The sequence below is a fragment of the Malus sylvestris genome, chromosome 13, assembly GCF_916048215.2.
Source record: "Malus sylvestris chromosome 13, drMalSylv7.2, whole genome shotgun sequence".
Lineage (NCBI taxonomy): Eukaryota > Viridiplantae > Streptophyta > Magnoliopsida > Rosales > Rosaceae > Malus > Malus sylvestris.
The window spans coordinates 38152392-38296570 of NC_062272.1; the positions used below are offsets into that span (position 1 = coordinate 38152392).

A 144179-nucleotide genomic window follows, 5' to 3' on the forward strand; every position below is an offset into this window, starting at 1 on the left:
GACATGTTCCTCGTATATGGAGGAGCGGCAGAGTTGGGAGTGGAAGCCTATACAGACGCAGATTTCCAATCTGACGTCGATGATAGAAGTTCCAACTCCGGATATGTATTCACTCTGAATGGTGGGGCTGTCAGTTGGAAGAGCAAGAAACAAAGTGTAATTGTTGATTCCACATCAGAGGCTGAATATGTCGCTACAGCTGAAGCCGGCAAAGAAGCGTTCTGGATGAAGAAGTTCATCACTGAACTTGGAGTGGTTCCAATCATTACATCACCAGTAACTTTGTACTGTGATAATAGTGGGGCGATAGCTCAAGCCAAGGAACCCAGGGCACATAAAAAGAACAAGCATTTTGACAGGCGCTTTAATATCATTAGAAGATATGCTGCCGAAGGGAAAGTCAACATCCTCAAAGTTGCTTCAGCCGATAACGTAGCAGATCCACTGACAAAGCCAATGTCTCAAATCCAGCTTGACCGTCATATGGAAAAGATGGGTATTAGATACATGGGAGGATGGCTTTGAGTGCAAGTGGGAGATTGTTGGAAGTATGCCCACAAAGCCACTCATTTGATGTAATGGCTTTTTGGAATACTTAATGTATTAAACTTTTATATGTTTAATGGAGGGCAAAGCTTATTGTTAATCACTATTTATTGTATCATGTGTTTAAGCAATAAGGGAATCCAAGGGATCTATTTGATCTAAGAGACAAGTGATCTAAGTGAGTTAGATTATCGAGACCATTCTCTTATGTTCATCCCTAAAACGTTCCTAGCCATAGGATTGCCAATTGGGCATTGACAATCCGCTAAGGTTAGTATGTGTTATGTTGACTCAAGCGTGAGTATGACTAGTCTCAAGTCATTTGGTGTTGGACACTAAGACAAACACATAGGTGCTCGAAAGAGTAATCGAGTACACTGAACTACGATCAAAAGAGAGTTCGAACATACATGTCATGTATGAACTCTAAAGTTGCAATATGCAAAGTAGTCCTTTGACTTGAGGCATCATAGATGTCTAATGGTTAGGTCCTTGGTCTTTGATCATGTCAAACGGCATTCCATCGGAGTGTCCACGGCATTGTTGGGGTCAAGCTATCTAGTCATGTAGGCATATGAATGCACAACAAGGGATCTCTAACCTTCCATGGTGGAAGGAGAATACTCTAAGATATGATTCTAAAGTCTTTGGCCAAAGCATATGAATATGACTTAGGAAGTTTGTTCCAAATCATATTCAAGGGAATCATATAGAGATGTATCACATTGGATAGTAGACATGAAACAAACTATCACTCAAACAATGTGATTAAGAGTATTGTATTAGAGAAGGACCGTATTGCATTGTAGTTGCAACTGGATAGGTTCTCCAACCAATTCTACTTAGCTTGGGTAACCATGACATACTGCTAGGTGTCACTCATGGTTTGTGGAAGCCCTAAATGATTAGCAAACACTAATCATTAAGGGAGAATTGAAATGTGGTTTCAATTTCACAATCGATCGTTAAGAGTAACAATCACCCACTACCTCGCTAATTGGAACCTAATGGATCGTACACCGAGTAAGGATGTATGTGAGGAAATTAAATAAAATGGATAAGCAATTAAATGGTTTAATTGAAGAATGGTCAAGATTAATTAATTAGTTAATTAATTTTACGAAAGGTTCGTATTGGGCTTTTAAGTTGGTTTTGGGCTTCGGGGCTCAAAAGCGTTTTGGTCCACAAGGCCCATTATGTTTAAGTTGTATGACAACTAAAACAAAATGGGCAATTAGCCCAATAACAAAGGTAAGGCCGGCCATAAGGGTGAGGGTAGCAAACTTGGATTAATTACAAGTTTGCCACTCACTTGAAATGAAGTATAAAATCAACTTTATAGCTTTATTTCTCATTAGGGTTTTCTTAAAGAAATTGGGTGAAACACTTTCTCTCATTTTTTTCTAAAGAGGCCGGCCACTTAGGGGAGGGATATCTAGCAATCTCTTCTTCCCTAAGTCATCCATATTATCTTCACAAAATACATCCTTGGTGTGGAGACTCAGAGACATCGAACTTTTGGTGTTTTGGAGAACAAATCCTCAAATCCTCAAAGTATCAAAGGAGCACTAAAAGGAGGAAAATCACAAGGATTATTCAAGGAGCTTGGAGGTGACTTGAAGGCCCTCCACTTGGGTGAATCCCTTGTGTAAACAAGGATGAGCTTCAAGGGTAAAGAAACTCTAAATCTTTACTTCTCTTTAATGTTGTTAAAGAGTTTATTGGTTCACCATATACTAGGCTTTGAAAGTCATGGGTTTTATGAATTGTTTTTGAATGCATGTCTACTTTAAAGTGTTAATAGCTTGCCTATGTATTCAAATGTTCATACTTGTTCTTAGCTACGACAATATTTTTCCTTCAGGTATCACAATCCCAAAGATTGTCTTAAATGGATCATATATGTACCTAAGTAGTCTCATCCTCACAATCTTCCTATTGATAATGTATCATTGGAAGAACATGTTAGATAATGTCTATCATAAAGAGGACAACACTTTTAATGTTATAATTCTTCAATTACAATTTGTTGTATGAAGAAATAAGAGTTGCTTTTAACAACCCTTAATCAATGCAAACATTAGTGCTTGTTTCTTTGTTACATGAACAAGGAACTTTAGAAGAAAGCACAAAGGCATGGACACTTAATGTGCCATGATTCTTCACTTACAAATTGTTGTATGAAGAAATAAGAGTTGCCTTGTACAACTCTTGAAAGTTTGTAATTATGTTTAGAACATAATGGTTGGTTGACAAAAATAGTCCATTAATATGGACTTATGATGATTTTGAATCATTGAGTGTTGAAGTGATAAACCACTTAACGAGACGGAAACTGGGCTAGGACTTCACCTTTATGTCCCTATCCTAATGGTTCACTAAGTTTATTGTAAATTATGTAGTGAACAATAAACACATGCTCTCCAAAATGTTTGATGTGTATAACACAATTGAAAAAGGTTTCAAGAGAGATAGTGGGAGTTTAGGGACCATGACTATTGTAGTCAAAGGAGAAGTCAAATGAAGAAGATAAAATTAACTCCAAGGGAACAAACTTTCTTTATGAAAGGATGGACATTGGAAGGGGTATATGCAAGAAATGTCTTGCAAGTGTCAAGAGCACACCTTTCGAAGGTGTTGTAAATTGTTCTTGAATAGTTCAAAAGAGTTGGTTCTTCTACTTGAATGCTTGATTCCGTATTAGTAACTATGTTTTACAATCGTTGTAAAAGTGTGACTAATAAGAAGTAGAAGATATATGAGAAAAGAAAAGGTACTTCACATTCGGAATGTGAATAAAATATAGATCTCTGCGAAAGCAGATAGTACTTACTTTCTCATATGAACTACCAAAGAAATTGGAAAAACTAAAGATTCTCTTTACATTCCAATTTTAAGGAATTTAATTCCGTCACTATAGTAGAGATGGATGAAAGTTTTGTTTGACAAAACATTGTTCTTTATTAATCAATGATTGGATTATAGTAATCTAATTGATTGTCTCTATAGTAGAGATGATATGGTAGTGTTAACTGTTTAGAATATAATGATGCTTAAAACCCAAAAGGTTGCAAGGTAGTGACTAAACCCAACTAAAGTTGTGATACCTCTAAATCATAAATTACGAGTTGGTCATAGATGGATGCTTTGGATCGTTAGATCCGGATCCAATACCTTCTTGTTAAAATTGTATAGAGGCGAAATGTTCAAATCTTTATTCTTTTGGAAAGAAGAAAGAATCACAAAGTTGTTGAGGTTAATTCACTTAGATGTTAGTGGCACTTGTCCACAAACATAATACTACTCATGTTGTATGACATTCACCGAAGATCACTCTCGGTTGGACTATAGTTTATTTTGAATAAACACAAGTCCGAATACTTTGTAAAATGTTTCAAAGAATTCAAGAAATGTAAGTTGATGAGTAAGACATCTAAAGTATTTACCTCCTTAGATTTGATCCAAGGAAAAGAAACACTTTAGATGAGTCTCCTTGAAAGATATGAAGGAAATAAGCATCATAAGATAATAGATTTCTACATAAGGAGAAGAACAAACTTAAATAAGATTTAGTTCGTTGGATGTTATCTATTACCCATATATAGGATATATACTTCTAAAAACAATATGATTGTCAATTAGAAGATCTTCCAAATTTTTCATGACTCCATAAGATGTAGTTGGAAAGAAAGACAAATCTCAAGCATGTTAAGATTTGGGGTTGTGTGCTAATAAGCAATATTTGTTTGATAACAATCTTGTAGGATATCCTTAAATTAACTTTTGGATATCGCTTCTATAAACCAACCAACAAATGTTGTTTTGTTGGGTAGTTCATTGTAATCCTACAATGTGATTTGCCTAAAAGCAAATGAACGAGAGATAGAACTCAAAGAATGGGTTCTTTGAGAGACAAGAAAGTAATCAACAAATATAAACAACCTAGTTCCTATACCAAAAGCTCCAAGGTAGTCGAGAAGGATTTATAAACCGTCTCAGTTGAATGGTTTGAACTTTATGACTATGTCATAGAGTTGCACCTCTTAATTCGAAAGAAATAAGAATGAAAATCCTTATGACTACATTGAGTGTATATACGATATATACTCAAGGAAATGGTAAAGTACCATTTGACCCGAAATAATGAAACCCCATAGCTAATTGGTAGCTTAAGGTGACTGCAATCAAAGAGAATGGTTGACTTTGAAGAAACCATCTTTGACGTAGTCTTGTTTTTCAATTAATTCGAAGATAGCTAGCTACAACTAAATGGTGATTCAATGTTTGGACATTATATGGGTTTCCGAAACCATTATTAAGATAGTCTTGATAATATATATGTCTAAAACTATGAATCACAAGACATATAAGTTGTAGAGATCCAACCATCATGAATCTTAGCAAGCTAGTGGGAGCTATAAGCATCTTATGAGAAAAGGATCAAATCGTTTGATTTCTCATAAAGATGTAAATGAATCTTTTGTTTACTAGGTTTACAAAAGATTAGTGGGACTTAATCATGTTCCTAAAATTTAAATATATATTTGATATATTAATTTTGGAAATGAAAAGAATACTTCTTCATTAAAGTTATGACTTTAAAACATTATATGAAGATAGAATGTATATGGGAGTTAATCATGTTCCTAAAATTTAAATATATATAATATATTAATTTTGGAAATGAAAAGAATACTTCTTCGTTAAAGTTATGACTTTAAAACATTATATGAAGATAGAATGTATATGGGAGACATAGTCTATATACATGGGATGGAAATCTATAATGATAGATTTTTAGGATATAATTGGATTATATCAATTCCTAATAATAGACAATAGATGCTAGGAAGTTTCTCATATGATGATAAACTTCAATTAGAAGGACAACTCTAGTGAGACTAAGAAGTTGCTCTTCTCAAAGAGAACGTACTCTTTGACTCCCAAAGAAATAATGCGTAAATATAATCCTTTATGCATACGCAGAAAGGTGATTTATGTATTTCATATTGTATGAAAAACATTGATATGAGTTGTACCTAGAACGGTACAAGACGATATCAGTGCAAGCCCAGGATCAGAACCATGGCAACTGTCAAGTAAGTCCTTAAGTATTTAAGAAATACTAAAGGATAGATTCCTCAAAGAATGAGGAAGAATTAGAGTAACGTAAAGGAAGTGTAAATGTATTAGATTATGAATCTAATCCATCAGATATCTCTTTATTATGACTAAAGAGATATTTGGATGGAAACATTAAAAGTAATGACTTTAGTGTGTTCCATTATGAATGCAAAATATATTGCCATATAGAAGCTTACAACAATGTTGTTTGGATGGGAAAGTTCATTTATGAACTCTCTATTCGGTTCCAACCAGAAAGTGTATCTAGTGTACTGACACTATGACACTAATGGGGCGATAGCTCAAGCCAGGGAATCAAGGTCTCATCAAGGTCCGAACTCAAATGAGAGACTGAACCACATGATTGAGAATCATGTATAATGGTGACGTTGTTATTCTCAAGGTTGCTTCTATGGATAACATATAGATATCCATTGTCTAGGCCTACTATTCAGCCATTTATGAAATGACTACAGAAGAGGTATCATCACTGATGACTAAGCTGATTGGCTCTAGTGCAAGTGGGAGATTGTTGGAAATGTGCCCTAAAACCAATCATATGATGATACTTTACGGACATTTCACATGTTAAACTAATCTAGTTTAATATCAAGGGCAAAGATTATTGTTTGAGCCGTCTCATATAAATGTTATATGCTTAAACGATAAGTCCAAGGAATATGTGATTGGGAGAATGCGATCTAAGGAAGTTAGATTCATGAGACCATTTTTTCGTAGACACATCCTAAACGTTCCTGATCATAGGATTGCCAATTAGGCATTGACAGTTCGTTAAGATCAGTACGTGCTGTGTATTCTCTCAGGGAGAGTGACTAGTCTCGAGTCATTGGTGTGTGTGACATCAAGACAAGTACGTAGGTGCTCAATAGAGAATGAGTTCACTGAACACGATCAATGAAGAGTTCTCATATTCATGTCACATGAGAACTCATGGTTGGGATAATGCAAAGTAGTCCTTTGACCTGAGGCATCACGTTTGTCTTGTGGTTAAGTCCTTGGTCTTTGATTATGTCAAAGTCACCCCATCCGCGGGTGTCCACGACATCATTGGGGTTCAGCCACTTAGCTATGGAGGCAAGTGAATGCGCAACAAGGGATCTCTAACCTTCAAACCGTTTGGGGGAGAATACTCTATGATATGATTTAGAATCTCTGGCCAGAGTATGAATGAGATTTAGGAAAGTTGTTCCAAATCACATTCAAGGTAATCATATAAGCACACGAATCACATTGGATAGTAGACATGAATAAACTATCAAACCCAACAATGTGGTCAAGAGTATTGTATTAGAGAAAGACCGTATTGCATTTGTAATCCTAAACTGAATAGGTTCTCTACCTCTTCTGATTAGCTTGGGTAACCATGATATGCTGCTAGGTGTCACTCTTGGTTTGTGGAAGCCTTAAACGTGTATAAACACTAAAGGGAGAATTGAAAGTAATTTTCAATTCACAATCGATTTTAAAGAGTTTTAATCGCCCACTGCCTCGCTAAAAGGAACCTAATGGATCGTACACCGTGTAAGGTGGAGATTGAAGAAACAATGGAGATGAGTAAGAATAATTAAATGGTTTAATTATTTATGGCAAGGATTAATTAATATGTTAATTAATCAAACGAATAAGTTCGTTAAAGACCTCGGGATAGTTTTTGGACCTTAAGGCCCAATGGGCTTCGAACGTCAAGCCCATTGACTTAAGTTGTATGACAATTTAATGAATAAAGATTCACAAAGGCCCAAAAGCCCAAATCCCTTATGTGGCCGGCCATGTGTGTTGAATTAGGGTTTTTGGTTCTTTAGGTCATTTAAAGAAGTGACTATATAAAGAACTTTATAGCCTAAAATTCATTATGGGTTCTTTTGGAGAAAATTGGAAAGAACATGTCTCTCCTTTTCTCTCTAGGAGCCCGGCCCCCTTGGAGGGTGTATCTAGCAATCCCACTCCTCCAAGGTCACTCATTTCTACTTAAATCTAACCTTGGTGTGGAGACTTAGAGGTTCTCAATTTTGGGAACTTGGATAACCATATTCTTCCATCCAAATCCATGGATCTAAGAAGCAAGGAATGAAGGCCCTCTCTTTGGGTGATTAGGCTTTGCTTATGCAAAGAGGAATCTACAAAGGTATAAATTTCTCAACTCAGTTTGATTTGAGTTGAGTCTTGGTTCACCAATCTACTAGGCTTTGAATTTCATGGGTAATGTTTTTGTTTTTGAATGCATGCAAGCATGATTCCGCCTTTTAATTGTTAAATGCATGCTATAGATGTTATTCAAATGAACATGTTTTCACAAAATCATCCTTCAAGGTGTGCATGATTCTGAATTCAATTAAATTTTAACTTTTTGTCACACTTATGCTTATGGAGGTCATTTTGGTACTCAAAGAACAACACTTAAAGTTTTAGAATGTGGATTTTATTGGCCTACTATATTTAAGGATGCTAGAATCTTTTGCATGACATGTGATCATTGTCAAAGAATAGGCAATATAGGTTCAAGAGACCAAATGCCACAAACTCCTATATTCTTTATTGAGATTTTTTATGTTTGGGGCATTGACTTCATGGGTCCGTTTCCTTCCTCTCATGGTTTCAATTATATTTTACTTGTTGTAGATTATGTTTCGAAATGGGTGGAAGCAAAAGCAACATGTACTAATGATTCCAAAGTGGTTGCAGATTTTTTCAAAACTAACATATTTGCCAAGTTTGGAATGCCATGAGTAATTATAAGTGATGAGGGTGCTCAAAAAGTACAATGTCACACATAAGGTTTCGACACCTTATCATCCTCAAACAAGTGGGCAAGCCAAAGTTTCTAACCAGGAAATCAAGCAAATCTTGGAAAAGACAGTTGGACCAACTCGAAAGGATTGGAGCTTGCGTTTGAATGATGCATTGTGGGCATATCGTACTGCCTACAAAACACCAAATGGAATGTCTCCTTTTTGTCTCATTTATGGGAAGCCATGTCACCTTCCAATTGAGTTAGAGCATCGTGCACATTGGGCAGTCAAGACTTTCAACATGGACATTGATGCTGCTGGTCTTCACAGAAAGTTACAATTAAAAGAGCTTAAGGAAATTCAGAATGAGGCTTATGAGAACGCTCATATTTACAAGGAGAAAACAAAGGTTGTCCATGATAAGATGATCCGTAGTAAGACATTTTCTGTAGGGCAAAAAGTGTTACTCTTCAATTCCAGCCTTCGATTGTTTCCAGTTAAGTTGCATTCTAAATGGATTGGTCCTTTTGTTGTTACTAATGTCTTTCCCTATGGTGTAGTCCAAATTCAAAGTTTAAAGAAGGGACAAGAATTCAAAGTGAATGGACATCGTTTGAAGCCTTACTATAAGTGTTTTGAGGAGCATGTCGTGGAGGATGTACCTCTCCATGCCGTTGGTCCTAGTGAGCTTAAATGGAGGTACCGTCTGGCTGGAAGACGTTAAAGCAAGCACTTCTTAGGGGGCAACCCATGTGTTCAAATAAAGAGACCATGGAATTTCTAGCTCCTGCAACTAGATTTGCTCTCTTTTACCCTTCTCTTTGTTGTTTTTACTTTGCCATGATTGTCTTGTTTGCTAGTTATCTTTATATTGCTTTTCTGTTTAAGTTTATATTTGAAACATTGAGGACAATGTTTGGTTTGAGTGTGGGGGAGGGGGGGTAAACATAATGCTTGTCATGATTTCTCTACGAATTTCACCACCTATCACTACTAATGTTGTTATTCACTGTTTTAAAGTGTTTTATTGTGTATCATAAAAAAAAAAATTGGAAAAAAAAAAAAATTCGAAAATTTTTGAGAAAATACCAAAAAGAGTATTTATTTATTTATTTTTTTTTTGTGTCTTGGGGTACCTTCCAACACAATGATGAGGATTTGGTTTTTAATTACATGACTGTTAAAGAAAGTTACAAACATGGGTAGAAGTTTGATATGCTCTTTGGTTAATACTTAGTTGTAGTTATCATTTACAAATTCACATGTAATCACAAAGAGAAAAAAAAATCAGCTTTTGTAACATGCTTGAAGGAAGAAACTCAAACTAACGCTACAACACTGTGAGACTTGAGCCTATTCTTTGTTTGGAGAGTTATTAATCTGTGATATTCTTGTTTTATAAAGTCGTTGCATGATCTTATTATATATTTGCTTGGTTGCTACTTATAATGCTTTTTCATCATTTTAGTTCCTAATACTAGAACTTATGCCCGTTTAATTCAAAGCATAAAATTGATTGCATAACAAATAACAAGATGAAGTTGTTTAGTTACCACCTGAGCCAAAAAGCCTTATCCATTGCATATGTGTTGTAGGTTTAACCCCTTTGAGCCTTATTTAGCCTATTTTCTTTGTTAGGCTGCATTATCCCTACCTAGCCTTGCATCGGAATATCCATACCCTTGTTCTTAAAGAATAGTGCAGCATGACTTGTTGGGAATTCCTTATGATCTACAATTTGCAGAAAAACAAGTGTGGGGGAAAGATTTGTTCTTTTGAATCCGGTGAAGTAGTGCTTATGTTTTATGTTTCAAAAAAAAAAACGTTGAAATAGACACAAAAAAAAAAAAAAAAAGAAGAAGAAAAAAGTTGAGAAAAGAAAAAAAAGAGGAAGAAAAAAAAGTTGAAAATGAGTTCATAAATTTTGGTTGTTGAAGAAGGGTCAAAAAATAGGAATTTGACCCTAAAGTTGTACGAATCTCCTCTTTTTGTTTAAAGTTGGGTGCTGCAATCAAAAGTTGAATTCTAAGTGTTGATTTCATTACTTTGCTTATTATCATTTTAAGAACCTTTGTTTATCCTTAACCTTTCTTTGTTAGCCAATACTTTAGCCCCATTACAACCCTTACACTTTTATCTTGATTGTTATGTGATTCAATATGTGGAGTTTGAAATTGGTATGAACATATGGAATCCCTGGTTCTCACTTCTAAGTAGTGGCATTCCGTTCATGAGATCATATACATGTTTGTATTAATAATTCCAGAAAGTGTCTTCTTTGTTATAACACATGTGAGTGCTAGTCTACATGTTTACATCAATCTTCTCACATATACTTAGTATAGGGAGTGTCCTCAGAAAATCTGTGTGAAAATATAGAGTATATCCGGTGAGGAATTGAGTGAATTCTCCCTACGGTTTAGCCATGCCCTTTGCCCTATATATATACACATTGTTGCCGCAAATTTCACCTAGTCGTGATTGAGTTAAGTAAATTCTTGGCAGGAGTATCATGCATTTCATAGTTACGAATGCTTGGTCAATGCTTATGATTTTCATAGAACTTAATGATCTTTGAGATGTATCTCTATCATGCAAAGTCCAATTCAATGAACTTAGGAAAATTTGAGAGTTAATTAGTGTTGTTCACAATTAATTTGGGGCATTGTGGATCGGATTAAAAGCACACTACAAAGTAGCACAGAAATGTCCTATTGATTTTTTTTATTAAAGCTAAGATTTGTCAATTGTAGCATATGAAAATAAGGGTCTTTCCTGCAGAAGATTGTTTTATCTAACTACTTAAAATGTCACAAAAACTGGGCTGATGTCCCTACTGACCAGCCATCGAAAATTAATTATTAGACTGACTTACGCTTATCTAAAGTCTATGAAATTTTATATGGAAACACTAGAGACACAGGGCTACACTTACACAATTTTTTGGGATTTTTGGAGTTGATTTGCTATTTAAATTAAAGTGAACAAAAACAGGACAGAAACAAATTTTAAGTAGTTCACAAATTAAGAAAAACGAGTTAGGGGAATTGCTATCCACCACCAAATAATGATGCAGACATGTTATGTTTCATTCAAATTCATTTTATTTCCGAATGAAGATGCTCAAGTTGGCTCAATGTTAGAACTCAAGCTATTACTCTTTCTTATGTAGTATATTAAGAGAATGGCGTTTTCAACTTAACTTAGTTCCTAGCATGCAATCTAGAATGGCGTGTTCATAGATTTGACACGTAGAAATCATTAAGAACAAAGAGTTTGAGTCAACACAAGGCATTGTACGTACTAGCGTTGGTTCACATGTTAATCGCAATTAACAAGTACTACTCTAGAACATATGTAGGTCCTCATTTGACAAGGGCAGGCACACACATATTCATAGCGTTAGAATCCTAGATATGCTTACTAAGTATGCATCCATAGAAAAAATATTCATCAATGAGACAAGTAGTGAACCAATTTTCATCCATTCATAAAAGTAATTCAAACGAAATGTCATAACAAACTTGCAATCACATTTGGGGCTTCAAAACATAATAAAAATTTAGTTACACATTATTATCAAATAAAACCAAAAGAAAGACATGAGTTTGAGAAGATAAGACCGAAAGAAGAGAATGCCAAGATTTCCTCCTTCCTTTCCTTCCTTCCCTAACATTGCTGCCTTGCCTTTTCCTTCTATTCTATTTTTTTTCCCTCTTTGCCGCTGCAACCTGCAGCCTTTTTGTTCTTGCTTGCTACCCTAGGTTTCTTCTCCATAACTCACCCCACTAACAGCCATTTTGTGATGACAATAAGTGAGAGGAAATGGTAAAACAATTGTAACTCTTTAGGTAGCCTTTATGCCCATTACTCCCACTTAATTCTCATCTCTATTTCCATTTCCTCTAATATTTGAATAGGTGTTAGCTGACTTGTTCTTGGCTGCATCAGTTTTGGTTGCTAGATTTATTGGATTTATTGCTTTCATTGCAGTCTTTTCAGTTACAAACTGCTCAGCCTCTTGGTAACCTTTCAGTGTTAAAATGGCCATAACTTCTTCTAGACAAAATGATATTAATAATCTGGGAAATGCTCCAGAAAATAGACATATGTAGCTTTCCAATATAAGGCTCATTCTCTAATTCATTATGAGATGTTCGAAACTTGCCTCCAAAGTCAGCTGATCTGCACAGGCAGTTTTAACGAATTTGTTATTTAAAATCCCACTTGTGCTATTTTTCTTTTCTTTGCTTGACAAATCCCACAAAACACAAAAAACAAAGTAAATAGCTCAAAAATATAAGGAACTAACTAAGAAAAGACAAGTGAATTTGATGTAAAATATATATAAATCTGAGCTTATCAAATACCTCCACACTTAGCTTTTGCTAGTCCTCGAGCAAAACAAAGAAAACATGAAAAAGTAGCAACATGAAAAACATTAGCTTCCCCCTATGTGACCTCATAGAATTTCATTCAAGAAAACAAATCATCGAGAACCTTAGCTAGCACCAAACAAGCTAATCCAAGCTCATCTTCCTTATTCAAATGTTAGCAGTAACCTTTTAATCATCCTTGAAGTGTAGTGTGTGTAATAGCCATGCTAATGCAATTTCAAGTTTTTTTTAAAACACCACATGCAAACTAGTGACCTTCTCACGGGACATACACTCAATCACACATATGTTTAGTTTAACGTGTTTCGCTCAAAGAATCAAATGTGAAAGATCTACCATAAGCTTGCATAAAGATCTCATCTCCACAATCATAATTGCAAAACTTAAATCAAGAGGACTTTTATAGGATGTAATGAGGCTTTGGAAGAGGGTTATTGAAATGAAAGGATAGGTAAACACAAGTTCCAAGCTACATTGCAAGCAATTCTCTTGTTGAGATTTATAAGAACTCAAGCTCTCCAACTACTCTACTAATACCTCCAACCACACCCTTATACTGAAACTTAAAAAACTTTTTATTTGCTTTGTATACAATTTTTCTTTTGTTTTTCTTTTTTTTTCTTTTTTTTTTTGAACGATTATGCACGTAACTAAATACAAACATGAAATACCCCCACACTTATTCTTTTTCCAAACTCCTTCAAAGTACTTCACAAACATTTCTCATAAGACAATCTCACATTGCTCACTAGCTAGCTTGGAAAGGGAAAGGAAAAATGTGTAAGGTATAAGGGTAGACATATAAGGTGATAAGAAATAAAAGGCTCAACATATACGGCTCAAATTGGCAATCTAATGATATCATTTTTCTTCAGGAAACATGCTCATTTGGGCCATAGTGATAAACCTAATGCCTCTATCCTTTTCAAGTTCATGCAATCAAATGACAAACATTTCGAAAAATCGTTACACAAATTCTAGAGATGTAAGTCACATAAGTTCATCGCACATGAAAGAATATGAGTGTATGAAAAATGCACACACTTTCAATAGGCTCAAAAACTCACATAGGCTGTATATGGTCACTATGTTCACATATGAAGCTTTAAGTCATGCTTTAATTTCACATCAACAAGCCTATGTGCATTTGGCTTTTCAAAGATGATTAAACATGTACAAGGCTAACAAGAGAATAAGGAATTTCACACAACACATGCTTACTAAGTTCTTGATCCCCGTGGTTCAAATTCAATCCAATAATATCATTGGGCTGGGAAACTAACAAAAATCTAATTCAAAACAATAAATAAAACAAGACAATATTTTTGGATTTTTGGATTTTCTGAATGTTTTTATGGTTTTTTTTTTTTTTTTGGTTTTTTTTGGATTTTCTATTTGGTCATTTTTTCAATCCTTACCCCCAAACCTAAACTGGACATTGTCCCCAATGTCAGAAAACACAATAATGCATAAAATAAAAATAAAATAATAAGAAACAAAACAAAGCATTTGGACTCAAAACTTCCCCAATTTTCAGTAAAAGCAAGCAATGACCCCCTAACTCCAATTCTGCAATCAACTCCAATGGTGGACACGATCAAATTTTCCTACAAAGAAAAGAAATAATTAAGTTTAGCATGCAAGAAAATTCAGAAAAACAAAAACAAACGGAAAATTTAAAATGACATAAAAAGACAATGAATAGAAATATTGGCAACCCAATATTTCTATCTCCTACCCTGCCCTTAGACTCTCCTAATACCTCTTTTGCTACTTTCCGGATACAACTAGCCATGGAATCCCACCTTTGGCTAGCTTCTCCTTCTCTATCCCACACACACTAGGTGATTACTTTCTCTATGAAAATGGCTTGTTTTTCTCCTTTTAGATTCCACCATCTAGTCCTTGGGCACTTCCAAGTCTTGTTCTTTTTTTCTCACTCTTTTGATATGTACATCCATCACCAACAAGCGATGTTGATTAGCCAAGCTCTCTCCCGGTATAACTTTGCAATCCTTACAAGTTATACGATCCCCTTTCCTCATTAGAAGAAAATCTATTTGTGTTTTTGACGACCCACTCTTATAGGTGATCACATGTTCTTCTCTCTTCTTAAAGAAGGTGTTGGCTAAGAAGAGATCATATGCCATTGTGACCGCCACTTGAAATTGCAATTGGCGAAGACCCAACCTTTGGATCGTAATGAAACCTTAGTATGATGTCTCAGTATAGGTGGGTACCTCTAAGGGTATGATCCTTATCCACACTACTGTACTTTACTTATGCTTTCACAGCGTACTCTGGTCTTTAGACATTTTTAGATTTAAATTTATTCACATTTTCCCCATCATTATACTTTATGGCTTCGTCACCTTCCAGGTGTCAGCCAGCACAGCTCGATTTGGAGTCCTAGTGAACATTACAGGGCGGGCTATGTCAATTTGCCTCTGTTGGGGTATTAGAGCCTCCAGTTGCCCCCGGTGTTGACTTACTGGCATGTGCTACTCTTTCACAACGTTTAGGATATGTACTCGCTGTCGCGTTTAGCACGTAGCATGGGTTGCCAATTTAACTTGAGCCGGACTTCTCTCATGCTTCCCTCAGTTTACTGTGCAACTATCCACTCTGGTGCCTCGTAGGAGATCTCCTTGAAGCAAATATTTGTGAAAACAAGTTCATTTGCGCAACATCTACAACATGCAATTAAAAATTAAAGACGGAATCATGCTTGTATGCACTCAAAAACAAAACTTTACCCATGAAATTCATGGCCTAGTGAGTGTGGTGAACCAAGACTCAACTCAAGAACAAAGTGAGTTGAGAAATATTATATATTTGTTGATTCCTCTTTGCATAAGCAAAGGCTAATCACCCAAGAGATAGGGCCTTCATTCCTTCTTAGCTCCATGGATTTCTTGGATGAGGATGGTAGAATGGATTCTCCAAGTTCCCAAAGTAGAGAACCTCTAAGTCTCCACACCAAGGAGAGACTAGAAGAAGAGATGAGTAACCTTCGAGGAGGGTAGATTGCTAGCTAATCACCTCCAAGGGGCCGACATCCTAGGGAGAAAGGGAGAGACTTGTTCTATCCAATTTCCTCTAAAAGAATCCTTAATGAATTTTGGCTATAAAGTTCTTTATATAGTCACATCACTTAAGTGACAAAAAGAACCAAAACCCTATTTCATCAATATGGCCGGCCTTCTATGGTCTTCGGGCTGTTTGGGTCCTCTTGAATCTTTATTCATTAAGTTGTCATACAACTTAAGTCAATGGGCTTGACATTCGAAACCCATTGGGCCTTGAGGCCCAAAACTAACTTGAGGTCTAAAACAAACTTATTCGTTTGATTAATTAACATATTAATTAATCTTAGCCATAAACAATTAAACCATTTAATTGTTCTTACTCAAATCCGTTGTTTCTTCAATCTCTACTTTACACGATGTACGATCCATTAGGATCCTTTTAGTGAGGCAGTGGATGATTGTTACTCTTAACGATCGATTGTGAATTGAAACAACATTTCAATTCTCCCTTTGATGAATATTACCAAGGCTTCCACAAACCATGAGTGACACCTAGCAGTATGTCATGGTTACCCAAGCTAATCAGAAAAGGTGGAGAACCTATTCCGTTTAAGATTACAATGCAATACGGTCTTTCACTAATACAATACTCTTGACCACATTGTTTGGTTTGATAGTTTATTCTTTTACTTATAGGATTACCTTGAATGTGATTTGGAGGGACTTCCTAAATCTCATTCATACTCTGGCCAAAGATTCTTAATTATATCATAGAGTATTCTCCCTCAAACGGTTTGAAGGTTAGAGATCCCTTGTTTAGCATTCACTTGTCCCCATGGCTAAGTGGCTTAACCCGAACTATGTCGTGGACACCCTCTGACATAATGACTTTGATATAATCAAAGATCAAGGGCCTAACCACAAGATAACTATGATGCCTCAAGTCAAAAGACTATGTTGCATTATCCCAACCATGAGTTCTCATGTGACATGAGTATGAGAACTCCTTGTTGATCATTTTCAGTGGACTCATTCTCTATTGAGCACCTACATGCTTGTCTTGGTGTCAATTACACCAATGACTAGAGACCAGTCACTCTCCCTAAGAGAAGACATAGCACGTACTGATCTGAACAGACTGTCAATGCCCAATCGGCAATCCTATGATCAAGAACGTTTAGGATATGTAAACAAAAAGGAATGGTCTCATGAATATAACTTCTTTAGATCACATTCTCCCAATTGCACATTCCTTGGACTTATTGTTTAAGCATATAACATTTATATGAGATGGCTTAAAACAATAATCTTTGCCCTTTATATTAAACTAGATTAGTTTAACATGTAAAATGTCCATAAAATATCATCATATGATTGGTTTTAGGGCACATTTCCAACACTCCATCATTGGATGTCTCTTCATTTTGAATGAAGAGATAATAGGATATCTCTTTATGATGACTAAAGAGATATTTGGGTGGAAACGTTAAAAGTAATGACTTTAGTGTGTTCCATCATGCAAAATATATCGCCATATAGAAGCTTACAACATTGTTGTTTAAATGGGAAAGTTCATTTATCAACTCTCCATTTTGGTTCCAATCAGAAAGTGTCTCTAATGTGCAGACACTACGACACTAATGGGGCGATAGCTTAAGCCAGGGAATCAAGGTTTCATCAAGATCCGAACTCAAATGAGAGACTGAACCACGTGATTGAGAATCATGTATAATGGTGACGTCGTTATTCTCAAGGTTGCTTCTATGGATAACATATAGATATCCATTGTTTAGGCCTACTACTCAGCCATTTTTGAAATGAATTCAGATGAGGTATCATCACTGATGACCAAGCTGATTGGCTCTAGTGCAAGAGGGAGATTGTTGGAAATGTGCCGTCAAACCAATCATATGATGATACTTAACGGACATTTTACATGTTAAACTAATCTAGTTTAATATAAAGGGCAAATATTATTGTTTTAAACCGTCTCATATAAATGTTATATGCTTAAACGATATGTCCAAGGAATATGTAATTGGGAGAATGTGATCTACAGAAGTTAGATTCATGAGACCATGCTCTTTCGTATACATATCCTAAACGTTCCTGATCATAGGATTGCCAATTGGGAATTGACGGTCCATTAAGATCAGTACGTGCTATGTCTTCTCTTAAGGAGAGTGACTGGTCTCGAGTCATTGGTGTGACTGACACCAAGAGAAGCATGTAGATACTTAATAGAGAATGAGTCCACTGAACACGATCAACAAGAAGTTCTCATATTCATGTCACATGAGAACACATGGTTGGGATAATGCAAAGTAGTCCTTTAACCTGAGGCATCATAGTTGTCTTATGGTTAGGTCTTTGATCTTTGACTATGTTAAAGTCACTCCATCAGAGGGTGTCCACGACATAGCTGGGGTTAAGCCACTTTGCCGTGAAGGTAAGTGAATGCGCAACAAGGGATTTTTAACCTTCAAACCGTTTGAGGGAGCATACACTATGATATGATTAAGAATCTCTGGCCATAGTATGAATGACACTTAGGAAGTCATTCAAAATCACGTTTAAAGTAAACATATAAGTAAGAGAATCACATTGGATAGCAGACATGAATAAACTATCAAACCAAACAATGTGGTCAAGACCATATTGCATTGTAGTCCTAAACTGAATAGGTTATCCACCTCTTTTGATTAGCTTGGGTAGCCATGACATACTGCTAGGTGTCACTCATGGTTTGTGGAAGCCCTAAAAATGAGTAATAACTAAAGGGAGAATTGAAAGTATGTTTCAATTCACAATTGATTTGAAGAGTTCTTATCGCCCACTGCCTCGCTGAAAGGAACCTAATGGATCGTACAACATGTAAGGTAATGATTGAAGGATATAACGAAGATGAGTAAGGAAAATTAATTAGTTTAATTGTATATGGCAAGGATTAATTAAAAGTTCATTAATCTAGAGTGAAAGGTTCGTTTTTGGCCTTAAGTTAGTTTTGGGTTTAGGGACACAAAAAGGGTTTTGGTCGACAATGCACATAAGGTTCAAGTTGTGTGACAACTAAAACAAAATGGGCAATTAACCCACTAAAAATAGGGAGGCTGGCCATGCTTAGAGAGGGAGTGGGTTTTAGACTTATTACAAGTTTGCCACTCCATTAAAGGTAGGTATAAATGTGACTTTATAGCTTTTTCTTCATTAGGGTTTTCTTGAGGAAAATGGATAAAACAAAAGCTCTCCTTTTTCTCTCTAGGAGGCCGGCCACCATGGGTCATTTACTAGCATCTAATTAGTCCATGGTCACTCATCTTCTTCATTAACCATCCTTGGTGTCGAAACTTAGAGGTCTCCAACTTTGGGGACTTTTGGAGAACCCAATTCTTCCATCCATATCCAAGAAGACATGGAGCCAAGAAGCAAAGTTCCTCCATCCAAATCCATGGAGCCAAAGAGCAAGTTGACAAAGGAAAGAAGGCCCTCACATAGGTGATTAACGTTTGCTAAGCAAAGAGGTGCTTCAAAGGTATAAAGTTTCTCAACTCACTTTATTTTGAGTTGAGTCTTGGTTCACCATAGCTACTAGGCTTTGAATTTCATGGGTTAAGTTTTGTTTTTGAGTGCATACAGGCATGATTCCGCTTTTTAATTGTTAATAGCATGCATAGATGTTGCTCAAATGAACTTGTTTTTACAAATATTTCCTTCAGCTCTTACATTAGAGACTAATTATATACCTTCATATAGGCACCAAAAGTGGGTCTTCCATCATATAAAGCCACATAATAATTTCTTAGCAAAATAAGAAAGTTTAAAGATTATCTTTAAAGTGCCTAACAAACTTCCTAAGTAGTTAGCAAAAAATAATGGCCGAACTCTTCACTCCATCCTTTCTTTGCTCGTCCATCTTCTACTTGGGTCCTTCACTTACATACAATTGCATATGTGATTAGCATTTTCTATCAAATATAAAGATTAGAAGATCTAACAATTAGAATGGAAGATAAGAACAAAAACCATACTTCATGGCTTGTCATTCAGAGATGCAAGGTATAGCCTGCAATTCTTCTTCCAATGCCCGTCCTTTCCACAGTGGTGACAGGTCCCATTGGGCTCCTTTGCCTTCTTCTTCCTCACTCTCCTGGGGCCTTAGGAGTGGATGACTTCTTCTCCTTTCCTTTGCATTTGCCTTTCGACTTGGCTTTGGAAGTGGATGGCTTGTTGTAGGCTACTGCAGAAGTCCCCACAACATTCTCTTTCTTCATAATCTTCTCAGCGGTACTAACATGTTTAGTAAATCATAGAGAGTGTTATCCATCTTGTTCATGTTGTAGTTCATAACGAACTGTGAGAACGAATCAGAAAGAAAAGCCAAGCTGAAGTCCTGGGCCAATTCCCCGTCAAGCTGAGTACCTAGGTTCTCCAGTTGCTCCTTTAATGAAGTTTTTGTATTTGTTGAAATTTTTGGGTTCTAGTTGTAATTACATGAAGTAGTGAAATTTTGTGTTTTGACAAAGTGACCTAAAAAGTTTGTATTCTGCAATATAGCCCAAAAGTTGAGGTTATTGTATTTTGGCCCAAATTAGTTGAGAACAAAATAGTTTTGTCTCTTCAAATGAGAATTGGATTTTCATTTATTTTAGCTCTATTTAAATCTATTCTATGGATACAAAAACCAAATGATAATGTTGCATTCAAGTTTAATTAGTTAAAGCATTAATTAATTAAAGAAAGGGTGATTATGAACTTAAGCCTACGATAATTGAGCTATGTGAAAGGCCTTCTCTCAAATTTGTTTGAACCATGGGAATGTGTAGATTAGTTTTTGGTTGTAATTTGATATGATCAAATGTTGTAAAAGAGCATAAGCTCTTCTCTACTTTAAAGTATTTTGAGTTGATCAAATGTTGTAAAAGAGCATAAGCTCTTCTTTACTTTGAAGTACTCCTCTCTTGTTTTATTTGACATGCATGAAATTGGAGTAGTTGGGTCGAACGCCCAATAAGTAAACACACCTTAATGTGATTAAACGCATAAGTAAAATCTATCACCATCCCTAGACCAAGATCCAACCCCAGGGTCGTGTTGGATAGAATCAAAGGTTCATAGTCATCTTAAGGCCCTAAGGCAACTATATAGTCCATCAATGAATGCAAAGCTTATGTTAGTAGTACCATACACTCTTACTGTAAAAATCATTTTGCAAGCATAGTGGGAGTATCATATATTACTAAATCAATCACATGGACCAACAGTTGTAATAGGACCAAATTGTTTTAATGAGATTAAAATGCATGCTTATATGTGATGATGCCTAAAAACCCTCAACTAAATTGTTATTAAGTTGACAAGCGTCAGAGTGCTTTGAACATTCTTTTGTGGCCTTTCACCGTGGTAGGCTCTGATCGTTTGTGACTCATACACCAACTTCACCCTATCATGGAAGAGTACAAAGTATGTGCTTAAACTCAGGAGTTCTGTCATGTCTCAGCCCGGGCCCCTACCACACCTCGGGCTCGACTCTGTCGTAGCACGATATTGTCCGCTTTGGGCCTCGACCACACCCTCACGGTTTTGTTTCTGGGAACTCACATGAGAACTTCCCAGTGGGTTAGCCATCCTGGGATTGCAATCACACGAACTCGCTTAACTTTGGAGTTCCGATGGAACTCGAAGCCAATGAGCTCCCAAAAGGCCTCGTGCTAGGTAGAGATGGGAATATAAATATAAAGCTTAAAGGATCTATTCCCCTAGGCAATGTGGGATGTTACAAGTTCTATACGCATATATGATGTTGTGAAGGTAGGCAACAAGAATGATCAACATCATATCATTGTGAGGTTGCTCTTGAACCCCTACCCGAACTTGCATGGTGGGAATGACTTAACTAAGTGCAATGGAGCCAACATCATATCATTGTGAGGCATCATTCTCTAGAGGCCAAATAAGATGGGTACTTACATGAGGTGTAAATGAGTAAGCGTACTCTCCCATTATTATTGATGCTAGCCAACATCATATCATTGTGAGGTGGGCTTGGTAATAGTGAGCCTCCCATACCCTACTAAGAGTTTCCTCCAAAACTTTCAAATTCCAATGAGGGATATGGAATTTGCCAAAAATAATGGGCGGTCCTATTTGATTTAAGGACCCAGATCAAATAGCTTAAAATCAATCAATTTATATTCGTTATGTATTTATTTATCAATATATTTGCAAACGCTATCCAAAACTTGATAAAGAAAAGCCGAAGGCTTTAGTTTCGGGACTTGGTACCACAAACCCATAGATTGTCTTGAATGGATTGTATATGTACCTCCTATTGATAATGTATCATTGGAAGAACATGTTAGATAAGTCTATCATAAAGAGGACAATACAAACAACAAATGCTTATTCCCTTGTTGTATGAACAAAGGAACTTGAGAAGATTAGCACAACGACATGGACACTTTTAGTGTCATAATTCGTCCATTACAAATCATTGTATGAAAAGATGAGAGTTGCCTCGAACAACTCTTGAAAGTTTGTAATCATGTTTAGAATATAATGGTTGATTGACAAAAATAGTCCATCAACAAAGACTTATGATGATTTTCAATCATTGAGTGTTAAAGTGTTAAACCACTTCAGGAGACTGAAACTAGGCAAGGACTTCACCCTTAAGTCCCTATCCAAATGGTTCACTAAGTTTATTGTAAACTATATAGTGAACAATAACCACACACTCTCCAAATCGTTTGATGTGTATAACATAATTGAAATAAGTTTCAAGAGAGATAGTGGGAGTTTAAGGGGCCATGACTATGGTAGTCAATGGACAAGTCAAATGAAGAAGGCAAAATAACTCCAAGGGAACAAACTTTCTTTTTGAAAGGATGGACATTGGAAGGGGTATTTGCAAGAAATGTCTTGCAAGTGTCAAGAACACACCTTTTGAAGGTGGTGTAAATTGTTCTTGAATAGTTCAAAACAGTTGGTTCTTCTACTTGAATGCTTGATTCCGTATTAGTAACTATGTATTACAATCATTGTAAACGTGTGGCTAATAAGAAGTAGAAGATTAATGAGAGAAGAGAAAGTACTTCACATTCGGAACATGAATAAAATATAGATCTCTACAAAAGTAGATAGTACTTACATCCTCATATGAACTACCAAAGAAATTGGAAAAACAAAGATTGTCCTTACATTCCAATTTAAATAAGGAACTTAATTCTGTCACTATAATTTTAAGAGATGGATGAATGTTTTGTTTGACAAAACATTGTTCCTTATTAATGAATGATTGGATTATTGTAACCTAATTGATTGTCTATATAGTAGAGATGATGTGATAGTGTTAACTGTTTAGAATATAACGATGCTTAAAACCCAAAAGGTTGCAAGGTAGTGAGTAATCCCACTGAGTTGTGACACCTCTAAAACATAAATTACAAGTTGGTCATAGATGGATGCTTTGGATCGTTAGATCCGGATCCAATGCCTTCTTGTTAAAATTGTATAGAGGCAAAATGTTCGAATCTTTATTCTTTTGTAAAGAAGAAAGGATGACAAAGTTATTGAGGTTAATTCACTTAGATGTTAGTGGCACTTGTCCACAACATAATACTACTAATGTTGTATGACATTCATCGAAGATCGCTCTCGATTGGACAATCGTTTATTTTGAATAAACACAAATCCGAATACTTTGCAAAAGGTTTCGAAGAATTCAAGAATGTAAGTTGATGAGTAAGATGTCTAAGGTATTTACCTCCTTAGATTTAATCCAAGGAAAAATAACACTTTAAAAGAGTTTCCTTGAAAGATATCAAGCAAAGTAGGCATCATAAGATAATGGATTTCTCCATTCGAAGAAGAACAAACTTGAATAAGATGTAGTTCGTTGGATGTTATCAATTACCCATATATAGGATATATACTTCTAAGACAATATGATTGTGAATTAGAAGATCTTCCAAAAGTTTCATGACTCCATAGGATGTAGTTGGAAAGAAAGATAAGTCTTAATTGTGTTAAGATTTGGGTTTGTGTGCTAATAAAACTAGAAAACAACAATAAAAACTAATAAACTAGAAACTTAAGTAAAACTTACTAACAAAAATTTTCACCTTCAAAGTTGCAATCCATAGAACACGTTAAAAATCAGAACATCTTTTCAAAAGTTCCAACCAATCCCACTATAGAGTCTAAGTCATTTACAATGAATTAGAAAAGAATTCACAAACTTCCTTTGGTGTAAAGCAAACCAACATAGTTAAGGAGACTTGACTAAACCCTTACATCTCGTCTTTCTTTATTTCACACATACTAACTTTAAATATAACTATTTTTCTTTTTCTTTTTCAATTTTTTCCTCTTTTTTTTTCTCTTATATAACAATTTTTTTTTTCAATAACAGTAGTGGTCGTGCAATGTCAGTTCACTTAAGCTTTCGAGCCAGCCCATGTAACGAGCTTTAGGTCAATGACCCCCAAGCCACTAGGGCTTTAGGGTAGTAGGTGTAGAACACCCCTAAGGACTTATTAACCCGAGCTGAAAAGGCTATGAAACAAACTAACCACCCTACCCCATCCTAAAATTTTACCATTTGACGCAAGAATCACTGCTGATTAGGCAAGACTGGCCCAGTTACTAGGCAAAGTCTTGGGAGGGACAATTATTACTTTATTCATAATAATAACTGACTTTACTTAAAACAAAAATTAAAAATAAACTTAGACTAAAAGCAAGTGTTTCAATCTCACTCCCCACAAACCATGTTGGTGTGATGTGCAAAGTTCAAAGTATAATTCATGAATTAGTGTCTAAGCAACGATAAATAGAAAAAACTATATTGTGGGATTAATCTTCACCATGTCCATTTATTCTAACGTTTAAAATAATCCATGGATATTAACTTAAAAAGAATGAAAAAAAAAATTTTAACGACTCAAAAATTAAAATCCTAAAATTTTACTTTCCCTCCCCCAAACTTATTTCACGATGTGTCCTCAAGGAGTGCAAAGTTCAATCTCACTCACCTTGCCGGCTTCAACTGCAGTGACATATTCTGCCTCCGTCGTGGAATTAGTAATTACATCTTGTTTCTTTCTTTTCCAGCTAACAGCCCCACCATTTAGAGTGAATACATATCCGGAGTTGGAACTTCTATCATTGACGTCAGATTGGAAATCCGCATCTGTATAGGCTTCCACTCGCAACTCTGTCGCTCCTCTATAAACGAAGAACATGTCCTTAGTTCTTCTTAAGTACTTAAGGACCGTCTTGACAACTGCCCAGTGTTCTGATCCTGGGTTAGATTGATATTGACTAGTAATGCTCACAGCATATGTGATATCAGGCCTTGTGTATATCATGGCATACATGAGACTTCCTATGGTGGAAGCATAAGGAATAACACTCATCTACCGTATCTCTTCAGGAGTCTTAGGTCCCATGGACTTAGAAAGGTGAATTCCATGTCTTACAGGAAGAAGACCTTTCTTGGATTGTACCATTTGGAACCTACTTAGCACCTTATCTATGTACATAGATTGGGATAATCCAATTAATTTTCTAGATCTATTACGATAGAGCTTTATCCCAAGTACATAAGATGCATTTCCCAAACCTTTCATATGGAAGATTTTGGACAACCACACTTTTACAGAAGAAAGTACTGCAGTGTCATTCCTAAATAGTACTATGTCATCTACATATACCACTAGGAATACAACTACATCCCCAATGACCTTTTGATAAACACAATTGTTGTCTTCGTTTTGAGTAAAACCAAACGATTTGATTTCAATATCAAAATGAATGTTCCAGCTTCTGGAGGCTTGCTTAAGTCCATAAATGGACCTCTGAAGCTTGCATACCTTAGTCCTTTCAAACTTGGACACGAAACCTTCGGGTTGAGTCATATAGAGCTCTTCCTCTAAGTAGCCGTTCAAAAAGGCCGTCTTCACTTCCATTTGCCATATCTCATAATCATGGTACGCAGCTATAGCAAGCAAAATCCGAATAGACTTAATCATGGCTACAGGAGAGAAGGTTTCTTCATAGTCAATCCCTTCTCGTTGCCTGTAACCCTTGGCTACTAGTCTAGCCTTATAAGTCTCCACGTTCCCATTAGCGCCTAGCTTCCTCTTGAAGACCCATTTGTTTCCCATAGGTACTATATCTTCTAGAGGGTCTACAAGAGTCCAGACCTGCTTTTGATACATGGAATCCATCTCAGATTTCATGGCCTCTTGCCATCTCTTTGAGTCAATGGCAGACATTGCTTCAGTGTAGTCCCTAAGGTCCTCCTTTGTGTCATTGTCACCTAGAAGGTGCAATTCCCCAAAGTCATTATCTAAGCCATACCTCTTAGGTGGCTTGCTAACCCTTTCAGATCTATGTAGAGCTAGGGGTTCGGGAACTGGGTTGTCAACTTGTCTAGTGCTTGTTTGTGGTTCATCATTAATCTCATTAATTTCCATCGTTTTACTTATAGTTCATTTGAGAACAAATTTGTCCTCTAGAAACTTAGCAGTTCTAGCGACAAAGACTTTTTGGTCGTCAAGATGGTAGAACTCATATCCTATAGTTTCTCCAGGATATCCCACAAAATAGCACCTAACTGATCTCGCTTCAAGCTTAGTAGCTTCAAGCTTCTTGACATATGCTTCACAACCCCAAATCTTAATGTGATTAAGACTTGGCTTTCTTCCATGCCATATCTCATAGGCCGTCTGTGAAACTGACGTAGAAGGTACTCTATTAAGCAAGTAAGCTGCTGTATATAAAGCGTATCCCTAGAATGTTACTCGTAGATCGACGGAACTCATCATAGAATGAACCATGTTCATCAAGGTTCGATTTCTCCTTTTAGAAACTCCATTAAGTTCCCAATGGAGTCCACTATGATATTATTCCACACTCTTTGAGAAAATCTAGGAACTCGTTACTTAGATACTCTCCCCCTCGATCTGATCTTAGGATCTTTATCTGTTTCCCAGTTTGCTTCTCAACTTTATTCTTGAATTCTTTGAACCTTTCAAAGGATTCTGACTTGTACTTTATAAGATACACATAGCCAACCGAGAGTGATCATCGATGAATGTGATATATTAGGAGAAGCTTCCTCTCGACATAGTAGACATATGTCCACATACGTCAGTGTGGATTAACCCTAGAATTTCAGTGGCACACTCTCCTTTCCTAGTGAATGGAGATTTGGTCATCTTCCCTTTTAAGCAACATTCAGAAGTACCCATTTGGTCATTACCTAATGGACAAAAATATCCGTCTTTCGACATCTTGCGAATCTTATCAAGGTTCACATGTCCAAGTTTAAGATGCCATATCTTTTCTCGGTCAACTTCTTCTCTAGCCCTTTTGGGTTTTGAGGTATTCCCGTTGTCAATACAGTGCATCCCACTAGTTGTCTCTAGGTGAAAAAGTCCCTCTATCATATTACCATGAGAGATAATACGACCGTTCAAGTATAAAGTGCAACTCATTTTGTCAAACAATACTGAGTGCCCATCTCGTAAAAGCATTGAGATAGAAATCAAATTCTTTATACATGAAGGAAAATATAAACAATTTTTAAGTTCCAGGACTTCCCCAGAGGGTAGTTTAAGCATGTAGGTGCCTATTGCTTTTGCAGAGATCTTAGTGCCGTTCCCAACTCGCACAATCATCTCCCCATTACGCAGTGTCCTGCTCCCTGTTAGTCCCTGCAATGAATTGCAAATAAGTTCACTAGCGCCTGAATCAAATATCCAGGAATTGGAGCTCACTGTAAAAGCACTCTCTATGACAGAAATAGTCCCTTCAAAAGTTCATGTCATAAGGCTCGCAATGCGCACCCTGTATTTCTTCTTCCAATGTTCATCATTTCCACAATGAAAGCATGTTCCTTTGGATTTTATTGCCTTCTTCTTATGTAACCTTTTCCTTGTGATTTCATTCTCACTCCCACTGTCCTTTTTGAAACCTTGTTCAAACTTACAGCACATGTCAATCATCTCGGTAAAGGTATGATCGAATCTATTCACTTTATAGTTTACAATAAACTTAGTGAAATCATCCGAGAGAGATGCAAGGAAAAAGTCTTGGGCCATTTTCCCATCAATGGAAGTTCCTAAACTCTCAAGATCTTGAAAGATCCTTTCCATCTTTTGTCCATGTTTATGGACCGATGTCCCCTTTGCCATTTTGGCATTCAATAGACTACAAACATTTGAGAATCGTACATTACTAGTCTCAATGTTATGCATCTTATGCAAACTTTCAACCATGGCACAAGAAGTGTCCATGTTATGTAGCTTCATAAGCTCCTCACTAAGTGAAGTGAGGATTAAGCATTTGGCTTGTAAGTCATCCTTATAGTGTCTAGCATAATTTTGACACTCCTCATTTGAAGCTAGTTTTGTAGAAGGTACATGAGGAGCGGATTGCTTAAGCACATACAATATGTCTTTCACCTTTGAGACATTCTCAATGTGGCGATACCAAGCAAGGAAACGTTGGCCCCTAAGGCCCCTTTTGTCAAGTATAATGGTGGGTGTAATTTTAGGCATGTTGTTAACTACATAACATAACAGAAATCGTATTAGATTGTTGATTTTAAAACTACTTGATTGGGTCTTAAATCAAATAGTACCACCCACTATTTTTGGCAAATTCCACATCCCTCAATGGAATTCGAGAGTTATATTGAACTCTTAACGGGGTATGGGAGGCTCACCATTACCAAGCCCACCTCACGATGATACGATGTTGGTTAGCAAAAATAATGATGAGAGAATAACGCTTTAGTCATTTACAACTCTTGTAATTACCCATCTAGTTTGGCCTCTAGAGAATGATGCCTCATAATGATATGATGTTGGCACCATTGCACCTAGTTAAGTTATTCCCACCATGCTAGTTCATGTAGGGGTTCAAGAATAGCCTCACAATGATATGATGTCAGCCATTCTCGTTGCCTACCTCACCATATCATGTATGTACATATGGACTCCTCCTGAATGTAAGCACATACTTTGAACTTCCCCATGATTGGGTGAAGCCGGTGTAGGAGTCACAAACGATTGGAGCCCACCATGGTGGAAGGCCTACGAAGAGATGTTCAAAGCATCTCTCACTTATCAACTTAATATTCGTTTTGTTGAGGGAGTAGTGTTGGGCTACATCAATTTTATTTTAATCTTACTAGAAGAACTTGGGCCTATCACAACCATTGGTCCAAGTTAATATGAATTAGTAGTATATAATACTCCCACTATTTCGATGAAACAAGCGAGACTATATGGAACTACTAACGAATGCTTTGCATCCTCATATGGACTATATAGTCATATTAGGTCTTAGGATGATTATGAACCGTTTGATTTGATCCAACACGAGCCTTGTGTTGGACCTCGGGTCTCAGGTAGGTAGTTGTTGATTTTAGTTACGCGTTTAATCTAATTAAACCGTTATTTCCTATTGGGCGTTGGACCCAACTATTCCAATTTGCATACAAATAAACAAATAGGAATACTTGAAATAAAGAGAAGGGCTTATGCCCTTTTACAACACATTTGATGGACTTATGTCCATTTACAACAAATTTAAACTAATCAAATTACATTCAAATCTAAACTACTTAACCCAAGCATTCATAATGTAAAGTGGCCAATCACACAGCTCAATTATCGAGGTCTTTGGTTCATAATCACCATTTTCTTAATCAATCATATTAACTAAGAAAGCAACTTAAACAATTGGTTTTCGGATTCATAGAATTGATTTAAATGGAACTAAATGAAATGAAAATCCAATTCTCACTAAAGAGACAAAACCATTTTGTTCTCATCGTCTTTTGGGCCGAAAAACAATGACCACAACTATTAGGCCACAATGTTAAAACATAAACTTTTGGGGTCACTTTGTAAAAACACAAGAGTCCACAACTTCATGTAATTCCAACTAGAACCCAAAAATTTCAACAATAACAAAAACTTCATTAAAGGAGCAAAACAATTTGTCCTTTAGTGATTTTGGGCCTTTACGTAAAAATGTAAACTTTTGAGCCAAAGTATAAATACACAAAAATATCAAAACTTTATGTAATTTAATAAAGGCCCCAAAAGTACCCTACTTTGTAGGGTGGCCGGTTTTGGTAGTGAAAAAGGGGGGGGAAAGGTTTTGGTGAAAATTCAAATTTTTAAAGAGTGTTGAAAAAAAAAAAAGTGAAAGGGATGGGTGGAAAAATTGATTGAAAAGGACAAATTATGTCATACCAATTATTACAATAAAGTCACACTAACCACCATAAACAAAACTTTATGAAAAACATCAAACACTTTGAATCAAAACACCAAACCTTTTTGTTCTTGGTAAGAACTTCAAGAACTTTGAAGAACACACATGAAAACTCATAAGAGCTCCATGAATGTTTTCACTACATAAAACTCAAATTTTCACGACACAAAAGAGGGTTAACATCCTAGGGCACTTAGGGGTTGATAGGAGCATATTTATGGGACTTAGTTAGCTTGTTCTTGTGCATTTGTGTTGTTATTTCTTAGTTAATTATGTATTTTAAGCTATTTTCGTGTGTTTGTAGGTCATAATAACAAAGTTGGCAAGAAAGTGCATTTTGGAGCATTTTAGAGCATTTTTGAGCCAAGATTGGATAGTGCAAGCATGGAGACATAAGGATGGACGTTTTTGAAGATTTGAAGGCTAGAAATCAGCATGTGTGTATGCAAGTGTGTTTATCTACAACTCCAAACACTCACCCACTACACCCATTACATCCACTCATTACCAAACATCCACCCACTACACCCATTACATCCACTCATTACCACAACACTCATCCACTACACCCATTACATCCACTCATTACCAAACACTCATCCACTACACCCATTACATCCACTCATTACCAAACATCCACCCACTACACCCATTGCATCCACTCATTACCACAACACTCACCCACTACACCCATTACATCCACTCATTACAACTCCATACACTCCTCTCCCTAGCCTATAAATACATCCACCCTTCACCATAATTTGGGGACAATCTTGATCCATCCAAAGACACTACATTCACATCTCACAACTCCATACACTTACACTTTCATTCCTTGGGAGAGAACACAATCCACCCATCCACCCTTCACCATAACTCACCTATATCCATCCACCACCATAATTTACCACTCATCCATCAAACCACACCTTGTGCCGCAACAAAGAGAAGAAGGAGGACCCTTGGACGTGCTTGCCATTCAAGTTGGATTGTTGGAGCGTTTTTAGGTGTTTTCATTCTTTTGTTTTCAATGTCTAAATTTGTTTATCTTTGCTTTGTGAGTATGAGGAACTAAACCCCCCTTAGCTAGGGGGGAATTCGAAACCATGTTCATGCTTGCAATATGATTTGATTACTTTCAGTTGTGATTCATAAGTTGTGAATTCAATTTACTTATCCATTTGAATTAAAACTGATTTGTGTATGTTGGTTGAGAGTGCACGCTTAATTTCCATGCATAAATATGATGCTAGGATATAAGGGAGTTTCACCTAATCGTTATGAACTTATATTCACAAGTAGTAAAGGTTGTTCGTCATAACCGTGTTAAGTAAATTCTTGGCATAAGTTTCATGCAATTCATAGTTACAAGTGTTTCGTCAATGCTTATGATTTTCATAGAACTTAATGATTCTTGCTTGTATCTCTATTATGCAATTCATGTAGGGAATGCTTTGGGTTGTTGTATGCAATCATCCAATTCAATGAAATTAGGAAAATCTGAGGATTAATTTAAGCGTACCTAATTAATCTGGGGTGTTGAGGTTCATAGTTTATTGAAAAGCAACTGGAAATCGTTTTATATGCAAGTGTGTCATGTGTGGAGAAAGACCTAGCTAGCCCATCATCCATTCAAATCACCAAATTCCTCCCAAATCTGTTTTAAGTCTTTAGTTACTTGTTTTTACTTAAATTCATCCAAAACCAAATCCCCCTTTACTTTAGAGTGTCTATTAGTTAGTACTTGTTTTAGATTGTGTTTTTAAGTGTTTTAAGTCAAGATAAAATCAATTTTCGTCCAAACTTTGTGTTAGTGGCAGAAACTGCCTTAGAGTTGTTTTTAGGCAGTTTTGAGTCTCTATAATCTGTTTTGAGTCTTGTGGCTTTGTTTTGAGTCTTGTAAGTTTAATTTCATGTTGCTAAGTTTGTTTTCACATATTTAAGTCAGTTTCGAGTGTTTTAGCAATCCCTCCTAATCCTCGGCCTAGAACGATCCCTACTTACATTCTTTACTACAATTGACAACAAGAGGGTTTAATTTGTGTGTTAAGGTAATTTTCGCACCAAATTTTTGGCGCCGTTGCCGGGGATTAGCAACTTTGCTAATCCCCCGTTGTTTCTTTTTCATGTTTTTTGTTTTAGTTACTGACTTTGTTTCTATTTGTGTCTTTTATTTTTACTTATGATATTTGATTTAGTTTTGTTTCCATGATTTCAAGTACTAGAGAAGTAAGACATGGGTTTTGCTACCATTCAAGCTCAATTGGCGAAACTTACTTCTCAATTGTCACAATATGCCGAAAGGACCACAATGCAAAGTGTCCCTACATTTGGTGCGTCTTATAAGCAAGGATATCAAGCCAATCAATGTTCACAAATAGATTGGAGTGATCATTCAAACTCTATGTGGTGGGAAGCTCAACAAGTTCAACACGAAGCATATTGGCAGCCATATGAGGAGTTCTATTCAAGACCTATGCAGCCACTACAGCCTCATATACAATATGCCCAATCAAACTTAGATTCGTCAATAGATTACAATCAAATTCTTAATGAATTAAACTCTTTGGTGCAGGGCTCACAGCAAGAAGAATATTTGCCGCCATCGGAGGAGTTCTATCACTGGCCAATGAACCTTCACAGCCACCACAACAATCTGCCCAATTCAATTCAGGTACGTTTTTGGATAATGATATGTTTAATAAGTTACTCACCTCTTTGAACCAGGAAGTAGAAAATCAAAACAAAGAGATGCAAAATCAAGCCAAGAAGACGGGTGAATTGGAGAAGCAAACTGGGCAGATTATGGAGTTCATGGCACAAATTCAAGAGCAAAGTGAACTCCCTAACTCAACTATTGAAAATTCGAAGGAAGATTTTAAAATCCATGATGCTATCACTTTGGGAAGTGCTATGGAGGTTGGAGCTAACCTAAAAACATCCAAACATAGCCTAGAAGTGGATGAGGAGCTGCTGATTGAGGAGGAGGAAGAAGACATACACACGGAAAGGGTAGAACAACCCTTGCCGCAGCCCCCTAAGCCCTCTAAACCACCCACCATAAGTAAGGACGTCCCAATTTCATTTCATTCTAATGTTATTCCTCCGAGCGTCCCTTTTCCTCGCAGGTTTTTGATTCCCAAGAAAGAAGAGAGTAAAAAAAACATCGTGGAAGCCTTCCTAAAGGTGCAAAATGATATTCCAATTCTTGGTGCAACAAATCAAGTTCCAGATTGTGTTGAAATGTTCAAAGGACTTTGTACACCAAGAAGAATGATTCAAGAGAAAGTAGTGGCTAGAAAAGATGTAAAATGCATCAAAGAGGATGTGATTGAGACAAGCATTCCTAAAGAAGTTGAATTTTATGACACGGGACAAGTCCCAACCATCACATTCAATTTGGCCAAGTCCAATATCCCTGAAAATTTCAAAGAAGTGGTGTTTGTCATTGAGTTCTTGTCGGACAAAGCAAGTAAGTCATATTCTCCAATTTTACATACGTTTTCCACTAACTTGCTGATTTTGATGATTCAGGCACCCACACTAGAATTTACACCATTGCCCGATCACTTCAAGTATCACCTTCCATTCGAAGATCACTTCCATGCCATGGGAACTAGAGGAGTGTGACTGGAGGTATCGTCCGGCTGCAAGACGTTAAAGCAAGCGCTTATTGGGAGGCAACCCATGTATTCAAATAAGGAAGATTTTTGAATTGCTCCACAATCAGTTTTGCGTTTCTAAAAACCTTCCCTTTTTTGTAGTTTTATTTTTCCATGATTGTCATTTTTATTTGTTGCTTGTTTAATTATTTTTAGTGTGGGTTTATTTTTGAAACACTGACAGTTATGCAAGGTATTTTTACATTCATAAAAAAGAAAGGAACATTAAGCAGATAAATACAAGAGGGAGCCTTCACAAAGGCTGCTTAAGAGAAGTCTTAGTAGTCGGCGGAGCCCCAGAAGGAGGAGGCATCGGAGGTTGATCATTTGGAGCTTCATTACGCGGTACAGCCCCAGAAGAGGAAGGCAAATGCTGTTGGAACAAACCCACAAACCTCTGATGATCAAGTAAAATCTGACCATCAGATTCCTGCATCTGGTCAATCTTCCTCTTCATGTTTGTAGCATAGTTATGTGCGAGCCTGTGCAACTGTTTATTCTCATGCTTAAGCCCTCTAATCTCCTGCTTGAGACTCATCACTTTAGCCGCCAATGATTCTACTTGACGGGTTCGGGCAAATAGGCGTTGGGCCATATTAGACACGAAACCTGCACACTGCACACTGAGAGCCAGAGAATCCTTAACAGCCAACTCATTAGACCGTTTGGCAAGTAGTCTGTTATTTTTGGGAGTGACAAGGTTCTTGGCCACCACCGCAGCTGTCATATCATTCTTAATCACCGAATCCCCAACGGTAAGGGGACCAGTAGGGGATATGAAGGATGGGCGCCATATGTTGTCTGGAGAAAGCGGGACTGCCTCTTCACCAAGGTTCAAGTCAAAACGACGATCGGAAGGGCCAGACATTTTCAAAGATGTTAAAGAAAGAAGAGGTTGAACAAGTCAAGATCGTAGAAGTGTAAGAAGGGAGTTTCTACAGGCAGAAATTCAAGTGTGCTTTGAACGTCCTACGTACCTCTATAAAAATCAGCACTCGATGGGATTTCAGAGATCAAAGAGGTAAGCTCAGAAATCGAAGAGGCCAACTCAAAAATCAAAGAGGCGCTAGCTTTCTCAAAAGCTGGGCTTGCTTAGAAACCACGGCCAATCTTCTTTTCCAGATTTGTTCGCACTTGTCACATGCAACCTCTGCACTCGACGGGATTTCAGAGATCAAAGAGGCAATTCCAGATCGGAAAGGCATCTGCTTTTCCAGACGTGTCAGCATCTGTCACATGCAGAGTAAGCTTTGCGAAAATCACGGGCAGTTTGTCGAAGCGCCGATTCCAACCATCTGCTTTTCGAGACATGTCAACATCTGTCACATGCAGAGTCAGCTTTGTGAAAATCACGGGCAGTTTGTCGAAGCGTTTTTCCAAACGTGTCAACATCTGTCACATGCAGAGTCAGCTTTACAGAAATCTCGGGCATTTTGTCGAAGTGCCGATTCCAGATATCGAAGAGGCACTTGCTTTTCCAGACGTGTCAGTGCCAACCACATGCACAATCAGCCTTGCAGAAATTACGGGCAATCTGTCGAAGATCTCTTGTGAAGTAGAAAGCACGTGAAGTTTACTATAAAATCATCCAACGGTTGCTGACAAGAGTGAAAGAATAGTACCGGTTATTAATTCCTATAAATTTCACCCTTCACCCTTCATTGCAAGGCAGACATACATAACCCTTCTTCTTCTCCGAGAATGCCTTTCCAACAAACCCTCTCGAGTGACTTAGTGTTCCTTATTCCTTGGGGTACCTCTGCAAACAACTCATCCAAAGCAAAAGTATTTCATATCATGAAGGTTGAAAGCAAGAGTATCTCATATCATGCTTTCTCCATGTCCTTCTCCTTGTCGTTGTTTTGGGATAAGGAGAAAGAGAGCAATCAGCTAGCACTTGGTATCAATCTTCCGATCTGGAACCGACTGCCTGGAACCTCTTCCTGATTGCTTACTTAGCCTTACTCTCGAGTACTCATCTTCATCATTTTATGCTTCCTCTTCGTCTACCACATCTGCCTGGGGAACAGATAAGGGAAGTGAAAATGATACCTCGAAGCATGTGGAGACAATTTGCCAATTCATCATCAGCTAGGGACAAGGAGAAAGAAAGCAAGAGGTGGGCACTTGGAAAGATTGAAGAAAGAAACAGACCATCACCTCTACCTCGTGCCTACCTGCTGTGCAGAAGAAACAAGCAGAGAAGAATGCAGACTGCACAACCAAGGAACTCTAATATTACTCGCTCAAAATTCCAAACCAGTTCGAGATCAACGCTGTGGAAAGTCAACAAGATCATCTATCTCCAAAACCAGATTTGCGTTCTTAAACTCTACTCTGTCTGGTTTTTACTTTGCTATACTTGTCATGTTTATTCATTGTTTGTTTGTTTGCTTGTTTTTGTGTGAGTTTATGCTTGAAACATTGAGGACAATGTTTGATTTAAGTGTGGGGGGGGTAACCATTGTTTTGCATGAAATTCGTAGGAGTTCATCACCCATTACTTCTAGTGTTGTTCCTTGCTGTTTTAAGTGTTTTTAAGCTGTTTTTGAGTGTTTTAGTGTGTTTTGACATAAAAATCCAAAAATCTCATAAAAATTTGAAAAATTGTTTTAAAAAACCCAAAAAGAGTTGTTTTTGTGTGTTTATTTGTGTCTTAGGGTACCTTCCAACACAATAATGAGGATTTGGTTTTTAATTACATGACTGTTAAAGAGAGTTATAAACATGGATGAAAATTTGATTTACTCTTTGGTGTATGCTTGGTTGTGGTTACAATTTATGAATTCACATGCAATCATAAAGGAAAAATCCGTTTTTGTAACATGCTTGAAAGAAGGAACTCAAACTAACGCTACATCCTTGAGAGACTTGGGCCTAAACGTTTATTTGGAGAGTTATTAATCTGTGCAATTTTTTTGTTTTCTAAAGTCGTTGCATGATCTCATTATTCTTTGCTTGGTTGCTACTTAGAAGGCGTTTCATCATTTAGTTCCAAATGCTAGAACTCATGCCTATTTCATTCAAAGCATGTTATTGATTTGCATAACACATATTCAAGATGAAGTTGTTTAGTGAGCCAAGAGCCAAAAAGCCTATCCTGTTCATTATGTGTTTAAGTTTAACCCCGTTGAGCCTTGTGTAGCCTATGTTCTTTGTTACCCACACTATCCTCAACTAGCCTAGATTAGGACCATCCATACCCTTGTTCTTGAAGCATAGTAAAGCATAATTTAGAAGGAATTCCTTTTGTTGAACTCTTGCAGAAAAACAAGTGTGGGGGAAGTGATTCTTGTGTGTATGTGTATGCCAAAATCCTTCATAAGGCATGGGTAGAAAAGAAAAAGAAAAAGAAAAATTCGTGAAAAATAGAATGAAAAGAAGAAAAATTGTGAAAAGAGTGAAAAAGAGTTGAAAAATATATGAGAAAGAGCTCTAAAGTGTTGTTTGTTGAAGAAAGGGTCCAAAGCATTGAATTCGACCCTAAGTGTTGCATGAATCTTCCCTTTGTGTTTAAAAGTTGATTTTTGCATTCTAAAGTAAATTCCAAATGTCGATTCCATTGCTTTGCTTCCTATCGCTTTAAGAACGTTTGTTATCCATATCCTTTCTTTGTTAGCCATTACCCCCAAGCCCTGTTACAACCCTTGACTTCAATCTTGAGTGTTGTGTGTTTCAATTTGTGGAGTTCGAAATTGGTATGAGCATATGGTGTCACTGGTTCTCGCATCTAAGTAGTAGCATTCGATTCATGAGATCATGTATATACATGAATTAATAATTCCAGAAATTGCTTTTTTGTTGAAAAACATATGTGAGTACTAGTTTTCATGTTTACATCAATCTTCTCACATATACCTAGTATAGAGAGTGTAGTCAGAAATTCTTGTGTGAAAATAAGAGTGTATCTAGTAAGGAATTGAGGAAATTCTCTAAGGCATGTTACTATATACAACATGCTATTTTAATTGATTAAATGTGAGCTAGCAAATGGTGACCATGATTAAGTATGCTCGAGGGTAAGGAATGCTTAATTCTATGTAAGTAGTGATCTTTGGCATGTCCTGTTTCATTGAAAATCCCTGAGGCAAATGTTGTAAGGTTAGGTTATATTTTGTTTGTTTTGTTTCGTTTTGTTTCTTTTGTTTTGCTCGAGGACTAGCAAAAGCTAAGTGTGGGGGAATTTGATAGGAGCATATTTATGCGACTTAGTTAGCTTGTTCTTGTGCATTTGTGTTGTTATTTCTTAGTTAATTATGTATTTTAAGCTATTTTCGTGTGTTTGTAGGTAATAATAACAAAGTTGGCAAGAAAGTGCATTTTGGAGCATTTTAGAGCATTTTTTAGCCAAGATTGGATAGCGCAAGCATGGAGACTTGAGGATGGACGTTTTTGAAGATTTGAAGGCAAGAAATCAGTATGTGTGTGCGCAAGTGTGTTGACCTATAACTCCAAACACTCACCCACTACACCCATTACATCCACTCATTACCAAACATTCACCCACTACACCCATTACATCCACTCATTACCACAACACTCACCCACTACACCCATTACATCCACTCATTACCACAACACTCACCCACTACACCCATTACATCCATTCATTACCAAGCACTACTCATTACCAAACACTCATCCACTACACCCATTACATCCACTCATTACCAAACATCCACCCACTACACCCATTGCATCCACTCATTACCACAACACTCACCCACTACACCCATTACATCCACTCATTACAACTCCATACACTCCTCTCCCTAGCCTATAAATACATCCACCCTTCACCATAATTTGGGGACAATCTTGATCCATCCAAAGACACTACATTCACATCTCACAACTCCATACACTTACACTTTCATTCCTTGGGAGAGAACACAATCCACCCATCCACCCTTCACCATAACTCACCTATATCCATCCACCACCATAATTTACCACTCATCCATCAAACCACACCTTGTGCCGCAACAAAGAGAAGAAGGAGGACCCTTGGACGTGCTTGCCATTCAAGTTGGATTGTTGGAGCGTTTTTAGGTGTTTTCATTCTTTTGTTTTCAATGTCTAAATTTGTTTATCTTTGCTTTGTGAGTATGAGGAACTAAACCCCCCTTAGCTAGGGGGAATTCGAAACCATGTTCATGCTTGCAATATGATTTGATTACTTTCAGTTGTGATTCATAAGTTGTGAATTCAATTTACTTATCCATTTGAATTAAAACTGATTTGTGTATGTTGGTTGAGAGTGCACGCTTAATTTCCATGCATAAATATGATGCTAGGATATAAGGGAGTTTCACCCAATCGTTATGAACTTATATTCACAAGTAGTAAAGGTTGTTCGTCACAACCGTGTTAAGTAAATTCTTGGCATAAGTTTCATGCAATTCATAGTTACAAGTGTTTCATCAATGCTTATGATTTTCATAGAACTTAATGATTCTTGCTTGTATCTCTATTATGCAATTCATGTAGGGAACTTGTGGGGAATGCTTTGGGTTGTTGTATGCAATCATCCAATTCAATGAAATTAGGAAAATCTGAGGATTAATTTAAGCGTACCTAATTAATCTGGGGTGTTGAGGTTCATAGTTTATTGAAAAGCAACTGGAAATCGTTTTATATGCAAGTGTGTCATGTGTGGAGAAAGACCTTCTAGCTAGCCCATCATCCATTCAAATCACCAAATTCCTCCAAAATCTGTTTTAAGTCTTTAGTTACTTGTTTTTACTTAAATTCACCCAAAACCAAATCCCCCTTTACTTTAGAGTATCTATTAGTTAGTACTTGTTTTAGATTGTGTTTTTAAGTGTTTTAAGTCAAGATAAAATCAATTTTCGTCCAAACTTTGTGTTAGTGGCAGAAACTGCCTTAGAGTTGTTTTCAGGCAGTTTTGAGTCTCTATAATCTGTTTTGAGTCTTGTGGCTTTGTTTTGACTCTTGTAAGTTTAATTTCATGCTGTTAAGTTTGTTTTCACATCTTTAAGTCAGTTTCAAGTGTTTTAGCAATCCCTCCTAATCCCCGGCCTAGAACGATCCCTACTTACATTCTTTACTACAATTGACAACAAGAGGATTTAATTTGTGTGTTAAGGTAATTTTCACACCAGGGGTTCCTAAAGTCACTTTAAAACTCTTTTAACAAAGACAAACATGAACCCAAAAATCCACCCTGTGGATTTGGCCGAATTTCCCCACATACATGGCACCAAATTTTAGTTCCAATATTCATGCATAAATGAACTACATCTACAACATTTGAGATGCTAAATTTTAAAGCAAAATTTATATTCAAAAGCAAGAACAAGGCTTGTAACATTTACAACATTTAAATCACAAACCATGAAAAAACACAAAACCCAAAAGGATTCACCATAAACTAGACCTGGGCTCTTGATACCACTTGAAGGAAAAATATTGTCCTAGCTAAGAACATGTGAGAACATTTGAACACATATGCAAACTAATAACACATTAAAGTAGGCATGCATTAAAAAACAATTCTAAAACCCATGACTTTCAAAGCCTAGTGAATGGTGAACCACAAGACTCTTTATCAATATTAAAGAGAATGAAGGATTTAGAGATTCATTACCCATGAAGCTCATCCTTGTTTACACAAGGGATTCACCCAAGTGGAGGGCCTTCAAGTCACCTCCTATCTCCTTGAGGATGTGAGGAAAGGATCTCCAAGAACACCAAAGATTTTTTGTCTCTAAGTCTCCACACCAAGGATGAGGTGTGAAGATGAAATGGATGACTTAGAGAAGAAAAGATTACTAGCTAATTCTTCCCTAAGTGGCTGGCCTCCTTTTAGAGAAAAAGAGAGAAAGTGTTTCTCTTTTTTGCCTCAAGAAAACCCTAATGAGAAAAAGCTACAAAGTTGACTTTATACTACATCACATGTGACTGGCAAACTTGTAATTAATTCAAGTTTGCATCCACTTACCCTTATGGCCGGCCTTGTCTTTGTTATTGGGCTACTTGCCCATTTGGTTTTAGTTGTCATACAACTTAAACATAATGGGCCTTGCGGACCAAAACACTTTTGGGCCCCGAAACCCAAAACCAACTTAAAAGGCCAATACGAACCTTTCGTAAAATTAATTAACTAATTAATTAATCTTGACCATTCTCAATTAAACCATTTAATCGCTTATCCATCTCATTTATATTTCTTCACTTTCATCCTTACTCGGTGTACGATCCATTAGGTTCCAATTAGCGAGGCAGTGGGCGATTGTTACTCTTAACGATCGATTGTGAATTGAAACAACATTTCAATTCTCCCTTTGTTGAAGATTAGTGTTTGCTAATCTTCAGGGTTTCCACAAACCATGAGTGACATCTAGCAGTATGTCATGGCTACCCAAGCTAAGTAGAAGCTGTTGGAGAACCTATCCAGTTACAATTACAATGCAATACGGTCCTTCTCTAATACAATACTCTTAATCACATTGTTTGAGTGATAGTTTGTTTTATGTCTACTATCCAATGTGATACTTCTTTATATGATTCAATTGAATATGATTTGGAACAAACTTCCTAAGTCATATTCATATGCTTTGGCCAAAGACTCCTGAATCATATCTTAGAGTATTCTCTCTCCACCATGGAAGGTTAGAGATCCCTTGTTGTGCATTCATATGCCTACATGACTAGATATCTTGACCTCAACAATGCCGTGGACACTCTCGATGGAATGCCTTTGACATGATCAAAGATCAAGGACCTAACCATTAGACATCTATGATGCCTCAGGTCAAAGGACTACTTTGCATATTGCAACTAACGAGTTCTTACATGACATGTATGTTCGAACTCTCTTTTGATTGTTGTTCAGTGTACTCGATTACCCTTTCGAGCACCTACGTGTTTGTCTTAGTGTCCAACACTAAATGACTTGAGACTAGTCATACTCACGCTTGAGTTGACATAACACATACTAACCTTAGCAGATTGTTAATGCCCAATTGACAATCCTATGGCTAGGAACGTTTTAGGAATGAACATAAGAGAAAGGTCTCGTTAATCTAACTTACTTCGATCACTTCTCTCTCAGATTAAATACTTTCCTTGGTTTCCCTTATTGCTTAAACACATGATACAATAAATAATGATTAACAATAAGCTTTGCCCTTCATTAAACATATAATAGTTTAATACAATAAGTATTCCAAAAGCTATTCCATCAAATGAGTGGCTTTGTGGGCATACTTCCAACACCTTTTTCCTTCCTCCTTCTTCCTTCCTCTTATTCTCCTTCTTCCTTCTTCTTCCTCCGAATCTGGCGAAGATGAAGTTTTTTTATTTTATTTTTTTATTTCTTCTTCCTCCTTCTTCCTCCTTCTTCCTTTTTCTTCTTCTTCCTCCAAATTTGGGTTGCAGATTCGGTTTTTTTTCTTTTCTTCTTCTTCTTCTTCTTCTTCCTCCGAATCTGCAACTTTTTTTTTTCTTCACCTTCTTCCTTCCCCTTCTTCTCCTTCTTCCTTCTTCTTCCTTCTTCTTCCTTCTCCTTCGTCTTCCTCCGAATCTCGGAAGATGAAGGTTTTTTTTTTTTTCTTCTTGCTCCTTCTTGCTCCTTCTTCCTTTGAATCTGGGTTATAGATTCGGTTTTGTTTTTTTTTTCTTCCTCCAAATCTGCAATTTTTTTTTTCTTCTTCTTCCTCCTTCTTCTCCTTCTTCCTTCCTCCTTCTTCCTATCCCTTCTTCTCCTTCTCCTTCTCCTTCTTCTCCTTCTTCTTCTTCTTCCGAATCTGCAAGTTTCTTTTTTCTTCTTCCTCCTTCTTCTCCTTCTTCCTTTCTCCTTCTTCCTCCCCCTTCTTCTCCTTCTTCCTTCTCCTTCTTCTTCTTCTTCTTCGTCTTCCTCCGAATCTGGGGAAGATGAAGTTTTTTTTTCTTTTTTTTTTCTTCTTCCTCTTTCTTCCTCCTTCTTCCTTCTTCTTCTTCCTTCTTCCTTCTCCTTCCTCCTTCTTCGTTCCTCTTCTTCTTCTTCTTCTTTCGAATCTGGGTTGCAGATTTGGTTTTTTTTTTCTTCTTCTTCTTCCTCCTCCTTCTTCTTCTTCCTCCGAATCTGCAACTTTGTTTTTTTTTCTTCCTCCTTCTTCTCCTTCTTCCTTCCCCTTCTTCTTCATCTTCTTCTTCCTCCGAATCTGGGGAAGACGAAGGTTTTTTTTTTTTTTTTTTTAAATATATATATAATTTATTTTTAATTTTCACGTGGATGACACGTTGTGCCCAATCATTGTCCACATGGGCGCCACGTCATAATTAACGGGAGACTTAACAATTTGACTAACGGATGTATGAGACTGTCCCAAAATTTACACTTTAGGTATGACTCTGAGACGAAAAAAACTTGATGTACTAAATGTTGAAAACTACAAAATATAAGGGTAGTAAACAGTCTCTTACCCAAAATATTATTAAGAAAATGATTGAAAACACCTTAAAGTAGAAAATCTCCAAGAACCCTAGCAATTCTCTCTGTGTCCAAAGTTGCGTAAAAGAAGGCGTAGTCCAAAACAAAGAACGGCAAAGCAATATATTTGCTAATCCCTCCACAAACCCAAAAACATAGGTCTCTTATTCCAATTAGGAAACTAAGAAAAATAATAAAATATCTTAGAAAATAAAACCCTAATTAAACTAGGGGAATCTGCCAAGTACTTGTCCAGCCACGTTTTAGCCTCAGATCTCCTCCAAATCTGGCCCAAGATATCTCGTTTTAAAGCTTAGGACGTTCCGAACACATCTCCAGAAGGACACGAAACCATCCGAGGTCATCTTGGGCTCCAAAAACACAATTTAAGCCCAGAAACGTCATTTTCCAACACCGCGCGTCACTCCTTTATTTTATTGCCAGAAAATAACTGATTGGTGGAAAAATCCCAAATTTTGATACGATCAAGCTAAGTGACTGACGAACGTCCTCCAACTGGAATTACTCCAAATTCATCCATTTGGTCCTGTTTTGCTCTAGAGGAATTTGAAAGTCCTATATTGAAAATACAATTCAAAGCATCAAAATTCTTCCAAAATATTTACCAAAATATACTAAGAATAAGGTAAAATATATAATATAAAATCTACTCATCAAATGTAGTTGGAAAGAAAGATAAGTCTTAATCGTGTTAAGATTTGGGGTTGTGTGCTAATAAGCAATATTTGTTTGAGAACAATCTTGTGGGATATCCTTATTTGTTGGGTAGTTCATTGTGACCCTACAATAGGATTTGCCGAAGATAGAGCAAATGAACAAGAGATAGAACTCAAAGAATGGGTTCTTTGAGAGACAAGATGATAATCAACAAGTATAACAACCTAGTTCCCACACTACTAGCTCCAAGGTAGTCGAGAATGATCTATAAACCTTCTTAATTGAATGGTTTGAGTTACACCTCTTAATTCGAAAGAAATAAGAATGAAAATTCTTATGATTACATTGAGTGTATATACGACATATACTTAAGGAAATGGTATAGTACCATTTGACCCGAAATAGTGAAACCTTCATAGCTAATTGGTAGCTTAATGTGACTACAATCAACGAGATTGGTTGACTTGGAAGAAACCATATTTGACGTAGTCTTGATTTCTATTAATTCGAAGATTGCTAGCTACAACTAAACGGTGATTCAATAGTTGGACATAATATGGGTTTCCGAAACCATTATCAAGATAGTCTTGATAATATCTGTCTAAGACTAGGAATCACAAGAAGTGTAAGTTGTGGAGATCCATCCATCATGAATCTTAGCAAGCTAGTGGGAGCTATAAGAATCTTATGAGAGAAAGATCAAATCATTTGATTTCTCATAAAGATGTAAATGAATCTCTTGTTTACTAGGTTTACAAAAGATTAGTGGGAGTTAATCATATTCCTAAATTTGAACATATATTGATAAATTAATTTTGGAAATGAAAGGAATCCTTCTTCGTTAAAGCTATGACTTTAAACATTCTATAATGACATAATGTATATGGGAGACATAGTCTATATGTCACATCCCGGCCCGGCCCCCCACCACATCCCAGGCTCCACTCCATCATAGCATGATATTGTCTGCTTTGGGGCCCGATCACGCCCTCACGATTTTGTTTTTGGGAACTCACATGAGAACTTCCTAGTGGGTCACCTATCATGAGATTGCTCTTGAATGAACTTGCTTAACTTCGGAGTTCCGACAGAACCCGAAGCCAGTGAGCTCCCAAAATGCCTCGTGCTGGTTAGAGATGGGAATATACATATAAGGCTTACAGGATCCACTCCCTTGAGCGATGTGGGATGTTACAATCCACCCCCCTTAGGGGCCCGACGTCCTTGTCGGCACACTTCCGGCCAGGGATTGGCTCTGATACCAAATTGTCACACCCCGGCCCGAGCCCCCACTACATCCCGGGCCCGACTCCACCGTAGCACGATATTGTTCGCTTTAGGCCCCGACCATGCCCTCACGGTTTTGTTTTTGGGAACTCACACGAGAATTTCCCACTGCGTCACCCAACATAGGATTGCTCTTGCGCGAACTTGCTTAACTTCGGAGTTTCGATGGAACCCGAAGCCAGTGAGCTCCCAAAAGGCCTCGTGCTTGTTAGAGATGGGAATATATATATAAGACTTACAGGATCCAGTCCCTTGGGCGATGTGGGATGTTACACTATATACATGGGATGGAAATCTATAATGATGGATTTCAAGATATAATTGGATTATCTCAATCCCTATTGATAGACGATAAATGTAGGAAGTTTCTCGAATGATAAACTTCAAATGAAAGGACAATTCCAATCAAACTAGGAAATTGCTCTTCTAAAAGGGAATGTACCCTTTTGACTCCCAAAGAAGCATAATGCGTAAATAGAATCCTTTATGCATACGCAAAAAGGTGATTTACGTATTTCATATTGTATGAAAATTTTTGATATGAGTTGTACCAAGATCGGTACAAGACGATATGAGTGCAAGCCCAAGATCAGAATCATTACAATTGTCAAGTGAGTCCTTAAGTATTTAAGAAATACTAAAGGATAGATTCCTCAAGAATGAGGAAGAATTAGACTAAAGCAATGGAAGCATGAATGTATTAGATTATGAATCTAATATCGTATCCATCATTGGATGTCTCTTCATTATGAATGAAGAGATAATTAGATATCTCTTTATTATGACTAAAGAGATATTTGGGTGGAAATGTTATAAGTAATGACTTTAGTGTGTTCCATCATGCATGCAAAATATATCGCCATATAGAAGCTTACAACAATGTTGTTTGGATGGCAAAGTTCATTTATGAACTCAAATGAGAGACTAAACCACATGATTGAGAATCATGTATAATGGTGACGTCGTTATTCTCAAGGTTGCTTCTATGGGTAACATATAGATATCCATTATCTAGGCCTACTACTCAGCCATTTTTTAAATGAATTTAGAAGAGACCCTGGAGCACCTTCAGTTTGGATAAACAGCACTGTGTCGGGGCCGGCTGGTTATCTATCCAAGTCTCGGCCAAGAAGGATTTTTGAGTTCTTGTTGGCAGAGGTCATCTCATTAGCCTTCTTGGTGAAGTTAAGTGTTACAAATTACTAGGCTCGGTGCATTGAACGTCGAGTTATTTTATGCTTGGATATTCACAGGTAAGTTTTAGAGTTTGGCATTTTGACAACTGAACCACGTTTACCATCAAGACATACATCTCTTTTTAGTACTTGTGTCCGTATAGTTTGGTACCGGTTCGGCGTGCTTATACTCTTACGAATATAATCACCGTGACCGAACCCAGCGCCGACGATCCGTGAACTTCACAAGACTAACAACCTTGTCTTCAGGCTCTAGAACCCAAAGGCCGAGCCATGTTCCTTCCTCGATCGCAATCGTAAGATCAAGAAGTCAACAGCCCGCCCAATGTAACATCAACACATTTTACTCATCGGCCGAGCTCAGCCGACGAGTTAGCACACCCCGCACATAACCGAATGATGTAGTTAGCTTATTAGTTACTCGGCCTGCGCGCCACGTAGGCTTGGTAGTTTTTAGGATCAACACAATGATAATGAGCTTACATTTCTCAAATTTAGGTCTTGTGAATGCATTGAAGCTTGTTCAGCTGATAAAAGGAAAGTACCCTGGTGTCTCATACGCCGACTTGTTCCAATTGGCCAGTGCTACTGCGATAAAGATGATTCTTAGTCTTCCTCTAACATTCGTATGAACAAAATTTGTTCGAGAGAGAAGTTACAAGAGTTAAGCTTGCCAAATCTCCTACCTCCACTACCAGAGGACATGAAGCCAGTTGGGCTAGGTATAATAAAGCTTAGCGCGTCCAACTCAGGTGAGGGGGTAAACACCAAAGGCTTGTCCGTCAATGGAGGGAAACCTCCACCTTATCGACCCCAACCATTGGTTAATAAAGGGGAGGGAAGACTAGTTAAAGGCAGCCTGATACAGCAAGGAAGGCTATCTCGTCAACCATGGCCTGAAGTGGGGAAATTATTCTTCCCTAGAAAACCATATGACCAACCAACAACTCAGGAACGAATTAGCAGAGATAAGAAGGATGGTGGTGCAAAATGCACAACCTCAAGCCCGCCCGATGTTCAAGAATAACATATTAGAAGACTTACCCTGCATATATGGATGAGCAGAAGCATTTTCCACTGAATTTCAAGATGCCCGCATTTCCAACCTTTAGTGGGGAGGCTTGTAATATGTCTTCCAAAGACCATATTTTAAATTTTTCAAATTACTGTGTGGCTTTAGATGATAACCCCAACTACAAATTAAGGTTGTTTGGAAACTCTCTAGTGGGGCTAGCTTCCCAGTGGTACTCTTGGTTGCCCCCTAATTCTATTGCTATTAGGGACAGATGGTGATGGGCTTTCATGAGTAGTTCTATAAAGTGGGGCCCGAGATGACTAGTAATGACTTAGTGGAGGTGAAGCAATATGAGCATGAGTCTACAGAAGATTTTACGATGAGGTTTAGGGGGACCATAATGAGAAGCCATTTCCCTATTAACCACGCTCAACTTATAGCCATTGCTTAGAAAGCCTTGAGATTACCTTTGAGGAAGAAGTTTTATGATGTACAGTTTAATGAACTTTAGGAGTTGGTGATTGTAGCTACCAAATATGAGAGACTATTGATAGAAGAACAATAAGTGAAGCACTCCTCTAAGGCACCCTCTTTCTATAAAAATAAAGCACCAATACATCAATTGGAGTTTGAAGGCTTGGATTAAGGAGAAAGTGATAACAACATAGGAAAGGGGATAAAGTTTTGTGCTATAGAGATGACCACTCAATGAAGGGTTTTGTTCAACCTATCAAGAATCAAAAGATTGTGATGAACGATGGAGGGTTTGTCCCTATCAAACCTCCAAAATACCAATCATATTCCTTTGACTTAACTAAGGCAGCAGATATCTATAAGGAGCTTATAAGGGCTCGAGTGATTTTGCCCAAAAACACCAAGAAAATGCCTAAGCTCGAAAAACTAAAAGGAAATAAGTATTGCAAAATCCATTATACTTCTCCATCACTAATTGTGTGCAATTTAGAGACTGGATTCAAGACTTGATAGTCAAGGGGAAGTTGTTGCTAGAGAATCCCCAAGCCAACATGATGATTGATACAGACTCTTTCCCCAAAGCCCCAATTAACATGATAAACCTTAATCGGATTGAGAGGGGGAAGAGAAAGACCAACTAGAATGTAAGGGGAGAAAGGAGGTGAGAAGATAGGCCTACTGATGGTAACAGGAGATTGCCAAACAGACCTCAAGCAACTGTAATCAAGGGAGTAGTTTTATGTAGCAAATGCCAATGTGAATGTGAGCTAAAGGTACGAGCACCAGGTGCCATTTTTGATCAAGTGTTAGTCAAGAGAAAAGAAAGGGAAGAGCAGAAAGTCAACAGAGTGAATCCCCAAGCATCTGAGTTAAAGAAAAAGAGCTCTAAGAATGTGTTTCACATGCTGAGAGGAGATTTAGAACCTAAGAATTTGTCTAAAGTGTTTAGGAACTTTGAGCGTTCTGAAGAAACAGAAGATAAAGACGGGAGGTTACCATATTAGAGGGATGTCAAAGTACCATGCTCAACCAGTCATGGTAGCACCTGACCAAGGAGGACGAAGAGGACCAGAAGCCCAATGCCACCAGATACAAAGGTGAATTCAGTCCGACTGGGCTGAAAATGGTTTGTAGTAGGAAAAGATGGAAGGCCTGTGAGAGAAATAGGGGCATCCATGATAAGGAGGGTTCAGAGGCAACATAAAGCTCAAATAAATTTATAAAAACCCTTGCCATATCAGAAGCTTCTGAGAATATCAAGTTTAAGAGTTTTTCTTTTTTTTTAAGGAAGTGAAAGGTAACCAAGCTGGATAATGAGGAAGGAGATAGAAAAGGCTAACAACGGAGCTGAAGCTTTGAGAGAAAATGTTCCTCAAACCCCTTACCCTGGGAAGTATAGGGTGCTTATAAGAATGCAAGGGAATATGGTTGTGGTGCCCACACCAAGTTGGAACCCAGTGCCTATTCGTTTTGGAACCATGTCTCGTAAGAGAAGGGTACCCCCACTATCACAAAAGGGCATGCCTTTTGGAACTCAAGAACAACTACTTGATTTTAATATAAATCATGTTTGTACCATACTTGACCAATCCCGAAACTACTAAGTACCGGTCAACTTCGTACCTTCAAGGACCCACTAAGGGGTTCATGCTGAGGCACCCCCGTTGAAGCATAAGAGTTTTCCTCAAACCAGGAGGCCAATCACAGCACGACACATGTAAACATCAGAATAAAACTCATAAAGTCCCACATCCACCGCAGACAAAAGCTGGAGACTTTCCTCAACTATAAAAGAAGACCATTCTCCTACAGTTAATTCCTAATGTCATTATTGTACTTAAACTATGCATTAAAACTCACTAATGATGATTATGCTTGAACTTATGTATTGGTATAAACCTTTCACTACTATTAAGAACTCCTCTACTCCATGGACATAGCCAAACTTAGGGTGAACCACGTACATCTTGTGTTTGCTTCCTTATCTCTATCTCTTTACACATCATCATCAGTAGGTGGCCGGAGCAACCGAGCGAATGTCACAACTTGACACTTTACGTTGTTCCAAAGTCTTCGGAATGTTCCATGAGGCTAGGCATACTCAATCACACGAGCCCATTACCCTTTTGGACGTCAACCATCACCTGGGTACCCCCCAACACGAAGGGTCACCGGTATTCAACATGGATATTCCTAATGAGGAGTGAGCTACTCATCAATATGTTGATCAACGTAAGACTTCTCTTAACCCAGTTGCCTCGACCCAAAGCAGAAATGGAGGGAGGCACCTCCTTCTTGAGGGTGTGGAAGGATCGAGAGCTATTTATCGTGACTGTCGAGACTTCCTAAGGTAATGTCGAGAGAACCCCATCCACATAAGCTCAAAGATCAACGACCCAAGGGTTACTAAAAGACTCGATCCTCTACCACGTCCCAAGCTAGCTACTAATCTAGGGAAAAAATGACAAGTCCTAGAGGAATATAAGGGTATAGGGGACTCGGAGGTCTTCCGACAAACACGCCCTAGAAGCTAGTACGATGAGTCCAAGGAAAACCCACATGCCCTTGATCAAACTTCCCTACTGCCAAGAGGTGATGGAAACTTACACAAAAAGGCTCCAGTAGTACCTGACTCCACCCAGGACCCCCTTGTCCTACAGCTTCTTGAGGAAGCAAACAAGTTGAAGGCCGAATGCCAGACCAAGATACCTGACTGGAATCAACCAAGGCACGGCCCCCTTACAAGGAAGATCTTTGACACCCAAGCAAAGATAAAGCAAAAGCTTGACTTACAACTATATACTAGAATGGAGGATCCAATTGAACACCTTAACCTCTTTGAGTCCACCATGGCATATCAGATGCATACTGATGAAGAACGATGTCTTCTCTTCCCCTCCACTCTCTTTGGTGAAGCTTTGAACTGGTATTGCCATCTTCCACCTTAGACGGTAGATTCCTTTGAAGAGTTGAGAAAACTGTTTGTTTCTTTACACATTTTCCAGATCGATTGCTTGCACTCTGCAAATGACTTGTACACTATTTTCCAAAATCCAGACGAGTCACTACGTGAGTATGCCGGTCGCTTCAGCCATGAATATTCTCGTTATGCTGAGGCAGATAACAAGACTACCCTCAAGGCTTTTACAACAGGCTTACATGAGTGTTTCTTCAAGTACATGATCAATGCCAACACTTGGAAGACTTACTCTAAGGTGATGGCACATGCCTATAACCATGCATCTACTAAAGCAAGGATATATTAAGGGAAACCCCCTATGGCTATCCCCTATCAACAAGTAGGGAATGTGAGCCAGATCTAACAAGTGAAAAAACCTTGACCTTCAAAACGGCTTTTGTATCTCCCCCTGCCTTACCTAGCACGTCGCCGGGATAACAGACATATCAATCTTAGGGCAAGAGGAAGGACTTCCATCCTAAACAGTCTCATTTTAATAAGAAGAGTAAGGGACACTATCGCGATCACCAGAGGTATTGCTACGATAATGCCCGCCCACAGGCAATCAACATAGTGGACCAAACGCATGTCAAGATAGGCCCTACCCCCAAGGTATGAGACATACACACCTTTAAATGCCACATGCGCAACCATTTACCTCAGTATAGCTCACTTCATACTGAAGCCAAAACCAAGGTAGCTAGATCATAAGTCCACGAAGAACACAGGCGTGTTTTGTTGCTACCATAAGTATAATGGCCATGACAGTGAGAAACGTGTCACCTTCCATGACCATATATATCTTTGGCACGCGAAAGGAAAATTGATCAATTCCTCCTTCACCCTCCCAGGGACAACCATAACCAACGATTGGTGAACGTGATATATTCTATCAATGATGGCACACCCTTTTCTGAATCTTCCAACCAGGCCATGAAAAATAGTGAACAAACTTTGAGGTCTAGCGACCAAGTATTTCATGTGGAAGACATCAGGGAAGGCAAGTATCAAAAGCCTAATTAGGATCCAATATATTTCTACCCTGGGGAGGAAAGAGGCATCATATACCCTCACAATGACCCATTTATTGTGGAGGCTCACATAGCCAACTTTGATGTACGACGGATCCTTGTAGACACAGGTGCTTTGGTCAATATCATGTTCGCTAAAGCTTTCAGGGCACTTAATGTAGTTGAACACTTGTTTGACCCCTCAATTACTCCCTTGATAGGCTTTTCTGGTGATATCGTGCAACCTTTAGAGAGCATACACTTACCACTCACCATTGGTACATGCCTTTACACAGCTACTATTACGATTAATTTCCTTATGCTCGACTGCCCAATGGCTTACAATGTGATCTTTGGACGAACAAGCATCAACGATCTTAAGGCCTGGTATCTACACATATGTTGCTAATGAAGTTTCCAACACCTTCTAGCAATGGTTACATCATAGGAGATTACTTAATGCATGATCATGCTACAACACTTCAGTCAAGCAACAACACTTGCATGTGCCCAAGGAAACCTTCTATTTACATGACCAAGTCATAAAAACCAACCCAGATAAAGCCAACTCAGCTCTTCGTAATGGCAATGGTCAACCCGACGATCCACAAGCTGACTCGTTCACCCAACAAGCACAGCCTGCTGAAGAATTGGAAGAAGTCTCTATCTCAAAAGACTATCTGGATCGCATGGTAAAGATTGGCACCACCTTGTCACCACCCCTTCAGTTGGCATTGATCTCCTTTTTGCAAAAGAATGATGAGGTCTTTGCTTGGTCATACGAAGGGATGCTGGGCATCTCTTCCGATATCATCTGTCATCGCTTAAACATTGATCCCAAGACCAAACTAGTGAGACAGAAGCGAAGATCTTATGATGCTGAACGATATGAGGCAATGAAGGCAAAAGTTGGAAAACTCAAAGACATAGACAGGCTTCATCTATGAAGTCAATTACCCAATATGGGTAGCAAATGTTGTCCTTGTTAAGAAAAATCCGACCAAGGAAAGCCTCATGCTCCAAAATACCTTGTCGAGAATGTGTGTTGACTACACTGACCTCAACAAATAATGTCCTAAGGATAGTTTTCACCTCCCTCTCATTGATAGACTTACTCAACAACAGGGTGTGAACTCTTAAGCTTCATGGATGCTTACTCAGGGTATAACCAAATCATCATGTACCCTCTGGACCAACAACACATAGCCTTTACTATTGACAGGAGCAACTTATTATAGATTAGTCAATTCAATGTTTGCAAGAGCATGGAAGTTTATGTTGATGAAATGGTAGTCAAGAGTAAGCACGCTAACCAATACATCACTAACTTGTTTGAAACCTTCACCATCCTGAAGAGGTACCAAATGAGGTTGAACCCCAACAAATGTGCTTTCGACGTGGGCTCTGGCAATATCTTGGACTTCACGATTAGCCAACAAGGCATTGAAGCTAACCCTGAGAAGATCAAAGCAATCATTGACATGAAAGAACCAGTAACTTCAAAAGACATCCATAACCTTACTGGCAAGGTGGCAACCTTTACCAGGTTCATCTTTAAAGCCATAGATAGATATGCTCCTTTCTTCAAAGCACTTAAGTAAAGTAAAAAGTGCATTACATAGACTGATGAATGTGCCAAGGCATTCAAGAAGGCCCCTTACTCTCTAAACCTGAAGTTGGTGACATTCTCATTATCTATTTATCTATTTCAGCTTCAGCAATCAGTTCGGTTCTCATTCAAAGGAATGGTAATGTTGAGCTACCGTCTGAGGAAAATTTTTTTCCTAGCTAAGAACATGTGAGAATATTTAAACACATACGCAAACTATTAACACATTAAAGTAGGCATGCATTCAAAAACAATTCTAAAACCCATGAGTTTCAAAGCCTAGTGAATGGTGAACCATAAGACTCTTTAACAACATTAAAGAGAAAGAAGGTTTTAGAGATTCATTACCCTTGAAGCTCATCCTTGTTTACACAAGGGATTCACCCAAGTGGAGGGCCTTCAAGTCACCTCCTAGCTCCTTGGATCTTCCTTGTGATTTTCTTCCTTTTGATGCTCCTTTGCTCCTTGAGGAAGTGAGGAAAGGATCTCCAAAAACACCAAAGATTTGGTGTCTTTAAGTCTCCACACCAAGGATGAGGTGTGAAGATGAAATGGATGACTTAGAAAAGAAAAGATTGCTAGCTATATCTTCTCTAAGTGGCCGGCCTCCTTTAGAGAAAAAGAGAGAAAATGTTTCTCATCTTTGCCTCAAGAAAACCCTAATGAGGTACAAAGCTATAAAGATGCTTTTATATCTCTTTTCTTAGGTGAGTGGCAAACTTGCAATTAAGCAAAACTTACCAGTCCCTCACTATGGCCGACCTCTTTTAAGTGATTGGGCTATTTGCCCATATTTGTTTTAGTTGTCATACAACTTAAACATAATGGGCCTAGTAGACCAAACCCTTTTGGACCCCGAAGTCCAAAACTAACTTAAAAGCCCAATACGAACCTTTCGTATAATTAATTAACTAATTAATTAACCTTGACCATATTTCAATTAAACCATTTAATTGCTTATCCATTTCATTTATATTTCTTCACTTTCATCCTTACTCAGTGTACGATCCATTAGGTTCCAATTAGCGAGGCAGTGGGCGATTGTTACTCTTAACGATCGATTGTGAATTGCAACTACATTTCAATTCTCCCTTTGATTAAGATTAGTATTTGCTAATCTTCAAGGCTTCCACAAACCATGAATGACACCTAGCAGCATTTCATGGCTACCCAAGCTAAATAGAATTGGTTGGAGAACCTATCCAGTTACAATTACAATGCAATACGGTCCTTCTCTAATACAATACTCTTAATCACATTGTTTGAGTGATAGTTTGTATCATGTCTACTATCCAATCTGATACTTCTCTATATGATTCAATTGAATATGATTTGGAACATCCTTCCGAAGTCATATTCGTATACTTTGGCCAAAGACTCCCGAATCATATCTTAGAGTATTCTCCTTCCACCATGGAAAGTTAGAGATTCCTTGTTGTGCATTCATATGCCTACATGACTAGATAGCTTGACCCCAACAATGCCGTGGACACTCTCGATGGAATGCCTTTGACATGATCAAAGATCAAAGACCTAACCATTAGACATCTATGATGCCTCAGGTCAAAGGACTACTTTGCATATTGCAACTTACGAGTTCTTACATGACATGTATATTCGAACTCTCTTTTGATCGTTGTTCAGTGTACTCGATTACTCTTTCAAGCACCTATGTGTTTGTCTTAGTGTCCAATACTAAATGACTTGAGACTAGTCATACTCACGCTTGAGTTGACATAACACATACTAACCTTAGTGGATTGTCAATGCCCAATTGGCAATCCTATGGCTAGGAACATTTTAGGAATGAACATAAGAGAAAGGTCTCGTTAATCTAACTTATTTAAATCACTTCTCTCTTAGATCAAATACATTCCTTGGATTCCCTTATTTCTTAAACACATGATACAATAAATAGTGATTAACAATAAGCTTTGCCCTTCATTAAACATATAATAGTTTAATACAATAAGTATTCCAAAAGCTATTACATCAAATGAGTGGCTTTGTGGGCATACTTCCAACAATCACCCACTTGCACTCAAAGCCACCTTCCCATGTATCTAATACCCATCTTTTCCATATGGCGATCAAGTTGGATTTGAGACATTGGCTTTCTTAGTGGATCTGCTACGTTATCGGCTGAGGTAACCTTGAGGATGTTGACTTTCCCTTCGGCAACATATCTTCTAATGATATTAGAGCGCCTATCAAAATGCTTGTTCTTTTGATGAGCCCTGGGTTCCTTTGCTTGAGCTATCGCCCCACTATTATCACAGTACAAAGTTACTGGTGATGTAATGGTTGGAACCACTCCAAGTTCAGTAATGAACTTCTTCATCCAAAATGCTTCTTTGTCGGCTTCAGCTGTAACGACATATTCTACCTCCGTCGTGGAATCAACAATTACATCTTGTTTCTTGCTTTTCCAACTAACAGGCCCACCATTCAGAGTGAATACATATCCGGAGTTGGAACTTCTATCATCGACGTCAGATTGGAAATTTATGTCTGTATAGGCTTCCACTCGTAACTCTGTTGCTCCTCCATAAACGAGGAACTTATCCTTAGTTCTTCTTAAGTACTTAAGGACCGTCTTAACAGCTTCCCAGTGTTATGATCCTGGGTTAGATTGATATCGACTAGTAATGCTTACTCCGACATGCACACTCAACATAGCCCATGGACGACTTAATCAGACGCATCTTATAGCAATATCGCCATTGAGCGAAGGAAGATTCACCTAGACCACACTCCATCTAAATGATGTAAGTCTTTGTCAAAGTCTCCCATAGACTAGGATTGAGTTGCCCAAGTGCGTATCCCATGAGGGAAATCATCTTTTGCAACCACGAATGCAATGGAAACCTTACCCCCAACTTCTTTAGTATTTGGGTATAGAACATGACATGACCCTTAGGCGAATCAGTAGGAATTCTTCATCGCGCACCAAGCGCATCCCTACACTGTTGGGTATACAAGACTTCCTTAAGGCCTCAAGCTGGCATCTATTATCTATTAAGTTCTTACCTAAGTGGTCCATCGTAAACTTGGAGCGAAAGATGGGTATAGCATTGAGGACACACTCCTCAACTACTGACGCGTGGGAAGAAGATGCACCAATATCTAAGGCTTTGTCCCTGGACCTATGCTCCTTGCTCGCCTCTTCATTAGATGGAAGGCATGTTTGGTGATCATAAGGGTCACCCAACATTTCCTTTTCATAAGACTCTAAGGAAGACCTTGGTTGCTCGAACTTAGAGCCAGAGCTAGAGGAGCCCTCATCACTAGAACCTTCAGACCTTGACATCTACAACAAACAGAAACACACACCTTTATTATTACATGGAGGATTGACGTCTAAGATACTCCTAAGTCATGATGGAAATTCAACTAGTTCATCATGTTCTTAGCCAAATGTATAGAAACTCAAACAGTTCAACAAGAATGGATGCATTTGATTCAAAAAGCTTCAACCGAAAGCTTCAACAATTTCAAAAAAACTTCAACCGAAAGCTTTAACTAAAAATTTCAAAAAGCCTTCCACACTCTGTGGAAGCAAAATCTATTTATTTGCTTCAAAAGAGCTTCAACCGAAAGTTTTAACAAACAATTCAAAAATCCTCAAGAGTGTGGAAGCAAAATCTATTTATGTGTTTAACAAAAGCTTCAACCGAAAGCTTTATCTAAAAAATTCAAAATGCCTTCCACACTCTTCTTCAAAAGTGTGGAAGCAAAATCTATTTATGTAATTCAACAAAAATAAAATAAAATAAACCTTTAACACATAATTTCAACAAAGCCTTCCACACTCTTGACACTCTTGAACAAGAGTGTGGAAGCAAAACTTATACAACGTGTAAAAGAACTTCACACTCTTGATCAAGATAATGTGAAGGTAAATCAATTTATGGTGTCCTATGAATAGCTTCAACTATGCAAGCTATATGTCCAAATAAAAACCTACTACCAAAAATCTACGATCAATAAACCTACACCCATTCAACTATTTTCCAAACTAAAAATTACAACAACAAATACAACTACCACCCAAATCCGATTAAAATACCGTAACATGAAAGGTGGTGGCCCTGTAAAGTTTAACTTATAGTCAAGACTTGCAGGCAAGGGACATAATTATAGATAGAAAAGAAGGGAGGCATCTGTGACTAAGTGAAAGAATATACAAACAGTTGGTGGATTAAATAAATGGGGAAATACTAGAACTTTGGAAGCTATGTCCTCATAAAAAAGCAATAAATTGTTGCGAATTAAAAGATTGTAAAAGATAAAATTAACAACCTTGGAAACTATGTCCTCACAAAGAGCAAGATAGGTCTGGCAGTGCCTGCAGCGGTAGATCTTCCCCTCGAGACTCACCATAAATAGCCTCCCCATGTCTCCATCGCACACCCAGAAAATAACCTTGGGTGCACCAAACTTCTACTGCTACTTCACTCCCCCTCTCACCCAAACAACGAACTGACAGCCTCAAATTTGTAACTGCAATTTCAGGGACACTGATCTCACTAGAGCAGCAAGCTTTATTCCCTCTGCGTAACCACCCACGGTGACTCAAATTTGTAGGCTGCAGTTTCAGGGACACTGATCCCACTAGAGCAACAAGCTTTATTCCCTTTGCCTAACCATCCATGGTGACTCAAATTTGTAGGCTGCAGTTTCAGGGACACTGATCCCACTAGAGCTTCAAGCTTCATTCCCTCAACCTAACCACCCACGGTGACTCCCTCTGTGCCCCCCATGTTTAGGTTAAAACTTGAACTTTGGGCTCAAAAGGAAGATGGCCCAACAAGAAGACTAGGAGGAAAGGAGCCCGAAGCTCAGCCAAAGCCCAGAAGGCAGAAAATGGCTTTTCCCGACTAGGTGGAGATCATTTGAACCACTTGTTCACCTACCTAGAGACCAAGTGGTGTAGACCAGCCAGCAAATCAGCCCAAAAGCATTTTACAGTGGCAGTACAAGTAAAAAGCTCATGAGTCATTTCCCTTCAAGCTGCATTCGGGCAAGATTAAAGTTACAGGAGGCCAAGCCAAACTGTCTATAAAAGAAGAAAGAGAAATCAGAGATGGAGACACTCAAACAAAGAAACAAATACAAGCACAAACTCTGCTCAAGCCAGATTTGCTTCTAACGAAGCTATAGTCAGCCCAAGCCTTCATCCCTTTTGGGATCAACCTTCACCCAAAGCCTTTGTAAAAGCTATGCTACCTTGTATAAATCCTGCTGTAGTATGGATTTCCTTTTGTAAACTCATCTCCCTATCCCTCTTTCTAAAGCTCTCAAGCCCCTCTATAAATCACAAACATAGGAAGTTGCAAGACAACCAGTCTTACCCGACAAGCCTTGCCCGACAATTGCCCGACAAGCCCGCCAGTGAGAAAAAGCCCGACAGAAAGCATCAACCGGCACCAACCTCTCAGGGAGCTGTGTGCTCGTCGGCTAGGAAACATCCCCAACAGAAATTCTAGCCACGAACATAGTTTTGGCACGCCCGGTGGGACCTCTGTTTCAATCTCGTATGTCGAAAAGAGGACAAAATACGAATCATCTAAACCTTTGTTAAAGATGACAGATCAACTAGGAAATCATTCTTCTCCATCAGGACAGGTGGTCCTAGAAAGCCCAACTTCATCTGGAAGAACTGAAGGAAAAGGAACTAATGAAGAATTGCAAGCTACTATGATACAAGTGTTGAAGAGCATGGAAAGAATCTTTTTGGAAACTAAGGGGGAAGTAAGTAGACTGTGTACCTTGATAGGAAATCTACAAAGAAGACTAGATCTAGAGTTTTCTACTCCAAAAGGTGCTCAAGGAAGTGGGATTAACCAAATTACCATAAAAAGTGAACCAGTTATTCCCCTATTTCCGTTATTAGAAGAAAAACAAGATAAGGGAAAGGAAAAAGAAGTACCTGATGGAAGCCAGCCCGTGATTGAACCGGTTGTAGAAAAAGAATTCCCCAGCTTTCCATTATTATCATTTAATAGGAAGCAAAATGAACAAGAAAGGACGAGGTATGGGATGCTCATAATAACCGGATGAGTCAGCGGAAAAAAAGCTTTGTCACCTCAGATAAACCTCCTCCTTATAGGCCACCTCCTCTGGCTAATAAGGGAGGAGGAGCCAACTGGAAGAAGCCTGAAGCAAAGAAAGAAGCAAGCGCGGGCAATGACCGAAGCCCAAAGAACGAGTCTGCCCTTCTCTTCTAGAATAATAATACAACTACTCAACAACTGAAGGAGGAGTTGGCGGAGTTAAAGATGACGGTGGTTCATAATGCTCAACCATGAGTTCGCCCAGTATTTAGGGTTACCTATCAAAAGCCTTACCCTGAGTATATTGATGAGCAAAACCCGTTTCCTCTCAACTTCCAGATACCTGCATTCCCAACATTTACTGGTGAAGATGGTAGTGTGTCCTCCAGAGACCACGTTTTCAAATTCTCCAATCATTGTGTGGCATATGAAGACAACCCGAACTACAAGTTAAGGTTATTTGGAAATTCATTGGCGGGATTAGCATCTCAGTGGTATTCTCTATTACCCCCTAACTCTATTACCAACTGGGGGCAGATGTAGATGGCCTTCCATGAACAGTTTTACAGAATAGAACCAGAGATGACTATTAATGATCTGGTTAAAGTCAAACAATACGAACATAAGTCTACAGAGGATTTCATGATGAGGTTCAGGAAAACAAGGATGAGGTGCCAATTCCCCGTCAACCAAACTCATCTCATATCAATCGCCCAAAGGGCTCTGAGGTTACCTTTGAGGAAGAGGTTCTATGATACACAATTCAATGAGTTGCAAGAATTGATAATCGCTGCAACAAAGTATGAAAGGCTGCTGCTAGAAGAACAACAAGTGAAGCACACTTCCAAGGCTCCCCTTTTTTACAAAAACAAAGCTACAATTCATCGTGTGAAGATAGAAGAAACACGGCCAGAGCATGAAGATGGTCTTGATAGGGAAGAAATTGATGTTTATGCTACTGAGGTGACCACTCCTTTCAAACCATTAATGGTGCAAGGGTTGGTTCAACTCATCAAAGATCAGAAAATCGTGATGAATGATGGAAGGTTTGTTCCTATGAAGCCTCCCAAGTACCAAAGTTATTCCTTTGACTTGGCTAAAACTCTTGAGATCTATGAAGAACTGGTGCGGGCAAGAGTAATTTTGCCCGACAGTACTAAAAAGATGCCCAAGCCAGAAGAGCTAAGAGGGAAGAAATATTGCAAGTTACATTATACCTTCAATCATTCCATAGCCAATTGTGTCCAGTTCAGAGATTGGATACAAGACCTTATAGTGAAAGGAAAGCTATTGCTGGATAAACCTCAAGCCAGTATGATAGTTGACACGAACCCTGTCCCAGAAGCCCCTATCAACATGGTCAACCTGATTTGGGTAGAAAAGACAGGGTCATCATTTGTCACAAAAGAAGAATGAGATAGATCTTAGGTTGCCCCAACACCCCTGCTTAAATAATAGTACCATAAGAGGGACCAAGTGATTATGATCATGTCCCAAAATTGGTATTAGTAAGGGAAGCAGAAGAAAAAGAAAATAAACAAGGGGGCAGGGAGTTGCCCGAAGTCAATTCAGACAAGAGCCATAAGCAAAGCAAGCAGAGGCAAAACACATGTTCATTCTGCTAAAAGAAGGGTTACAAGTAATCCTAGTCTAACAATTTTACATCTTTACTCAGAGTGATTATTCGGGAATGATAAGTCTGCATAATTACAAAAATTCTACTAGGTTCGGCCAGAACAGTATTGCTATTTGCAAGTTGAGACGTAGTGTACTCTAGCTCCGAGTTTGACTTCTTGACTTCTTCAATTTGATGTTTGAGGGTGCCAAGAAGAGTTGCTTGCTCAGCTTTAAGAGCAATAAGTTGTTCCTCCAGCTTCTGGATTTCAGAAGTTACCACTCTCATCCTTTCTTTTGTCAGCAAGCCCTCATCTATCAACTGCTTGACATGTGCAGAAGTACTTGATTCCTTCTCCTTAAAGCATTTTACACGATTGGCCTGTCTATCAGCTCTCTGATGCTGCTCCCTAAGAGCCTTCAAATTCTCAAAGTAAGAGAGAAAGGAATCATGTTGGACTTTGGATAGCTGATCAGCTTTGAAAAGCTCAATTGTCACCTTTTCTAGGTCACGAAGAGCCTTGAGGCTGAATGAAGCTGAGAAGTTCTTCCTAGCCCATTCTTGGAAAGCTCGGTGTTGCTCTTGAAAGCCAGAATGTGCTGAAGAATACTTTGAAGATTTCAGCCTTGTCTCAAGTTGCCCAAATTCTTCAAAAAAGTTCGGGTAAGTTGGCAGTCGTTGAAAATGAAGAAGAAGTGGGAGGGGTTCGCACTCCAGTTTCTTTTAATGGAGTAGTAACTGCTGATGGGGAAATTTCGGTCTTCCCGGTCTTCTCAAGCCCAGGAAGGGTAATCCCTGTACCTCCAAGAGTTGAAGAAGGCTGGGGGAGCTCCGTCTTACGCACCAAACGAGAAGGAGATTTGCCCGAAGCTTCTTTCAGGGCCTGCTGTAAGAAACAGAGAAGACCAAATTGAGGCAAGAAATGTAGTTTGAAGTAAAGAGAAATTTTGGGAAGAAGAAATATGCCTGACTAAGATCTGGGGCTTTAAAAGGAAGAATATCTACTTCTGTTTGAGGAGGAGAACCACTATCACCAACAGGGGAAGAAAAAGCTATGCCCGAAACTTCACCAATGCCTTAAAGAGGCATCCAGGGATTGCAGCAATTGTTAATAAAGTAGGATATAAGAAGAAACTAGAAAGAAAATACTTCCATACCTGAGTTCGACCCTGAAGAGAAGAAGGAAGCTCATCAGTGGTAATTATTGGGCAAGCAAGCACCTACAAAATAGCTGCCTCTGAGCTCACAGGAATCTTAGGGACTACGGGTTCGTCACGTGTTACCACTGACGATTGTTGTGGTCCATATATGGGAGAAGGCTGGAGAAAATATAAACAGGAGTTAATATGGACACAATGTACAGAAACTCAATGACAGGACGAGTGCTCACCGAATTTCTGCCCTCATCCACAAAGTGCAACATGACTCATGTGGATGGATCAAATTGAGAAGATGGAGTTACCTCCAAGGCATAAAGAGAAATTGAAGATTTTGAAGGTGATCCTTGACTAGGCAAGGGGGCAGATACCCCGACATGGATGAAGAGAGGAGAAGAGAAAGGATCAGGCCTTTGTTCCAGAAATTATAAAGTTATCCAAGATTCAAGATTGAGGGAAATGTACGTCTGAAGGATTAACCCGAGGAGGAGAGATGCTTGTTTCTTGGGCAGATGACAAAGAGGCCTCAGGCGGAATGATCTTTTCCTCCCTCGCGGCCTAGATCAAGCAATCATGTTCAGAGTTTAAAGAATATTATGTAGATAAAAATACAAACAAAATACCTCAAGCTCTTTGAGGGTGATATTTCGCAAATCCTCAGCCTTTTGATACATTTCAGCTCCTAGTGGATCCTCCCTAGAAGCAATAGTTGGTTTTTTGGATGCTTAAGGTCCAGATTTCAAAGAAGACAAGAACAATTAGATAAGGAAGAAAGATGGCAGTTTGACAAAGGAGAACAAGAAACTTACTTGAAGACTTTTGCTTCTTTCTGCCTGCCTCAGAAACTGGAGCAGACATGACTGAAGGCTTGGAAGTCTAGATGGTTCTTGCTCTTTTACTCCTTTTGGTGGGAATTGGTCGTTTAGGTTTGGGTGGGGATGCAGGTTCAGATTCTGAGGTCTCAATCATGACTACTTTCTTTTGTTTAGGTGCTTTAATATTCGCATCAGGAGTTTCTTTAGCCTCTGAATCTCCAAAAGATTCTGAAACATCTTCGCCTTCTCCAGCTTCTCGTCTTTTAGCCTCTACTGCGGCTCCATGAAGAACTACTGCATCAGCTGAGTCATCATCGGACTCAATGGGGGCCGTTTCAACATCTACTTGGGCTGTAGGATCAAGCAAAGTAAGATTTAAAGGACTTCAGAAGGGGGACAGAGTCAAGTTAAGAAGAGAAATACCTATCAAAAGTGATCGGTTCTTCTGCTGGATCATTTCCTTCCAGTTTTCGAGTTTGCCCGAATTGGGGTATGACTTGAGAGAAAGTTGACTGAAGAGTCAGTCATGAGTTTCCCGCAAATCTCCTTCATATTTCTTGGTCCATTTGTCTTCCCACCAGGCAGAAAAGAGTGGAGTACATTCAAAATTGAGAACTATGGATTTTCGAGTAGCTTGATTCATAACTTCAAGACTATGTCGGATAGCTCAAAAGGTCGCCTCTGAAGGGGATGGTAATCGGAAGGAAGTACCACAGTGGACAGAATCAAAGAACAGAATGGGAATGGCTTACATAAAGCCTAATTGCCTACTGCAAAAGTTAGGGTGATACACTTCCAACCCTCGATCATATTGGCTGCCCCGAACTCCCAGGCCATGTCTCTTGGTTGAATACAACTAATGAATTTCTCCCTGCAAAAAGAAGTGGCATCTTCCCTGGAAGCGTCTTGGAAGGCTCGATCAGGGAACTAAGGATATCTCCTCAAAACTGATGCACCCCATTCCAAGTATGATCGGGTTCTACAAACTTTGAAGAAGAAGAAGCAGGCAAAGGTGGAGTGATCCATAGGAGCAGCTTCAGCGAAGATTCGGGCAAGGGCCACATCTTCTAGGAACTCTAAGTTAGCAGCCTAAAACTCTAGGAAATACCATTGAAGCCATGTTTGGATCATCCATATGGGTCCATTCAGATTGGTTTCAAATGGCTCGCCATGAGTCATTTCAAAAAAGAGGTGGTAGAGATAAGAAAGAAGGAATGGACCTGTAGCAACATCATCAAAGTTGTGGAGAGCTTCTACTAAGGGAATCCATTCAACTTTCACCCCTTTAGACTTATTGGGGAAAAGATGCTTGTTGAGCCAGTATAAAAGGAAGTACATGTGTTCTTGATCCTTATCAACATGAGAAGAATCTGCTCCAAAATTCTCCTTTACGAAAAGGATGAACCCCTTGAAAGAAGTTCCGTAACTCTTGAAAGTTCCAGAATTATATTCCAGTGAAAGGAAAGAGGTGGAGGAACCCCCAGTCTTAAGTAACATCTACTATCCTGCCCGATGGTCTTAGCCTGAAGACTTGGGCCATGCCTAGAACAGTTGGAGACATGGGACCCATGTGAAAGTCAAAGGTATGTGTACCCGAATTCCAGAAAAAAGAGAAGTAACAAGCAGTTCGGGCTTGGGAATAATGGTAGATTTTGAAAGCATTATTAGTTCGTAGATACCATTATTCATCCATTTCTTCTTAAAAGTTGGCTCTAGTTCATCAATCCACTGAGCCCAAGCTGGATCGTTCATTAGAGGAAAGCCTCGATGATATGACAACCATTTAGCTGAACAAATGCCTGACTCGGCCAAGAAAGGATTTAGGGAAAACCAGTTACCCTTGGGCATATTGTTCTCTATCATTGCAGGGACACGAGAAATCCATGCAGCACCCAACGATTGTGCCCCATGTGCTTCAAAGAAAAGATCAGAATACAAACATGCTCGATGGCGATGCAGTCCGTTAAGTAAGCGACGTAAGGTAGCTATGCCTTCGCCGAATTCGTGTGATAGTTGGACCTGGCTGGATCCTGAAGCCATTTAACAAAGTTTGGGCGAGGAATGATAAAGAAGATGACAAGAGTAGAAGATATCGAGCAAAAAACAAAGAAGAGTCTGAAAGTTTGAGAGAAATAAGACGTCTAGGAAGATAGAAACTTTTACGGAAAGGGGATTTCGTGCTATGTATGTAAAGGATTCGTGGGTTAATGGAAAGATCGCAAGAAAGTGATAATTATCCCAAGAGAAAGATGAAGCTATACAGGCATGTGGCTATTCAATCAATATTGGCGCTTGGAATTCTAGCCCGAATATTAATTGAAAGGGGCACTGTTTGGGTTAAAACTTGAACTTTGGGCTCAAAAGGAAGTTGGCCCAACAAGAAGACTAGGAGGAAAGGAGCCCGAAGCTCAGCCAAAGCCCAAAAGGCCGAAAAAGGTTCTTCCCGACTAGGTGCAGATCATTTGAACCACTTGTTCACCTACCTAGAGACCAAGTGGTGTAGACCAGCCAGCTAATCAGCCCAAAAGCAATTTATAGTGGCAGTGCAAGTAAAAAGCTGATAAGTCATTGCCCTTCAAGCTGCATTCGGGCAAGATTAAAGCTACAGGAGGCCAAGCCAAATTGTCTATAAAAGAAGAAAGAGAAATCAAAGATGGAGACACTCAAATAAACAAACAAATACAAGCACAAACTCTGCTCAAGCCAGATTTGCTTTCAACGAAGCTGTAGTCAGCCCAAGCCTTCATCCCTTTCCGGATCAACCCTCACCCAAAGCCTTTGTAAAAGCTCTGCTACCTTGTATAAATCTTGTTGTAGTATCGATTTCCTTCTGGAAACTCATCTCCCTACCCCTTTTTCTAATGCTCTCAAGCCCCTCTATAAATCACAAACATAGGAAGTTGTAAGACGACCAGTCTTTGTTTTTGTCTTTGTCTTTTCATTCATAAGTCTAGTAATATGTTGTCTAGTAATATGTTGTATACTTGCATTTGTTTTTGTCTTTTCATTCATAAGTCTAGTAATATGTTGTATACTTCCATTTCTATCCAAGTTAGTTCTAGCAAGTTGATGATTAAAAGACTCCTCAGTGTTTGAATCCGATTGGAATATGTAGTCACAACTTAAATCAGATCTAAGTTCTAAACCCTCAGGCATGTAAGATTGATCATTCAAAAGTCGTTAGTTCAAGTCATAAAAAAGAACCTTATGTGGACTTAACCCATCCACGACAGTCTTTGATAATAAGAAGTTCGAAGGTACTTGGGGCGCAAGTAATCGACCTATTTCCTAGTTTTATTTCTATTATATTATGATTATTGTAGAACGTTTGAGTATAGAAGTAATTCTGATGGGAAGCCTCAAGGCCTACACCTAAGGCCCTACAAAGGCACCTATTTGGATTCATTCTGCTTTTCGGGCTGGGGTAATTAGAAGTATAATAGTCATAACACTTTTGCAATCAATGAAATAAACATTATATGTTCGAGTACTGGTTAGTTATTGATGGGAAGCCTTAAGGCCTACACCTAAGGCCCCACAAAGGCACCTTTCATAACTAAAACAGCCTCTCGGGTATATATACAATTAAAACTCAACATCTGTTTTACATCTGCCATGCTAAAGATGGCAGTGGCACGCCTGAACACCTAAAAGTTAATCTTGATTGTGAGCCTCAAGGCCTACACCTAAGGTCGTACAAAGGCACCATTCAAAGTTAACTCTGTCCTTCTCTTTCAGCCTTGCCCGACAAGATTTGCCCGACAAGCCCAGCAGTGAGCAGAAGCCCGACAGAAAGCATCAACCGGGGCCAACCTCTCAGGGAGCTGTGTGCTCGTCGGCTAGGAAACATCCCCAACGGAAATTCTAGCCACAAACACCCATCCCCAAAAAAAATATCATTGTCTTTTTCAATTTCTTCATCGTTTTGCAATAGCAGCCATCACAAAATCAAGCTAACCCTCGGCCCTCCACGAAATCAAACTTCACCCAGAATCACGGCAAACCTGGGACTTGCTGCATCTTGAAAATCAAAGCAGCCATAGGGATTTTCAAACCTGGGTCTCAAGAATTTTCAAAATATCTATATATATAAATATACATGAAGGAAGGGTGAAGGAACACTGGGGAGGATGAGAGTGGGAGCTGCGCAGAAGCGTTGGACAAGCAAAGGAAGAAGCACGGGATGAACTATTGTGCAATTAGGGCACTGCAAAACATAGTCTTGGGCTGGTCTTAAGCTAGGCCTCGAGCCAGTTTCAAACAAGTGCTGGGCCTCGGGCCGATTTCAGACAAGGGCTGGGTCTTCTTTTTTCTCCTTGGGCTTAGCAACTAAACAAAGATAAAATAAAATAAAACATATGAGAACGGAGTTTTAGGCTGCCATTTTAAAAAAAAATGGAGCTTTAATGCAAAAGGCTTGGCCTAACTTCAATTTAATCAAAAACCACATAATAACTTTATTTAATAAAAAGGGAATGAATTTTAATAACAAATGGCACAAACTATAAGAAAACAAGCCTAATTAAAAAGCCCACGAGCTGGAAGAAAGCCCAGCATGCAAAGCAATTTTTTTTTTCCAATCCTTGCCCCTGACGGAAAACCAGTTTTGTCAGCCAAATCGTTTAGAATTTTGAATGTGGTTATCATTTGCTTAATTTGTTTTATTGTGTTGCAATTGCATGTAATTTGTCTTATTGTCTTCCAATTGCATGTGCAATTAGGCATGGGGTTATCATTATTTCATACATCAAATTATATTTCTCCTATTATTATTTGTACTTTCGTCCTACTCACTTTCTTAATTTTTTCCACTAAATCACCCAACCATCCACTATAAGATACTTTTTCGATTAATTTTATCTTTTTATTGACAACTAGTTATGTAAACTTGTAATAGCCCGTCCCTAAAAATTATGATTTTTATAATTTTAATAAGTGAGTTTACAAAAATGCCCTTCGAGGCAAAGTGTTGACTTTTGTTAACTGTCGTGTCGTGTCACATAAGGTTCATTTTATTGGCGTATTCTCGTAGTACTTGTCGCTACGAATGCATGAGTGCAAATGGATAGTGATTTGGAGTTCTAACGAAGGAGATATTAGTGAATGAAGTTGAGGGAAAAATTGTAAATTATTATTTTCTAGAAAACTCCAGATTTATGGACTAAAATCTGATCATGCCACGTGTATGGCCCAGATTAAAAGAAGCAAGAAATGGTCAGTGGAGATGGAGTATAAAGAAGAGAAGGGTGGGAGGAACTGGACCAATTAGAAAAGGAGAGATGTGAGGGTGACCAATCAGAGAAGAGAGAAAGGAGAGAAATGAGAGGAAGGGAGAAGGAAAGGAACCCGACAAGATCCCCTTGATCCGGTTCGGCCAACCTATTTCTCTTCAAGTTTTCCGGTGATTTTCTTTGATTTTCCTTCGATGTTTCGACAAATTGTAGCCAACCAACACTACCAATCAATATGGCGTCACCCCAGCTTCCATTCCCATCTAATTTTGATGGCCATTGGCCTTGATTTCATGGTGAAAGCTTGCGTCGGCCCTAAGGACACCTACGGCGGTGAATCCGCCATTCCTGGAATGATTTCTCTCGATTGCCAACATCAATATACTTCCCTTGAGCCTAAAAACAATGCCCAATCATTGGTTGAAGCGACAAAGTTGAGTTAAAGACGAATCAAGGCATCGCCTACCCTAGGGTTCCAGCGAATTTTCTTGAAATTGAGGTTTTTCCCGACCAAATTGGCCTTAGTCACAGGCGCCGATCCTTCGTGATGCCTCAATGTTTGTACTAGGGAGTTGTAACGTAGACTCCAGGTGAGTGGGTTGTTGATTGTCTATGTATACGTATGTATGCTTTAAATGGATTTACGATTTTAGATGCTATGTTAATTACATTACATTTTAGAACATGCATTAGTATAGTTATGCATATGGTTGTTTGAGGGTGTGGATGCTCAGGTAAGCTTCAGGTGAGTATATATTGATGGTAGTGATTGTAATGTGCATGGTTATGTTCAGATGCATTTAGAGCTCATTATCCTGGACCCCAGTGCTAGTGCTCTCGCCTATGGCCAAGGCACAGTCCTTCACGTGATGTTCACCTCCCTCGCCGCACGCTCACCTTGGATCCAAGTTTGGTGCATAGCCCTATCGTACAGACCATAATAGGTGGTTCTGATTCGTAGGTGACTCGCGATTTATCGCACAGCCTTCACGTGATTGTAGCACTTGAACGTACTTATTTGCACTCAGCCCTATCATACATACCATCTTAGGTGGTTTCGACTCGTGTGTAGGATTAGAGTGATGAGCTATAGGTTCAGCCGTACAAGTCACATTAGGTGACTCTAGCTGGCATATCATTTTACATTGATTTACTTTACCTGGCTTACTTATTCTCATACTCAGATACTTGACATGGCATATACTTGGTTTTCACTACTCTCAAGCATGATTTCTATATACGTATGTATTAGTATGTTCTGGAAGATTATATGGGTTTTACAGTGAGGGATTATTATTATCATTATTATTATAATTGGAAAGAGAAATAGTTTTTGAAAAGCTTGTTGTGAATAATATGTGGATGGCCCACATGAATAATTTATTACTATTTATGCACAATATTTTCACTATTCATTTGTGGAAAATTTGTAAAGTGAATAGTGTTCTCTTTTGTTTATAAAATGAATGAGAGGTGAAGAAGGTTGAGAGACTCACGGAGAGATAGGAATGAAGAAAGGATGAGAGAAAAAAGAGAGGAAGAGAGAAAAGAGAGGAAGAGGAGAGGAGATAATAGAGAGAGTTATCTTTGTACTCTTATTATTCCAAATTATAATGAAAGCACCATTGCTGCCTCGAGGACGTACTCCAGTCACACTGACTGTAGAGGAACCTCGTAAATTTTGTGTCTTGTTTCATTTATTCCACTGCACCCACCGTCGATTTTACAACAAAGCTTTGTTTTTCCCACTCACGTTTTCTGTTTTGTGCCCCTCCGGGTTCTAGTAGCAAAGTTTCTGTATCAACAAGTATTCTTGGCATATCCTGATACAAGTGGCTTCCTATTATGGTATAATCCTTATCTTACCTTACTGTACTTTACTTATGCTCTAACATCGCGTGTGAAATGGGTCCATACCCGCTCACCGCGCACTCATGTACTTAGGCACTTTTAGGTTTAAATTTATTCACATTTTCCAGATCACTACACTTTATGGCTTCGTCACATTTCAGGTGCCAGCTAGCACAGCTCGATTCGGAGTCCTAGTGGACTTTCCAGGTCAGGGTGTGTCAGTTTGGTATCAGAGCATAAGTTAGGTAGTATTGTCACATCCCGGCCCAGGCCCCCACCACATCCCGGGCTCGACTTCACTTGTAGCACGATACTGTCCGCTTTGGGTCCTAACCACGCCCTCACGATTTTGTTTCTAGGAACTCACACAAGAACTTCCCAGTGGGTCACCCATCCTGGGATCGCTTTCGCGTGAACTCGCTTAACTTCGAAGACGATGAAACCCGAAGCCAGTGAGCTCCCAAAATGCCTCATGCTAGGTAGAGATGGGAATATACATATAAGGCTTACAGGATCCACTCCCCTGGGCGTTGTGGGATGTAACAAGTATTGTGTTCATTACACGCATGATGAAAGTATTTTCGGTTCCTAAACCTAATTTTCAAATCTTGCCACCTCGTCGAATACAGAAAAATATGTTAGCGTTTCCTAAGTTTTATAGTAGTCTTGTCAACTTGTCGACGTTTTAGAAGAATACTTTGGCGAATGACCTTAGAATTAAAGCGAAGAAATTCTCTATCAATGAAAGATATAGATTTGAGGCAGGTTGATGGCCTAGGTTAATGTATCAATAACCGTGTATTACTGGAGCCTTTACCAACCAATTCCATCACTATTCTCCAGCCATCAGTATTGATCCTTTTGAGATTGGAAATCCGAGCTAGTTTTGATTCCTTGGCAGTATCTGTTATAATTTCACCTATTAGAATTCTTGCGAAGTCTACTTTTGTTAAGACTTTAGAAATGTTTCATGTGGCGATGTGGTGCTAAAGTGGTAGCACTCGATGGAAGAATATCTTGGAAAAAATTATTTTGGTCCCTGATAGCTCTAATACTTTTGTGATGTTGCTTTTTGATCTTAAGAAACCTTGTTGGCTCATTCTTAAATTCTATGTTTCTATTTTTGGCTTGAGACAACATCGGAATTGTTTAGTCTTTCATCATAATTCATCATTTTTGAAATTGTTCGACTCTTTGATATTTAGTCTGCATCAGCTCTGTTTGTATCCTCAATTTCATCTCCTGGTATAAAAGATATTTTAGTTGATTTTGAGTCATTTTGTTTCCATGTCATTTCCGATGCTTATAGACTGTCCAAGAGGACCACTTAGGCGTCGAAACTTTTAGTTTAGACTATCAGTCCTTGAATCACTGTTTGGGCCCAAAAATATTGTTTTGGGCCGAGTTTAGAATTGTTCTCGGCCCAGTGTTGGTTGGGCTTAGTTTAGCATTCTTCTCAGCCCAGAGGCTGTGTGTAGGTGTCGTTGGGGGTTATCTAGCTCATGGGCCGCGCAGTCGAAGTTGGCCATATCCCATCGGGGAATTGTGGGATGTGGGTGAGTCCTATTATGATAAGGAGTTTTGATAGGATCAGGATGCTGGAATTTGAGATTGAATACGGCCTGATAACGAGTTAAGTTCAAAGTCTTAGTAGGAGTAGGATTGGCCAATATAAAGTTGGATCGAGGAAATGAGTTCTAATCCGAGAATGATTGGGATTCAATACAGGTTGGCTACTATAAATAGGGAGGGAAGACATCGAAACAAACCCTCCAATTCAACCTACAAACTGCCCTGCGCAAACCCTCGCTTTACGCGAAACCTCTCAACAACCTTGAGATTTTTTTTTTCTTTTTTCGCCGACATACCCTCAGTTTGGATAAACAGCACTATGGAGGCAATTGGCGAACATCTTCAGTTTGGATAAATAGCATTGTCGCCATAGAATCAGCCGACCGTGAAACACCTTAAGTTTGGATAAACAGCACTGCAACAGGGTCGACTGGTTATCTATCCAAGTCTCGGTCGAGAAAGATTGTCAGATCCTTATTGGCAGAGGTCATCTCATTAGCCTCTTCGACGAAGTGAGGTGTTACGAGTTACTAGGCTCGGCACATTGAATGCTGAGTTGTTTATGATTAGTAGGTTTTAGAGTTCAGCATTCTGACGGTCAAACCACTTTCACAATCAAGACATATATTTGTTTTGAATACTTGTGTTCTTATACTCTGGTGTCGATTCGGCGTGCTTATACTCTTATGAATATAATCATTGTGACCGAATCTGGCACCGACGATTTGTTAACTTTGCAGAATTAGTGTCCTTGTCTTCAGGCTTTAGAACCCGAAGGCCGAGAGTGTTCTTTCCTTGGCCGCAGTCGCAAGATTGAGAAGTCAGCTGCGCACCCAACGCAACATCAACAAATTTTACTCCTTGGCCGAGCTCGATCGACGAGTTGGCATGCCCCGCATACAACCGAATAACGTACTTAGCTTACTAATTACTCGGCCTGCGCGCCACGTAGGCTTGGTAGTTTTTAGGGCCAACATTTTGGTATGCTCAGTGGGACCCAGTGTTAAGACTACGAAGTTCATGACCATCGAGACACGATCAGTCAAAAAGAAAACAACCATGGGGAAGTCAGCGACCGTCTGCTAGTTCAAAGTCCTGAACAAGAGGTGTCACATGCGTGAAATCCTATCGTCGCTGTGACCCTTGAGGTTGTAAGTGTGACACACCAAGAAGTACTCGTCGATATGTTAGTAAAGTCTTCGAAGAGAAACCTGTTGATCAGGCTTTGCAGCTTCCATTTAAAGGTAATTCCCTATAGGCCGAAATAGTATCTATTCGGCTGAAAAAGATTGACTTAGAAAAAGGGGAGGATCAATTAGTAGGTCAGATAGATCCGACCAGAGAGTGGAAGCAACACCCATTGATATGATCGAAGACCAACGGATGATCAATTCGGCATGAAAAAGGGGCCGAAGTTCCCTAAATTCATCCACCCATATCTAGCTTATGTGGAAAAGTTCGAATATCCCAAAGGTTTCAAGATAATAGATTTCAGCCTTTTTGCTGGATAATCGTCCTTATCCTCGTTAGAACATGTGGCTCGTTTCACTGCACAATGCGAAGATGTTAATAGTGATTTTCAAAAACTATGGTTGTTTAACTTTTCGTTGACATGCTCAGCATTTGCATGGTATATCAACCTCCCACCTAATTCTATCCAAAGCTGGGAGGAGTTGGTCGAGAAATTTCACAAACACTTTTATCGACCAGGGATGGAAATGTCAGTTTCTTCATTGGCTAAGATGGCTCAAGCATCTGATGAGTCACCAATGGATTATCTTACCAGATTTAAATCGGCCAGGAATTGGTGCTAAGTACCTCTCCCCGAAGTCGAATTTGTTAGGCTTGCTCTAAACGAACTCGACGTGAAGTACAAAAAGAAATTATTGGGGGCAAACTTTCATGATATGTATGAATTAGCTCACATGTCGAGCAATATGATTATTTTGCTCCAAGAATAGAAGATCTCGAAATCCCCATCCTAAGGAACGATTTACAAAAATCCCATGGTCAGCTACGCATCGACCAAAGGCAAAGATTCTCAATAAGTCAGCGTGGACGCGGTCGAGATAGTAATAGATAAACCATATGTTTGCAAGGCATTAACTCAAATTAATTCCAAAGATGCCAAAACCCGCTCGGCCACCGAAGAAACGGTGAAAACATCCAAAGTCTACACTTTCGATATCACAAAGGGTGAGGCAATTTTTGACCAATTGTTATTAGCAAAGATCATCAAACTTCGGCCAGGACATAACATTTCCAAGGTCGAAGAGCTTAAGGGAAAGACGTATTGCAAGTATCATAACTCAACCAAGCATGCCACAAACAACTATGTCGTATTCCGTCATGATATCCAGAGCTGGATTGACAAAGACAAGCTGAAGTTTCCTGAAAAATGAATGACGGTTTACACTGATCCATTCCCTTCAGCAACAATTGGCATGGTAGACGCTCGTTTGCCTATGAGCAAAGGGAAAGGGAAGGCCGAGTTTGTCCCAGTACAACACATCGAAAAGAAACATTCCCAGCCACGACTTAAGATCGACCTATTTTCCAATGAACCACCTACCGAGTTTTCGGGAGCAGCTGTAGTTTAATCCATGTCAGATTCTAGTGCAGAAAAGAGTGACGGGTCGATAGTTTTGTGCACCAATTGCAGAACACGCGTTGTATTGACCGAACCTAAGGAGAAACTACCTCAGACTCAGACGCCGACATCACGACAACAATCTATGACCACGGCGGCACCTCTAAAGGAATCTAGTGAAAGCCAGAGCCAGAAAGTGTATGATAGGCTCGACCCTCAGAAACAGACGGACAACCCTACCTCAGTCAGACGGCGCCTTGATTTCGATGCTCCATTTTATAACGAGGATTATTATTTATGTAATTCCAATAGCTCAAGCTCATCGATGAATCCAAAAACCTTCAGGCCGCCTGAACCACGTAATCAACGTTGGTACAGTTACAATTCTCACACCAGCATGTATACTGTGCTTTCCAAATCTCAGAAATGTCACGTCAGCGTATCAATTGCACATCTTGACTGCAGACGGTCGACGCCAGAACGTTGGTACACTAAATGGCACCGAAAAAGGCGGTAGGAAGCGGAGATAACTAGCCAATTGTAACAATCATGGCCAAATTACAAGGGCAGAAGGAAACCAATCGCAACTTCGAAACTACCATCGAAGAGTCCGAGAAGCGCATCAAACTCCTCCTTCGACCCGAGGAGATGAAAGCTCGCTTCGAGCAATTTAGGAAAGAGGCCGAAAGCTAAATTTCCCCTTTACCTCTAAAAGAGCCGCTAATAAGAGTTCGGCAGAATCTACACCCCCCATTCCTCGGTGAATCTTTGGAATACATAAAAGAGTTTCATAAGAAATATTCTACCAACGATTTGTACGGTTTACCCAAGGCGTGCCAATAAGCTCTTGACCTGGAACTTGCCCCGACGCTGAACAAATTATCCAAAAAACCATCGATCCAGCGATGAAAGCTAGATTCAAGCACATACGAGAGGCTAAGGTTCTCGGCTTCGAGGTTGACCCATACACGGACATTGATATAGCCGAACTCCCTTTTTTTCTCAAAGACCTTCAACACCTTCGATATCACTTCAAAGTCTTCTTGGCCATATCCTTATTCAGTTTAACGGTTGATGAGGAACGCGTTCGTAAGACATTACAGGGCTAAAATCAGACACCAGACGTAAGTAGGCCGGGCGAAGACAATCAAAAGGAAACAAGGTCGGATTACGTGGTACAAAAGCAAGAGCATGTTGAGACACATGATAATCAAGCCGAGGATGCTCTAACACACGATGTTATAGTCCTCAATAACCCGGAAGATGATGACCAGGATCCAATGGGCCCTTCAATCCTCGAGAATATGGAAATCAGCATGGTCCATGTTCTACCTGCTGAATTCCAGCTAACTACACACCAACCAAATTCTTTGGATGGTGATGTGGTCACCGAGGAAGCAACACAAGTTGATTTCGTCACCGCCACTGAAGATGAGCCTACAAACAATGACGATAAACTTAAAACAACCCTGGCCATCTTGTTTCCCCGCTCCCCCTAGGCTAATCTTCAACATTTAAAACCATTGTATGTCACGGCCCACATCAAAGGTTACCTAATCTTTAAAATTTTCGTCAATTATGGGGCAACGGTCAATATCATGCTCGTATTCGTCCTGAAAGCATTACGATGATCTAACGACGAACTCATTACTTCAGGAATAACCATGAGCAGCTTCGTCGGTTACAAGTCTCAAACCAAATGAGTACTCCCTCTAGAGGTGAACATTGCAGGTCGCAATCACATGACCGCATTTTTTATCGTCGATTCCAAGACCAAATATAATGCTTTGCTCGGTAGGGATTATATTCATCAAACGAATTGCATCTCTTTTTCTTTATACCAAGTTCTCATTTTTTGGGACGGCAAATCAGTCGTGGTCCACCCAGCCAATAGTCAGCCATTTGAAACCAACATGATTCAGGCCCACTATTATGACAATCACGTTGGCTACATTACCCTACAGGGATTTAATGAAGATGGACGACCAACTTGGATCTCAGTCCAAAAAGCCATCGAGGTAGGCGCCGAGACTGTCCACCAGGATTTGGCAAGACTCGGCCTTGCCAACTTGGTCCCTACCACTGATGATTGATGTCAAAGGCGAGAGATGTCAAGCTGCGGTTTCATCCACGATGAAACGTCTGCTGTGAAGGAAATTTTGTGAAAAACATGTTCATTTGAGCAACATCTATGGCATGCAATTAACATTTAAAGGTGGAATCATGCTTGTATGCACTCAAAAACAAAACATTACCCATGAAATTCAAAGCCTAGTAGAAAGGTGAACCAAGACTCAACTCAAGAACAAAGTGAGTTGAGAGATTTTATACCTTTGTTGATTCCTCTTTGCATAAGCAAACGCTAATCACCCAAGGAGAGGGCCTTCATTCCTTGCTTCTTAGATCCATAGATTTCTTGGATGAGGATGGTTGAAAGGATTCTCCAAGTTCCCAAAGTTGAGAACCTCTAATTTTTCCACACCAAGGATGGACTTGAAGAAGAGATAAGTGACCTAGAGGAAGTAAGATTGCTAGCTAAAATCCTCTAGGGTGGCCGGCCTTTTAGAGAGAAAGGAAGAGACATTATGTTCTCATCTTTTCTCTAAAAGAAAACCCTAATGAAGAAAAGGCTATAAAGTCATATTTATACCTACCTTCATTGGAGTGGCAAACTAGTAATAAGTCCAAAACCCATTCCTTTATCAATATGGCCTGCCATAGGGTGTTATTGGGCTGTTTGGGCCTTTGTGAATATTTAGTCATTAGGTTGTCATACAACTTAAGTCAATGGGCTTGACGTTCGAAGCCCATTGGGCCTTGAGGCCCAAAACTAACCAGAGGTCTTTAACGAACTTTATTCGTTTGATTAATTAACATATTAATTAATCCTTGCCATAAATAATTAAACCATTTAATTATCCTTACTCATCTCCGTTGTTTCTTCAATCTCTACCTTACACGGTGTATGATCCATTAGGTTCCTTTTTAGCAAGGCAGTGGGCGATTAGAACTCTTTCAAATCGATTGTAAATTTAAACTTACTTTCAATTCTCCCTTTAGTGATTATACACATTTAGGGCTTCCACAAACCATGAGTGACACCTAGCAGTATGTCATGGTTACCCAAGCTAATCAGAAGAGGTGGAGAACCAATTCAGTTTAGGATTACAATGCAATACGGTCTTTCTCTAATACAATACTCTTGACCACATTGTTTGGTTTGATAGTTTAATCATGTCTACTATCCAATGTGATTCATTTACTTATATGATTACCTTGAATGTGATTTGGAACGACTTCCTAAATCTCATTCATACTCTGGCCAGAGATTCTTAATCATATCATAGAGTATTCTCCCTTAAACGGTTTGAAGGTTAGAGATCCCTTATTGCGCATTCACTTGCCTCCAGGGCTAAGTGACTTAACCCCAACTATGCAGTGGACACCCTCTGACAGAGTGACTTTGACATAGTCAAAGATCAAGGACCTAACCACAAGACAACTATGATGCCTCAGGTCAAATGACTACTTTGCATTATCCCAACCATGTGTTCTCATGTGACATGAGTATGAGAACTCTTCGTTGATCGTGTTCAGTGAACTCATTCTCTATTAAGCACCTACATGCTTGTCTTGGTGTCAATCACACCAATGACTCGAGACCAGTCACTCTCCCTGAGAGAAGACACATCAGGTACTGATCTTAACGAACTGTCAATGCCCAATTGGCAATCCTATGATCAGGAACGTTTAGGATATGTATACGAAAGAGAATGGTCTCATGAATCTAACTTCTTTAAATTACATTCTCCTAATTACATATTCCTTGGACTTATCGTTTAAGCATATAACATTTATATGAGACGGCTTAAAACAATAATTTTTGCCCTTGATATTAAACTAGATTAGTTTAACATGTGAAATGTCCGTAAAGTATCATCATATGATTGGTTTTAGGGCACATTTCCAACAATCTCCCACTTGCACTAGAGCCAATTAGCTTGGTCATCAATGATGATACCTCTTCTGTAGTCATTTGAAAAATAGCTGAGTAGTAGGCCTAGGCAATGGATATTTATATGTTATCCATAGAAGCAACCTTGAGAATAACAACGTCACCATTATACATGATTCTCAATCATGTGGTTCAGTCTCTCATTTGAGTTCGGATCTTGATGAGATCTTGATTCCCTGGCTTGAGCTATCGCCCCATTAGTGTCGTATTGTCGGTACACTGGAGACACTTTCTGGTTAGAACCGAACAGAGAGTTCATAAATGAACTTTCCCATCCAAACAACATTGTTGTAAGCTTCTATATGGCAATATATTTTGCATTCATAATGGAACACACTAAAGTCATTACTTTTAATGTTTCCATCCAAATATCTCTTTAGTCATAATAAAGAGATATCTGATTATCTCTTCATTCATAATGAAGAAACATCCAATAATGGATTAGATTCATAATCTAATACATTTACGCTTCCATTACGTTACTCTAATTCTTCCTCAATCTTGAGGAATCCATCCTTTATTATTTCTCATATACTTAAGGATTCACTTGACAGTTGCCATGGTTCTAATCCTGGGCTTGCATTGATATAGTCTGGTACCGATCTTGGTACAACTCATATCAACGTTTTTCATACAATATGAAATACATAAATCACCTTTTTGCGTATACATAAAGGATTCTATTTACGCATTATTTCTTTGGGAGTCAAAGGGTACGTTTGAGAAGAGCTACCTCCTAGTCTCACTAGAGTTGCTCTTCTGATTGAAGTTTATCATCATATGAGAAACTTCCTAGCATCTTTTGTCTATCATTAGGGCTTGATATAATCCAATTATATCCTGAAATCTATCATTATAGATTTCCATCCCATGTTTATAGACTATGTCTCCCATATACATTCTATCGTTATAGAATGTTTAAAGTCATAACTTTAACGAAGAAGTATTCTTTTCATTTCCAAAATTAATATATCATATATGTGTTAAATTTTAGGAACATGATTAACTCCCACTAATCTTTTGTAAACTTAGTCAATAAAAGATTCATTTACATCTTTATGAGAAATCAATTGATTTGATATTTCTCTCATAAGACGCTTATAGCTCCCACTAGGTTGTTATATTTGTTGATTATCATCTTGTCTCTCAAAGAACCCATTCTTTGAGTTCTATCTCTTGTTCATTTGCGCTATCTTAGGCAAATCCTAGTGTAGGATTACAATGAACTACCCAACAAACAACATTTGTTAGTTGGTTTATAGAAGTGATATCCAAATGTTAATTTAAGGATATCCACAAGATAATTCTCAAACCAATATTGCTTATTAGCACACAACCCCAAATCTTAACATGATTAAGATTTGTCTTTCTTTCCAACTACATCTTATGGAGTCATGAAAATTTTGGAAGATCTTCTAATTGACAATCATATTGTCTTAGAAGTATATATATCCTATATATATGGGTAATTGATAACATCCAACAAACTAAATCTTTATTCGAGTTCGTTCTTCTCTTAATGGAGAAATCCATTATCTTATGATGCTTCTTTCCTTGATATCTTTCAAGGAAACTGTTCTAAAGTGTTACCTTATCTTGGATCAAATCTAAGGAGGTAAATACTTTAGACGTCTTACTCATCAACTTAGATTTCTTGAATTCTTTGAAACCTTTTGCAAAGTATTCGGACTTGTGTTTATTCAAAATAAACTATAGTCCAACCGAGAGTGATCTTCGGTGAATGTCATACAACATGAGTAGTTTTATGTTGTGGACAAGTGCCACTAACATCTAAGTGAATTAACCTCAACAACTTTGTGATTCCTTCTTCCTTTCCAAAAGAATAAAGATTCAAACATTTTGCCTCTATACAATTTTAACAAGAAGGCATTGGATCCGGATCTAACGATCCAAAGCATCCATCTATGACCAACTCGTAATTTATGTTTTAGAGGTATCACAACTCAGTTGAGATTAGTCACTACCTTGAAACCTTTTGGGTTTTTAGCATCGTTATATTCTAAACAGTTAACACTACCATATCATCTCTACTACAGAGATAATCAATTAGATTACAATAATTTAATCATTCATTAATAAAGAACAATGTTTTGTCAAACAAAACATTCATCCATCTCTCATAGTGACGGAATTAAGTTCCTTAAAATTGGAATGCAAAGACAATCTTTGGTTTTTCCAATTTCTTTGGTAGTTCATATGAGGAAGTAAGTACGATCTGCTTTCGCAGAGATCTACATTTGATTCATGTTCCGAATGTGAAGTACTTTCTCTTCTCTCATTAATCTTCTACTTCTTATTAGCCACACTTTTACAACGATTGTAAAACATAGTTACTAATACGGAATCAAGCATTCAAGTAGAAGAACCAACTGTTTTGAACTTTTCAAGAACAATTTACAACACCTTTGAAAGATGTGTTCTTGACACTTGCAAGACATTTCTTGCAAATACCCCTTCCAATGTCCATCCTTTCATAAAGAAAGTTTGTTCCCTTGGAGTTATTTCCCCTTCTTCATTTGACTTCTCCTTTGACTACAATAGTCATGGTCCTTAAACTCCCACTATCTCTCTTGAAACTTATTTGAATTGTGTTATACACATCAAACGATTTGGAGAGCGTGTGGCTATTGTTCACTATATAGTTTACAATAAACTTAGTGAACCATTTGGATAGGGACACAAAGGTGAAGTCCATCCCTAGTTTCCGTCTCTAGAAGTGGTTTAACACTTCAACACTCAATGATTCAAAATCATCATAAGTCCATGTTGATGGACTATTTTTGTCAACCAACTATTATGTTCTAAACATAATTACAAACTATCAAGAGTTGTTCAAGGCAACTCTCATTTCTTCATACAACAATTTGTAAGTGAAGAATCATGGCACATAAAGTGTCCATGCCCTTGTGCTTACTTCTCAAGTTCCTTGTTCATGTAACAAAGAAACGAGCACTAATGTTTGCGTTAACTAAGGGTTGTTCAAAGCAACTCTTACTTCTTCATACAACAATTTGCAATTGAAGAATTATGACATTAAAAGTGTTGTCCTCTTTATGATAGACTTATCTAACATGTTCTTCCAATGATACATTATCAATAGGAAGATTGTGAGGATGAGACTACTTAGGTACACATACAAGCCATTATAGACAATCTATGGGATTGTAGTACCAAGTCCGGAAACTAAAGCTTTCGGCTTTTTCTTTGTCAAGTTTTGGATAGCGTTTGCAAATATACATAACGAATATAAATTGATTGATTTTAAGCCATTTGATCCGGGTCTTTAAATCAAATAGCACCACCCACTATTTTTGGCAAATTCCATATCCCTCATCGGAATTTGAGAGTTTTGGAGGAAACTCTTAGTAGGGTATGGGAGACTCATCATTACCAAGCCCACCTCACAATGATATGATGTTGGCTAGCATCAATAATAATGTGAGAGTACGCTTACTCATTTGCATCTCTTGCAAGTACCCATCTTATTTGGCCTCTAAAGAATGAAGCCTCACAATGATATGATGTTGGCTCCATTGCACTTAGTTAAGTCATTCCCACCATGCAAGTTCGAGTAGGGGTTCACGAACAACCTCACAATGATATGATGTTGGTCATTCTTGTTGCCTACCTTCACAACATCATGTATGCATATAGTGAAGGGAAATTTATGAGATTTCATATTGGGATTTCTAGTGACTAGCATGCATATACAATTCAAAATTTATATATGAAAGCAACGGAAGCATTTTAACAAATAATATCAAAGCTCTAGTCATGTAAATCCCCTTCAAGGTTCATAGGTTTATGTAAGATGCATCAAAAACAAATTTACTTAAGGACAAAGTATAGGAGTAGTATTATACCTCTTGATCTAGATCTTAGACCAAGGATGGACCACCTCCAAGACCTTTGCTCCTTGAAGTCCTTGAGCCTAGCCTCCTTCCTTGCCTCCTCCACTTTGTTAGAATGAGTGCTCCTAGGTTCTCTTCAAGTTTCCAAAGTTGAAAACCTCTAAAGATCCTCACCCACTAGTGTAGTGAGAAAGATGAAGGAATAACCAAAAGGGTGAGAAGATGATTAGTTAAAATCACCCTTATGGTGGCCGGCCTTTGTAAGTGTTAGAGAGATAATTTTTCTTTTCTCCTTTTGTTCTTTCAACACTTCAAAAACCCTAATGAAAATATATGCTATAAAGTTCCTTATATAGCCAAAAAGAAACAAGTCAACATTTGACCTTTCTCTCCCTCTTTCACTCTATATGGCCGGCCCCCTTAGTGTTGTTTGGGCTTTGGGCTTTTATTTATTTCAAGTCATCCAATGCTTGAATAAAAGCCCAATGGGTTTAGGCCCAATGGGCCCAATTAAACCCAAACGTTTCTTTAAACCCAAAACGATCTTATATCACTTTTATGATTTCTTTAGACTTTCTAATCAATCACAACACTTAATTAATCTGAGTAATTATTTCCATCATCCATTAATTACTCACTACAAGAGTGTATTGGTGAACAATCGTTTTAGGTTCTAATTAGCAAGGCAGTGAGGTGATTGGCATCAATCCAATTGATTATATTTAATCCAATCACTTAGTGAATTAAAACTTACTTTTAATTCACCTTCTTCTTTGACTACTACATTTAATCATCTAGAAGAACTCACAAGCCATGAGTGACATCTAACCATATATCATGGCTACCCAAGCTAATGTAGAATTTGTTCGGAGAACCTATTCAGTTGGAATTACAGTGTAATTCGATCCTTCTCTAAAACAATACTCTCAATCACATCACTAGGGTATGGATATATTATGTCAAACCCCTAATGTGATTATTCCTTCTTATATGATTCAATTGAGTCGTACAGGAACGCTTTCCTTTATTACGCTCGATACTTCGGCCGAAGATTCTCGAATCATATCTTAGAGTATTCTTCCTCTCTTAACAAAGATTAAAGATTCCTTGTTGCGCATTCACTTGCCTTTATGACTAAGTGGCTTAACCCCAACTATGCCGTGGACACCCGCGAATGGGGTGACTTTAACATAATCAAAGATCAAGTACTTAACCACAAGACAACGACGATGCCTCAGGTCAAAGGACTACTTACATTATTCCAACCATAGGAGTTACTTGCTTGACATGTGAGTAGACCTCCATGCAAGTACTCTCGTTCAATTGTGTTCAGTGAACTCATTCCCTTAATGAGCACCTACATACTTGTCTTAGTGTCACTACACGAATGGGATGAGACTTTCCATCCTTCCAATTTAAGCGGACATAGTATGTACCGGTCTATGCATTGTCAGTTTCCCTCCGACAATCCTATAACTAGGAACCTTTTGGACATGACGGTTGATAGGAGCATATTTATGCGACTTAGTATGTTTGTTTTCGTGCATTTATGTTCTTAGTTCTTAGTTATGTTAGTAGTTTAAGCCATTTTTGTGTGTTTGTAGGTTCTATGGGCCAAGGATGCAAGAAGATGCATTTTGGAGCATTTTGGAGCATTTTTGGGCTAAGATTGGATGGTGCAAACATGGAGACATGAGGATGGACGTTTTGGGCTTTTGTGTGTGCAAGTGTGTGTGTGTAATTGCAAGGATAAACACATGCAAAGAAGCCCACATGCAAACTCAAGGCAAGAGAGGGAGAAAACACATGCAAAGAAGCCCACATGCAAAGTGAAGACAAAACTCATGGCAAAGGTGAAGGAATTTGGTGTGTTTTGTGGTTGAAATGATGAAGCAAGTGTGTGCAAATGCAAAGGGGATCTAAACATGGACAGCACATGTCATGTGCAAAGGAGAAACAAAGATGACAACACACACATGCAAAGAAGAAAACAGCAAGAAAGGCATGTGCAAAAGAGAAACATGGACAACCAACAAATTCGTCAAAACTGCCTGTGCAGATTAGCTTACTTTGGAAGCATGTTACGAACAGCTCCGAATGAATGAGAGAATGAGCCTTATATGCTTGGAAAGCTACGGATGTCTATTTTCTGGAGCAAGTTACAGATTGTTAATATCATTTTTCTAGAAGAAGTTATGGGCATTTTAACACTGAAAGGTTTAGAAACGGGCTAAGCAGATTTGGCTAATAAAAGGCACTTGTTTTGTGTTTTGCTTTGTCATCAACACTCAGCAGCAAATGGGGTTATGATTACACTCATTTGTCTTTGGAGCAAGTGGAAATGTACAGCTAGAAGAGAAGGCACAACACATGCAAAGGAAAGGAGAAACATGGGCTGAAAATGTGGGTGTTTGGTGCTTGAAATGATGAAGCATGTGTGTGTAAATGTAAAGGAAAATAGGGCAGAAAATGTGTGTGTGTTGTGGTTGAAATGATGAAGCATGTGTGTGTAAATGTAAAGAGGAAACATGCCAACACACACCCACATAAGCTCACATGCAAAGGAAATGGAGTGGTCCTATCTCAAGCCTATAAATACCACCTTCCATATTCATCAAAGTCATAACAGATTTTCTCTCCAAATTTAGCCAAAAACCACCCCTAGCCACACCACCCATCAATCCTAAACCTTTCCATACCATTCCCCATCCATTCTACACCATAAAAACCACCCAAAACCGTCCAAAACCTCTAGTGCCGCAGCTTGCAAGTAAGGAAGGAGAAGGAACATCTTGTGCCGTGCCTAAGCCCAAGCCTTGGGAGTGTTGGAGCGTTTCTAGGTGTTTTCTATCTTTGATTTCAATGTCTAATTTTATGTATCTTTGTTTTGCAAGTATGAGGAACTAAACCCCCCTTTAGCTAGGGGGTGATTCGAAACTATGTTTATGCTTGCAATATGAATTGATTATCTTTGGTTGGAATTTCATAAGTTGTGGATTCAATTTGTTTAACCGTTTGATTGATAACTTATTTATGTATGTTTATTGAGAGTGCACGCTTAATTTTCATGCATAAATATGACGCTAGAATATAAGTGAGTTTCACCTAATCGTTATGAACTTATATTCACAAGTAGTGGAGGTTGCTTATAAACAATCGCGTTAAATGAATTCTTGGCACTAGTTTCATGCTTTTCATAGTAACGAATGCCTCGTCAACACTTATAGTTTTCATGATGCTTAATGATCTTTGATTGTATCTTTATTGTGCTTTTCACGTAAAGGACTTTTGGAGAATGTTGTGAATTGCGTTGCGCAAACCCATCCAATTCATTAACTTAAGGAGAACTTGACAGTTAATTTAAGCGGACCTAATTAACCTAGGGTGTTGAGTTTCATAATTTATCGAAAGACCAACTGAGAATCGATCTTGTATTGCAAGTATGACATGTGTGGAGAAGAACCCCTTAAGCTATTCCATCATCCATATTTTTCATTGCATTCATATTTACATTTTGCCCTTAATTATAATCTGTCCATTCAATTTAATCTCGTCAAAAACAACTCAATTCCCCCCCCCCCCATATTTTGTTAAAGTCTTAGTCGTTCAAATCTATCTTATTTTATGCTTTTAAGTATTTGGAGTCTTTTGAACTTGTTTTGAGTCTTTTGGTTTGTCTTAGTGTTTTAAAAGTTAGTTTTATTTATTTGAGTCAAGTGTTTAGCACCCCTAGTTAATCCCCGGTTAGAACGATCCCTACTTACATCATTACTACAATTGCCACAAATAGGGTTTAATTTGTGTGCTTATATATCTCGCATCAAATTTTGGCGCCGTTGCCGGGGATTAGCAAATTTGCTAATCCCTTGGTTCTTTTCTTTTTGTTTAGTTTGTTTTTGTTTTAGTTTCTGACTTAGTTTTGTTTTCTTTGTTTTGTGTTACTCTTGATATTTGATTTAGTTTTGTTTCTTTGATTTCAGATACTAGAGAAGTAAGACATGGATTTTGCTAACATTCAAGCTCAATTGGCGAATCTTACTTCTCAATTGTCATAGATTGCCGGAAGGACCATAATGCAAAGTGTCCCTACATTTGGCATGTCCTATGGGCACGGATATCAAACTCATCAACATCCTCAATTCAATGTGAACGAAGATGCTTGGGGTTATCAAGGCTATGATCAACCAAGCAACAACATGTTTTCCAACGCTTACAATTCGGCTTGGAGAGATCATTCAAATTATATGTGGGGGGAACCTCAACAATTCCAACAAGATGGATATTGGCAGCCATATGAGGAGTTCTATTCAAGACCTATGCAGCCACCACAGCATCCCCCACAACAATTCCAATCAAATCAAAGTATGCCCATGAATTATAATGAAATTCTTGAAGGACTAATTTCTGTGGCGCAGGGTTTACGAAAAGAAGAACAATTGCCGCCATCAGAAGAGTTCTATCAGTGGCCATATGAACCGTCACAGCCACCACAACAATCAACCCAATTCAATTCAGGTACGTCCTTGGATAATGATACACTTAATAAGTTACTCACCTCTTTGAATCAGGGAGTAGAAAATCAAAACCAGGAGATGCAAGACCGAGTCAAAAGATTGGACGAATTGGATATGCAAGTTGGGCAGATTGTGGAATTCATGGCACAAATTCGAGATCAAAGTGAACTTTCCAACTCAAACATTGCAAATTCAAAGGCAAAAAGTGAAATCGATGAAGCCATCACCTTGGAAGGTGACATGAAGGATGAAGCTGTCCCAGAACCATCCAAACACAGCCCGAACATGGATGAATTGCTGCTGCAAGCAGAAGAGGAGGAGGACGACCTGGGCAGTTTAGAAGAATTCTTGCTGCAAGCTCCTCAAATCCCTATGTCATCCAACTCAGGTGAGGAAGTTCTAAATTCACTTCATTCTAACATTATTCCACCGAATGTCCTTTGTCCTTGCAGGTTTTTGATTCCAAATATCAAAGAGAGTGAAAAAGACATTGTGGAAGCTCTTCCAAAGGTGCAAAGTGATATCCCAATTCTTGGTGCACCAAAACAAGTTCCCGAGGGTATTGAAACGTTCAAAGAACCTTGCACACCAAGAAAAGAGATTCAAGAAAATGAAGTGGTTGAAGCATATCAAGAATACATCCAAGAGGCTGTGCATGAGACAATCAAGCCCAAAGCAGCTGAGTTTGATGACACGGGACAAGCCACAACCATCATAGTAAACCTGGCCAAGTTCAAAGTCCCGGAAATGTTCACAGATGTGGTGTTTGTCATTGAGTTTGTGTCGGAAAAAGAAAGTAAGCCATCTTCTCCAATTTTAATTTTAATTTATACTAACATGTTTCTGATTTTGATGATTCAGGCACCCACTCTTGAATTTAAACCATTGCCGAATCATTTCAAGTATCACCTCCCATTAAAAGATAAATTCCATGCTTTGGAGCCGATGGGAGTTTAAAGGAAAGATTCGTCCGGCTAAGGACGTTAAATCAAGCGCTTCTTGGAAGGCAACCCAAGCATTCAACGAAGGGAGACTTTGGAATCGCTAACCAAATCAGATTTGCATTCTTACACCCTTATCTTTACTGCTTTCATTTTGTTTTGTTTAGTTAGTTGTGTTATTTGGTTGATTTCTGTGAGTTTGTGTTATTTAGTTTAAGTGTGGGGAAGGTTAAACAAAGTCTTTTTACATTGATTTACATATTTTACATATTTAAAAAAAAAAAAAAAAAAAAAAAAAAAAAAAAAAAAAAACATAAAAGTAAAAATATTTTACAATGATGTGTAAACTAATAGCATTCATTGGTCAGGTGGTGCTTCAGTAGTCGGCGGAGCTTCAGCAGTCGGCGGGGCCACGGAAGGAGGAGGTATCGGAGGTTGATCAGTTGGAGCTTCACTACGCGGTGCCGCCCCAGAAGACGAAGGCAGATGCGGTTGGAACAAACCCACAAACCTCCGGTGATCAAGTAAAATCTGACCATCAGTTTCCTGCAGCTGGTCAATTTTCCTCTTCATGTTTGTGGCATAACTGTGTGCAAGCTTGTGCAATTGTTTATTTTCATGCTTGAGTCCTCTAATCTCCTCTTTGAGACTCTGTATTTCAGCCACCAACGATTCAACGTGACGGGTTCGAGCAAATAGGCGTTGGGCCATGTTGGACACAGAACCCGCACACTGCACGCTAAGAGCCAGAGACTCCTTAACCGCCAATTCATCAGACCGTCTAGCAAGCAGTCTGTTATCTCTGGGGGTGACAAGGTTCCGGGCCACCACCGCAGCGGTCATGTCATTTTTCATCACCGAATCCCCAACGGTGAGAGGACCTGTAGGGGATATGAAAGATGGGCGCCATATGTTGTCTGGTGAAGGCGGAGCTGCCTCTTCACCAATGTTCAAGTCAAAACGACGATCGGAAGGGCCAGACATTTTCTGAAGGTGTTGAGAAAAAAGAGATTGGACAGATTAAGATTTTGGAAATTGCAAGAAGGGAGTGTTTACAAGAGGGAGCTCAAGTGTGTTGTGGAACACAATTAGCGCCTCTATAAAAAGAAGAAATCGGAGAGGCGCTCCTCAGAGAAGCGTCCTCTCGCAAATCGAAGAGTCGGGGCTCCTTTCTCAAACGCCTAATTCTTTTCTCAAAAGAGGAGTTTCCTTTCTCAAAAGCCGGATTCTTTTCTCAAAAGAGGCGTTGCATTTCTCAAAAGCTGGGTTTGCTCAGAAACCACGAGCCGAACCCCGGATTTCGTAAGATCAATTTGTCCAGACGTGTCGTCACTCGTCACATGCAACTGGCAGCTTTGCGGAAATTACGGACAGCTTTGTCAGAAAGCGCGTAATTTGTACTATTCATCCATCCACCGGCTGCCGACAATGAGTGAGAGAATAGTTCCGGTTGTGAAGAAAAGTCCTATAAGTATTTACCTTCGCCTTCCATAGCAAAGGCACACCCTCTCAGCACTTCTTCATCTCCGAGAATGCATTCCCAAAGAACCCTCTCGAGTCACTCTATATTCCTCATTCCCTGGGATACCCCTGCAAACAACCCATCCAGAGCAAAAGTATTTCATATCATAAAGGTTGAAAGCAAGAGTATCTCATATCATGCATTCTCCATGTCCTTTTCCTTGTCTTTGTTCTAACCTGCAGAACATGGAGAAATTGCTCTCGAGTACTCGTCTTCCACTGCTGATGTACTTCCAAAGAAGCTGCCACATCTACCTGAAGAACAGATAAGGCAAGCGAAAATGATACCAGCAGCATGTGGAGACAACGTACAGAAGAAACAAGCAGAGAAGAATGCAGCTTGCACAATCATCCCAGCGGAAGGAGTCTGAGATGAAGAACAAGAGAAGCTGCCACATCTGCTTGGAGAACAAATAAGGAACTGCAACATCACCAAAGAGTAAAGCTTCGCCGTACAATATCATCAAATCATCACTTGCAAGTAAAAAGCTAAGTGTCACCCCGTTCAAGAGGAAAGCTGTGGAAAGTCAACAAGCACGACCAATGATCACTTATTAGTTCTTTTCATTGTCTTTTATCGTGATTTTCAATTTTTCGTTTGCAATTTCTTAATTTACATTTTGCGTTATTTAACTGAATTATTTCTTTTTCTTTGCAGGAACTTTTGGTTATTTCCACCCTTGAAGTTGATTGCAGAATTTTAGCTTGGGGGGTCATCGCTTGGTTTTACTGCAAACTAGGGAAGTTTTCAGTCCAATTGCTTTATTTTGTTTCTTATTATTTATTTATTTATTTTTATTTGCATTATAGTGTTTTCTGACATTGGGGTATAGATTTCATGGGTCCTTTCCCTCCATCTTTTGTTTTCACTTTTATCTTGCTAGCTGTTGATTATGTTTCCAAATGGGTGGAAGCCAAAGCCACCCAACCCTCCTCTCTGTTGCTTTTACTTTGCCATGTTTATCATGTTTCCTCATTGTTTGTTTGTTTGCTTTTGTGTGAGTTTATGTTTGAAACATTGAGGACAATGTTAGATTTAAGTGTGGGGGGGTAAACAAGTTGCTGTTGCATGATTTTCGTGGGATTTTATTCACCTATCACTTACAATGTTGTTTCTTGCTGTTTTAAGTGTTTTTAGTGTGTTTTTAAGTATGTTAGTATGTTTTGACATAAAAATCCGAAAATTTGACAAAAGTTTGAAAAAAAAAATTGTTTTGAAAAAGCCAAAAAGAGTTGTTTTTGTGTGTTTGTTTGTGTCTTAGGGTACCTTCCAACACAAATAATGAGGATTTGGTTTTTAATTGCATGACTGTTAAAGAAAGTTATAAACATGGATGGAAGTTTGATATGCTCTTGATTTATGCTTGGTTATAGTTATAGTTTACGAATTCACATGTAATCACAAAGAAAAAAATCAGTTTTTGTAACATGCTTGAAGGAAGGAACTCAAACTAACACTACAACCTTGAGAGACTTGAGCCTAATACGTTCTTTGGAGAGTTATTAATATGTGCATTTTTGTTTTCTAAAGTCGTTGCATGATCTCATCATTCTTTGCTTGGTTGCTACTTAGAAGGCGTTTCATCATTTAGTTCCAAATACTAGAACTTATGCCCGTTCCATTCAAAGCATGACATTGATTTGCATAACACATATTCAAGATGAAGTTGTGTAGTGAACTAGAGCCAAAAAGCTTATCCCGTGCATATTTGTTTAAGTTTAACCCCGTTGAGCCTTGTTTAGCCTGTTTTCTTTGTTAAACCACATTTCCCTTACCTAGCCTAGATTAGGACTATCCATACCCTTGTTTTTAAAGCATAATGAAGCATGACTTAAAATGAATTCCTTTTGATTGTCCTTATGCAGAAAACAAGTGTGGGGGAATGAGATTTTTGTGTTTTGTGTGCCAAAAGAAAGTAATAAGGCACGGGTTAGAAAAAAAAAAAAAAAAAAAAAAAGAGAGTTTGAAATAAGTGAGGAAAGGCTCACAAGTGTTGTTTGTTGTAGAAAGGGTCCAAAAAGTTGAAATCGGCCCTAAAAAGTTGAATGAATAACCCCATTGTGTTTAAAGTTAGTTGCTGCATTCAAAGGGAATTCTAAGCATCAATTTCATTACTTTGCTTATTATGCTTTAAAAACGTTTGTTTCCTTACCTTTCATTGTTAGCCAATCACCCCTAACCCCGTTACAACCCTTAACTTCAATCTTGAGTGTTATGCGTTTCAATATGTGGAGTTTGGGATTGGTACGAGCATATGGTGTCCCTGGTTCTCGCATCTAAGTAGTAGCATTCTAGTCATGAGATCATATCTATACATGCTTAATAAATCCAGAAATTGCTTTCTTTGCTATAAACATATGTGAGTGTTCGTTTTCATGTTTACATCAATCTTCTCACATACACCTAGTGTAGGGTGTGTAGTCAGAAAATCGGAGTGAAAATAAGAGTGTATCTTGTAAGGAATTGAGCAGATTCTCTAAGGCATGTTACTACATTCAAAACATAGTTTTAATTGGTTATATGTGAACTAGTATGTGGTGACTATGATTAAGTATGTGCTCAAGGGTAGGGAAGGCCAAAATATTTGGTTATGATGATCTTTTGCATGTCATGTTGCATTGAAAATCCCTAAGGTAAATATTGGAAGGTTTAGGTTTTGTTTTGTTCTTATGTTTTGTTTCTTTGTTTTGCTCGAGGACTAGCAAAAGCTAAGTGTGGGGGAATTTGATAGGAGCATATTTATGCGACTTAGTATGTTTGTTTTCGTGCATTTATGTTCTTAGTTCTTAGTTATGTTAGTAGTTTAAGCCATTTTTGTGTGTTTGTAGGTTCTATGGGCCAAGGATGCAAGAAGATGCATTTTGGAGCATTTTGGAGCATTTTTGGGCTAAGATTGGATGGTGCAAACATGGAGACATGAGGATGGACGTTTTGGGCTTTTGTGTGTGCAAGTGTGTGTGTGTAATTGCAAGGATAAACACATGCAAAGAAGCCCACATGCAAACTCAAGGCAAGAGAGGGAGAAAACACATGCAAAGAAGCCCACATGCAAAGTGAAGACAAAACTCATGGCAAAGGTGAAGGAATTTGGTGTGTTTTGTGGTTGAAATGATGAAGCAAGTGTGTGCAAATGCAAAGGGGATCTAAACATGGACAGCACATGTCATGTGCAAAGGAGAAACAAAGATGACAACACACACATGCAAAGAAGAAAACAGCAAGAAAGGCATGTGCAAAAGAGAAACATGGACAACCAACAAATTCGTCAAAACTGCCTGTGCAGATTAGCTTACTTTGGAAGCATGTTACGAACAGCTCCGAATGAATGAGAGAATGAGCCTTATATGCTTGGAAAGATACGGATGTCTATTTTCTGGAGCAAGTTACAGATTGTTAATATCATTTTTCTAGAAGAAGTTATGGGCATTTTAACACTGAAAGGTTTAGAAACGGGCTAAGCAGATTTGGCTAATAAAAGGCACTTGTTTTGTGTTTTGCTTTGTCATCAACACTCAGCAGCAAATGGGGTTATGATTACACTCATTTGTCTTTGGAGCAAGTGGAAATGTACAGCTAGAAGAGAAGGCACAACACATGCAAAGGAAAGGAGAAACATGGGCTGAAAATGTGGGTGTTTGGTGCTTGAAATGATGAAGCATGTGTGTGTAAATGTAAAGGAAAATAGGGCAGAAAATGTGTGTGTGTTGTGGTTGAAATGATGAAGCATGTGTGTGTAAATGTAAAGAGGAAACATGCCAACACACACCCACATAAGCTCACATGCAAAGGAAATGGAGTGGTCCTATCTCAAGCCTATAAATACCACCTTCCATATTCATCAAAGTCATAACAGATTTTCTCTCCAAATTTAGCCAAAAACCACCCCTAGCCACACCACCCATCAATCCTAAACCTTTCCATACCATTCCCCATCCATTCTACACCATAAAAACCACCCAAAACCGTCCAAAACCTCTAGTGCCGCAGCTTGCAAGTAAGGAAGGAGAAGGAACATCTTGTGCCGTGCCTAAGCCCAAGCCTTGGGAGTGTTGGAGCGTTTCTAGGTGTTTTCTATCTTTGATTTCAATGTCTAATTTTATGTATCTTTGTTTTGCAAGTATGAGGAACTAAACCCCCCTTTAGCTAGGGGGTGATTCGAAACTATGTTTATGCTTGCAATATGAATTGATTATCTTTGGTTGGAATTTCATAAGTTGTGGATTCAATTTGTTTAACCGTTTGATTGATAACTTATTTATGTATGTTTATTGAGAGTGCACGCTTAATTTTCATGCATAAATATGACGCTAGAATATAAGTGAGTTTCACCTAATCGTTATGAACTTATATTCACAAGTAGTGGAGGTTGCTTATAAACAATCGCGTTAAATGAATTCTTGGCACTAGTTTCATGCTTTTCATAGTAACGAATGCCTCGTCAACACTTATAGTTTTCATGATGCTTAATGATCTTTGATTGTATCTTTATTGTGCTTTTCACGTAAAGGACTTTTGGAGAATGTTGTGAATTGCGTTGCGCAAACCCATCCAATTCATTAACTTAAGGAGAACTTGACGGTTAATTTAAGCGGACCTAATTAACCTAGGGTGTTGAGTTTCATAATTTATCGAAAGACCAACTGAGAATCGATCTTGTATTGCAAGTATGACATGTGTGGAGAAGAACCCCTTAAGCTATTCCATCATCCATATTTTTCATTGCATTCATATTTACATTTTGCCCTTAATTATAATCTGTCCATTCAATTTAATCTCGTCAAAAACAACTCAATTCCCCCCCCCCCATATTTTGTTAAAGTCTTAGTCGTTCAAATCTATCTTATTTTATGCTTTTAAGTATTTGGAGTCTTTTGAACTTGTTTTGAGTCTTTTGGTTTGTCTTAGTGTTTTAAAAGTTAGTTTTATTTATTTGAGTCAAGTGTTTAGCACCCCTAGTTAATCCCCGGTTAGAACGATCCCTACTTACATCATTACTACAATTGCCACAAATAGGGTTTAATTTGTGTGCTTATATATCTCGCATCAACGGTTATGTGAAGAAGGTCTTTGTAGTCTAACATCATTAGATTACTTCTTCAATCGATCCATTGTCCATGGATTCACTATTTAGGACATATATCGTTCATTGAGATAGTCCTAATTAGTATCTTTGCCATTTGATGTATAATAGTCATCTATACATCCATTCATTTGTCCTGAAAGTTTTCTTCCAAAGATTGACTTTCAGGGCATATTTCCAACAATCTCCCACTTGCACTAAAGTCAATCACTAGTGTATCTTATACAAGCTAGTTGAGAGAGCTTATGCTCGTAGGTTAACTTGGTTATGTATTAATCCATTTTTATTTAAAAGGATTCATTTATCAAATGTTTCCAAAACATTTGATGATGTCTCTTTCTTGTGTTCGAATACTTTGATGAGACCTTGATTCCATGGCTTGAGCTATCGCCCCATTATGTCGTAGTATCCTACTAACGACCTTATGGTTTGGATTCAATCATTGGTTCTAAAAGAACCCTTTCCATTCAAAACACCTTTTGAAGCAGTTTCTAAAACAATATATCATTATATATTTCGTTTGTATACTTTATACAAATTTTGCTCCAACCTTGAGACCATTGTAGTACAATACTTACAATACATTCATATGATTAGTACTTCATCCATTATGAAGTTCCATTTGTTAAAATGGGTTATTTTTCACTTTGGTTAATAACCTAAGTGAACGCACGCTTCCAGAGTCCCACTCTGATGTTCCTTTCTTAAAGGCAATAATACTCTATCAGTTGCTTTAGTTCTGATCCTGGGATATAGTAATATCTTAAAGTGACAACCCCTGTGGTTCTTCACTTTTGGGTATCTACTTTACAAGTCCATACATGTGTCCCTTTTTGTGATTTTATGACACATTCATTATAAGGGTTACGAAAGTGATTTTCTATCATATAGGAAAATGCTTTCCTAAATCTTCAACATTTGAGATTTAATTTCCCAAATAATATCCTTGAGATAGCCTTGCTACATCAATAAGTCCAATTTCAAGTCTATACTTTAAAATTGACCGTGTCACCTTTTTGTCATTTTTCGAGTAACATTTATGTTTTATCAAGTCTATCAAATAGACTTTATTCATATCTTGTTGCTCAAAATATGACATCACTCCCACTGCCCTTGTTGTAACTTAACATTCATTCAAAAACTTAACGATTATATTTTCTTGATTTGAATGCATACTGCTCCCACTAACTTGTCTTGGATCCATTGACAATCATTGAGATCCATTAGCTTATTGATGATGTCTCAACAATTTTGAGATTATCAACAACACTAGCTAACACAAGTTATTTAAACGAATCATACACAAAAGAATTCCTTCTCAAGTAATTCCATTTGAAATGTGTAACTTGCTTTATCAAGTCTATTCATTTAAATTATATGGTGTCATACACCATACTTCAAGTTTTAGTCATACTAAGATCTTTTAATGTAGTCATATAAGAATTATCCAAGTCTTTAGTGGAAGCATGGCTCCTACTAAGGATATAGAAACTCAACCATTCCTTCTAGGTGGTTGATATAATTCTTTATCAAAACTACATAGAGCGTTATAGTTACATGAGATATTGAATTTGGATTGTCTTGTTGTTAAACCATATGTTGTGACTCATTTTGAAACTATTCCCTTTTGTTTCATCAACTTGTCCAAATGCTTTGTTATTAGCTTGTTCTCATAAAAGAGAATGATGGACAACTCCCAACATATAACCATTTTATGCTAGGTTGACGAAACCAACATTCAAAGACTATTCTCTTTTGTTTCATCAACTTGTCCATATGCTTTGTTATTAGCTTGTTCTCATAAAAGAGAATGATGGACAACTCCCAACATATAACCATTTTATGCTAGGTTGACGAAACCAACATTAATAGACTATTCTTTAGAATGTTACACAACATGGAATTTTAACATTTGAAGAGCTTGAGTCTTTTAACAATTAAAGTCACAAACTCTCAATAATAGTCAAGTACTATTATTCTTTTGACAACTATAAACCAATCATATTCAAGTTTATATCCATTTTCACACCTCCCACTATTTCTCATGATTTTAATGAGAAATCATTTCATACATTCAAAATGTATAAACGTGGAGTATACGGGTAGAAGACATTGTGTAGTGGCTTTAAAACCTTTCAAGCTCGTTTGTTTCAATCTTCACTAAGTTAATGTCTCGTTAATAAGTGACTAAAGTCTTTAAACATTTTATAGATTTAGACACTTCTTTCTTGGTTTAATCACTAACACAATTGACATTTTAAAACAATTTAAAGAATGCCCAGTTAGTTGTTCAAAACTACTAATTGAATCAAGAGTGATCTTGATTATTGTGTTCTAAGTGATAACCATATAAGAAACGTTTTTCTTATTACTTATATCATTATAATGTGATCTTCCTTTTCTTCAAGAAAGGAATCTCTAGACCTTTGTCAATTCATATAGAACTCATAGGTAGACAATTGGAACCAAATCTAAAGATTCATTGTATCCTTCTATGTCCTACATGTGAGATCTATCCATAATTGATAAGTCTAAAGTTTGGTTTATCACATTACAATAAGTGATATAAATCTTGTATCTCAACTAGGATACAACAAGACAATATTCAATTCATATTACTACTTTTAAGGAAATAATATATTAGAAGGTATACATCACATTACATTAATATGATAATTCAAACATTCATAATGTTTAATACAAAAAAAGTATTAGCTCTATACATTTAGAGACTAATATAAATACCTTTATATATTTAGGCACTAATAGTGATCTTCCATCATATGAAGCCACATTAAGTTCTTAACAAAATAAGAAAGTTTAAAGACTATCTTTAATGCCTAACAAACTTCCTAAGTAGTTAGCAAAAAACATGGTGGCCGAACCCTTCTCCACACTTCTCTTTGCTTGTTCCTCTTCTACTTGGCTCCTCCACCTATATACAATTATACAAGTGATTAGCCCTTTATATCAAATATAAATATTTAGAAGATCTAACAATTAGAATTGAAGATAAGAACATAAACCATACCTTGTGGTTTGTCCTTAAGAGTTGCAAGGTATAACCTGCAATTCCTTTTCCAATGCCCCTCCTTTCCACAGTGGTGGCAAGTCCCCTTGGGCTCCTTTGCCTTCTTTTTCCTCACTCCTCCTTGCGGCTTAGGAGTGGGAGACTTCTTCTCCTTCCCTTTGCCTTTGCCTTGCGGCTTAGCCTTAGAAGAGGATGGCTTGTTGTAGGCTACTGCAGCAGTCCCTACAACGTTCTCTTTCGTCATAGTCTTCTCGGCAGTTACTAACATGTTTAGTAACTCAGAGAGAGTACTATCCATCTTATTCATATTGTAGTTCATTACGAACTGCGAGAATGAATCAGAAAGAGAAGCCAATATGAAGTCCTGGGCCAATTCCCCGTCAAGTGGAGTACCTAAGTTCTCCAATTGTTCAATGAATCCTATCATCTTCAGTACATGTTGATGCACTGGAGCCCCCTTGACCATCTTGGTCTTCACAAGTTCACAAACAGTGCTAAAGCGACGGTTGTGCGTCCCTTCACCATATAACTCCGTAAGATGGAGTATGATGGAAGATGCACTGTCCATGCCCTCGTGTTGTCTCTGTAGCTCCTAATTCATGGAAGCCAACAGTCCATGCCCTCGTGTTGGCTTGTGTGTCATCCTCAACGTGCTTGTCATACTTAGCACGTTCATCCTAAGTGGCCTCAGGGCCGAGAGGTATGTGAGGTGGAGCCTTGTCTAGCACTTAAACAATCTTCTCCAATGTTAGGAGAATCTTGACATTACGGTACCATGATGGGAAATTGTGCCCCTCTAGGCAATGTTTGTCGAGTATTTTCGCGAGTGTGCTTCCAACCATATCTAAATACATAAACAATAAAATAATTAGTTTGATTGTTGATTAAGTCAAACGATTCGGGTCTTTAAACCGAATGACACCACCCACCATTTTTGGCAAATTCCATATCCCTCAAGATGGAATCCTGGAGATTTCAAAGAAAACTCCTAGCGGGTTATGGGAGGCTCACTATTACCAAGCCCACCTCACGATGATACGATGTCGGCTAGCAAAAATAATAATGAGAGGGTACAAGTACCCATTCACAACAACCTCTTGTGATTACCCATCTTTTTGGCCTCTAGAAAACAATGCCTCACGATGATACGATGTTGGCATCATTTCTCTTAGTTAAGTTCTTTCCCACCATGCCGATTTAGCTAGGGGTTCAAGTATGACCTCACGATGATACGATGTTGGCCACACTCGTTGCCTACCTTAACCTCATCAAATGTTTTAAATAAACTCCTCCTGAATATAAGCATGCACTTTGCACTCCCCCATGATAGGGTGAAGGCGGTGTACAAGTCATAAACGCTTGGAGCCTACCACGGTGGAAGGCCACGAAAAAGTGTTCAAAGCACTCTTACGCTTTCAACTTAATATTGTATGTTGGTTGAGGGATTTTAAGGTCTCATCAATTTTATTTATTTAATCACATTCAAATAAATTGTCCTATTATAACTACTAGTCCAAAGTTAATGAAATTAGTAGCATATGATATCCCCATTATTCGTTTTCATAAAACAAATCAATATCAAAACAATTTTCAAAATATTGGAGATATATATAACTACTAATTGTATTCATTTATAATTTAGTAGCGTATGATACTCCCACTATTTGTTTTGAGAAAAACAAATCAATATCAAAAACGAATTTTTCAAATATTGGAAGTAACTATTACTACTATGGTTTTTGCATTCCTTTTGAAATTGGACTTTATAGTTATCTTAGGCTCTTGGATAACCATGGACTTATTAGGTTATTGCAACAACGAGCCAACATTGTTGAATATAAACTCGGGGAGGTTGTGTCAATTTAATTACGTGCTTTTCAATCCAATTAAAACATTTTCATTGAGCCATTAGAAATGAAAGACAATCATTCATTGCTAATTAGGGCATTGGACCCATTTAATCTTTAATCTCATGTCAAAACCCTCTTTTAGTTATGTCTCCTTACCAATAGTTAAAGAAACTCTAGTCTAGTACTAGAGGGAATCAACTAACTAAAAGAGATTAAGGAGTAATAAGAATTACAAACCGTTTTGTACAAATTCCTACAAATTACATATACTAAGAGGGAGAGATAGATTAATGTCAAAGGTGACAAGGTCCAATTAAAACAGTAATTAAAACACATTCCCAAGGTTCAAACAATTTGATTTTAGCGCCTTATCTTATAGCTCAATTATCGTTTAAGGCATAAGTCCATAGTCACCCATTTTCTAACTACTTAATCACATTAAATAATTAAATGGAATGCAACATAAACATTTAGATTTAGTGCATATGGGCATAATAGTATTATGAGTTTAAACAACCAATAAAATTAAAATCAAATATTTTAACTTTTTAGATGGATGGGGACTATTATGAAATATCAAAAGTTAGGGATCAAAACGTAAATACTTGAAAGTATAAATATCAACTTTTCAAAGATTACAAAATAGCCCCACAAGTGGGTAATCCACTAGGGGAGGCCGGCCACATTAAGGGGAGATGGGAAGTCTCTTACACATTCTTACACAACAAGCATTAAATCAACATTATGTAGAAAAAATTAAATTTTGCTTGTCACTTGGTTTTGCTTTGAAGACTTTAGTGAAAAAGGTGATGGAAATTCTCCTAGTCAAGTCTAGGATTTAATAAATTTTTGATATGGCTATGGATGGTATGTTCATCATCCAAAACCACAAAACAATGCATGAAAGCCAAATAATACCATTTTCACCAAAACCAAACCATGAACACCAAGAACAAAACCATGAACACATTTTCAAGATTTGTATATTCTTGGTGATTTTTCAAACCCAAAAACAAAAGTGACAAGAACACTTTTTTCTAGCTTTAAAAGGATGTGAGAGTGGTTTACAATAAAACACAAACACAACCCAAAACCACCCCCAAAACCGTGCCCTCCCTTTTGGAATAAAAACCCCAAATTTTAGTTCTAAACTCAATCTTCATTCATGCATCCAAAACCCTTTTGCATACATATCTTTTCAAATATTGATTCACATTTTTCAACTATTGAAAAACAAAAGATAAACATACTTTGAATGAAGAAATAATCATGTCATACATAATATTAAAACCCATATGCATAAAATCCAAAAGGACACATCATACATAAACCTTTGGCTCTGATACCACTTGAAGGGAAATTTATGAGATTTCATATTGGGATTTCTAGTGACTAGCATGCATATACAATTCAAAATTTATATACGAAAGCAACGGAAGCATTTTAACAAATAATATCAAAGCTCTAGTCATGTAAATCCCCTTCAAGTTTCATAGGTTTATGTAAGATGCATCAAAAACAAATTTACTTAAGGACAAAGTTTAGGAGTAGTATTATACCTCCTGATCTAGATCTTAGACCAAGGATGGACCACCTCCAAGACCTTTGCTCCTTGAAGTCCTTGAGCCTAGCCTCCTTCCTTGCCTCCTCCACTTTGTTAGAATGAGTGCTCCTAGGTTCTCTTCAAGTTTCCAAAGTTGAAAACCTCTAAAGATCCTCACCCACTAGTGTAGTGAGAAGGATGAAGGAATAACCAAAAGGGTGAGAAGATGATTAGTTAAAATCACCCTTATGGTGGCCGGCCTTTGTAAGTGTTAGAGAGATAATTTTTCTTTTCTCCTTTTGTTCTTTCAACACTTCAAAAACCCTAATGAAAATATATGCTATAAAGTTCGTTATATAGCTAAAAAGAAACAAGTCAACATTTGACCTTTCTCTCCCTCTTTCACTCTATATGGCCGGCCCCCTTAGTGTTGTTTGGGCTTTGGGCTTTTATTTATTTCCAGTCATCCAACGCTTGAATAAAAGCCCAATGGGTTTAGGCCCAATGGGCCCAATTAAACCCAAAAGTTTCTTTAAGCCCAAAACGATCTTATATCGCTTTTATGATTTCTTTAGACTTTCTAATTAATCACAACACTTAATTAATCTGAGTAATTATTTCCATCATCCATTAATTACTCACTACAAGAGTGTATTGGTGAACAATCGTTTTAGGTTCTAATTAGCAAGGCAGTGAGGTGATTGGCATCAATCCAATTGATTATATTTAATCCAATCACTTAGTGAATTAAAACTTACTTTTAATTCACCTTCTTCTTTGACTACTACATTTAATCGTCTAGAAGAACTCACAAGCCATGAGTGACATCTAACCATATATCATGGCTACCCAAGCTAATGTAGAATTTGTTCGGAGAACCTATTCAGTTGGAATTACAATTTAATTCGATCCTTCTGTAAAACAGTACTCTCAATCACATCACTAGGGTATGGATATATTATGTCAAACCCCTAATGTGATTATTCCTTCTTATATGATTCAATTGAGTCGTATAGGAACGCTTTCCTTTATTACGCTCGATACTTCGGCCGAAGATTCCCCAATCATATCTTAGAGTATTCTTCCTCTCTTAACGAAGATTAGAGATTCCTTGTTGCGCATTCACTTGCCTTCATGACTAAGTGGCTTAACCCCAACTATGCCGTGGACACTCGCAAATGGGGTGACTTTAACATAATCAAAGATCAAGTACTTAACCACAAGGCAACGACGATGCCTCAGGTCAAAGGACTACTTACATTATTCCAACCATAAGAGTTACTTGCTTGACATGTGAGTAGACCTCCATGCAAGTACTCTCGTTCGATTGTGTTCAGTGAACTCATTCCCTTAATGAGCACCTACATACTTGTCTTAGTGTCACTACACGAATGGGATGAGACTTTCCATCCTTCTAATTGAAGTGGACATAGTATGTACCGGTCTATGCATTGTCAGTTTCCCTCCGACAAATCTATGACCAGGAACCTTTTCGACATGACGGTTATGTGAAGAAGGTCTCTGTAGTCTAACATCATTAGATTACTTCTTCAATCGATCCATTGTCCATGGATTCACTATTTAGGACATATATCGTTCATTGAGATAGTCCTAATTAGTATCTTTGCCATTTGATGTATAATAGTCATCTATACATCCATTCATTTGTCCTGAAAGGTTTCTTCCAAAGATTGACTTTCAGGGCATATTTCCAACATATAGAACTCCTCCTGAGTGTAAGCACGCACTTTGTACTCCCCCATGATAGGGTGAAGTCGGTGTACGAGTCACAAACGATCGGAGCCTACCATGGTGGAGGGCCACGAAAGAGTGTTCAAAGCACTCTCCCGCTTATCAACTTAATAATGGTTTGGTTGAGGGTTTTAGGTCTCATCACATATAAGCATGCATTTTAATCTTATTAAAACAATTTGGTCCTATTACAACTATTAGTCCATGTGATTGATTTAGTTGTATATAATACTCCCTCTATGCTTATGGTACTACTAACATAAGGTTTGCATTCATTGATGGACTATATAGTTGCCTTAGGGCCTTAGGATGACTATGAACCTTTGATTAGATGCAACACGATCCTAGTGTTGAATCTCGTTCTAGGGATGGTGATTGATTTGAGTTACGCGTTTAATCATATTAAGGCGTGTTTTTCCTATTAGGTGTTGGACCCAACTACTCCAATTTCATGCATATCAAATAAAACAAGAAAGGAGTACTTCAAAGTAAAGAAGAGCTTATGCTCTTTTACAACATTTGATCAAAACAAATTACTTTAAAGTAAAGAAGAGCTTATGCTCTTTTACAACATTTGATCATATCAAATTACAACCAAAATCTAATCTACACATTCCCATGGTTCAAACAAATTTGAGAATATTTAGTCCTTAAGTTGTCATACAACTTAAGTCAATGGGCTTGACGTTCGAAGCCCATTGGGCCTTGAGGCCCAAAACTAACCCGAGGTCTTTAACGAACTTTATTCGTTTGATTAATTAACATATTAATTAATCGTTGCCATAAATAATTAAACCATTTAATTATCCTTACTCATCTCCGTTGTTTCTTCAATCTCTACCTTACACGGTGTACAATCCATTAGGTTCCTTTTTAGCGAGGCAGTGGGCGATTAGAACTCTTTCAAATCGATTGTGAATTTAAACTTACTTTCAATTCTCCCTTTAGTGATTATACACGTTTAGGGCTTCCACAAACCATGAGTGACGCCTAGCAGTATGTCATGGTTACCCAAGCTAATCCAAAGAGGTGGAGAACTTATTCAGTTTAGGATTACAATGCAATACGGTCTTTCTCTAATACAATACTCTTGACCACATTGTTTGGTTTGATAGTTTAATCATGTCTACTATCCAATGTGATTCATTTAATTATATGATTACCTTGAATATGATTTGGAACGACTTCCTAAATCTCATTCATACTCTGGCCAGAGATTCTTAATCATATCATAGAGTATTCTCCCTTAAACAGTTAGAAGGTTAGAGATCCCCTGTTGCGCATTCACTTGCCTCCATGGCTAAGTGACTTAACCCCAACTATGCCGTGGACACCCTCTGACAAAGTGACTTTGACATAGTCAAAGATCAAGGACCTAACCACAAGACAACTATGATGACTCAGGTTAAAGGAATACTTTGCATTATCCCAACCATGAGTTCTCATGTGACATGAGTATGAGAACTCCTCGTTGATCGTGTTCAGTTGACTCATTCTCTATTGAGCACCTACATGCTTGTCTTGGTGTCAATCACACCAATGACTCGAGACCAGTCACTCTCCCTGAGAGAAGACACAGCACGTACTGATCTTAACAGACTGTCAATGCCCAATTGGCAATCCTATGATGAGGAACGTTTAGGATATGCATACGAAAGAGAATGGTCTCATGAATCTAACTTCTTTAAATTACATTCTCCTAATTACATATTCCTTGGACTTATCGTTTAAGCATATAACATTTATATGAGACGGCTTAATACAATAATCTTTACCCTTGATATTAAACTAGATTAGTTTAACATGTGAAATGTCCGTAAAGTATCATCATATGATTTGTTTTAGGGCACATTTCCAACATGCTGGCCCATTGGTATGCTATTTCCAAGCACCCACATTCGGGCATCAACTTAATTGAATTTTTGGCCAAGGAATATAACGGCCTAGTACTGTCATTAGACAAAGTTTAGGCCACACCGGCCGAACTCGAAGACAGTCAACCCAAGTTAAGGACCCCTTAAAGGAAATAAATGTCGGAACGGCCGATGACCCTCGGCCTTTATTTATTAGTACATTGTTACCCCCATGACATGAAAGTCGAACTCTGTCAGTTACTCAACGAGTTTAAAGTTTTTTTTGCTTGGAGTTATCATGAGATGCCGGGCCTTGATCAGACCCTTGTTAAACATGAATTACACATCAAAGCTGGTTGTAAGCCTTTCGGCCAACCACCACGCCGGTTCTCGATCAAAGTACAGCTTGGCATAAAAGACGAACTAGTTCGACTCTTAAAAGCTAGGTTTATTCAAACCGCTCGATACGTCGAGTGGCTGGCCAATATCATTCAGGTGCTCAAGAAAAATGGCGCCTTACGAATCTGTATTGCTTTTCGTAATCTGAATCTGGCAACGCCCAAAGATGAATACCTGATGTTGATCTCCGACTTGTTAATTGACGCCACAGCACATCACAAGATCCTATCCTTCATGGATGGGCATGGTGGTTATAATCAGATTTTCATCACCGAAGCTGATGTCCATAAAACTACCCTTTGGTGTCCCGGGGTGCTCGGCACATATGAATGGGTCGTCATGCCCTTCGGCCTCAAGAACGCCGGTGCTACAAACCAACAAGCTATGAACACTATTTTCCATGATTTAATTGGTACCATCGTCGAATTCTACACCTACGATGTGGTCATCAAATCAGCACGACGGCAGACACATTTGGATGACCTCCATCAGGCATTCATGCGCATGTGTCGGCACAATCTAAAGAAGAATCCCACCAAATGTGCTTTCGGTGTATCAGCTGGAAATTTTTTAGGCTTTCTCGTACATCACCAGGGTATTGAGATCGACAACAACAAAGCTCGCACAATCATTAATGCTCCACCACCGGTGACTAAGAACAATTACAGTCATTGCTCGGTAAGATCAACTTTCTCCGATGATTTATTGCTAACTCAGCCAGAAAAATGAAAGCCTTTTCCATGCTTTTGAAGCTCAAGGACTTCGACACCTTCGAATGGCGTGCTGAGTACCAAGAGGCATTCAGGCAGATCAAAGTCTCTTTAACAATGTCGCCCGTCCTCGTCCCATCATGACAAGGTCACCCTTTTAAGCTATATATATCGGCAGCCGAAGAGTCCATCGGTTGCCTTCTTGCATAAGACAATGATGTCGAGCGAGAACAGGCCATCTTTTACCTTAGCTGAAACCTCAACCCACCAGAGATTAATTACTCCGCTATCGAGAAGCTTTGTCTTGCCCTATTTTTCACCGTGTCAAAACTCAGACATTACATGCTCCCATCAGTCACTCAGGTCATCGCCCAGACTGATGTCATTCGTTACATGCTCACTCGACCGATCATAAAAGGCCGAACTGGCAAGTGGACGATGGCCCTTTCTAAATTCAGCTTGCAATATGTACCCCAGAAAGCTGTCAAAGGTCAAGCTTTAGCCGATTTTTTAGCCCACCACCTTTCCCCGTATGAATTTGGGGGCAATGACATTGACATCGGCCTGATACAAACGCGTAATAATTACTGGACGATGTACTTTGATGGTTCCAGTACTTCAGTCTCGGCTGGCGTAGGGATCATTATTCAATCCCCCACTAATAATCGTTGGTATTTTTCTCTCAAGCTCGATTTCAAGTGTACGAATAATCAGGCCGAATACGAAGCCCTTGTTATCGATCTCGGGGTGCTGCATGATTTACGGGCAACTCGTGTCCTTATTCTTGGTGACTCTGAATTTGTTATTAATCAACTCAATGGGGTTTTTCGTTGTATAAGTTGTACTCTAGCGCCTTACCACATGATTGCCAACTATTTGGCTAAATCCTTCGACAGTGTAACTTTCAAACACATTTCACGAGTTCATAACACCAACGCTGATGAATTGGCTCAAATAGCTTCCGAAGCCAAAATACCTATGTCATGACAAGCACATTCAGCCTTGATTAATCAGCAAGTTCTCCAACATGGTTGCATGATCCGAACACAGGTCATGTCTTTACCTTTGTTGTTAGAACGGAAGGACACGATTGAGGTTTGTGCCGTCGAGGCATTACTAGATGATTGGAGAAGGATGATTATGTGATATATTTATAACCCCAAGGAAAAACAAGATCAACAAACAAGGGTTCATGCAGCAAAGTATGTATTATACTAGAATGAGATGTATCAAAAAGGTGAGGATGGGTTACTATTGTTGTGCCTCGGCCTGCAAGAAGCTACTCAAGCGATGGCAGAAGTACACGAAGGTATTTGCGGAGCTCACCAATTTAGACGAAAAATACGTTGGCTACTTCGACGACACAGTTATTTATGGCCGAGTATTCTGAAGGATTGTATTAAGTATGCAAAAGGGTGTGTACGTGTCAAATCCATGGGCCTATATATAGAGTACCGGCCGAATCATTACATTCGGTCACCAAACCAAGGCCGTTCCGAGGATGGGCCATGGATGTTATCGGTAAAATCACACCATCGTCCGGTGCAGCCAAACATGTGTGGATACTTGTTGCAATGGACTACTTCACCAAATGGGTCGAAGCCAAGTCATATGCCAAGCTAACGTCTAAGGAAGTTTGTAGCTTCGTTGAAGAAAACATTATGACTAGATTTGGCGTGCCATAAACAATCATAACAGATAACGGTACGATTTTTACATCCGACGTATTTAAGGACTATGCATCAAATCTAAAGATTCGACTCAAGCAATCTACGCCATACTACCCGCAGGCGAATGGACAAGCCGAAGCATTAATAAGGTTCTTATTGGTATCCTTGAAAAAATGATAAAAGAGAGGCCAGGCATGTGGCACTTAAAGATAAACGAAGCACTATGGGCTTATCGAACCTTTCTACGAACAGCTAGTGGAACCACTCCGTACGCATTGACTTATGGACACGACGCAAAATTGCCCATCGAGTAAAGTATGAACTCGTTGCGAATAATTGAACAAAGTAGTTTGTTCAGCGCCGAGTACAGTCAAGCCATGAGACAAAAGCTCAAAGATTTAGAAAAAGCTCGGCTTGATGCTTATAATTTATTAGTGGCTCAAAAGAAGATCACCGAGCGTGCATATAATCAACGAGTTAGACAAAAAATGTTCGACGAAGGAGAACTAGTTTGGCAAACCGTACTACCCATAGGAATTAAAGACCCCAGGTTCGGCAAGTGGTCACTGAATTGGGAAGGGCCATTCGTTATTCATAAAGTCCTCGACAAGGGGGCATACCTGTTGGAAATGTGCCCTAAAACCAATCATATGATGATACTTTACGGACATTTCACAAGTTAAACTAATGTAGTTTAAATATAATGGGCAAAGATTATTGTTTTAAGCCGTCTCATATAAATGTTATATGCTTAAACGATAAGTCAAAGGAATATGTGATTGGGAGAATGCAATCTAAAGAAGTTAGATTCATGAGACCATTCTTTCGTATACATATCCTAAACGTTCCTGATCATAGGATTGCCAATTGGGCATTGACAGTCCGTTAAGATCAGTAAGTGTTGTGTCTTCTCTCAGGGAGAGTGACTAGTCTCGAGTCATTGGTGTGTGTGACATCAAGACAAGTACGTAGGTGCTCAATAGAGAATGAGTTCACTGAACACGATCAACGAAGAGTTCTCATATTCATGTCACATGAGAACTCATGGTTGGGATAATGCAAAGTAGTCCTTTGACCTGAGGCATCATAGTTGTGTTGTGGTTAAGTCCTTGATCTTTGATTATGTCAAAAGTCACTCCAAAAGGAGGGTGTCCACGGCATAGTTGGGGTTAAGCCACTTAGCCATGGAGGCAAGTGAATGCGCAACAAGGGATCTCTAACCTTCAAACTGTTTGAAGGAGAATACTCTATGATATGATTAAGAATCTCTGGCCAGAGTATGAATGAGATTTAGGAAGTCGTTCCAAATCACATTCAAGGTAATCATATAAGCACACGAATCACATTGGATAGTAGACATGAATAAACTATCAAACCAAACAATGTGGTCAAGAGTATTGTATTAGAGAAAGACCGTATTGCATTTGTAATCCTAAACTGAATAGGTTCTCCACCTCTTCTGATTAGCTTGGGTAACCATGATATGCTGCTAGGTGTCACTCATGGTTTGTGGAAGCCCTAAACGTGTATAATCACTAAGGGGAGAATTGAAAGTAAGTTTCAATTCACAATCGATTTGAAATGGTTTTAATCGCCCACTGCCTCGCTAAAAGGAACCTAATGGATCGCACACCATAAGAGGTGGAGATTGGAGATTAAACGGAGATGAGTAAGAATGATTAAATGGTTTAATTATTTATGGCAAGGATTAATTAATATGTTAATTAATCAAACGAATAAGTTCGTTAAAGATCACGGGTTTAGTTATGGGCCTGAAGGCCCAATGGGCTTCGAACGTTAAGCTCATTGACTTAAGTTGTATGACAACTTAATGACTAATAATTCACAAAGGCCTTAAAAGCCCAATGAAACCCTTAAGGCCGGCCATTTAGAGATGGAGTGGGTTTTGGACTTATTTACAAGTTTGCCACTCCAATGAATTAAGGTATAAATATGACTTTATAGCCAAAATTCATTTAGGGTTTCTTTTGGAGAAAATTGGAGAGAACATGTCTCTCCCTTTCTCTCTAAAGAGGTCGGCCCCCTTGGAGGGATTAGCTAGTAATCTTTCTCCTCCAAGGTCACTCATTTCTTCATCAATCTAACCTTGGTGTGGAGACTTAGAGGTTCTCTATTTTGAGAACTTGGAGAACAATTTCATCCATCCAAATCCAGAGATCTAAGATGCAAGGAATGAAGGCCCTCTCTTTGGGTGATTAGCCTTTGCTTAAGCAAAGAGGAATCTACAAAGGTATAATTTCTCAACTCACTTTGATTTGAGTTGAGTCTTGGTTCACCAATCTACTAGGCTTTGAATTTCATGGTTAATGTTTTGTTTTTAAGTGCATGCAAGCATGACTCCGCCTTTAATTGTTAATTGCATGCTTATAGATGTTGCTTAAATGAACATGTTTTTCACAAATCTTCCTTCAAGTGGTATCAGAGCCTAGGTCTAGTAGTTGGTGAATCCTTTTGGGTTTTGTAGTTCATAGTTTTGATTTAAATGTTGTAGATGTAGTTCATATGAGCATGAATATTGGAGCTAAAATTTGGTGCCATGTTTTTGGGAATTTTCGGCCAAATCCAAAGGGTGGATTTTTGGGTTCTTGTTTGACTTGTTAAAAGTGTTTTCAAGTGACTTTTGGAACCCCTATGTACCCTAGTTTGGTTATATGTTATTTCCCTAAAGTTTGAATGGTTTTGGGATGTTTTTGGATGAAAAATGTTCATGGAAATTTTTTGGGTTTTTCATGAATGTTCTTCATTGTTCTTGACATTTTTGCCAAGAACAAAAAGTTTTGTGTTTAGATTCAAAGTTTTGATTTATTTCATAAAGTTTATGTTTTATGTTTTTCAAATGTTTAAATGTATCAGATATTTGTTTAGAAAGGTGGTAGAATTATTGGTGGGTGTGTAAGGATTAATTCCCTTTCACACACACCACTTGCACCACTTGCATGCTTTATGTCAAAACTCACAAATCAACACACACATCACTCCTTTCCCTCTCCAAAACCGGCCACTCCCTCAATGGGAGTACTTTTGGGGCTTTTATGCAATTACATAAAGTTTTGATACTTTTGTGTATTTGCACTTTAGCCCAAAAGTTTACGTTTTTACGTTTAGGTCCAAAAACGCTAAAGGACAAATTGTTTTGCTCCTTTAATGAAGTTTTTGCATTGTTTAAATTTTGGGTTCTAGTTGTAATTACATGAAGTAGTGGACTTTTGTGTTTTTACAAAGTGACCCCAAAAGTTTATGTTTTTGCAATATAGCCCAAAGGTTGTGGTAATTGCATATTGGCCCAAATTAGGTTGAGAACAAAATTGTTTTGTCTCTTTAAATGAGAATTGGATTTTCATTTCATTTAGCTCCATTTAAATCAATTCTATGGATACAAAAACCAAATGAAAATGTTGCATTCAAGTTTAATTGGTTTAAGCGTTAATTGATTAAAGAAAGGGTGATTATGAACCTAAGCCTAATATAATTGAGCTATGTGAAAGGCCGTTTCAAATTTGTTTAAACCATGGGAATGTGTAGATTAGATTTTGGTTGTAATTTGATTTGATCAAATGTTGTAAAAGAGCATAAGCTCTTCTTTACTTTAAAGTAATTTATTTTGATCAATTGTTGTAAAAGAGCATAAGCTCTTCTTTACTTTAAAGTACTCCTTTTCTTGTTTTATTTGATATGCATGAAATTGGAGTAGTTGGGTCCAACGCCCCTAAGACAACACGCCTTAATGTGATTAAACGCGTAACTAAAATCAATCACCATCCCTAGACCGAGATTCAACACTAGGCTCGTGTTGAATCTAAACAAAGGTTCATAGTCATCCTAAGGCCCTAAGGCAACTATATAGTCCATCAATGAATGCAAACTTTATGTTAGTAGTATCATATACTCTTGCTTTAAAAACCATTTTATAAGCATAGTGGGAGTATTATATACAACTAAAAACAATCAAATGGACCAATAGTTGTAATAGGACCAAAATTGTTTTAATAAGATTAAAATGTATGTTTATATATGATGAGACCTAAAACCCTCAACCAAACCATTATTAAGTTGATAAGCGTGAGAGTGCTTTGAACACTCTTTCGTGGCCTTCCACCGTGGTATGCTCCAATCGTTTATGACTTGTACACCGCCTTCACCCTATCATGGGGGAGTGCAAAGTGCATGCTTATACTCAGGAGGAGTTTATTTAAAACATTTGATGAGGTTAAGGTAGGCAACGAGTGTGGCCAACATCGTATCATCGTGAGGTCATACTTGAACCCCTATCTAAACCGGCATGGTGGGAAAGAACTTAACTAAGAGAAATGGTGCCAACATCGTATCATCGTGAGGCATTGTTTTCTAGAGGCCAAAAAGATGGGTAATCACAAGAGGTTGTTGTGAATGAGTAAGCATACTCTCTCATTATTATTAATGCTAGCCAACATCATATCATTGTGAGGTGGGCTTGGTAGTAGTGAGTCTCCCATACCCTACTAAGAGTTTCCTCCAAAAACTCTCGAATTCCAATGAGGGACATGGAATTTGCCAAAAATAGTGGGTGGTGCTATTTGATTTAAAGACCCGAATCAAATGGCTTAAAATCAATCAATTTATATTCGTTATGTATTTGTTTACCAATATATTTGCAAACGTTATCCAAAACTTGACAAAAAAAGCCGAATGCTTTAGTTTCCGGACTTGGTACAACAATTGACCATCGGGTCCGTTCCAAGGCGGACGACACCTGAGTGATAGCTTCGATTCTCAATTGACCATCGGCTCCGAGGTCGTTCAGACATTCACCCACCGAATCAAGGCCTTTGCGCTCGAGGACTTATGAAGCTGAGAGAGACAAAAGCTCTTGCAACCGAACAAGAACAGTTGATTCTGCAGGTTTAGTCGTAGCTGCCGAAGGACCAGCCACTCCTTAAGTGCTTGATAGAAGAGCATCAAACTCGACTTCCCATGAAGGCTGCACACGAAAATGGTTTAGGCACAAGGAAAATCATAAAAGAATGTAGCAGGGAGGATTTGTTTTAAACCTGCCAAGAGGAGACTTCAGCCATGTCTTCGGGTTCATTGCTCGAACCTAAAGAACTTAATAGCTGAGCCCATGAAGGTTATCTACGTTTGATGGCCACTAAGGTGGCCAGGAAATATAGATAACATCTTTCGGTGCATAAAATATTTGGTGAAATGAATAACTGGGCACCTGACATTTAATATTTTCTCGGTTCAGATTTGTTATAACAAATTGATAAGATAAAGTAATCGAGCCTTACAAAAGTCGAGGTCACTTCTTGAGAAGGGATTCTGAGGTTGTGGTCCTACGGATGAATTAGAGTCTCTGACGTCGCTTCATGTTCGACGATAAGCCTCTTTCCACGATCAACTGTAGGAGGATCAACCTAATCGGCCACCTCAACCACGAGGGAAGGTTCAACGAAAAGAGCTTGGGTTGGTCGAGAGCGATTCACCAGCGGAATCTCGTCACTCTCATCATCCTGAAACAGAAAGCGTTAATATTGTTTTGATTCAATAAGTAAAGGGAATTGATAGGATGATCATACCTCTTCTAAGGTGACCGCTGATTGTTTTGGATTCTTGGGGAGATTCTTCCAGGTCAAAGGGGTCGCATTCCCTAGTACAGGCACTCCTGTCGACCCTGAAGCTGTAAGCGAGTTGATCGACGATACCGCAACTGGCTCAACCACAACCTCAGGGACTTCATGTATTGGTTAAGCTTGGGTTGCCGGGCTGGTCGAAAAAGGTCGATTCTTTGCCAAAGCCTGAACAACGGGAGCAAGAGGAGAGGCACTTGGAGTAGTTGTCCCAGTGGTTTGGCTAGAGATAACATGAATCTCCTGTGCTCCTTTCTTCTCCAATTTCTTGACGTGTTTTGGGCGACGGGGAGCTTCACCTGCCGTCTCAACGTCTGGGTGAGGTTGTTTGCTCGGTGTGTTTTGTGCGGCGGCTTTGGTTTTCTTGGAGGAAGAAGCCAATGTTTTCTTGACCACTGCCGAGATGACCACGTCCGCCTGTTTCAGTACCCGAACACCTAAGAAACTGAAATCTCGTTAGTAAAACTGTTCAAATGTTTGAAAAATAAAGGTAGAAATAAGGGTATACCTTGGGGCACCTCTTTAGATTGAGGGGCGGAGGTTTTCTTTGGCCGGTCACCAAATATTTTGTTAACTACTTCCTCGACCGAAGAGGTAAAGAAATTGTGATTATATTCTTCCCACCAGTCGCCGACGGTATCGATGCTGAGACATTCAGGAACAGTTGGTCGAAGGTGAAATTTCTTACACCATTCCTGAAATTCTTTCTCGATATCTCTACACTCCCTTTCTGAGGAACCAGAGACGCGCCCTCAGCTTAAAAGGGAGCAAGAAGAAAGTAGAGGCACCAGGCAACTTTGGAGGTAGCCGAGTTGTCGGGCGGCAAAGTGGGGTTGGTAGACTTTCCAACTTGCTCGACGAGCATCGCAACCGAGGGGAAGGTCGCGAGTTAACACGAACGACCCCCAGTTTTGACTAAACTCGGCGTCTTCGCTTTCACTCCAAGTCAATGTGGGAAGTCTGATGGAGTGGGGGTATTCTTGACAACGACATATAAAAAATTCATCATCAGAAAGGACATCCAGGCCGAAAAGGTGTTTGAAGACTTCTTCGGTTCGATGAAGGGGCACTGGTCGGGAGGCCAACTGAAGGCCAAGCGCTACAGTAGACTAGAGGCCAGAGACTTCTGGGCGAAGTATGGAGAAATAAACCTGCAGCCAGAGTTAGAATACCCAGAGAGGTCCATTCTGGTGTGGGTCGACCTTGTTGATGGTCGTTTCTGACAGGCAACGAAGAAGGTTGGCGAGTATGGCTGGACTGAGCGCTAGAGAGTGACCACTAGCCAGGGCTTCTACCACCGGCATATTCTTGACCAAGCATGTATTCGACTTGGTACAATAGATGAACTTGTTGTACCAGTAAAATAGGAAGGCCTCGTGTTCCCCCTTCCGTAGACTCGCCTCCCCTTGACCAACAAAATGGAGGATAAGGGTATTGTAGTTCAGAAAATTCTTATGCAATTTTTGAACGTCTTCTTTTGAAGGCTCTTGACCTTCTTGGCTCAACGTCTCGACGGCGCGATCATCAAACAGCGCCTTGAGGTCAAGCTTGAATGGGCATCCGATAAGGGTGGCATCGACCGAAATGCCAGAAGGAGGAGTCCCGATGATAGCCGAGACGTCAAGGATGGTGGGAGTTATAGGGCCGAATGGAATGACCATGGTGTTGGTGGCCGAACACTAGAGGCTTAAAGCTACCATAAGGAGTTTTTTATCCATTGTAATCTCCATGGTCGAGAGCTTGATAATGTCATGGATACCAAGAGCCTTCCACTTTTTACTGAAGAATTTTTCCATTCGTATGACCCAGGCCACTCAGTTTGCATTGGTTGAAGGCCAAGATCCTTGGGGTTTTGTTTGGCACCACTTCGATCAGTCTAATCCTTGCAGTAAACCCGTCAAGCAGTGTTTTCTGAACAAGTTGGTGATGGATGATGGCACCGTGTCTTTGAAGAGTGGGCCCAGAATTTGGTAAGTAGTGTTCAAGTCACCCTCGAAACGCATAGTCTTGATGACGTGCGGATCGATGAAGTTCATGCACTTGTTGCACTCAGGGGAGAGCTTTGAGATGAAGGAGACCATTGATGAAGGCTAAAAAAATTCTAAGATGGAAGTTTCAGATTCTCTGGTTTTTGAAGGTTTTGAAAACAAAGCGACGAGAAAATTTCAAGGGTTTTAAAAAGCGTAAGGTATGAATGGAAGGGATCTAGGTATTTATAAGCATTTGGGACAAAAGGCTAAACGTTTGATTTTCAAAAGCAAGGGTAGAATCAAGCTGGAGAGGTACTAATCATTATACATGCTCAGAAAATCGAGGTGAAAAGACCGAGGTTTTCGCAGTTTGAGGACGCACGATGGCGTGTTACGGTGGGTTTAATACGAGAGAGACGTTTCGGCGGTCTCCTGTTTTCAAGGATCATGATTAAAGGCTGCTAGGGTAACCAAAGGGTTGACATGTGGCAGGACGGTTTGGAAATCGAGATCGTGGGGTTACATCTCATAAGTGAAAATGGTGACAATTCCCAAGAGTCGGTTTCACTTCTTCAAGGTCGATGCTCGAACCAAGGAGTATAGGTTGGTGACCTCAGAAGCGAGGGGGTAATGGTTGGGCCTAAAAATATTGTTTTGGGCCGAGTTTAGAATTGTTCTCGGCCCAATGTTGGTTGGGCCAAGTTTAGAATTGTTCTCGGCCCAGGGGCCGTGTGTAGGTGTCGTTAGGGGTTATCTAGCTCATGGGCCGCGCAGCCGAAGTTGGCCATATCCCATTGAGGAATTGTGGGATGTGGGTGAGTCCTATTATGAGAAGAAGTTTCGACGGGATCAGGATACTGGAATTTGAAATTGAATACAGCCTGATAACGAGTTATGTTCAAAGTTCTAGTAGGAGTAGGATTGGCCGAGATAAAGTTGGATCGGGGAAATGAGTTCTAATCCGAGAATGATTGGGATTTAATACAGGTTGGCTGCTATAAATAGGGAGGGAAGACATCGAAATAACCCCCTCCAATTCAACACACAAACTGCCCTGCGCAAACCCTCGCTTTACGCGAAACCTCTCAACAACCTTGAGATTTTTGTTTTCTTTTTCCGCCGACATACCTTCAGTTTGGATAAACAGCACTGTGGAGGCAACCGGCGAACATCTTCAGTTTGGATAAACAACATTGTTGCCATAGAATCAGCTGACCATGAAGCACCTTCAGTTTGGATAAACGGCACTGCAACAGGGTCGACTAGTTATCTATCCAAGTCTCGGTCGAGAAGGATTGTCAGATCCTTTTTGGCAGAGGTCATCTCATTAGCCTCTTCGGCGAAGTGAGGTATTACGAGATACTAGGCTCGACACATTGAATGTCGAGTTGTTTATGATTGGTTATTCGCAAGTAGGTTTTAGAGTTCGGCATTCTGATGGCCAAACCACTTTCACAATCAAGACATATATTTGTTTTGAATACTTATATCCCTATACTTTGGTGTCGATTCGGCGTGCTTAAACTTTTACGAACATAATCACTGTGACCGAATCCGGCTCCGATGATATGTGAACTTCACAGAACTAGTAGCCTTGTCTTCAGGCTCTAGAACCCGAAGACCGAGAGTGTTCTTTCCTCAACCGCAGTCGCAAGATTGAAAAGTCAGTCGCTCACCCAACGCAACATCAACAAATTTTACTCCTCGACCGAGCTCGACCAACGAGTTGGCACGCTCGGCATACAACCGAAAGACGTAGTTAGCTTACTAATTACTGGGCCTGCGCACCATGTAGGGTTGGTAGTTTTTAGGGTCAACAATCACCTAACCAGCATTCTATCGAGGAAATCGTCACCATTGGTGATTTATTATTCCTAGAGCTATCGTTGTAACAACCTGTTATGAATTTTGAGTCAAGGGAAAAAATCTAAGTTTTCGTTCGTCAACCCTCTTTAAACTATTGTTCAAGTTGAGCTATCTTCCAACCCTTTCATTGCTAGTGCATGATCCAATTAGATATTTACATGTGTTTAGACATCGAAATTGTATATTCAATTCAGATATCTTGTACTCTAGATTTCATGAAATTGTTTGACTCTCAAATTCTTGAGTGTTCTTTTAGCCTTCTCGACATGGTTTCTCGCTCAATCAATGAGGAATGCATGATAGGTCGACACATCAAATATGTGTGCCAACTTCATATCGGTGCTAGCAGGAACCATTGGAGTATAATCTTCTTGCGAGATTACCAAATTTATCAAAAAGAATTCCAAGCTACTTTGAGGATCGAGCAGTATTTTAACATGGTATTGGTGAAAGGTCTTATTGCTGTGGTAACATGAACATCAAAACACTTCTAGTAGCTGGTTTGGTGTATTCTAGGATAGTACAGTATTGTGATCGAGGTATGAATCGAATGATTTAGGCATATTCGCACATGAAGAGCAAAACAATATTTTGGCATCTTCAGGAACTTCTCACTAGTTTATCGAGACAACAATGAGTTATCGGTATTACAAGCTGCAAACTGTAATATCGATAGCTTAATTGTTGGGTTCACTAAGCAAGTGGGTAAGATGGCTCATCTACGGCAACACATACTAGTTAGCTATGTTTTGGACTCATTTTCTAAGTTCGTGACACAACAATTGTTTGGCGAGGTCCATTTTCATTTTGGGTTTTGATTTTTCGTACAAATATTTTCTCACTACATTATTTCATTTATACTGGTATACTACTATATTATCGAGGAAGGAAGAAGGTATGAGCTTGGAGGCATGAAAGAGGAATAATTTCAATCCTATCATGACGGAATGGCATTCTCTTTCATGCAGCCGCTCTAACTTGATTTCTTCCTTGTGTATATTTACATACATATTTTCTCACCTAGTTCTGAGTATTTTACATTTAGCAAGTAATTTTAAAATTTCGGGGATGAAATTTTTTTAGGGTAGATTGTAACAGCCCGTCCCTAAAAATTATGTTTTTTATAATTTTAATAAGTGAGTTTACAAAAATACCCTACGAGGCAAAGTGTTGACTTTTGTTGACTGTCGTGTCATGTCATAACAAAGGAGATATTAGCGAATGAAGTTGAGGGCAAAATTATAAATTATTATTTTCTAGAAAACTCCAGATTTCTGGAGTAAAATTTGGTCATGCCACTTGTGTGGCCTAGATTAAAAGAAGCAAGAAATGGTCGGTGGAGATGGAGTATAAAGGAGAGAAAGGTGGGAGGAACTGGACCAATTAGAAAAGGAGAGATGTGAGGGTGACCAATCAAAGTATAGAGAAAGGAGAGAAAAGAGACGAAGGGAGAAGGAGAGGAACCCGATGGGTTCCCCTTGACCCCGTTCGGCCAACCCATTTCTCTTCAAGTTTTCCGGCAATTTTCTTTGATTTTCCTTCGATGTTCCGACAAATTGTAGCCAACCAACACCACCAATCAATATGACGTCACCCCAGCTTCCATTCCCATCTAATTTTGATGGCCATTGGTCTTGATTTCACGGCCAAAGCTTGTGTCGGCCCCGAGGACACCCACAGCTGTGAATCCGCCATTCCTGAAACGATTTCTCTCAATTGCCACCATCAATATACTTCCCTTGAGCCTAGAAACAATGCCCAATCATTAGTTAGAGAGGCAGAGTTGAGTTGAGGACGAATCAAGGCACCCTCAAAACCTAGGGTTCCAGCGGATTTTCATGAAATTGAGGCTTTTCCCGGCCAAATTGGCCTTAGTCACAGGCGCCGATCATTCGTGACGCCTCGATGTTTGTACTAGGGAGTTGTAGCGCAGACTCCAGGTGAGTGGGCTGTTGATTTTCTATGTATACGTATATATTCTTTACGTTTTCCCAGAAATTGTTTTAAATGGATTTATGATTTTAGATGCCATGTCAATTACTTTACATTTTAGAACATGCATTAGTATAGTTATGCATATGGTTGTTTGATACTGTGGACACTCAGGTAAGCTTCAGGTGAGTATATATTGATGGTAGTGATTGTAGTGTGTATGGTTATGTTGAGATGCATTTAGAGATCATTATCCTGCACCCCGGTGCTAGTGCTCCCGCTCGTGGCCAGGGCACAGTCCTTCATGTGATGTTCACCTCCCGCACCGCACACTCACCTTGGATCCAAGTTTGGTGCACAGCCCTATCGTACAGACCACAATAAGTGGTTCTGACTCGTAGGTGATTCACGATTTATCACACAGCCTTCATGTGATCGTAGCACTTGAGCGTACTTATTTGCACCCAGCCTTGTCGTACAGACCACCTTAGATGGTTCTAACTCATGTGCTGGATTAGAGTTATGAGCTATAGGTTCAGCCGTACAGGTCACATTAGGTGACTTCGGTTGGCATATCATCATTTTACATTGATTACTTTACCTGGCTTACTTATTCTTATACTGAGATACTTGACATGGCATATACTTGGTGTTCACTACTCTCAAGCATGATTTCTATATACGTATGTATTAGTATTTTTTGGGAAATTATACGGGTTTTACGGTAAGGGATTATTATTATTATTATTATTATTTTGGAAAGAGAAATGGTTTTTGAAAAGCTTTATTTTTGCCCACTCACGTTTTCTATTTTGCACCCCTCCAAGTTCTAGTAGCAAAGTTTATGTATCGACGAGGATTCTTAGCATGTCCCGGTACATGTGGCTTCTTATTATGGTATAATCCTTATCTTACCTTACTGTACTTTACTTATGCTCTGACATCGCATGTGAAATGGGTCAGTACCCACTCACCGCGCACTCATGTACTTAGGCACTTTTAGGTTTACATTTATTCACATTGTCCACATCACTACACTTTATGGCTTCATCACCTTCCAGGTGTTGGCTAGCACAGCTCGATCGGAGTCCTAGTGGACTTTCCCCGTCGGGGTGTGTCAAATGAAGATGCGTTATGTAAAACTTGGTTTATTTCTGCTATTTGTTCTCCAACTTGATCTAATTTTTTAGCCAAACTTAAAACTAATTGAATAATTAAATTATTTTGCCTAATGGGAATATTACTACTGGATACTTGTATTGAAAAATTTGTTAAACCTCATGGTTCTTTATCTAACTTACTAATTTCTTTCAAAGTTTGGATATATTTTCTGCTAGTTCTAGAATCGGTCATTAAACTAATAATTTATCTATTTTATTTTGCAACTTATCTATTTGTTCACTCAACTCTTTTTGCACTAATTGAATTTTTTGAACTTCTAATTTTAATTGCTCAACTATTTCTAGTGATATAAGTTCTACTTGCTTCGGCTTACTATCTATGAGATCAACAAACTCTTTTATCTCTCTTTTGCTAGGAAACCTTTGAATATTTTTATTATTATCTTCTAACTGAGATGTAATATAGTCTAATTTTGTCTAATTATTTTTTATGGAATTTTTCTGAAAATGCACTAACAACTGGTTTAACAAATGATTATGCTTAATATTTTCTAATTTTATATTTTCTGCTTGACTAATAATAAGATCTACAATACTATTGACTTGTGGATTTTCTTCACTGTGCAAAATATGATTATGTTTTCTTAATGGAAAATAACAAACTAAACTATTTTGGTCTAAAGTGATTTTTCTTTTTTGAGGTTCACTAATTTCTAAATTAAGATAATCTATCATAAACTACAGTCTACCTTTCTCTAATGTTACAACTAATTGGTTTCTTAGAAACTCTCTTTCTTCTCTCAGGGTCTTTAAAACTTGATATGTTGCTCTTTTTGCTTCTAAAACTTTATGCTGCACTTCTGTGTTATTATATTTACAAATAAATGAGGGATGTTCAAGATAATCAAGATAAAACTTCTACTTCTTCAAAGTACTGCTAATTCTTTTGGATATATATGCTAATATTCTCTTTATGCTATTTATAGTTGGATGTCTCGTACCCAATGCACAAGGCTCCCGCTTTACGCAGGGTCTGGGAGAGGTGAATGTCGGCTAGCCTTACCCCCATTTATGGAGAGGCTGCTCCCGATATAGTTGGATGTCTGGGACAATAAATACCTGGTGGCCGTGGCTGACAAGGTCTACAAGGGAAATAATATATGTTGTTCATACAAAATAAACAAGTGTGATATTAGTTATGTTAATGACTTCCGTCCTCAAGATACTTTACTATTATAATTATACTATTAAAATGCTAAACTTGGCTCTGATACCAGATTCGTGAAGCCCGGTTAAATAGTCGGATGACCATTATAATAACTAGACATGAAACCTTGCACATGGAATTCGACATGTTTTAGCATGACGGCCACTCATAGTACAAGTATAAGGCCTTAACAGCTGAACTCAGTTATTTGTATGGCAAGCATTCAACTATAACAGAGAGCTCAAACAAAGTATGATCGTCAATTTAGCAGATTAATAATATAATTACAATAGTGTTTCCCTGTTTTGGGCTAGAAGTCTAATTAAACAAACACACTAAAGAAAGAAAAGAAAGCTTACTTAAGACTTAGAGATTGCTTGAATATGTACACTTGAACTTTTATTGATATATGAAATGTTTACAAAGATAGTTGTTTACAAGGATGTATTTACAAAGATGCTATGAAGACTATGGATGCTTGAGAGTATGAAGATGGTATGAGTATATAGTGAGAGTAGGGTGTTCAGGTGTTGGGATGTTAAGAGGTATATATTTACAATGAATGAAACTTCACTTATATAGACTGAATCAGGATACAATGGTATTAAAATTATTTATAAATAAATGGTGTGGACACCTCTTTGGTACTTGTCATTTGTCACTATGCTTCTACTATTGCTGAAATTGTCAGCACTGTTTCTGAAACGTGGCCTGATTTTTTGTTTGCCTGTGAACTTGCTTGTCTCATTTTGCATGTGAATTTGCTGCATGGTTATCTCTTGGTGCCCAACTTTTGCATGTGATATCCCTGAAATGCTCTTTCTCTTAAAGTACTATCTCTTTTGTCTTCTTTTACATGCCTATTTTGGGTATTATTGAATTGTTTTGTCCTTATGATTAAAATGAAATCTTTGAGGATGTTTTGGTTAGTTTTCCATTTTTTTTAATGATTTTGTTTCCTAAAAATTCACGCCAGGGCTATTTGTGTTTAACTCAAACTTCAAACCTCAGCTTTTTATAATCTCAATTGGTCCGTGTATCAGTACCATCATATTCAAGTTAGGACATTTCTTTCTTCAACGTATCTTGATTATAGCCGGCAAACGAGGCTGTAGGGTATTTATTGCTCTCTGCCAAAATGCACAAAAATTATCAAAAGGAAAGTATCAAGCAAAGGACTCAGGGATGCTTTTCTACTGAAAGGTTATCCATCAACAAGGAACACTGTAGCATCAACACCAACACCAACATCAAATCTCGCACAATTTTTTTGCTTTTTTTTTTTTTTTTTTGAATTTTATTCATTGAAATACTTTCCTCTCGCCTACAGAGAAGAAGAAACAAACTGTCTGGGTAAACTAAAAATATCCTCTCCTTCAAATGGCGAAGTCCACTCTCTGGAGGCTGCGGCTGATGCTTCAACATTAGCAGGTCCATCCTGTAGTCCCACAAAAGAAATGTCATTCATGTTAGAGGAAGCCGCTCCCATTCCAGGCTGAGCACCCAAACCAGTAGGCTTTGAATCATAAAAGTTGAGATTGCTCTTCATGATAGAAGGCAGTCCTGTCCACAATCCCTTGGGCCTTGGTGCAGACAGACCTCTATCCAAACTCCAGTCAATGTTAGTGTAATCTATTTGTCCAGATGAGCCGCCACCAGCGTTCCAGTCTGCCGGAGAAGCTGCCCCTGATGAGCCAACTGAACCTAACCCTGAGAAAAGTCCAAGGGAGGAAGCAGCACCAAGTGTTGGAGATGCACCTGCCCTACTCCATAGATTATTACCTCGGCTTGCTCCAGGGGATTCAGCTGCGCTACTTCCAGGAACAAACTGCTGCTGCTGCTGTTGTTGTTGATACTGAAACTGGTGATACATCTGATTTGAACTCAAATTACTAGGGCTGAGGCTTCTATTGCTAGGCATGTGGGGCATAAAACCATTGGACCTCATCATTTCGATGCTAGTAGAAGGATACCAACTGGCAGCGGATCCAGGAGGCGATGAGCTCATACTAATGGCAGGGACCTGCTTTATATTGACAGATTGAGGGCGCTGCATCATAATAACCGGTTCCCTTACTGTTACAGGCGGAAGGTTCTTCATCTCACCCCCTAAAGCTACATAACGAGTTTCCATCTTAGCTGGTGGAGTTGATACCTGCAAAGGTGATGCCAAAGAATAGGAAACTGAAGGGTTTGATCCTGAATTTGTCCACCTTCTCTCAGCCGGAACTGGTGTCGGTTGGGGTTTCGTCCACTCCAACTTTGGTTGTCCTCCCTTCAGAGGCTGCATAGTTTTACTTGCAGATTCTAAAGACCCTCCGACTGCAGCTGCTTGTTTTGTGTAATTAAAGACTTTGTCGTCTCTTCTTTGTTGTATAGTTGGAGGAGGACTAGGTTTTGTTTGTGGCCTCAAGTTCTGGCTAACAGCAACGGGAAGCTTGCCATTGGTACCTGTTGGAGGATCACCAATTTCTTCAGGCTTAGGTGATACAGAGGGTGGGTCTTGCTTTGACGCTATTAAGCTTTCAGCAGCCTTCTGAAGGTCACCTTCACAGGATACAATAGCTCTTTCAACGTCTTGCTTTGAGCACTTGAACCGTGTTTCCAAATCTGCAATCCGGGAAAGTTCTTCTGATATGTCAATTTTCAAATTACCCCCACCAAAGTTTTGATCCCTTGGCTTATCAGTATCTTCACCACTTTCAAAAAGCCAAGCTACTGATTCCTCTACTCTGCCTTCATTCAGTATGAGAGCCATGGTCGCCCGTTCTTGTGAAAAACCCATTGCCACAAGCTGTTGAGCAAGTGCCTCAAGCTTTCTTGACATGAGATAACCACTGCATCGTTCATGCAACTCCTGAGCTCGCCGCTCTTTCTGTCGCTGATGCTTCCTCTCATTCTTCTGACGGATTTTCTCTCGCTTGTCATTGTCAACTCCTGGGACTGCTTCCTGCTTGGTAGGAGGATTAGGTGTCTTGTCTTTATGGTCTTCCGACTCACCTGACCAGCTACCATTGTTGGAAACAGAATCATACTCCACTCCTGTAGCAATGGAGCCCCCAGAATGGTCATCTGTTTCATCTATGTTGCGGAAACGACTATTACTGTGAAGAGGCGACACAGAAGATGTTGGTGATAATTCAAGGGTATGGAAGGTTCCTAAAAGTGGATTGTATGCACTAGCTGGGACCCCACTACTTACATTAGCAGGGCCCGTTGAAGGCTTTAAAGGTGCATGGGTTTCCTTGACAGCCTTCTTGTCCTTAGACTTAGATCTGGACGATGCTGGAGACATCTCCTCGAAACTGGAAAGCAAGCAAACACAACAATTCCTGCAGCATTGAAGATATAGGATGCATGTATTCAGTACAAAACCAAATTATATCTCCCAACATGTTGTTCCTAACAAAAATTAATCTGCCAAAGCAGCATTTCGATACCAAATCAAATTAACCCGTCACGCATATAATCAGAGAACTGCACAATTTAGAGGTCCAGTTACACAATTCCCTAAACATTCAGGAAAAATTCCTACCAAACCCACATTTGCTTGGCGCAATTCAAGAACATTAAAAAATTAATAAATTGGCCAAAAAACCGAATCAAACCCATCAAACCCAATGTCAATTTGAATTGGCATAGCACGAATCACAATTCAAACGGTTCAAATCGTAAACAAAATCCAACCCAAAACACTCAACTAAGTCAAATTCCGATTTCTCGAACCAAACAATTACAAACCCAAATCAGAAAACGCCCCGAGCAATTCAATCACAGCAACAATTGAAACAAAAAGAACTGAAATTGGTAAAAGAGGAATTCAATCACAACAACAAACGGAGAAAGTGGCGAGAAATGATTTGGGGGAGCGTACCTCTGTGTGTTGGGTGATCGTCCTCGATCTCAAGAGGCGGTGGAATTAATGTTTCTGGGTTGGAATGCAACAATCTGACGCAATTGTGTTCAACGATTAAGGCGAATCAGAGGCCCAGCGGGGGAGAGAGCGCAGCGATTTGGCGGAGTTAGGGGCTTAGGGTTCGGATTTTTATTTTTATTTTTTATTTTTTTTCGAGTTTCGGGTTTTTGGGCCAATAGAAATAGTTAGGCTTAAAAGGATTGGGGGATGATTTGGTGTTGGGCGCCACAGCCACCACACCGGTTTCGTTGAATTTGTTTTATGGAAAAATTTGAAATAGGTCTAATTTTTAATAACTTTTTATTTTTGAAATATGTTTAATTTTTAGTTACTTTGGATCCATATCAAAAGATGATACACCCCGCCCCGAAGGAGGACGCGCTGGCCGTCACGTGCGAGTGACGTAACCATTTGCACAGTGCGGAAGCTAAAAAGATAAATAGAATTACGAATAAATAAAAGCCGAGTAGGACAATTACTAAGAAATGATGCTAGTGCGAAACTCAGTGTATAAATACACATTCAAAGTAAAAAGAACGTCTAGTTGCAATCGAGTAAGACAATTACTAAAATATAACACCCGTAGGTAAATCCTACTTTGGTGAATTCTGTCAGGACATCGTTGGATTCCTCGTGGCCACCAAACTTAGCTAATTAGAACTTGGAGGGGTGAAAAACAAAGTTTAGTGGGTCAGTAAAACAAATCTTTTCAAAGACAAAACATTTCTCAAAACGTGGTAAACCCTCTCCATAAAACCTGTAATTTTCCCAGGAATATAAAAATATAATTACTTATCTCAAAACCAACTCAGAAATAGTGATATGTAAAGTATATGCCATGTCAAAATATATTTCATCATATCATATAAATATATCAGTGAAGTAAGTTCATCATAAATAATAACATGTCAACCGAGTGATCAGCTCGGCTGAAACTATAGCTCATAAACCTGCACTAGGGTGATTGTGATTTAGCAGAGATGTGATTCAGGCCTGTAAATATATTTAGTCACCCCCGCACTATATGCTCACATTGGATCCAATTTAGGTGCCCAGTCCCGGCCCGAGGCGGATCATTTCCCGGGCCCGCTCCACCACCGTAGCACGATATTGTCCGCTTTGGGATGAGATGCGACAAAAGACCCCTTTTTTATTTTATATTTATTTTCCATTTTATCTTACTAATTAATAAAACACTCATTGTCAACCAAAATCCTATAAAATTATCAGTTTAACCCTTTAAATAAAATAGAATATGAATAAAAAATATGAGGCAGAAATGTAATTTCACACAACCAAATTTTGCTTTTTTTTTTCAAAGCCTCATCTACATATAATCCTAACATATCTCTAATTAAAAAAATAAAAATAAAAATAAAAATAAACTTCTCACTCCGACATTCTCTATCACTCTCTTCCTCTCTCCTTCTCTTTCAAAAACAAAAATAAAAAAATTTCTCACAGACTGTGTGCCCATACGCTAGTATAAATATAACAAACTATTTGGTATTTTTATTTATTTTCGTTACAATAGAAACAGACTATTTAGTATTTTACCCAAACAACTTTTTTTTCCAGACTTTTATCAAATCTATTATCTAGCTAGATTTTTCCCAAAATAAGCAAAACTAAAATCACAATTATTAGCTCTATCTATTAAAAAAAATTGTTTTGTTGTAGTTAATATTATTGATGAGTGTGATTTTTATAAATTTAGAAGTAGGATTCTAAGAGGATTCGGGAGTCCAACCCCTTTATGACTTGTGTTATTTGTATGGAAAATAAAGCTCATATAATTAGTATAAATAAAGGCATAAGGCCACAAAAGAAAAGCAAGCAATTATTGTCACATCCCGACCCAGGCCCCCACCACATCCCGGGCTTGACTCCGCCGTAACACGATATTGTCCGCTTTGGGCCCCGACCATGCCCTCACGGTTTTGTTTCTAGGAACTCACGCGAGCAGAACTTCCCAGTGGGTCACCCATCCTGGGAATGCTCTGGCCCCTTTCTCGCTTAACTTCAAAGTTCCTATGGAACCCGAAGCCAATGAGCTCCCAAAAAGCCTCGTGCTAGGTAGAGATGGGAATATACATATAAGACTTACAAGATCCACTCCCTTGGGCGATGTGGGATGTTACAATCCACCCCCCTCAGGGGCCCAACGTCCTCATGGCAACCGACAGCCATATGCGGCGGCGGTGCGTCGGCCGAGACATCCCCTGACCTTCCTAGGCTAAATTTGAATATCCGGATTCCATTGATGAGGTTTAATTGACGAATTTCCGTCATTTGAACGTAGATCCATTAAGGTCCACCGCTTGATTATTATAGCAATCGACTATCCGACCGTTGGATCGTCACCAAACTTTGATACATTATAATACATAATATTTGAGGATATTAGAAACTTACGGATAGGGAATCCGAAGTACGGATCTTCCCGAATAGGATATGTAAGTTATATGTTCTATTGATAAGAATTCTAAGACATGATTTGATAATTGCTCTAGGCCCCGATCGTTCGTGATGCACTGATGTTTGTGCTAGGGAGTTGTAGCGTGGACTCCAGATGAGTGGTCTTTTGGTTTTCTATATATATATATATGTTTTCTATGTTCCCAGAAATTGTTTTAAATGCAATTACGTTTTTAAATGCCATGTCAATTGCATTACATTTTAGTATATGCATTGGTATAGATATGCATATTATTGCATGATGCTGCAGACACCCAGGTAAGCTTCAGGTGAGTACGTATTGATGATAGTGATTGCAGGTGTATGGTTATGTTTAGATGCATTTAGTGCTCATTATCCTGCACCCCGGTGTTAGTGCTCCGCCAGAGGCCAGGGCCAACCTTCACGCGATCGTTCACCTCCTGTACCGTACGCTCACCTTGGATCCAAAGTAGGTGCAAAGTGTATGTGTAAGGTTGTTGATCCGAGGGTCGTAGTGACCTAATCTCGAATTCCATAAGTGCCGCAAAAATTTGACTTGTGCCAATGGAGAAACCGGCATGTGTAGTGGTACTTGATGGTCCTTCACAAGTGTGGTGAAGACTTTATAGAGCTTTTTGAATGTTCTAAGTGTGTAAAGTGCTTGAGAGTATAAGCATCTGAGTGAGGATGTATGTGTATCTCAAGGGGTTCTTTCTTTGTCTTGGAGCCATGTATTTATAGGCTCTGTAAGTCTTGATTTCAGCTTGATTTGGTCTTGATTTTAGACTAGATTAATTGAAAAAAGAACCAAGACTTGATTTCGGCTTGTTCGTGATTTGAGTTCACCAAATAATCCTTAATTTAATCAAATATTTTTTTATTTAAAATTAAATAAATCAATCACATTTATCCTTAAGTTGACCATCTTTGATTTGGCTCTCTTCCCCGATTTGGCATTTCATTTGTTTTAAAATTAAATCAATTTGACACATCCCGACCCAATAACTAACAAGCTAAGAGGTCGATATGTGATGTCCGACACTAAGTTGATGATGTAACCCCATCGAAGGATGACGTCACAGTGCCAACTTAATGAAGAAAGCCATAGTAAGGAATAAATGATGTGAATAAATTTGAACCAAAATGTTCTTTATTAAATTCAAAAGTCAACTACCCTACAAAGCCTAAACATCCTCCCCACTTGGGGACATATGTCACATTCCAGCCTGCGCCCCTACCACATCCCAGGCTCAACTCCGTCGTAGCACGATTTTGTCCGCTTTGGACCCCAACCATGCCCTGATAGGCGCATATTTATGCGACTTAGTTAGCTTGTTTCTTGGCATTTATGTTGTTAGTTCGTAGTTATTTTAGTATTTTAAGCTATTTTCGTGTGTTTGTAGGTCCAAAGGGTTAATGTGGCAAAGAAGTGCATTTTGGAGCATTTTTGAGCATTTTTGGGCATGGAATGGATAGCATATGCTTGGAGCAAAAGGAATGGACAAAATTTGAAGTTTGTGCATCATCCTCTCCCTATAAATAACCATTTTAGCACACTCATTTCACCCAACACATTCACCTACCACTACATCCACTCATTACAACCACCCAACACATTCACCTACCACCACATCCACTCATTCCACCCAACACATTCACTTACCACTACATCCACTCATTTCACCCAACACATCCATTCACCTACCATTATATCCACTCATTACCAAACATCCACCCACTACACTCATTACATCCACTCATTACCAAACACTACTCATTACCAAACACTCATCCACTACACCCATTACATCCACTCATTACCACAACACTCACCCACTACACCAATTACATCCACTCATTACAACTCCATACACTCCTCTCCCTAGCCTATAAATACATCCACCCTTCACCATAATTTGGGGGCCATCATCTAAAGACACTACATTTCACATCTCACAACTTCATTCACAAACACAATTTCCTTGCCGTGACCTCCATCCATTCATCTAGCCATACTACATCTCACCAATCCATACACTTTCATCTCTTAGCCGTGCAAATCCATTCCATCCATATATCCTAGACACTTGTGCTACAACAAGGTGGTGAAAACAAAGGTCCTTGGCATTTCAAGCTTGGAACTTTGGAGCGTTTTAGGTGTACTTCGTTCTTGCTTTCAATGTCTACTTTGTTATTTTCTAATTTTGTTGCAATTATGAGTGGCTAAACCCCTATTTAGATAGGGGGAAGTTTGAAGCCATGAACATGCTTGAGATTTGAATTGATTTCTTCCAATTGTGATTTGATAAGTTGTGATTGCAATTCAATTATCTATTTTATTCACAACTGATTCTTGTATGTTTATTAAGGATGCATACTTAGTTTTCATGCATGAATTAGATGCTAGAATATAAATGAGTTTCACCTAATCGTTACAAGTTTATATTCATGAGTAGTGAAGGTTGTTTATCATAATCGCGTTAATTGAATTCTTGGCAATTGTATCATGCATTCATAGTTATAATTGCCTCGTCAACACTTATGATTTTCATTGAACGTAATGATCTTTGATTGTATCTCTATTATGTTGGAAATGTGCCCTAAAGCCAATCATATGATGATACTTTACGGACATTTCACATGTTAAACTAATCTAGTTTTACATATAAAGGGCAAAGATTATTGTTTGAGCCGTCTCATATAAATGTTATATGCTTAAACGATAAAGTCCAAGGAATATGTGATTGGGAGAATGTAATCTAATGAAGTTAGATTCATGAGACCATTCTTTCGTAGACACATCCTAAATGTTCCTGATTATAGGATTGTCAATTGGGCATTGACAGTCCGTAAAGATCGGTACGTACTATGTCTTCTCTCAGGGAGAGTGATTAGTCTCGAGTCATTGGTGTGTGTGACATCAAGACAAGTACGTAGGTGCTCAATAGAGAATGAGTACACTGAACGTGATCAACGAAGAGTTCTCATATTCCATGTCACATAAGAACTCATGGTTGGGATAATGCAAAGTAGTCCTTTGACCTGAGGCATCACAGTTGTCTTGTGGTTAAGTCCTTGATCTTTGATTATGTCAAAGTCACCCCCTCGGGGTGTCCACGGCATCGTTGGGGTTAAGCCACTTAGCTATGGAGACAAGTGAATGCGCAACAAGGGATCTCTAACCTTCAAACAGTTGAGGGAGAATACTCTATGATATGATTTGGAATCTCTGGCCAGAGTATGAATGAGATTAGGGAATGCGTTCCAAATCACATTCAAGGAAATCATATAAGCAAACGATTTACATTGGATAGTAGACATGAGTAAATAAACTATCATACCAAACAATGTGGTCAAGAGTATTAGATTAGAGAAGGACCGTATTGCATTTGTAATCCCGAACTGAATAGGTTCTCCACCTCTTCTGATTAGCTTGGGTAACCATGATATGCTGCTAGGTGTCACTCATGGTTTGTGGAAGCCCTAAACGTGTGTAATCACTAAAGGGAGAATTGAAAATAGTTTCAATTCACAATCGATGTAAAATGGTTTTAATCGCCCACTATCTCGCTAAAAGGAACCTAATGGATCGCACACCGTAAAAGGTAGAGATTGGAGATTAAACGGAAATGAGTAATAATGATTAAATGGTTTAATCATTTATTTATGGCAAGGATTAATTAATATGTTAATTAATCAAACGAATAAGTTCGTTAAAGACTTCGGGATAGTTTTGGACCTTAAGGCCCAATGGGCTTCGAACGTCAAGCCCATTAACTTAAGTTGTATGACAATTTAATGAATGAAGATTCATTAAAGCCCAAAAGCCCAAAATCCCCTAAATGGCCGGCCATGATGAAATGAATTAGGGTTTTGGTTGTTTAGGTCACTTAAAGAAGTGACTATATAAATGATTTTATAGCCAAATATTCATTAAGTGATTAAGGGTTTATTTTGGGGGAAAATTGGTGAGAATTGTCTCTCCATTTTCTCTCTAAAGAGGCCAACACCTTGGAGGGTACATCTAGCAATCCTACTACTCCAAGGTCACTCATTTTCTTCTACAATCAAACCTTGGTGAAGAGACTTAGAGGTTCCCTATTTTGGGAACTTGGAGAAACCTAATTTTCCATCCAAATCCATGGATCTAAGAAGCAAGGAATGAAGGCCCTATCTCTTTGGGTGATTAGCCTTTGCTTATGCAAAGAGGAATCTACAAAGGTAATAATTTCAACTCACTTTGTTTTGAGTTGATTAATGGTTCACCAATCTACTAGGCTTTGAATTTCATGGTAATGTTTTGTTTTTGAGTACATGCAAGCATGATTCCGCCTTTAATTGTTAATTGCATGCCATATGATGTTGCTCAAATGAACATGTTTTTCAAAATAATCCCTTCATATTATGCATTCATATAGGGGACTTTTAGAGAATGATTTGGGTTGTCGCATGTATTCATCCAATTCAATGAGTAAAGGAAAATCTGAGGGTTAATTTGTGCATCACGGTTAATCTGGGGTCTTGAGCATCATAGTTTATTGAAAAGCAATTGGAAATCAATTCATGTACAAGTGTGTCATGTGCGAAGAACGAACCTCTAACTAATCCATCCATCGTCTCATTTCTTAAATTCGCTTTACAATCTGTCTAATTTTATAAGTTGTTTGTTCGTTTCGAATTCGTCAAAACCAAAATCCCGCTTTTACTTTGTTGTTTCAAAGTGTTAAATTTATATTTCGTTAGTGTTTTTGAGTGTTTTGATTCAAGTCAAAACCCAAATTTCGTCCAAAGTTGTGTTAGAGTCAAATATGCCCAGTAAGTGTTTTTAGGCAAGTTTGAGTGTTTTTTGATTTGTTTTGCGTCTTTCGAATCTGTTTTGAGTCATTTGAGTCTATTCAAACGTTTTTAACTTTGTTTTTATGTCTTTGAGTTAGTTTAGAGGTTTTAGCAAGCCCTCCTAATCCCCGGTTTAGAACGATCCCTACTTGCATTTATACTACAATTTGACAACAAGAGGGTTTAATTTGAGTGCTTAACTTTCATCGCATCATGCCCTCACGGTTTTCTTTCTGGGAACTCACACGAGAACTTCCCAGTGGGTCACATATCTTAGGAATGCTCTCGTGCAAACTCGCTAACTTCGGAGTTCCGATGGAACCCGAAGCTAGTGAGCTCCCAAAAGTACGATCATGCAATGATTACAACTAGATAAAATAACAGAAAAAGTCATCACCCAAGTCTGTAAGTGAAAGCCTCACCGCCAATCCCACTTGTGACTTCCAAATGTCTCCTTGTTCTCCCTAAGTCCTGAGGGGTCGAAAAACAAAGTGTGAGTGGATCAAGTTTATCTAGTCAAAATCATTTGAACATACTAACCCCCATTTTGAAATTGCATATATAGTAAAAAAAAAAACTACATAGTAATACTACCATAATAGTAACGATGTTCATATCACAATGCTTGTCATATCAAAGAAAGTAATTCAATCAAACTCACAATATAAATCAAATAATATAGCAAGCATGTGAATTGGTGTCTACCTGATCCATGACTAGCATCTACTAACGCATCTAGCCTCTACTAGAAATATCAATACCTATAATAATCCTATGGCCGTAGCTAGCTATACTTTATTTACGATGACCACGTGGTGAAAATAGATCACCATAGTCTCAAGATATCAATTAGAACATTGAAAAACCTAATATAGGTCTCGGATCCCTCATGCACTGCCGTGCTCTGGCCAGGTGCTACCACGTGCCGTCATGGTGGTGTCACATGCCTAGAAGATGCACCGTCATCATGTCAAACTTGTTGTCGCCGGTGCCACGAGTTGGTCGTTGATAAGTTTAAACCAAGGTAAAGAAATGTACCATTTCCATTAGAAGATACTGTTATTTCTAATTGATCCATTGATGCTGCCGTCAAAGTTAATGACGTCCGCCACTTTCCATTGTAGAGATCTGAAAAAAAAAATCCTAGAACATGGCCAGGCTTAGTTCTAAGCAAGGATTTAAATATCGAAAATATCGGCGAAATATCGCCGATATTTTCGTTTTTTTCGGTTACCGATATTTTAATGAGTATCTAATAAGTTTTCGTCAAAATATCGCGATATTATCGATAATATCGCGATATTATCGATATTATTGGTAATATCGCGATATTAGTTATAATATTGCGATATTTTCGCGATATGACATCCAAAAATTCTTAAAAGTTTCTGAAAAGTCTCAATTTTGAAACTAAAGGGATTCGAACCCCCTCCCATTTGACTCTTAACGCCTTAACCACCATATCACTTATGGTTGTTGTGATAATATGCTACTATATTTATATATATTGTTTTGTTTTGAATTCTTTTTACAAGAAACAAATTTGCACATATTCCAAATTTTTTGTGGTATTATATTTTAAATTGTGTCAATTAATTACTTAGTTAATGGCATGTGGTTTTTAATTTTTCTATTTTTTATTTGGTCACTTACATGGTACGGCTGGAAAAAATTCCCGAAAATCCCAAACCAAACCGAAAAATCCCCAAACCCAAACCGAAAAATCCCAAACCAAAACCATCCTGAAGTTCGGGAATCCCATCCCGAAAAATACCGAAATTTTCGATATGGGATTGGTTTCCAAATCCCATTTGTTTGGTAATCCTGAAAAATACCGAAGTATTCGGTTTCCTATTGACTTTTGGGTTTTGGTTCTTGAAAACCATTGTCATGGTTGCTGATTACTCTTCACAATACACTTACTCTACAAATAGAGATGATGAAGATAGTGAAAATTTTGAACCTCATAGGAACTCTATGTGGTACTAAGTCACTCATGTATCTTACCATGCAATGTATAAAGTGTAAAATATTGTACTAATTCATTATATATAAATAATTATGGTGTGTTTAAACTTCTTTAATTAATTACTACATATTTTCTACATTCACAATGTTTGCCAGTTCGCTATATAATCAACTTAAATCAGTTAAATCCATCATGCAATGCATTTCCTTCCAATTTTTTGTGATAAACTAATAGATAATTGACTAAATAAACATCCTGCAAAGTTTCAATAAAAATTTCCAAGTTTTTCTTACAATTTCCGTGGTTTCCATGTAATTTTTATCGATATCGATATTATCCCGATATTTCCATCGATATTTCCGTGTTTTCAGACTACCGATATTTCCGATATTACCGATATTTTCTTCCTTGGTTCTAAGCTTGAATTTGACAGATTTCAGTTTTAAACTCATAAAAAATCATCCATAGGTCTAGGAACTTACCTAAACACAAATCCGGACGAATTTGAATGGATTGAACCTTAAACTCGTTGAGATCATACTGGTGGACCTCGTCAAATTTTGGAAAATAAAGGCGAGCAAACAGGGTTACCCTTAGAGGATTTGGCTCATTTTTTGGTTGGAAACAACTCTAACTCATCGTGTTTGACTGGACTTCTTCGTCGGAAACTGGAAGTGAAGAACACAGAGAAGGCAGAGGTTAAACACCTTTATTTTCAGCAAAAAATTCACGTGCAAGAGTTGGAAATCGTACCTAAGGTTAATGTGTGTCTAAATCAACCCAAATCAAGCTAGAACTCAACAAGTTCATACATGAAGTTCACTGAAATTTCTTCATCGATAGGGGGATTTCGAATACACCACCTTTAAGTCACTAGATTGCCATGCAATCCCACCATCATGTACCTCAAGTCACATGGATTCTAAATGTGATAGTTTTAGCTTTAATTTTTAGTTGGAAAAGTGGGAATAGGTGGTGGTGGCTCTCTGTGACAAAGAAAGTGCAGAGAGAAAGAAGAATTAGAGAGAGAGTGTGAGGGTTGCAGAGTGGCAAGAAGAGAAAGAAGGAGTAGGTTTATCCCACTTAGTAATCAGTGGCAGAGCCATGATTTTGAGTTAGGAGAATGTGGAATTCATTGTCGAATGTTCCAAAATATTTGTTCGTCATGATCTTTTAATTTTCCATGAAATCTTGACATCGATCGAGCCACATGACACACTTTATATTTTGGAGACTGATACTTGTGAATATGTTGATTGGTAATTTCTATTGATGCACAAAATCAGTGAGGACTTTGGTACAACAGAAAGTGTTAAGTTTGTGACATTCGCTAGATTGCTTCGGTCACTAGTGTGGATAAGTATGTAAATGGATAGGGACAGGGAAGCAAACATAAGATGTACGTGGTTCACCCAGATTGGCTACGTCCACGGAGTAGAGGAGTTCTCATTAATTGTGAAGGGTTTACACAAGTACATAGGTTCGAGCTCTCCTTTAGTGAGTACTAGTGAATGATTTGGTACAAATGACATTAGGAAATGTTGTGAGAGAATGATCTCTATTTATAGAAGAGATTTTATAGTTTCATTCTGACATTGACATGTGTCGTGTTGTGATTGGCTTCTGATGTCTACACGTGTTGCGCTATGATTGGCTTCTAATGTCGACACGTGTAACTCTGTGATTGGCCTTCTGGTTGGAGGGAAACTCTTCTGGGTCCTTGATAGCATAACGTTGACTAGTGCTCAGTAGTTTCGGGATTGGTCAAGTATGGTACAAATAGTGCTCCCCTAAGTTCCCGAGTGAGGGAAACTCCTCGGTTGGGGACTTCCAAGATCCAAGCCATTGAGTAATCACGAAACTTCTAAGTACCGAAGTGTGGTATCATTTTCACTTGCCTTCTCTGTCTCATATGTAGATGTGGCATCTTCTCTGGAAGTACTTTTCCTCCATCTAGGGGTGGTATCTTTAACCGATGAAGATGCACAAGGTAATGTATCAATTTCACTTGAAGCTTTACTTGTAGTTTCAGGCTTGGTCAAGTGCGATACAAACCTTATAGTAGAAGACCCCTAAGTCACCGAGCTAGGAGATTTGCCGAATGAGGTAACAGACAAGGTAAACAATCAGACTTCCAAGCAAGCAACCTGGATTGGAGGTTCGACTTCGGCTTCCGATTGATTGTTCTCCTTCTTCTTATGTCGTAAACAGCTACAAGGATAAGGAGAAGCAAATGGAGAAGAGATGATATGAGATACTTTTGCTTTTGAAGAAGTAACTTTCCACAGGCTTATTCTTGAACTAGGCTGGATGGTTTTCTGGTTTCCTCCAGAGTATAAGGCCGACTCAAGAATTTGAAGGTCAAAACAAGTCCATCAAATCTAGAGTACGTTCCACCCTGATGATATGAGATACTTTTACTGTTGACAAAGTAGTGGATGTATCGGCATGTGTTCTATTACGTTTGTCTCCACATGCTTCCTTGTATCCTTCTCACTTGCCCTATCTGTTCCTCAAGCAGATGTAATATCTTCTCTGGAAGCATAAGATGTTGAAGATGAGTACTCGAGAGCAATGTCAGGTAAGTAATTAGGCAAGGGGTTTCAGGCAGTCAGTTCCTGACTGGAAGCTTGATTCCAAATGCTGACTGATTGCTTTTTTTCTCCTTGTCTTGCAGGTAAGAACAAGGTTAAAGAAAAAGACAGGGAAAAAGCATGATATGGGATACTCTTGCTTTTAACCCTGATGATATGAGATACTCTTGCTCTGGTGTGGCTTGTTTGCAAAGGTATTATCGGGAGGAAAAGAAGCTGAGTATTTCGAGAGACTCTGCTGAGAGTGCCCTCTCGGATGTGAAGAAAAGTTGAGCATTTTTTTTATTTGCAGGTCTGCCTGGCTGTCGAGGATGGAGGTCGACATATATAGGAGTTTCCCTAACAACAAGTAGTAGTGTTATTCCTTTACCCTTCTTGGTCATAGCAATGTAGTTGGAACTGCAAGCTTCACGTGTTTTAAATTTGTCAGAGCACTTTGAAAAAGTGGTCTGTGGTATCTGGAAAGCTGATGTTGCGTGTGAAGATTGCAGACAAGCTTTATCCAGGAAAATCTGGCTCTCAATGTTTGGAGAGCGGTGCCTCTTCGATTTTCGAACAAGCAATCCTGTCAGGGATCTGGCTCTCAAGATTCAGAGAACGGTGCCTCTTCGATTTTTGAGAAAGCAATCCTGTTAGAAGTCTGACTCTTGAGATTCGGAGAGCAATGTCTCTTCGATTTTTTAGAAAGTAATCTTGTTGGGAGTTTGGCTCTCGAGATTCGGAGGGCAGTGCCTCTTCGATTTTTGAGCACGTAATCCTATTGGAGTCTGGCTCTCGAGATTCGGAGAGTGGTGTTTCTTCGATTTTTGAGAAAGTAATCTTGTTGGGAGTCTGACTCGAGCAGTGTCTCTTCGATTTTTGAGAAAGTAATCCTGTTGGGAGTCTGGCTCTTGAGATTCAGAGGGCGGTGCCTCTTCGATTCTTAGCACGTAATCCTGTTGGGAGTTTGGCTTTCAAGATTCGAAGAGCTGTGCCTTTTAGATTTTTGAGCAAGCAATCTTGTTGGGAGTGTTTTCTCGAATATGAGTAAAAGTTGGGCATTTTTGCCAATCTGCCTTGCCACAGAGCATGGAGGTTGACACACATTGGGACTTTCTAGTTATCAAGCACTGGTGCTGTTCCTTTACCCTTATGGGTAATAGTAGGGTAGCTAGACCTCCAAAATTTATGTGTCTAAACTTTTTCAGAGATCTTTGGCAAAGTTATTTACGGCACCCGAGGAGCTAATGTTGCGTGTGGAAAGTGGTGCCTCTTCGGAATCCGAAGAGTGGTGCCTCTTCGATTTCTGAACCAACAGCTCTGTTGCCCTTTCTTTTATAAGGGCACCAATTGTGTGCAAGAAGTACATTCAGAGAGCTATTGCTTGTAGGAATTTTCCCCTTACTTCAGAAATTTATTGCACCTCATTTCTCCTTCATCATTTCTGAGAATGTCTGGCCCATCCGACCGTCGTTTTGACTTGAACTTTGGTGAAAAGGTAGCCATGCCTTTTTAAGACAACATATGGCGCCCATCCTTCTTATCCCCTACTGGTCATCTTACCGTTGGGGACTCTGTGATGAAGAATGATATGACTGCTGCGGTGGTGGCGAGGAACCTTCTTGCTCCAAAAGATAACATACTACTTTCCAAACGGTTTGATGAGTTGGCTGTTAAGGATTCTCTGGCTCTTAGTGTTCAGTGTGCAGGTTCTGTGTCTAATATGGCTCAACGCCTATTTGCTCGAACTTGGCAAGTTGAATCATTGGCGGCTGAAGTGATAAGTCTCAAACAGGAGATCAGAGGGCTTAATCATGAGAATAAACAGTTGCACAGGCTCGCATATGACTATGCTACAAACATGAAGAGGAAGCTCGACCAGCTGCAGGAATCTGATGGTCAGATTTTACTTGATTATCAGAGGTTTGTGGGTTTGTTCCAAAATCATTTATTGCCTTCGTCTTCTAGGGTTGTACCGCGTAATGAAGCTCCAAATGATCAACCTTTGGTGCCTCTTCCTTCTAGGGTTCTGCCTAGTACTGAGGATCCGAATAATCACCCTCTGGTGCCTTCTCTTTCTAGGGCTCTGCCAATTGCTAAGACTTATCCTAAGCAACCTTTGTGAAGGCTCCCTCTTGTTTGTTTATTTTGATTCATGTATATGTACATATTTGTAACTTATCGGAGATATCAATAAACAAGTTTTGCTTTATTTCAACGTATTGTGTTAAATACACCAAGGCCTTCTTCACTAAGTTCTTTGAATTTTTCCTTTTGTTGAAGCTTGTATGTTGAAGCTTTGTGATTGAAACATGTAGGTTGAGGTAGTGCTCCCTTAATTTCCCGAGTGAAGAAAACTTCTCGTTTGGAGACTTGAAAAATCCAAGTCACTGAGTGGTCGTGAGACTTCCGAGTATCAAGGTGCAGTAGCATATGGTAGGAGTCCCCCAAGTCTCTTGTCGAGGGAGTTGACGAATGAGGCATTTCCTTTCTAAGTGGTAGCCCAAAACTCCTTCATATATATTTGTTATGAAAGTTGTTAGGCCCAAAGAAGATGAGGCCTAGGCAATTTTTTTTTTTTTTGAAATTTTTTTTGAAATTTTTTTTTTTGAATTTTCGAATATTTTAATTTTTGAATTTTTGAATTTTCGAATTTCCAAAAAATATATATATATATATATTTTTAAAGCTTTGTAGGTGAAGCTTTGGTGTTGAAGCTTTGTAGGTGAAGCTTTTGTAGGTGAAGCTTTTGTGGTGGGTGAAGCTGAAGCTTTTGTGGTTAGTGAAGCTTTTGTTGGTGAAGTTTTGTGGTGGGGGAAGCTTTTGTGGTGGTGGAAGCTTTTGTGGGTGAAGCTTTTGTTGGTGAAGCTTTTATGGGTGAAGCTTTTGTAGATGAAGCTTTTGTTGTGGGTGAAGCTTTTGTGGGTGAAGCTTTTGTTGGTGAAGCTTTTATGGGTAAAGCTTTTGTAGGTGAAGCTATTGTGAGTGAAGCTTTTATAGGTGAAGCTTTGGAGTTGAAGCTTTATAGGTGAAGCTTTGGAGTTGAAGCTTTATAGGTGAAGCTTTGGAGTTGAAGCTTTTGTTGGGTACCATGAATTGATTTTGCTTCACACTATCTTGATCAAGATAGTGTGAAGCTTTTGAGAATTTGTAGTTGTCCTCCATACTATCTTGATCAAGATAGTGTGAAGCTTTTGAGAATTTGTAGTTGTCATCCATTGATGAAGCTTTGTTGGGTACCACGAATTGATTTTGCTTCACACTATCTTGATCAAGATAGTGTGAAGCTTGTGAGAATTTGTAGTTGTCCTCCATTGATGAAGCTTTGTTGAATTTCCCAATTTTTTTTTTTTGGGAAACTAGAAATTTGAAAATGTGGGAGAGACAACATATACAAATTTTGCTTCCACACTATTGAGCAAGAGATTGTGATGCAAGTCACACCTTGTAGTAGTCGAAGATTTGGATAAACCATATAAATTGAATTTGCTTCAAACAGTCTTGAATTTGCCGCGAAGGTTTGAGAATTGTAGTTGCCCTCCATTGATGAAGCTTTTGTTGGCACCATAAATTGGTTTTGCTTCACACTGTCTTGATCAAGAGTGTGTGAAGCTTTTGAAAATTGTGGTTGCCCTCCATTGATGAAGCTCTTGTTGGCACCATAAATTGGTTTTGCTTCACACTGTCTTGATCAAGAGTGTGTGGAGCTTTTGAGGATTGTGGTTGAACTCCTTTGATGAAGCTCTTATTGGCACCATAAATTGGTTTTGCTTCACACTGTCTTGATCAAGAGTGTGTAAAGCTTTTGAGAATTATGGTTACCCTCCATTGATGAAGCTCTTGTTAGCACCATAAATTGGTTTTGCTTCACACTGTCTTGATCAAGAGTGTGTGAAGCTTTTGAGAATTGTTGTTGCCTTCCATTGATGAAGCTCTTGTTGCCACCATAAATTGGTTTTGCTTCACACTGTCTTGATCAAGAGTGTGTAAAGCTTTTGAGAATTGTGGTTGCCTTCCAATGATGAAGCTCTTGTTGGCACTATAAATTGGTTTTGTTTCACACTGTCTTGATCAAAAGTGTGTGAAGCTTTTGAGAATTGTGGTTGAACTCCTTTGATGAAACTCTTGTTGGCACCATAAATTGGTTTTGCTTCACACTATCTTGATCAAAAGTGTGAAGCTTTCTACGAGTTGTAGTGTTTGCATTGTTATAGAGGGGAAATGTCTGAAGCAGATGCAAGATGGCTGAATAGCTTAATCTTCGTATGCCATGCACTGAAGTTGTTGTTGGCTTGCAATAAAACTTTGTTGGTGACTATAACTCTTGTTGGGCATAAGTGTTCCCCTAGTTAAGTTATCAAGCTTAAGGGGTTTAGATTATTTGTAAATGCTAGGAGTTCACATGTACAAGTTGTACCACTTGTCTTCTGGTAGGTGGAATGAATGGTGAGTTGCTTTCATCACTTGGTTGGTGGTACGAAGGTGAGTTCCTTCATCACCTTTCATCACATTTCATCACCTGGTTGGTGGCACGAGGATGAGTTCCTTCTTCACCTGGTTGGTGGCATGAATGGCAAGTTGCCAAATGATATTAGAGTACGGGTTGTACATTTCATCACCTAGTTGGTGGCATGAAGGAGAGTATGGGTTGTACATTTCATCACCTGGTTTGTGGCATGAAGATGAGTTCCTTCTTCACCTGGTTGGTGGCATGAGTGGCAAGTTGCCAAATGATATTAGAGTACTGGTTGTATATTTCATCACCTGGTTGGTGGCATGAAGGAGAGTACGGGTTGTACATTTCATTACATTTCATCACCTGGTTGGTGGCATGAAGGAGAGTACAAGTTGTGCATTTCATCACCTGGTTGGTGGCACGAAGATGAGTTCCTTCTTCACCTGGTTGGTGGCATGACTAGCAAGTTGCCAAATGATATTAGAGTACGGGTTGTACATTTCATCACCTGGTTGGTGGCATGAAGATGAGTTCCTTCTTTACCTGGTTGGTGGCATGAGTGGCAAGTTGTCAAATGATATTAGAGTATGGGTTGTACATTTCATCACCTGGTTGGTGGTATGAAGGAAAGTATGGGTTGTACATTTCATCACCTGGTTGGTGGCACGAAGATGAGTTCCTTCTTCACATGGTTGGTGGCATGAGTGGCAAGTTGCCAAATGATATTAGAGTACGGGTTGTACATTTCATCACCTGGTTAGTGAGAATAAGGGCAAGGTGTCGAGGCATATTGTAGCAAGTGTCGAAGACACAAAGTATGTTGAACCCTTTCGAAGCACAGTTGGCTTATGTATAGATGTGTTGGAATGTATGAAGTTTATGTATGAATGTGTTGGCATGTATGATGTTTATATATGAATGTGTTGGAATGTATAATGTTTATGTTGATTGATATGAGTGATGCTTATGAATGTTTTGCTATGCATGAAGGGATCCATGTTTTTGATATGTGAACCATGTTGGTTGTAACACTTAGTATCACGTACTTTGTGTCAAAGTACGCATGTTGAAGCTCTGAGTTGGAGTATAAGGGTAGGTCAGCGTAGACCAAGTGTTCCAAGGCTAGGAACGCAAAAGACTCAGAAGAAGTTGTCTGAATTCCCTCTTATTTAAATATTTGCCGAATGGCTTGTGTATGCCTTCTTATAATAGCATTTCCTTCAGTACCTAGATCTTCACTTTGAAAGAGTGAGGCTTGGCCCCATAGTCATAATAATCGATGGTACGTTCACCCCTGGTTGTCTTGATACGAACTTTTATCCCTCTTGTTGTAATGGGCTTGCTAAGAGTAAAAATCCTTCCTTTTACCAAGAGACAGATACGTTTAATGACTTAGCGAGTAGCTAAATGAGGCAGGAGATGATGCAATGGGTGTCTGAATGGCCAATATCTTCTCACTTGGTAGAACTTGACTTTCACTTCCCATTTGTTGATAGGGGTTAACCATATGGGGGTTCCCTTGGTATGTCCTTGCTTTGGCAGAGGCGTGGTTGTAAGCCTGTGCCATCACCTTAGAGTAAGTCTTCCAAGTGTTGGCATTGATCATGTACTTGAAGAAACAATCACGTAGGCCTGCCGTGAAGGCCTTGAGGGCGGTCTTGTCATCTGCCTCAGCGCAGCGAGAATACCCATGGCCGAAGCGACCAGCATACTCTCGTAGTGACTCGTCCGGCTTCTGGCGAATAGTGTACAAGTTATCAGTTTAGAGCTCCGCCAGAGAGGGTGGAGGGGAAGAGAAGACATTGTTCTTCGTCGGTGTGCATCCGATATGCCATGGTGGACTCAAAGAGGTTAAGGTGTTCAATTGGGTCCTCCCTTCCAGTATAGAGTTGTAAACTAAGCTTTTGTTTTGTCTTTGCTTGAAGGGGGTGTCGAGGATCCTTTTTGTGAGAGGGCCAGGTTGAAAGAAATTTTGTGAAAAACATGCTCATTTGAGCAACATCTATGGCATGCATTTAACATTTAAAGGCAGAATCATGCTTGTATGCACTCAAAACAAAACATTACCCATGAAATTCAAAGCCTAGTAGAAAGGTGAACCAAGACTCAACTCAAGAACGAAGTGAGTTAAGAGATTTTATACCTTTGTTGATTCCTCTTTGCATAAGCAAATGCTAATCACCCAAGGAGAGGGCCTTCATTCCTTGCTTCTTAGATCCATGGATTTCTTGGATGAGGATGGTTGAAAGGATTCTCCAAGTTCCCAAAGTTGAGAACCTCTAATTTTTCCACACCAAGGAAGGACTTGAAGAAGAGATGAGTGACCTAGAGGAAGTAAGATTGCTAGCTAAAATCCTCTAGGGTGGCCAGCCTCTTAGAGAGAAAGGGAGAGACATTGTGTTCTCATATTTTCTCTAAAAGAAACCCTAATGAAGAAAAGGCTATAAAGTCATATTTATACCTACCTTCATTAGAGTGGCAAACTTGTAATAAGTCCAAAACCCACTCCTTTATCAATATGGCCGGCCATAGGGTGTTATTGGGCTGTTTGGGCCTTTGTGAATATTTAGTCATTAAGTTGTCATACAACTTAAGTCAATGGGCTTGACCTTTGAAGCCCATTGGGCCTTGAGGCCCAAAACTAACCCGAGGTCTTTAACGAACTTTATTCGTTTGATTAATTAACATATTAATTAATCCTTGCCATAAATAATTAAACCATTTAATTATCCTTACTCATCTCCGTTGATTCTTCAATCTCTACCTTACACGGTGTACGATCTATTAGGTTCCTTTTAGCGAGGCAGTGGGCGATTAGAACTCTTTCAAATCGATTGTGAATTGAAACTTACTTTCAATTCTCCCTTTAATGATTATATACGTTTAGGGCTTCCACAAACCATGAGTGACACCTAGCAGTATGTCATGGTTACCCAAGCTAATCAGAAGAGGTGGAGAACCTATTCAGTTTAGGATTACAATGTAAAACGGTCTTTCTCTAATACAATACTCTTGACCACATTGTTTGGTTTGATAGTTTAATCATGTCTACTATCCAATGTGATTCATTTACTTATATGATTACCTTGAATGTGATTTGGAACGACTTCCTAAATCTCATTCATACTTTGGCCAGAGATTCTTAATCATATCATAGA

General features: G+C 38.7%; 2 protein-coding genes and 1 long non-coding RNA gene across 3 annotated transcripts; 1 reads left to right on the forward strand and 2 right to left on the reverse strand.

The window, feature by feature from the left end:
- Positions 1–30655: 30655 nt before the first annotated feature.
- LOC126595497 (uncharacterized) lies at positions 30656–38605 on the reverse strand. The gene is made up of 3 exons (XR_007613558.1): positions 38524–38605; positions 38360–38426; positions 30656–30736 (listed from the first exon to the last, which is right to left on the reverse strand). It is a non-coding gene; the product is annotated as an uncharacterized LOC126595497 (long non-coding RNA).
- Positions 38606–38677: 72 nt separating this feature from the next.
- On the forward strand, positions 38678–88694 carry LOC126595496 (uncharacterized). Its single transcript, XM_050261771.1, has 2 exons — positions 38678–38858; positions 86300–88694. Exon 2 carries the CDS (start codon positions 86318–86320, stop codon positions 87713–87715), a length of 1398 nt encoding a protein of 465 aa, XP_050117728.1. The 5' UTR covers positions 38678–38858; positions 86300–86317; the 3' UTR covers positions 87716–88694.
- A 33327-nt stretch (positions 88695–122021) lies between these two features.
- Positions 122022–124935, reverse strand: LOC126597154 (uncharacterized). The gene is made up of 2 exons (XM_050263920.1): positions 124707–124935; positions 122022–124164 (listed from the first exon to the last, which is right to left on the reverse strand). The coding sequence occupies exon 2, from the start codon at positions 124125–124127 to the stop codon at positions 122157–122159; it is 1971 nt and encodes a 656-aa protein (XP_050119877.1). The 5' UTR covers positions 124128–124164; positions 124707–124935; the 3' UTR covers positions 122022–122156.
- Positions 124936–144179: the final 19244 nt, after the last annotated feature.

What these genes read in the sequence shown, in the direction of transcription:
- LOC126595496 (XM_050261771.1), top strand. Translation starts at nt 86,318, where the DNA reads ATGCAAAGTGTCCCTACATTTGGCATGTCCTATGGGCACGGATATCAA.
- LOC126597154 (XM_050263920.1), bottom strand. Translation starts at nt 124,127, where the DNA reads ATGTCTCCAGCATCGTCCAGATCTAAGTCTAAGGACAAGAAGGCTGTC.